The 134,348-nt window shown below is 27.7% G+C and overlaps 4 protein-coding genes and 1 pseudogene across 14 annotated transcripts; 2 read left to right on the forward strand and 3 right to left on the reverse strand.

The window, feature by feature from the left end:
- Positions 1–59,461: 59,461 nt before the first annotated feature.
- Positions 59,462–83,160, reverse strand: LOC122510905 (RNA-binding protein NOB1). 4 transcript variants are annotated; one of them, XR_006302475.1, is made up of 8 exons: positions 83,003–83,160; positions 82,537–82,669; positions 81,044–81,252; positions 74,317–74,725; positions 71,658–71,992; positions 71,246–71,551; positions 59,800–60,023; positions 59,462–59,636 (listed from the first exon to the last, which is right to left on the reverse strand). XR_006302475.1 is itself a non-coding variant. In XM_043625875.1 (7 exons), exons 1-6 carry the CDS (start codon positions 83,147–83,149, stop codon positions 71,288–71,290), a joined length of 1,497 nt encoding a protein of 498 aa, XP_043481810.1. In that variant the 5' UTR covers positions 83,150–83,160; the 3' UTR covers positions 59,462–59,636; positions 71,246–71,287. The 4 variants fall into 4 exon arrangements, 2 of the variants coding, with proteins under 2 accessions (XP_043481810.1, XP_043481798.1); XR_006302473.1 differs by having other exon boundaries at positions 59,462–59,707; XM_043625875.1 differs by lacking the exon at positions 59,800–60,023.
- LOC122510963 lies at positions 61,191–64,337 on the forward strand. 4 transcript variants are annotated; one of them, XM_043625944.1, is made up of 6 exons: positions 61,191–62,004; positions 62,352–62,390; positions 63,528–63,611; positions 63,783–63,903; positions 64,002–64,112; positions 64,198–64,337. In XM_043625944.1, the coding sequence occupies exons 3-6, from the start codon at positions 63,581–63,583 to the stop codon at positions 64,325–64,327; spliced, it is 393 nt and encodes a 130-aa protein (XP_043481879.1). In that variant the 5' UTR covers positions 61,191–62,004; positions 62,352–62,390; positions 63,528–63,580; the 3' UTR covers positions 64,328–64,337. The 4 variants fall into 4 exon arrangements, with proteins under 4 accessions (XP_043481879.1, XP_043481867.1, XP_043481871.1 ...); XM_043625932.1 differs by lacking the exon at positions 62,352–62,390 and adding an exon at positions 63,290–63,356 and having other exon boundaries at positions 63,456–63,611; XM_043625936.1 differs by lacking the exon at positions 62,352–62,390 and having other exon boundaries at positions 63,456–63,611.
- On the reverse strand, positions 66,427–67,079 carry LOC122510953 (annotated as a pseudogene).
- A 124-nt stretch (positions 83,161–83,284) lies between the features above and the next one.
- On the forward strand, positions 83,285–84,606 carry LOC122510919 (NAD(P)H-hydrate epimerase). 5 transcript variants are annotated; one of them, XM_043625896.1, is made up of 3 exons: positions 83,285–83,432; positions 83,627–83,922; positions 84,017–84,606. In XM_043625896.1, the coding sequence occupies exons 2-3, from the start codon at positions 83,719–83,721 to the stop codon at positions 84,506–84,508; spliced, it is 696 nt and encodes a 231-aa protein (XP_043481831.1). In that variant the 5' UTR covers positions 83,285–83,432; positions 83,627–83,718; the 3' UTR covers positions 84,509–84,606. The 5 variants fall into 5 exon arrangements, with proteins under 5 accessions (XP_043481831.1, XP_043481823.1, XP_043481839.1 ...); XM_043625888.1 differs by having other exon boundaries at positions 83,287–83,446; XM_043625904.1 differs by having other exon boundaries at positions 83,290–83,432; positions 83,696–83,922.
- Positions 84,607–94,600: 9,994 nt separating this feature from the next.
- LOC122511387 (zinc finger protein 1) lies at positions 94,601–119,938 on the reverse strand. Its single transcript, XM_043626595.1, has 9 exons — positions 119,738–119,938; positions 109,267–109,515; positions 108,393–108,533; positions 105,349–105,646; positions 104,884–105,236; positions 99,645–100,007; positions 98,821–99,147; positions 98,485–98,650; positions 94,601–96,265 (listed from the first exon to the last, which is right to left on the reverse strand). The coding sequence occupies exons 1-9, from the start codon at positions 119,936–119,938 to the stop codon at positions 96,072–96,074; spliced, it is 2,292 nt and encodes a 763-aa protein (XP_043482530.1). The 3' UTR covers positions 94,601–96,071.
- Between the last annotated feature and the right edge of the window lie 14,410 nt (positions 119,939–134,348).

Below are 134,348 nucleotides of genomic sequence, written 5' to 3' on the forward strand. Positions count from 1 at the left end.
AATTTTTTTTACAAACATTGCTGGTTGAATTCAACGATGATAAATTATTGTCAACAATTTTATTTTCTTCATTTTGGAAACTTTTTTCTCTAGCTCGATTCCTAAGAAGACACTCCTAATTACATTCAACAGTCATAGTTCTAATATTAGTCGACCTTACTGACGGAAATTTACTTAAACGATTGTTTTTGAACATTAACATTAAATGATTTCTCATGTTATAATAATAGTAATTGACAGAGTAGGGCATAATATTAAAAAATATCGATGTTGCGAATGATATTGCATATATTCCACAAGCAAGACTATTGTTTGGTTGTTGATTAACAGTTGTGAAAACTACTGGAGGTTTAAAAGGATATAATCTACTTAAATATTTCCTTTGATCTTCATTTAAACATCCTTCATTACGACTATCATAAATATAAAGTCTCATTCCATCATAATAAGTGCAAATCCAATGACCTTTCTTGATAGGTCCACTAAAAAGTATTTGAATATGCTTTTTACCTTTTTCAATCGGACTAATAAATTCAAGCGTATAAAAATACAAAGTGCTTTGCATGCTAAAAGCAGAATTTGATTCCCTTCTCAATAATTTTTCGAATTCATCAATATGAGTATCATTTAACATTCCTCCTTCAGTAAGTATAATATTAAAATCTGTAACACTTTAATTAACAGTTCCTTCTTTGTTCGACATGATTTCTTTCAATTTATTGAAAAGATATCGCTTCTAAAAAATAGTTTTTCATGAAATTAATTAATTCAGAACACATGTAAATAATGTTACTATTGTCACATTTAACAGTAACTAAAATTTTTATCTTATCCTTTCTTATTAAAGATTATTAAGAATGTAAAGAATGTATCTTCATCTATTAATATTATTAATATTATTAAATATAAGTATATTTTTGGTAAATTTTTCTGTTTTGTATCTGTTAATCTAGTATCTGTTAATAGAGTATCTGTTAATCTAGTACCTCTTGACTAAATCTCTGTTTATCAAGTATCTGGTATCTCGTAATCACATGTTATTTTTAGTACATCTTTAATATTCATAAAGTTTTTTCCAAAATAATAACTAACTACCAAAATGTTAAAAAACAAAATGTTAAAAAATCAATAATTAAGATTTAAAAAAACAAATATTAATCAATATTAAATAATAATTATTACCACTATAATATAATTATGTACAAACATCAGAATTTAAAAAATCAATATTCTACATTTAGAAATCAAAATAACAGACAAATGTCCTTTATTCCTTTAAACTTTAACTTTAATTAAATTAATGTATCCTTTAAACTTTAACTTTAATTAAATTAATGTATCCTTTAAACTTTAACTTTAATTAAATTAATGTATCCTTTAAACTTTAACTTTAATTAAATTAATGTATCCTTTAAACTTTAACTTTAAAACTTTAACTTTAATTAAATTAATGTATTTAACTTTAACCTTTAACTTTAATTAATAAAATTAATTAAATCCTTTAAATTAATAAATCAAATAATTCACACATTATATTTACAAACTCTTCCTAATAAATATATATATACAAATAATATTAACAAAAAATTTAATTTGTATTTACATGTATTTTAATTTTAATACTTACGTACGTAACGTATGCAATGCACTTTAACTTTTTTCAAATGTACAAAAAAATTGCAACTTTTTTCAAATGTACAAAAAAACAAAACCACAAAATTCACAATCAACACTTTCAGAAAAAAATCACTCAGCAAATAACAGCCAATACTTCTTATCGAAACGATACACTTGTCACACTTTGCAAATGGCTGACAGTTGCTGACACTTGTAATATTTTGTAATTTTTCATACCAACCAAAAAAAACTATGCGTTTCACACTGAGGTGAGGTTACGTAGCGAACAAACAATTGTTTGGAAAAAAAGATGCGCGCGCAACAATTTTGAAGCGTCTAAAATGAATCATAAAATTAAATATATTTTATTATTAAAAAACTTTTCATTTATTACAAACCAAATCATAAATAAAAATTATTTTTATCTTAAACTACTTTTGGTTAACTTTTAGTTAATAAATAAATTTTAATTAATTTATTTTTATTTTAATTTTAAAAAAGAGAAAAACGAAAATTTAAAAGTGTGAGGTCACCATCATTATAAAATTCAGCCAATGAGGAACACTCATTATAAAATCAGCCAAAAATCAGCCAATGAGAAAAAAGTTCTACACTTGAAGTTAGCTGCTTTGACATCAGTAAGTAATGTCGTCTCGATTATATCCAATCAAAATAAAGGATTTTGAATTTTATCCAATCAAAATAAAGGAATAAAGGATTTTGAAAAAATAGCCAATCAAGAAAAAGTTCTACACTTGAAGTTAGTCGATCTTACGCACCTCGTTTTTAAGAAAGGATGATGTTCAAAATTTGTCCAAATGAGCCATTTTCCAATCGTACCACAGAATCATTGAAACTATTGTTTTGATCATATTTTGCTGAAGTTAATATTGTGCCATTGAAAAGACAACGTAGAAAAGTCTCTTGATCTTTAGAACTTTCAGTATCATTTGATAGATAAGAATTAAAAAAATGAATTCCATCGCTGGATTTCGCACTTGCGGTGAAGCGCTTTTCAGAGATACACGAGTAGTCACAAAATTCACGAACAATTTTTGGCATATTACTTCGAGATCGAGTAAACTTGTATAGTAATCTTTGTAATGACTTATTCGCCATCTGCTGATCAACTCCTTTTGGTCCGTTTACATGGTTCTTGAGAATGAAAATAAAACTCTCAAATGGAAAATAAGCTGAAGTTGACCACAAAGGTCCACTCCATTTAACATTTTTCACTGCATGGAGCAATAAATGTATGTTGAAAGTCATTGCTGAGACACCGTAATAAATTTCAACAAAAGCCACAAAAGTCAAAATATCTCTTTCACATTTCTCCAGATCTTGCATAGTTATGTTTGTCTTGGATAATAAGTACATTGAGTTTATAAAAAGAGCGTAGTGTTCTAGATATTCAATTGGCAGAACTTCTTGAAGAAGTGGTAAACTGTATAGAATAACATGTAAGCCTTCCAATTCGTTGCTTTCGAGCATGATTTTTTTGAAAGCTTACAAGGAACTCTGTGTACTTCGTGTGGTGGTTGAATTTCAAGCAACATAGAATCAAGTTTCTCGAGATATTCTTACTCTCATAAGATCCCACATTTGTTCCGTAATTCCCAACACGTCAGCATGCATTGAGTCTCTTGAAAAACTTCAGATCATGTCAATGTTAATGAAATCAGAAAATGTAGAAGGACCCTTTACATCTCTGTGAATTGCGCACTTCAATTTCGCTTCATTGACATCATTCATGTGAGACTTATGTGTTCGCTGTTCACACTTGCTTTGCACAAAAGGAAATTTTACACTATTTACATAAAATCCAATTATGTAACAATAAGGACAACAAATGTAACTATTATGACGAATTTTGTTTTGCAAACTAGCACGAGCAGGAGAATCAGCTATTTCACATAAAGATGTGAAAGTAATACTCCTTTCAATACCATCTTCCGGGAAAGTGTAAGTCATTCCTATATTATGCAAGCGCGTCGCTTGGTCTTTAAATTTTCCAATAAAGAGATTCAACAATTCGTTTGATGGTTCCTTTGATACTATGAGGATGCCTACTAGAAGAATATGCTTAAAGCGAATATTTGGAGGCAATTCGTTGAATACTATAGATATGGGCCAGAAACTTCGAGAAGATGAATTACCGCTTACAACAGGCGCACCATCTGTACTCAAATTATAGGTAACTGTATTTGGAAAACGTACTTTTGTTTCTTCATACAGCTCGGAGTCTTGAATATCACAAATTGTATTTCTTTTTTTTAAATTCTGAATAGGTAGTGATGTACGTCGCACAAAACGATCGAGAAATTGAGAGTTCGAGAGAACTGATCGTCTTTTCTAAACACTAATATTGATCGGATCGTTCTCGATTTGACAAGCTCGACAACCCAGTAAAAAAAATTCGATACACGGACCGCGGAGTTCGTATACGAGCTCGGATTGAGAAGTGTATAGATGCTTGTATACGAGGTGACTTTTAAAGCATTTTTATTAATGTAACACTATTTTAAAGTAAATGTAGATAATAGACTAGAAATGAATTATCTCATCTAAAACAAAGCTAAATTCATAAGGGAAATGAAGTTTTAAGAAAAAAAGGATAATTTTGTTCAAAAATTTATTCACACTGAAAAAGGTTAGAATTTGATAATTCCTTGTTACTCTTACTTACCGACATTAGATATTTCTCGGATGCAGTAAGCACGATTTTGTATTAGCGGTAGAATAAATAAGTTTTTCTTCATTTAATAATATATTATTATTTATTTATTATATAAATGTTCTTATATAAAATAATTAAATTTAATACAAAATCGTGCTTACCGCATCCGAGAAATATCTAATGTCGGTAAGTAAGAGTAACAAGGAATTATCAAATTCTAACCTTTTTTCAGTGTGAATAAATTTTTTCAACAAAATTATTCTTTTTTTCTTAAAACTTCATTTCCCTTATGAATTTAGCTTTGTTTTAGATGAGATAATTCATTTCTATTATCTACATTTACTTTAAAATAGTGTTACATTAATAAAAATGCTTTAAAAGTCACCTCGTATACAATTTCTCATTACGGAAAAGGCTCGTATTAGAGATTTCTCATATTTCTCATACGGAGCTACCGAGCTCGTATACGAACTCCGCGGTCCGTGTATCGAATTTTTTTTACTGGGAAATTGTCGATCACAGTTATATTTAAATGAACTGAAGGTGGTTCAAGAAAGGATGATTATCGTCGCTTGGGTGATAAACCATACTATTTCAGCTTTGCGCTGAAAACCATTCTATTTCAAATGCGCACTGAAAAACATACCATTTCGCGAGTGTGATACAAAACATTCATTTTCAAAAGACAGTTGAAAATCATACGATTTCAACAAAGTTTTGAATTCAATAATTCCATTTCGGGAACATACAATTTTTTTCAGGTTGAAAACTTTAACATGATATTTATAAGGTTAAGAGATCTTAAAGAAACTTGCAAATCACTTGAAATGTATATAATTGAAGGCCTGCATACAATAACAACCGCTGCGCTTGGTTGTAGGGGATAGTACCAGTCAGGTAGCAGTGAACGGCCCAGAGGCTCTCACTGCTGTCTGGCTGGTATTATCCCTTACAACCAAGCGCAGCGGTTGTTATTGTATGCAGGCCCTCAATTTATCACAATTTTTATCATTTTATATGTAACCTACAATAATTTCTTTAATTCATTAAAAGAAAATACATTTATAAAAGTCACACTATTGTTTGAATTCTAAATATAATCCAAAATTAGAAAATTGATTATTTTGTAGAATAAAATTATCTCAAAATTGTTGCTTTTACTTTAATCCAGAACATAAAATCTTAAAAGGATTTGCTGATAAAATATTATTTTTTGCTAATAATTACGTTTATAATAGAGCATTAGAAAATTTATAAAATTTAATAATTGCAAATTTAAAATAATTAATAATAATTAATAATAATAAATAAATTAATTAATTAATTAATTAATAATTAATAATGAATTAATTATTAATAATTAATAATTTAAAATTTTAAATCGATTTTTCTAAAATTAAAAATTGTTTAATAATAGGAGTTGTTATTTTTAAAATATTAATTTTTTTTTTTAAATAACAGTATATTCTGCCTTTTAAATTAAACATTTATATTTTTAATTTTTCACAATTAGTCACTAAAATTGATAATTTCATAAAATTTTATATTTCAGTCTGAAATTTGCTATTACAGAAAATCATAAAACATTATTGATTGATTGTTTTTTAATGGGAAATTTCAGACTAATAAAATGTCATTAAAATGTTAATTGTATTTCGCGCCTCCTCCGAATAGATCAACTTGTAGTTTCCCTAATTTATACCATTTTTGTCACATTTTTAAAGTAATTTAAATTAAAAATTTGAAGATCACAGAGCTCCTTCACGCCTATATTCCGGTTCGTTGTGAATTTTTCATTCTCTTGTTTTGTGCCAACTAGTCACATCCATTTTCTAAAATGGGTAAAAAGAAGGATAAATCCCCAGATTCAAGTGATATTTTAAAACGTTTAAAAAAGTTTGAAAAGTTCGAGAAGAAGTATAAAAAACAAATTAAACGAAAACGCACACGGAAAAAAAAGTTCACGAATCTCTCGTGAACTAGTATATCACTTTTGGATGGGACACAAAATTCTTGAAAATCAACAAACACAGTTAGTCAAAATTTCATCAACTCCTTCACTAGAAACATAGTACGGTTTCCGAACTTTTCGTCAAAGTTAACGAAAAATTCGTGAACTTTTAAAAAATGCTAAAAACAAGAAAAAATAATTTCCAGACATTACTTTTTTATAGTATTTCACTTTATTTGATAACTTGACGCCTATTACGCACCCAACTACACAGAATACACAATTTTATCGCCATTAAAATTCGTAATTCGCTTCACGGGATTCGAACCTAGTACCTATACCCTATAACATAATATTTCTAACATAACTAACCGCCACGGCTAAATCTAGATACTCTGTCCTTCGACAAACGAAACGATTAGCTTTGTCTGCTGTAAAACTCAGGACCGTGCAAAGTAGAAAAAGTCCCTTATCGTAACTTTTAATTCATTTTATGAATTATTTGTTCCACAAAGGAAATTAGCAAACAAAAATATTCACTAAGTAATAAAAAACACTGATTCTAAATAATAACTTTCATCAAAGAATTTTCCCGAATGTAAACACCGATGACACCGACTGAATGATGAATGCTTGATCAGCCATATTTGATGCGCATTACGAACTGCGCATACTACTGACACTCGCGAGTTCACGATTTTTTCGTGAACTTGTACCTCTACTTTTAACGAACTACTCTTTATTAACAGTTTATCAAAAATTCATTAACTTTGTTTCAGTTTTTCGTTGACGTTCGCCATTTCTAATCAAAAGTGAATGAAAATTTTGAAATTTTGTGTCCCATCCAAAATTGATATACTACTATCGGCTCAAAAAGAACAGGCCCCTGACTTTCAAAGCTCACAACGCAGGTAAAAAAAATCATAGAGAGTTAAGACAAAGTGTAATACGTAGCTTAATTATCTAGTCGTTCTTATACAAAATTTCATAACCCAAAAAAATTTTTTGTTTAAGTTATAGATTTTTAATTGAAAAAAATACGTGGTTTTTTTCATGATTTTGGGAATAGCCTACTTTGAAAGCATGTAGCTGATTTCAAGAATATCCAATCAACATACTGATTTATTTCTATAATATTTGTATCTTTCTTAAATATATAGTGGAAAATTTTTTTAATTTCTTTAATAACTTTCGGAGATTATTTAAATCAAAAATAAAAAGTTATATCTCTTGCGATCAGAAGCACAGATTTGAAATAAAATGCAAATTATGCATAAGTTTTTTCTTAGATAAAAACAATTTGAAAAAACTTGTAAAAAAATTTTGTTTAATAATTATTTATGAAATGTTTTTTGTTTTTTGCTTTATTACCCCATTAAAGCAAGGTGCAGTCGGACATGAAACCCTTTTGTCAACAGTAGAGAATTCTATAACAGTAGTAAACTACCGCACTTTTTTTTATATGATGCTTCTATTCTTATTAGTTATTTACAACTTTGAAGACTTTTTTTTGGGGTTCTAGCAGTGGTATAGGAAGGAGGGCCTTTAAACACAAAATATTTTTCTTTTACTTGTAACACTTTTAAATCAGGTAATTTAAAAGTAAAGTAATATTTATATAATTGATAAGTGACTTATTTAAATATTACCTGCTTTATATTTAATTTTTAATTTAATAGTTAATTTTTAATACAATTAATTATTCAATTTTTAATTAAATTAAATATTCCATTTTTAATTCGATTATTTCAATCTTATTCAACTTAATTATTTGAATCTGATTAACATAAATCTTTATTTTAATTTATTTGAAACAAATAATATTATGTAATTTCTTTTTACAATTATTTCTTTTTTCTTTGCATAAATTAAGGGTTCACATGCATCTTCTCAGTTACAAACATACAGACTCATTTATACCTGAGCGCTGATAGAAAAAATGGGTTTCCCAAGATTTTAGACCTCGGCGCCTTTGCAAAATAGATTTACGATAGCCTGCACCTTCCTTTAATGGTGTAATAAAGCAAAAAATGAAAAACATTTTTATAAATAAATGTTAAACAAAATTTTTTTACAAGTTTTTTCAAATTGTTTCTGTCTAAGGAGAAACTTTTACATAATTTGCATTTTATTTCAAAGTTGTGCTTCTGCTCGCAAGAGAGATAACTTTTTATTTTTGATTTAAATAATCTCCGAATGTTAATTAAAAAATTTAAAAAATTCTCCACTATATATTTAAGAAAGATACAAATATTACTGAAAAAAATCAGTATGTCGTTTGGCTATTTTTTAAATGAGCTACATGCTTTCAAAGTAGCCTATTCTCAAAAACATGCAAAAAACCATGTATTTTTTTCAATTAAAAATCCATAACTTAAACAAAAAATTTTTTTGAGTTATGGAATTTTGTATACAAACAACTAGATAAGTAAGCTACGTATTTGACTTTGTCTTAACTCTCTACGATTTTTTTTACCTGCGTTGTGAGCTTTCAAAGTCAGGGGCCAGTTCTTTTTGGGCCGATAGTAGTTCACGAGAGATTCGTGAACTTTTTTTTCCGTGCAGTGATTCAACGTCAGATGAAGAATCTTCCATTTCGTCGCGGGATTCAAGTCCAGTAGGTAAATTCGCCCTATTAAATAATTTTATTTTCCTCTTGTGTCATAGAAATGTCAAGGAGTAAAAAATATATAAATACCTTTTTGAAAGGTTCTTACCACACAGGCACCCGAGTCGAACTTTTAGACCTGCTTACCTCCTGGTAAGTATAATTTAACCCTAACCTGCACCTAACAAACCCTTGGTGTTTTTTTCCTCCTGCGTAAGTTCTATTTAACTCTGACAACTCCTTTTTAAGTCCTAATTAAACCTTAAACCCTGTATTGCTTCTACTACATTCTTACAATAGGAAATGTTACGCGGGGAACAAGATATTCAACTTATTATTGTTTTGCAAATTACAAAATTTTTTATTTTGAAAATTTCACGAAAGAATTCAATTATTTTCTAAAATTTTAATAAATCCTTCGAAAAAATTCAATTATTTTTATAAATAGTAAAATTCTTCGCAAGAATTCAATTAATTTTATAAATAGTAAAATTCTTTGCAGGAATTCAATTATTTTCAAAACAATTTTAATTGAATTCCTTAGATGAATTCAAATATTTTAAAATATTTTCATAAATTGCAATTATTTTCCTAAACCTTAATAAATTCTTCGAAATAATTCAACTATTTTTCTAAATACTAAAACTCTTTGCAAGAATTAAATAATTATTAACCCAATTAAAATAAAATTAAACGAAAGAATTTAATTATTTTCCAAAATTCCCATAAAATTTAATTTCAACAAGAATTTAAAATTCTTGAAAAACAATTTAATTATTCTCAAAATATTTTTAAAAAATTCTATATAAGAATTGAATTACTAGCTCAATACAATTTTTAAATATATTCGTCAAAAGAGTTGAAATAATTCTATTATTTTCAAAAAATAATAAAATTCTTGTGATGAATTCAATTATTTTGAATATACTTAATAAAATTTTTTAAGGAAATTCAATTATTTTCGAAACAACTTCAATTGAATTTTTCGAAAAAATTTCATGATTTTTAAATATTTCTATACACTGAGAAAACTGGAGAGTTAAATTCAGAGGTTCAAAAAGTGTATGTTTCCTTTGCTTATGAAGAAAGTTAAATAGTCCTTCTAAAATAAATTTTGAATTGATAATGGAAATCTACTTGTATATTCTCTCCCATTATATCTGAGGGTTAAGGCCTAAGCACAATAGATTCGCGAAAGTCGTTCGCGAACGCAAAGCATGAGTTAGAAAAGGACAGAGATATATTTGTGTCCTTGTCTATCTCATGCGTCTCGTTCGCGAACGACTTTCGCGAACCTATTGTGCGTTGGACTTTAAAAGTTGCGCAGAAAATGTGTACGATCTGATGCGCGCGAAATTATTTTTCTGACATTTTATGTATTTAATTTAGGGGTTAGGTTGCCATATTTATTCATTTCGCGCCGGATAAGGAAGGGATTTCTCAAGATGGTTAATTTGTCCCTCTGTTATAAACTCATTTCCCCTCCAAGAGAAATGGCACGAATATCTGTCAATGGTGTATTTGAACATTTAGATTGTTATCCAATAGCTACACGGAGAGAAATCTGCTGCTAATATTACTCGAAAGAGCACATTACTTAAATTGCTTAACGTTTCTCTTATATTTTTAGCATGGATTCATATACTTATTGTAAAAATACTTTCAATGCAATAAGCATAAGAGACAGTAGCAAATTTTGCACGAAATCTTTATTATAAATACAAAGAGAACGTGCTATAAAAGTATTAGATTCTTCTTATAAGAATCGCTCGAACTCCGACTGATTTTCAGGCGGGCTTTATACAATACAATCTTACCTGTGTATACGCACATATAACTCACACACATATATATTTCTCTGGACAGTTTTGTCGTCTGGTAAAACATTATATATTATATGTAGTATTTAATACTTGTTGCTGTTATAAAAAGATAATATTTATTTAATAGTAAGTATATTATTTAAAAATTATTGCATTTTTATTCGTGTTTGAATATATAAGCAACATGTGAAAATTGTTAGGTTATGTTATTGCAAACGTCACCGCTTTGTACGCGTTCCGTTCCTCGAAACCATCCAGAGAAATATATGTGTGTGTGAGTTATATGTGCGTATACGCAGGTAAGATTGTGTTGTATAAAGTCCGCCTGAAAATCAGTCGGAGTTCGAGCGATTCTTATAAGAAGAATTTAATACTTTTATAGCACGTTCTCTTTATATTTATAATAAAGATTTCGTGCAAAATTAGCAGCTGCTTTTTGTGTATATTGCATCGAACTCTCCATTACATTAAATAGATGATTTCGTATATAAATTATTATAACCTCAAGCTAAAATTCTATTCAGCAGTGACTAATAAAATTTGTAAAAATTCTGCAAGCAATAATAGCAACAGATTTCTCTCCGTGTAACTCTCAAATATCAACGATTTGTCCCTCCAGATGTTTAGTCCAATACTCCAGTTTTCTCAGTGTAAAATTCTTCATAACAATTTAATTATTTCTTAAAATTTTATTAAATTCTTCGCAAGAAATCACTTATTTTCAATACAATTTTAATAAAATTCTTCTTCATAAAATTCAATTGCTTTTGAAATTTTCAATTAAAATTATTAGAAAAACTCCATTAGTTTAAAAAAAAAATTCAAAGAAATTTTTCAAAAAAATTTAATTAGGATTTTTAAAAATATTAATAAAATTCTTTGCGAGAATTTAGTTATTTTTCTAAATAAAGAAATTCTTTGAAGGAATTCTATTATTATCACATTTTTTGATAAAATTCTTTGCAACAATTCGAAGATTTTCAATACATTAATTTTAAAATTGAAAATATTTGAAAAGAAAAATTAAAAAAAAATTAAGAAACCAAAATGTAAACAACAATTAACTTTAAACTGCGAATAGGTTACCGAAACATGTACTTTTTTATTATTAATTTATAAATATTATTTTTAACTGAAATGTTTTGACATTTTTTTTAAATAATAAAAATATTAATTTATGAATGTTGAAAGGTTATTATTATTAAACAATTTATTTATTTGCCGTAGTGTATTAGTGTCAATTAATGCTTTATTGAATCACTCAACAAGTCAATGAAAATAAAGCGTCTGTGTTCAGTTAGGTTCCGTAGCATAGTGGTTAGGGCGTTAGTTTCGTTGTCTGTAGTTCGTAGGTCGTAGGTTCAAGTCTCGCGTGTGTTAGATTTTATTTATTTCGTAGGTTTGCGTTTATTTCGATTTTTCTGTATTATATAGGTATAAGTATGCAATTTAATGATTATATACACCGTCAAATAATTTAATTAACAAATATTAAATTAAAAAAATTTTTTTTATATATAAATGGATATGTATTAATCCCCACATATATACTAACATTATTTATGAATTCGCTATTGGTCACGATTAAATTAAAAAAAAAGTAAAAATCATTAAATAATAATGCCATTTATTAATAATTAAAGTTATTATAAAAATTAGTTAAAAATGATCTCAAATATGCTATGAGCAGTTTTTCCAGGGCTTTGGGAGAGGAAAGAATTCTGTAAGTAAGGGTCAAGCAGTATTTAATAAGGTTCTAGGAACACCTGCTTTCCTCCTTTTACCATCTAAATTTGTCGCTAACCAGGGGTTTGCAGGAGGTATAATCAGAGTTAACTTGCAATGCAAATAAACTCTGCTTTCATCCTTTTACATCCTTAAAAACCCTCAGTTTTAAGGATGTAAGCAGGTCTAAAAGTTCGACTCGGGAATTCGTTGAATACTATAGATATGGGCCAGAAACTTCAAGAAGATGAATTACCGCTTACAACAGGCGCACCATCTGTACTCAAATTATAGGTAACCCCTGATAATTTCGCGGATACCAGGATAAGGCTCTTCCAGAGAGGGTGATGACTCCTGTCACAAGAAATTAAAAGATTTTTATCAGGATTTAAAGTAATTACTTCATAAATTATCATAGATTGAAATAGTGGGTACCATGGCTGAGTTGGCCAATCAGGTACAACCATAATTCCCTCTGCTCGATCTGATTTTATTTTTCTAAGAGTTTTTAAAATTATACTGAAGGGAGGAAAAGCATAAAATTGAAATTGGCTCCAGTTCAAAGTGAAAGCATCCACTGCCTCAGATCCAGGGTCTTTAAACCAAGAAACGTAACGAGTGCATTTTTTGTTTGTACGGCTTGCAAACAGATCTATTTTCGGCTTTCCGAAGGTTTCAATTATTAATTTAAAAGCTGACTTGCATAACTCGAATTCTGTTTCTGGTTCTAACTTTCTGGATTCAGAGTCTGCTTCAAAATTGTTCTTTGAACTAATATAAGAAGCGAATATCCAAATATTACGCCTCTCACACCATATGCGATTTCCACCATTGAATATCAGTCATGATAGGTTCTACAATCATAAAAGCATCGTAATTCCTGGAATTTTTTTCTAGAGCTAAAAATTTTTGTCTTTCAAAATTTTTAGTGTAAACCCAACTATATTTAACTGCAGGACAAGAAGCTACAAGTACACCAATAAATTTAGCGAAATCTCTGATTGGACATTTAATATTTTTACTATACGTATTTAACAGATTTTGAATTTTTGTACGTTTGTCAGCGGGAAGTCTTAGAGTCATTGAACAGGAATTATAAATAAAACCCAAAAATAAACGCTCCTGGTTAGGATCGGGTTGGCTTTTATTATCATTGATTAAAAAACCTAAATCTTCTAAGGTTTTCTTAGTTTTAATAAGATTCTTGGTACAATTTTCATAAGTGTCCCAAAAAAGAAGAAAATCGTCCAAGTATATAACTGAAAGAAATCCTTGTTTTCTTAGAGAATAAACAACAGGTTTCATAAGTTTTGTAAAGACCTGAGGGGCTGTACATAGTTCGAAGGGTAAGCAAGTAAATTCAAATAGCTCTCGATTAAATTTAAATCGTAAAAATTTTCTGTCAGATTTTTTAATGGACACTAAGTTAAATGCATCTTGTAAGTCAAGCGTAGACATATAAAAGTTTCGCTCCATAAGATTTATAGCAGTTCTATAATCTTCAAGTTTAAAATGTACGGTTAATATAAACTTATTTAATTTTTTAAGATTCAAAATAAATCTATAGGATCCATCAGGTTTTGGAACCAGAAAATAGCTTGATAAAAATTGACCCTCTGAAGGAGAGCATTTTTTAAGTACACCTTTATTTTTTAATATAAGGATTGATTCTGCCATTTGTTTTATTTCTGTGTCTGACCGATTTGAATTATGTGGAAAGACTGTTTGATGGGGTGTTTGAATAAACAGAATTTTATAACCTTTTATATGTAAGAAAGAATTACTGGATCTGAAGTTAGAGCCGCCCAGTTATCATAATAATTGCTCAATCTGCCAGCTATGTTACTTACAGAATTTTCTAATTCTTTTTGGGATAATCTTTCCTGTACGATGTCTTGTTCCATGACGTCTGGGTTCGATAAGACTTGAGATGTCCAGCTTAAGTTTTCCTTTGCCCGTTCTGCGGTGCTGGGTATGTTCTCTGACGACTGCGAGGAGCGAACGGGCTTTTCCAGTTTTTTGTCTGTTGACGATGTAATCTTGGTGGTCGAAGGGCTTTTGTTGAAGACTCCATTAATTTTGCAGACTTCAATGTCTCCACTATATTTTTACCGAATAAAAATTCGTCTGTCGATGTTGATTTTAATGGTTCTTTCAAAGTTTCGTCAACATTAGCAATAATTAAATTTTTTCGAAAAACAGATTCGTTGAATTGTAAATCGACAAGTAAGCGGCTGGCATCACTCAGAGTCTCGATGAGAGAAATTTCTTCTGCGTTTTCCCTTTTTATAACTAAAGACATACATTTTGCTATGGCTGAAATGCAGACCAAAATTTTTTCTTTCTTGCTCACGATCCTTTTATCTCTTAATAGAGATGATGGTTTTTCCTTAAAGGCCAGTTTAACTTCCTCATTTAGTTTTGGAGGATCGAGCATGGTACAATTACCAGGAGGTGGATATTTGACTGTCAGAGTTTTTATTTCTTCTGTAGGTAATCCTAATTTGATTATACCCTGTAAAAAAAAGAATTGGGTGAAAAATGAATCGGGATTTCGAATTGGGATGTCGTTTCTTGAATTCGAGAAAACGACTTTTTCGAATTGGACTGATTTCTGAATTCAGAAATGTATGGTTCCGCGATCAACCCAATTCAACAGATATTTTAAAGATGAAAATAAAGAGTTTAACACTTCACTGGACATTGAACAGTAGTTAATTGAGACGGTGCACGTTATTCACGTAGGTGAATACATTTCTTTAAGCAATAATGTTAATTTTCAATAAAATAGAGAGAATTAAAAATTTGATGTGGTCTTTGTTTACAATAGAAAAAGTTTTCTACTTTTATTAAAACAGCTTACAAAGATACAAGCGTAGAGAAAACACGAAAAATATTTATTATTCGGCTTTCAGTTCAATTAAATTTAAAATGTCAAAAGGTAGTAGTGGTGCTGGTGGCAGGCCCAAACACGAAGTTTGGGATAAATTAAATTTTACTTTATCAAGAAATGAAAATGGCAAACATATTGCCTATTGCAATGTTTGCAATAAGTTTTTACAAAACACGGCTTCAGAGCGATTAAAAGTTCACCGGTAAGTTAGTAAAAAGATAAAAGAAAGTTTATTTTATATATAAAAATAGTTGTATATAATTTATTGTAGTAAATTTTTTAATGTACGATTTATTCTCTTAAGGAAACATTGTATCTCGACGAAAAACGATCAAAATAATGGAACAATAAGTAAAATGGACATTAGCAATCAAACTCTGAATCAAACTCAAAACTCGAACCGCTCGAACGTAAGTTTGATGATGACGGAAGATATTCCTGAAACCAATAACAATTCTGTAAGTGGAAGTATTATTTATACTTAATATAATCCAGGGTGGCGAACTGACCGGGAAAACGGGAATTGAAATTTAAAAAAAAACCTCGTCAGCCTGCGTAATCATTACATTAATATTTTCTAAATTTTTTCAAGGATAATTATAAATTATATTTTAATTAATTAAATTTTTCAAAATATATTATTTACAACACATTTAACTTTTCTAGATTTCTGTTGAATCCCGGCAAACAAAAATGAAGATTTTCGTAGACCAAGTAAGAGAAAAAGAAAAAGAAACGATTAACGACGCTCTTTCCGATTTTATTTTTGGTTGTGACATCAATATGAAAGTGGTCGATTCAGATTATTTTATTAAATTAATGAAAAGTTTAAGACCTGCATATACACCTCCTACAAGTGATGAACTGTCTTCCATTTTTCTGCACAAAAGTGTTCAAAAGCTCCAGATAAAAAACAGAAAATTGAATATTGAACCCGGAATTTTGCTGATTTCAGCCCAAAATATTGAAAGTAATAAAAAAGATGTTCAGTTTTTTACCAAAGATCTTGATGGGAACATAAGTTTTTTAACTTCTTCTACAATTTCAGTTTCGGAAAACTACGATAATGAAATTCAAGACATTACCCGTCTATCCCTTGAATTAGCCAAAAATACGATACATTTAAATGTATGGGCAATTGTATCTAAGGAATGTTCAATTCAATGCTTAAATGAGCAAAATATTCTAACTTTGCCCTGTAATGTTAAAATCGCACACTCTATTGGCGATTGCCTTTTAGATAATGACTTATATAAAAAATGTCGTAGTGTTTTATTAGAGTGCCTACAAAGTGTGCCTCTAATGCAAACATTGGAATGCATTTCACAGTCAGAAACAGAATCGAGAAACAAATTTGAGTGGGAAATACGTTACGAATGTTATTTATTTTTTGAGTCAAATGTCCAAGAGTTAAAAAAATTACCTGTGAAAATTCTTATGAATTTAAAGAAGAAATAATTTCTATTCTATTTGATCGTTCCTTTGAATTGAAAGTCCGAAAGTTTTCTGAAATGTATTCTAGTATATCAGCTTTAATAACAAAATTAAAAACAGAAGGTTTTTCTATTGCCGATGATGTAGAAAGCTGGTTATCATTGTATGCAGAAACTAACAGCGACGAACTTCAGACAATTATTGATGAACACGCTTTCGCTCTTTTTCATCCAGCCTCATTGACGGCTAATCATTTGCATCCTTTATATCGTGGACGAAAATTAAATAGGAATCATATTTCTAATCTAAATCAATTTTTATTAGAAAATTTAGAAAAAGATGGCCTTGAAGAATATACCAATTACAAGGAAGGAAAAGGCCTTTTCCCTATGCTTTTAAAAAAAAATATTAAATCGCCATTAGTATTTTGGACGATGGCAGATGAAGAATCTCCAAATCTCTCGAATCTTTCAAAGAAATTATTTAAAATTCCGGCGTCAACTTTAGACTTGAAAAGTTATTTTCAAGGATACAAAACCTTACCAAAAGAAAAGTTAGGAATGTTAAAAAATATTTATTACAATTTAAGATTGAAATACTCAAAAGTAATTGTGTAAGAACTCAAAAGTAATTCAGTAAGATGCACATTGCAGATTTTATTTAACGTTAACGTTGTACTTAAGAAAATATCTTTTACTTTTTATAAAATCGTTATTTATTTTATAAATATAGCTTTTATAGATTAAGTATTTTCGAAAAAGGTTTTGTTATGATATAAAGTTTTTAAATGACTGAAAGAAATTGATACCTTGAAAGCTTAAGAGTACAAATGTTATTACAATATTAGAATTAACTATAATAAACTTCGTATTCTTTCATTCAGTCTGTCCAGAGCGTGTACATTCTGTCCACAGTGAGAGAGAAAGGTTGATAGACAGAAAGAGAGGGAAGTATAGAGAAGTATCGCCTGTCCTTTTAGTGTAGAGTAGGAGCGAAAGAGAGGTGAATATTATTATTATATCTATATATATTAAGTTAGTCTTTCCTTATATATTCTGTTCACAGTGAGAGAGAAAGAGAGGGAGGGAGGTATTGTCTCTCCTTTTAGTTTAGAGTGGGAGCGAAAGAGAGACGAATAGTTAAGAAAGTAATGCCCACTATTTGGGTTTAGAAGGGGGTATCATGTTTTCTCCATTTTCCGTGTCAGGTAGAGGGACGCATGATTATTCCCCAAATGTCATTTTTCCGAAATGTCATTTTACCGAACTGCACTTTTGCGAATAGTCATTTTTGCGAAAAGCCATTTTTGCGAAATGTCATTTTTACGAAAAGTCATTTTTGCGAAAAGCCATTTTTGCGAATAGTAATTTTTGCGAAAAGTCATTTTTACGAATTTTCATTTTTGCGAATTGTCATTTTTGCGAATTGTCATTTTTGCGAATCGACACTTTTACGAATTGTCACTTTTGCGAATTGACATTTTTACGAATTGTCACTTTTGCGAATCGACATTTTTACGAAATGTCATTTTTGCGAATAGCCATTATTGCGAAAAGTAATTTTTACGAATTGTCGTTTTTGCGAATTGTCATTTTTGCGAAATTTCATTTTTGCGAATCGCCATTTTTACGAATTGTCACTTTTCCGAAAAGTCATTTTTGCGAATTGTCATTTTTGCGAAAAATACAATAGTAAACTTGTAGGTATATATAGATTCACTATTGTATTTTTCGCAAAAATGACAATTCGCAAAAATGACTTTTCGGAAAAGTAACAATTCGTAAAAATGTCAATTCGCAAAAGTGACAATTCGCATAAATGACATTTCTCAAAAATGAAATTTCGCAAAAATGACAATTCGCAAAAACGACAATTCGTAAAAATTACTTTTCGCAGAAATGGCTATTCGCAAAAATGACATTTCGTAAAAATGTCGATTCGCAAAAGTGACAATTCGTAAAAATGGCGATTCGTAAAAATGTCAATTAGCAAAAGTGACAATTCGCAAAAATGGCGATTCGCAAAAATGACAATTCGCAAAAATGGCTTTTCGCAAAAATGACTATTCGTAAAAATGACATTTCGCAAAAATGGCTTTTCGGAAAAATGACTATTCGCAAAAGTGCAGTTCGGTAAAATGACATTTCGGAAAAATGACATTTGGGGAATAATCATGCGTCCCTCAGGTAGAAAGAGAGGAACAGAATTTGATAGTGGAAGGAAAAGTGGGGAATTTTACTCTCAAGCCAAAATACGTAATGGGCGTCTTATTTCCTTATTGGCTAATTATTTTTCTTTTCTCACTCACAGATAGATTAAGGAGTGAATGAGAGGGAGATCAAGAACGAGGTATGAGTGAGAAACAGCATAAATCTCGACATTATAAATATTTCTTGCATCTTCTACAGCTTTATTTATTACTTCTGTGAGATGTGATGCTGTTTCAGATTTTTCAGTGAAATCGTAAGAGTTTAAAAATAATTTGACATCGCTGCTCGCATTGTGAATTGTGGTAACAACATACTTCTCATTCTTTGCCTTATTTTTCCACCCGTCTATGAGCAACACACATTTCTCATTTTCCTTAAGACTGTTATCCTTAATTATTTTGTCGTACACTCGATCCAAAATAGTTCCGCTTAAAGTTTTCGCTGAAGGAGGTTTGTATTCAGGAGCTAACCTGTGGACAAATTTTCGAAACAAGTCAGACTCGACTACACTAAATGGAATGTTGCAGCCAAAGAAAAATTTAGCCAAGTCATCGTCAATAGTACTTTTAGCATCGGCGTCTGAATATGAAGTGGAACTAGGATCAGGGTTAGAATTAACATCTTTATAGAGAAGTTTTTCAGACTGGTCATCATCAGGAGGATATTTACACACATTTCTGAAAGAATATAAATTTAAGTATACATATAGTGTGTGTATGATTTATTAAACATTCCGATTCATATCAGAAATTTCAATACAATTAAAGCAAAAATTTTAATTTTGTATAAAAAACAATATTTATTTATCTAAAAAACTTAAAGTTTTATTAATACATACCTGTGGCCAACAAGTCGCATGTAACTTGTATTTTTTAAAATCTTTTTACAAATTAAGCACTTTGCTACCGTTTGTTCTTCAACAGTTTTAATTTTTTCAAATTTCATTTCGAGCCACGAAATTTCTATATATGTTTGTTTAAAATTGCTATTTTTATTTTTAGAAGACATTGTTTAAATAATACAGCAATAAACATAAGTCAAATAGTAAATGTCAACAAATTCTGCGTTTGTTGATTTTAGACAGTAACTTTGCCTTTCGTTATAACAGTTGAAGTTGTCTACATACATTACATATTCTACGTAATTTACGTAGACAACTCGAAGTTACGCGTAACTTCCGAACCCTGTGGTTCATCTAATATATTCTTTTTGGATGTTCTAGGGGAATCGATTTGTTCAAAATCCGAAAAGAAGCGTTCTCGCTTAAATCGGAGTCAAAACTTTTTTCAGAGGATGAGAAGTCATTTCGTCTTGATTTTTTCTTCCGATCATTTGATTGTTTTCCTGCAGAAGAAAGGATGAATGTTGACAATTTTAAGTATAGTGAATGGTCAGTGCCAATTGTGAATTTTCAAAAAATTTATCATCAATTAACTAATAAATGTTATTCGAAAATTTATATGTTAATTCAGGTTAGAGCCTCAATTTTTTTTTTTTTGAATATTTTTTATAGGTCAGAACCCAATAATTTCAAATTATAGGTAAGAGCCTATATAATTAGAAAGAAAATATATATTTTTAGAATTATTAGGTGGTCAGAACCAATTTTTTTTTTTTTTTTTTTTTTTTAATAAAAAGCAACATCAGTTGTTCATCACAAAGGTTAGTGCCCGAGTCGAACTTTTAGACCTGCTTACATCCTTAAAACTGAGGGTTTTTAAGGATGTAAAAGGATGAAAGCAGAGTTTATTTGCATTGCAAGTTAACTCTGATTATACCTCCTGCAAACCCCTGGTTAGCGACAAATTTAGATGGTAAAAGGGGGAAAGCAGGTGTTCTTAGAACCTTATTAAATACTGCTTGACCCTTACTTACAGAATTCTTTCCTCTCCCAAAGCCCTGGAAAAACTGCTCATAGCATATTTGAGATCATTTTTAACTAATTTTTATAATAACTTTAATTATTAATAAATGGCATTATTATTTAATGATTTTTACTTTTTTTTTAATTTAATCGTGACCAATAGCGAATTCATAAATAATGTTAGTATATATGTGGGGATTAATACATATCCATTTATATATAAAAAAAATTTTTTTAATTTAATATTTGTTAATTAAATTATTTGACGGTGTATATAATCATTAAATTGCATACTTATACCTATATAATACAGAAAAATCGAAATAAACGCAAACCTACGAAATAAATAAAATCTAACACACGCGAGACTTGAACCTACGACCTACGAACTACAGACAACGAAACTAACGCCCTAACCACTATGCTACGGAACCTAACTGAACACAGACGCTTTATTTTCATTGACTTGTTGAGTGATTCAATAAAGCATTAATTGACACTAATACACTACGGCAAATAAATAAATTGTTTAATAATAATAACCTTTCAACATTCATAAATTAATATTTTTATTATTTAAAAAAAATGTCAAAACATTTCAGTTAAAAATAATATTTATAAATTAATAATAAAAAAGTACATGTTTCGGTAACCTATTCGCAGTTTAAAGTTAATTGTTGTTTACATTTTGGTTTCTTAATTTTTTTTTAATTTTTCTTTTCAAATATTTTCAATTTTAAAATTAATGTATTGAAAATCTTCGAATTGTTGCAAAGAATTTTATCAAAAAATGTGATAATAATAGAATTCCTTCAAAGAATTTCTTTATTTAGAAAAATAACTAAATTCTCGCAAAGAATTTTATTAATATTTTTAAAAATCCTAATTAAATTTTTTTGAAAAATTTCTTTGAATTTTTTTTTTAAACTAATGGAGTTTTTCTAATAATTTTAATTGAAAATTTCAAAAGCAATTGAATTTTATGAAGAAGAATTTTATTAAAATTGTATTGAAAATAAGTGATTTCTTGCGAAGAATTTAATAAAATTTTAAGAAATAATTAAATTGTTATGAAGAATTTTACACTGAGAAAACTGGAGTATTGGACTAAACATCTGGAGGGACAAATCGTTGATATTTGAGAGTTAGCTATTGGATAACAATCTAAATGTTCAAATACACCATTGACAGATATTCGTGCCATTTCTCTTGGAGGGGAAATGAGTTTATAACAGAGGGACAAATTAACCATCTTGAGAAATCCCTTCCTTATCCGGCGCGAAATGAATAAATATGGCAACCTAACCCCTAAATTAAATACATAAAATGTCAGAAAAATAATTTCGCGCGCATCAGATCGTACACATTTTCTGCGCAACTTTTAACCCTCAGATGTAATGGGAGAGAATATACAAGTAGATTTCCATTATCTATTCAAAATTTATTTTAGAAGGACTATTTAACTTTCTTCATAAGCAAAGGAAACATACACTTTTTGAACCTCTGAATTTAACTCTCCAGTTTTCTCAGTGTATAGAAATATTTAAAAATCATGAAATTTTTTCGAAAAATTCAATTGAAGTTGTTTCGAAAATAATTGAATTTCCTTAAAAAATTTTATTAAGTATATTCAAAATAATTGAATTCATCACAAGAATTTTATTATTTTTTGAAAATAATAGAATTATTTCAATTCTTTTGACGAATATATTTAAAAATTGTATTGAGCTAGTAATTCAATTCTTATATAGAATTTTTTAAAAATATTTTGAGAATAATTAAATTGTTTTTCAAGAATTTTAAATTCTTGTTGAAATTAAATTTTATGGGAATTTTGGAAAATAATTAAATTCTTTCGTTTAATTTTATTTTAATTGGGTTAATAATTATTTAATTCTTGCAAAGAGTTTTAGTATTTAGAAAAATAGTTGAATTATTTCGAAGAATTTATTAAGGTTTAGGATAATAATTGCAATTTATGAAAATATTTTAAAATATTTGAATTCATCTAAGGAATTCAATTAAAATTGTTTTGAAAATAATTGAATTCCTGCAAAGAATTTTACTATTTATAAAATTAATTGAATTCTTGCGAAGAATTTTACTATTTATAAAAATAATTGAATTTTTTCGAAGGATTTATTAAAATTTTAGAAAATAATTGAATTCTTTCGTGAAATTTTCAAAATAAAAAATTTTGTAATTTGCAAAACAATAATAAGTTGAATATCTTGTTCCCCGCGTAACATTTCCTATTGTAAGAATGTAGTAGAAGCAATACAGGGTTTAAGGTTTAATTAGGACTTAAAAAGGAGTTGTCAGAGTTAAATAGAACTTACGCAGGAGGAAAAAAACACCAAGGGTTTGTTAGGTGCAGGTTAGGGTTAAATTATACTTACCAGGAGGTAAGCAGGTCTAAAAGTTCGACTCGGGTGCCTGTGTGGTAAGAACCTTTCAAAAAGGTATTTATATATTTTTTACTCCTTGACATTTCTATGACACAAGAGGAAAATAAAATTATTTAATAGGGCGAATTTACCTACTGGACTTGAATCCCGCGACGAAGTGGAAGATTCTTCATCTGACGTTGAATCACTGCACGGAAAAAAAAGTTCACGAATCTCTCGTGAACTAGTATATCACTTTTGGATAGGACACAAAATTTCAAAATTTTCATTCACTTTTGATTAGAAATGGCGAACGTCAACGAAAAACTGAAACAAAGTTAATGAATTTTTGATGAACTGTTAATAAAGAGTAGTTCGTCAAAAGTAGAGGTACAAGTTCACGAAAAAATCGTGAACTCGCGAGTGTCAGTAGTATGCGCAGTTCGTAATGCGCATCAAATATGGCTGATCAAGCATTCATCATTCAGTCGGTGTCATCGGTGTTTACATTCGGGAAAATTCTTTGATGAAAGTTATTATTTAGAATCAGTGTTTTTTATTACTTAGTGAATATTTTTGTTTGCTAATTTCCTTTGTGAAACAAATAATTCATAAAATGAATTAAAAGTTACGATAAGGGACTTTTTCTACTTTGCACGGTCCTGAGTTTTACAGCAGACAAAGCTAATCGTTTCGTTTGTCGAAGGACAGTGTATCTAGATTTAGCCGTGGCGGTTAGTTATGTTAGAAATATTATGTTATAGGGTATAGGTACTAGGTTCGAATCCCGTGAAGCGAATTACGAATTTTAATGGCGATAAAATTGTGTATTCTGTGTAGTTGGGTGCGTAATAGGCGTCAAGTTATCAAATAAAGTGAAATACTATAAAAAAGTAGTGTCTGGAAATTATTTTTTCTTGTTTTTAGCATTTTTTAAAAGTTCACGAATTTTTCGTTAACTTTGACGAAAAGTTCGGAAACCGTACTATGTTTCTAGTGAAGGAGTTGATGAAATTTTGACGAACTGTGTTTGTTGATTTTCAAGAATTTTGTGTCCCATCCAAAAGTGATATACTAGTTCACGAGAGATTCGTGAACTTTTTTTTTCCGTGTGCGTTTTCGTTTAATTTGTTTTTTATACTTCTTCTCGAACTTTTCAAACTTTTTTAAACGTTTTAAAATATCACTTGAATCTGGGGATTTATCCTTCTTTTTACCCATTTTAGAAAATGGATGTGACTAGTTGGCACAAAACAAGAGAATGAAAAATTCACAACGAACCGGAATATAGGCGTGAAGGAGCTCTGTGATCTTCAAATTTTTAATTTTAATTACTTTAAAAATGTGACAAAAATGGTATAAATTAGGGAAACTACAAGTTGATCTATTCGGAGGAGGCGCGAAATACAATTAACATTTTAATGACATTTTATTAGTCTGAAATTTCCCATTAAAAAACAATCAATCAATAATGTTTTATGATTTTCTGTAATAGCAAATTTCAGACTGAAATATAAAATTTTATGAAATTATCAATTTTAGTGACTAATTGTGAAAAATTAAAAATATAAATGTTTAATTTAAAAGGCAGAATATACTGTTATTTAAAAAAAAAATTAATATTTTAAAAATAACAACTCCTATTATTAAACAATTTTTAATTTTAGAAAAATCGATTTAAAATTTTAAATTATTAATTATTAATAATTAATTCATTATTAATTATTAATTAATTAATTAATTAATTTATTTATTATTATTAATTATTATTAATTATTTTAAATTTGCAATTATTAAATTTTATAAATTTTCTAATGCTCTATTATAAACGTAATTATTAGCAAAAAATAATATTTTATCAGCAAATCCTTTTAAGATTTTATGTTCTGGATTAAAGTAAAAGCAACAATTTTGAGATAATTTTATTCTACAAAATAATCAATTTTCTAATTTTGGATTATATTTAGAATTCAAACAATAGTGTGACTTTTATAAATGTATTTTCTTTTAATGAATTAAAGAAATTATTGTAGGTTACATATAAAATGATAAAAATTGTGATAAATTGAGGGCCTGCATACAATAACAACCGCTGCGCTTGGTTGTAAGGGATAATACCAGCCAGACAGCAGTGAGAGCCTCTGGGCCGTTCACTGCTACCTGACTGGTACTATCCCCTACAACCAAGCGCAGCGGTTGTTATTGTATGCAGGCCTTCAATTATATACATTTCAAGTGATTTGCAAGTTTCTTTAAGATCTCTTAACCTTATAAATATCATGTTAAAGTTTTCAACCTGAAAAAAATTGTATGTTCCCGAAATGGAATTATTGAATTCAAAACTTTGTTGAAATCGTATGATTTTCAACTGTCTTTTGAAAATGAATGTTTTGTATCACACTCGCGAAATGGTATGTTTTTCAGTGCGCATTTGAAATAGAATGGTTTTCAGCGCAAAGCTGAAATAGTATGGTTTATCACCCAAGCGACGATAATCATCCTTTCTTGAACCACCTTCAGTTCATTTAAATATAACTGTGATCGACAATTTCCCAGTAAAAAAAATTCGATACACGGACCGCGGAGTTCGTATACGAGCTCGGTAGCTCCGTATGAGAAATATGAGAAATCTCTAATACGAGCCTTTTCCGTAATGAGAAATTGTATACGAGGTGACTTTTAAAGCATTTTTATTAATGTAACACTATTTTAAAGTAAATGTAGATAATAGAAATGAATTATCTCATCTAAAACAAAGCTAAATTCATAAGGGAAATGAAGTTTTAAGAAAAAAAGAATAATTTTGTTGAAAAAATTTATTCACACTGAAAAAAGGTTAGAATTTGATAATTCCTTGTTACTCTTACTTACCGACATTAGATATTTCTCGGATGCGGTAAGCACGATTTTGTATTAAATTTAATTATTTTATATAAGAACATTTATATAATAAATAAATAATAATATATTATTAAATGAAGAAAAACTTATTTATTCTACCGCTAATACAAAATCGTGCTTACTGCATCCGAGAAATATCTAATGTCGGTAAGTAAGAGTAACAAGGAATTATCAAATTCTAACCTTTTTTCAGTGTGAATAAATTTTTGAACAAAATTATCCTTTTTTTCTTAAAACTTCATTTCCCTTATGAATTTAGCTTTGTTTTAGATGAGATAATTCATTTCTAGTCTATTATCTACATTTACTTTAAAATAGTGTTACATTAATAAAAATGCTTTAAAAGTCACCTCGTATACAAGCATCTATACACTTCTCAATCCGAGCTCGTATACGAACTCCGCGGTCCGTGTATCGAATTTTTTTTACTGGGTTGTCGAGCTTGTCAAATCGAGAACGATCCGATCAATATTAGTGTTTAGAAAAGACGATCAGTTCTCTCGAACTCTCAATTTCTCGATCGTTTTGTGCGACGTACATCACTACCTATTCAGAATTTAAAAAAAAGAAATACAATTTGTGATATTCAAGACTCCGAGCTGTATGAAGAAACAAAAGTACGTTTTCCAAATACAGTTACCTATAATTTGAGTACAGATGGTGCGCCTGTTGTAAGCGGTAATTCATCTTCTCGAAGTTTCTGGCCCATATCTATAGTATTCAACGAATTGCCTCCAAATATTCGCTTTAAGCATATTCTTCTAGTAGGCATCCTCATAGTATCAAAGGAACCATCAAACGAATTGTTGAATCTCTTTATTGGAAAATTTAAAGACCAAGCGACGCGCTTGCATAATATAGGAATGACTTACACTTTCCCGGAAGATGGTATTGAAAGGAGTATTACTTTCACATCTTTATGTGAAATAGCTGATTCTCCTGCTCGTGCTAGTTTGCAAAACAAAATTCGTCATAATAGTTACATTTGTTGTCCTTATTGTTACATAATTGGATTTTATGTAAATAGTGTAAAATTTCCTTTTGTGCAAAGCAAGTGTGAACAGCGAACACATAAGTCTCACATGAATGATGTTAATGAAGCGAAATTGAAGTGCGCAATTCACAGAGATATAAAGGGTCCTTCTACATTTTCTGATTTCATCAACATTGACATGATCCGAAGTTTTTCAAGAGACTCAATGCATGCTGACGTGTTGGGAATTACGGAACAAATGTGGGATCTTATGAGAGTAAGAATACCTCGAGAAACTTGATTCTATGTTGCTTGAAATTCAACCACCACACGAAGCACACAGAGTTCCTTGTAAGCTTTCAAAAAAATCATGCTCGAAAGCAACGAATTGGAAGGCTTACATGTTATTCTATACAGTTTACCACTTCTTCAAGAAGTTCTGCCAATTGAATATCTAGAACACTACGCTCTTTTTATAAACTCAATGTACTTATTATCCAAGACAAACATAACTATGCAAGATCTGGAGAAATGTGAAAGAGATATTTTGACTTTTGTGGCTTTTGTTGAAATTCATTACGGTGTCTCAGCAATGACTTTCAACATACATTTATTGCTCCATGCAGTGAAAAATGTTAAATGGAGTGGACCTTTGTGGTCAACTTCAGCTTATTTTCCATTTGAGGGTTTTATTTTCATTCTCAAGAACCATGTAAACGGACCAAAAGGAGTTGATCAGCAGATGGCGAATAAGTCATTACAAAGATTACTATACAAGTTTACTCGATCTCGAAGTAATATGCCAAAAATTGTTCGTGAATTTTGTGACTACTCGTGTATCTCTGAAAAGCGCTTCACCGCAAGTGCGAAATCCAGCGATGGAATTCATTTTTTTAATTCTTATCTATCAAATGATACTAAAAGTTCTAAAGATCAAGAGACTTTTCTACGTTGTCTTTTCAATGGCACAATATTAACTTCAGCAAAATATGATCAAAACAATAGTTTCAATGATTCTGTGGTACGATTGGAAAATGGCTCATTTGGACAAATTTTGAACATCATCTTAAAAAGTAATGGCTTATGTCTACTTCACATTAATGTATTAACTGTGGAACCATTTGCATGTGGTTGGAAGCCAAACAATGGAACATATATTTAAAGTAATCAAATCCCCTTTAAATACAAAAACTATTTCTATTAAATTGGTACAATCAAAAATGGTGATACTGGATTTTGATAAAAAGCAATATGTCTGCACCGTACCAAATTGTTGGAAAGCTCAATAAAACTATATGAATGCCTATTTGCATTACTAAAAAACAAACACGTAAATGAAATTTCTCCAAATCTTTACAATTTCATTTTAATATTATTTCAATTTTTTTAAGTACAAAAAATTATTGTTAATTATTAAATTATAAATATAATTATTAAAAATATTACAGGGTTTGTATCTTCTCCAAAATTCAATTATTGTTTTTAATTAAAATTCTTCTCTAAACCAGTAATTTAATTTTTTCGACGAATTTTAATAAAATTTTTGTAATAATAATTGAATCCTTGTGAATTTTTTTTTATTTATGAAAATAATTAAAAATTTTTTTTGAATTTTATCGAAATTGTAATATTTTATTAAAATAATTGATAATTTTAAATTGTTTTTTAATAATTTTTGAAAAAGTTGCTTAAGAAATAAATTATTTATTAAAAGAAAAAAAACTTCATCTAAAGTAGGTATTTCTGAAATCCACTTATTTACATTATAATTGAATTCCTAAAAAGGAATTTATTAAAATATTTTAAAATACTTGAATTCCAGTGAAAATTTTGACTCCATATTTGTGAAAATAATTAAATTCTTGAGAAAAGTTTCCTTAAAATTCTATTTTAAATAATTGACTTTTTCTGAAATTTTTCTTTATGAATTTTATCAAAAACTTTTTTCAAATGCTAAATTATCATTGAATTTTTAATAATTGTTGAAAATAATTCAAATTTCGATAAGAATTTTATTAAAATGTTTAAAAATAATTTAAAATTCAATTATTTATAAAAACATTTTTGATAACTTTTTATATTAATTTTTGAAATTTTTATAACTCTTTATAAATTTGAATCTGAAATTATTAAATTTTTGCATAGAATGTTATTAAAATTTTTGAAAATAATTCAATTGTTTTGAACAAGTTTATAAGATATTTTGTGAAAATAATTAAATTCCTTTGAGAAATTTAATTGAAATTGTATGGAGAATAATTGAGTTCTTATACAAAATTAAATTTTTTTTTTAAATATTTGAATTCTTTCGAGAAATTATATTAAAGTTATATAAAAAAAATTATAGAATTCCTGCGAATGTTATGATGCAATAATACCTATAGAATTATTTTGTTCTTCTTTTATAGATCTTTTCATCTGCCAGTAAGATGAATGGTAACGTTAGGAAGTTTCAGTATCTCCAATAATTTTGCAGCTCATTTAAATACATCGACACTTCGATTTATCGCTAAAAATTTAACCCTAATCATTTCTAACAAGCTTGGAAATCATGTGGATTTGAGAAAAGATTTCGCTTGTTGCGCAAACTTCCGCAATGAAATGAAATGAAATGACGCACACGGAAACAAAAATTATTTTTCCACAAGAAATAAATATGGAGGAGAAAGAGGATCCCCCATGAGGATTTTTGGAATCTCGGCGAAAAGACTGTTGTTAAAAACGCAATAAATCTAGGAAGGTAAGAAAATCATATTTTTCTCGTTTTCTATATTCTAGTGATGTACGTCGCACAAAACGATCGAGAAATTGAGAGTTCGAGAGAACTGATCGTCTTTTCTAAACACTAATATTGATCTGATCGTTCTCGATTTGACAAGCTCGACAAATTGTCGATCACAGTTATATTTAAATGAACTGAAGGTGGTTCAAAAAAGGATGATTTGTCAAATTTAATTTAAAATATTGAATTCAAATCTACGTTGTTAAAATCCTTTTCGTAAATAAAATTTTTTATTTCGGTAAATAATTCGTCACTTATTATTAATAAAATGAATTATTCATAAATTTATAAAAACAAATTATTATATTACATTATTACAATGCTTAATTATTTTAAAAGTTTAACAAAAATTAAAATAAATTGATTATTTAATGAGACAGTTTAAATAATAATATATCTAGTTACAAATTTTTTCAAGTCCAAAATTAAAAGAAAATATTTTGAATAATTTAATTACATGTAATTTTGTATTTCTAATTTATAAATATCTATATAAAAAATAGATTAGGTAAAAATAAATGTTAAGAAATATTAATAATAAAATAATATATATTTAATAATGCCAATTGTTGTATCTTTTTATTCATTTTACAACAGTTGCAAAAGACTTATTGCAAAATTTTACAATAATCAATTTAATGAACATTTTATAATAAAATTTTTAATTATAACATTAACAACGAAATTGAAAATTTTGAAGCATTATAAAATGCTTGCAAAAAAAATTTGCGAAACTCAAAATCTAAGAATTTAGTGCTTTTTGTATCTCATCTTTTAAAGAGCAACTAACCCACGAATTTATGCACATCAAAAATTTGATCGAATCAATCGATCAATCGATTTTCTAATCGTAAGAGAACCACGAGAGAAAAGCCTTTCTGCCGGAACTGACGTTGCTTGGATGCTAAATAAATCCCGAGCCATTTCTGACAGCGTTGGGTATAACAATTGGTTCTTCTGCCACCATTTTAAGATATCTTCATCTGCATCTGCACATGGATGTAAAAGATAAAGGTCTATTTCTCTGCGCCATTCATTTTGAGAACTATAATTCTTTTTAACTTTTTTTTGTGATTGTTTATTTTGAAAAAACCCTCGCAAGTTCAGGGATTTCTCTTCGTTCCTTGGAGTCTCAAAATCAGGAACAGACACTGAGGAGTTACTTGCATTTTGCGTATCAGATCCTTCCTAATATATTAATAGTATTTATTAAATAGTTATTTCTCGACAAAAACTACCATCCCAATCAATTGACCCTGACTGACACTGTATTAGCGAAGGCATATGGACTTCCAAAAATACACAAAGAAAATGTTGCACTTCGTCCAATTATATCTCTAATAAACAGTCCAACACATTTTCTTGCAAAAATATTATATAATTCATTAAAAAATTGTATTACTCCACCTCGTTCACATATTAATAATAGTTTAAAACTTAAAAATAAACTGAGCAATCTTGTTATGGACGATAACTATACTTTTATTTCTCTCGACATAAGTTCTATGTTTACAAACGTTTCTTGTGAACTGGTCATTCAGAGTTTAGATCATCGTATTCATTCTATAAGACAGAAATGTAAGATTCCTTTCTCAGATATTATCGACTGTACTAAATTTGTATTTAACAACACCTATTTTTCTCTTGGTGAAAAATTCTATCGACAAATTTATGGTACACCCGAGGGGCTGATCACTCAGAATCCAATTCAACAAAAATTTGAAAATTTATTATTATTTGCATGGATTCACATGGAATCGTAGGGGACGAATTCTCTCAATCTTGGATTCACATGAAATCGCTTGGATTCGTAAAAGACGAATCCTTATGATTTCTTAAATTTCGGGCGGATTCTTCACGGATTTCCTTGTATTCGTAAATAATCATTCCCTTGCGAATCTTGTATTCGAGAGTGAACAGCCCCTCGGGTGCACCGATGGGTTCACAAATTTCAGCCTTCGTTTCAGACATTGTCATGGATGATCTGGAAACTGATTGTTTAACAAAATTAAAGGAGGAGCACAATTGTGTCCCCCTTTTTTATTTTAGATATGTTGATGACACAATATTAGCTATAAAAAAAGAACATGTCAACTTAGTCATCAATACTTTTAATGCCTACAATCAAAAATTACAATTTACAATTGAGAAAGAAAAGGATAACTCAATTAATTTTCTTGATTTAAAACTTACTAGAAAAAACAACAAAATTGTCACAAATTGGTATCAAAAGCCGACTTCATCGGATAGACTCATTAATTATTTTTCAGATCATCCAATCCAACAAAAAAAGAATTATAGAAAGTGAATTTATCATTCGGCAGTTAAATATTAAGAAGAAAGAAGCTATCAATTATCCGAATCAAATTTTTACTAAATAAATTAAATATCTTAAATAAATCTCTATAAGCTCTTAGATTTCATATGTTAAATTCACTTAAATTCACTTATATGTAAATTCACTTTCTATAATTATAAGTGCCTATGAATTGAAATACTAGGCTTACCATCTTTAAGAAACTTCCTACGTTATCATTAAAATAACGTAGGAAGGGATAGTATATGTCAAAGAATTCGGAGAATCTCGGGGTGCATGTAGCTCAGTGGTCAGAGCAGTCTACCGGCAATAGAAAGGTCGTGGGCTCGTATCCCACCATGCTACCGTTTTTTCTGGATTCTTTGATAATTTTGAAATTATTAATTAATTTCGAAAATATTTTTCAGATTAAGCAGGTTTCTGTATTCGGGCAGCTGTGCTGTCGATACATATGAAATCTAAGAGCTTATAGAGATTTATTTAAGATATTTAATTTATTTAGTAAAAATTTGATTCGGATAATTGATAGCTTCTTTCTTCTTAAAAAAAGAATATTGTATACAATCTGGTTGATAGAGCGATTTCATTGTCCAACAATGAGTTTCATTTTGATAACCTAAAGAAGATAAGATCCATCTTAAAAAATAATAACTATCCTTTGGATTTTATTGATAAACATATAAAAATTCGTATAAACCATATAAAATTTTCTCAGGTTAATAATAATAATAACAATAATCGAAATAAAATTAGTATTTACAGTCAAATCCCGAAGGTTTGTTTACCGTTCAATGAAAAATGTTTCTTTAAGTTGTCAAATATTCTCAAAGAGTTTCATTTTACTGCAATTCCACTTATTAATAAAAACTCCAATTCTATAATTAGACTTGGTAAAGATGCATCTAAAAAATGGGACAGAACAAATGTTGTATACAAGTTTGACTGTAAAGATTGTTGCAGCATATATAGGTGAAACAAAACGGTCATTGTTAACTCGCATAAATGAACATAAAAAAGTAAATGATAACTCTGTAGTTTACCGCCATCGAATTAATTGTAATCATGACTTCGATTGGGAAAATGACAAAATTTTGGACAATGAACCAAATTTTATAAAACGACGAATATCTGAAATGATCCATATAAAAACAAATCATTCCACTATTAATAGAAAGGAAGATATTTTCACTCTAAACAGAACCTTTTTTCCTCTTCTCAGACGTTTAGACTCTTGTCTATAATGACACAACAATAACACAACTTGCTCCTTCTATGATAAAACTGTGTTTACATTTAGTTCATTGACTTTTTCTTTATCTTGATTCTTTTGACTTTCTCGAAATAGCAAATTTTAATTTATTTCAGTTGACACTGAACTAGTGTGTTGAAATGTCTTCCTTTCACGTGATGAAATTTTTCATTTTTAATTTTGATATATGTGGAAATTGTCATAAAAAAATATTTTTTCTCAATAAAATCTTTTTTATATTGACGAGTTAGAACGTGATTTTTATGTTTTAACGAATAGTTATATTTACGTTTAATTAAATGTATGAGTATTATTTATGTATTTATTAAAATTTATTTATCATATTAACAGGGTTGCCACAGGTTAGGGAAGTCAGGGATTTTTAGTAAAAGTACTAGAAAAATTGAATTTTCAAAATTCATGAGAAAACTTTCAATTTTGATGTTTTTTTTGTTTGCCTCGTAAACTGTGAAATTACTACGAATTTTATTACAAAACCTTGAATTTTTTCTATTTCAGGCAATAATTTCTTTTTAAATTACTTAATTTTAGAAGAATTATCATAAAATTATGACTTATAAATTATTTAATGAATCAATTTGACAATTTTCATAAATACTAGATTGATTAAAGAATTTAAGTTAAAAATACTAAAAATAATTGAATTTTGGAAAAGTTATAAGCAATTTCAGAAATTCAATTATTTTCAAAAGTAATAAAATTTTCCGCAGAAATTCAATTATATTCAAAAATTTAAAAAAATTTGGTCATTTCAATTATATCTTTAAAAATAATAAAATTCTTCTTCAAAATTCAATTATGTTCAAAAATTTTTTAAAAATTCTCGTCAAAATTTCAATTATCTTTATAAATAATAAAATTCTTTTGCAAAATTCAATTATTTTTAAAAACTTGAATAAAATTTTTGTTAAAATTTCACAGGAATTCAATAATTTATAAAATTTTTAATAAATTTCTTTAAAATAATTCAATTATTTTCATAAATAATAAAATTTTCACATGAGTTCAATTATTTAATATACAAAATTTCATAAAATTTTTCGAAAAATATAAATTGTTTAAAAACATTTTTATAAAATTCGTCGCATAAATTCAATTATTTAAAAAAAATTTAACAAAGTTCTTTTCATGAATTCAATTATTTTTATAAATAATAAAATTCTTCACCGAAATTCAATTATTTTAGAAAAATTTTATTAACATTTTTGGGCAAATTTTCAATTATTTTCATAAATAATAAAACTCATAGCAGGATTTATTTTTTAATTTAAATAATTGAATTCTTCTAGCATTTTTTAATAAAAATTGATTAAAAAATGAATTACCGAATAATCAATTTATTATTTATGAAAATAATTAAATTACTGCAATGAATTTTATTACAATTTTTTCAAATAATTGAATTTTTTGAGAAAATTTACTATTTTTTAAAAATAATTGAATTTTTGCGAAGACTTTTTTTAGGATTTTTGTAAATAATAAATTTTTTTTGAAAAATTTTATGGTAATTTAAATTATAACAAAACATGAACAAGGCGATGAAGAAGGCCTTCTTTATGTTTTGTAATGATATTCTTATAAATTGTTGAATTTCAAAAAGGTTTGAATTTGAATGTATTGAAGAATTTAAATTCCTACAAAAAATAATAATGATTAAATATTTATTTAAAAAGGAAATTATTGATGTTTGTGAATAATTTTACAATTAATGAAATTTGTAAATAAATGAAATAGAACATTTTTTTGAGTTTATAGTAATTTTTAGAGTGAATCAGAATATTTTTTAGGGTTAGGGAAAAAGTGAGAATTTTGTCTGAAAATCAGGGAAAAATAAGGGAAAAATAAAATTAAATATTTGTGGCAACCCTGATTATATTATAATAAAAATTATGTATTTATTTATTGAATTTATTTATTTATAATTGAGGGGCTGGATGCTATAATGTGTTACGCGTGAACACACGGCCAGTCAGTTGGGTTATGGAGAGAAAATTTTGAAGTTGTTCAAAATGAATTTAAAATTATTGTTTCTTGTTTAGAATTTCAAGGCGAAACTTTTTTTCTAATAAAATTTTTTTATATAATTGTTTGTTTTTAAGTAAATTGAGAAAAGCGTGATTTTCTAACCTAAGAAATTTTAATGAATTTTTGACTTCAACTCGTGATTACTTCGTTAAATATTAATATTTTTCCACGAAATTTACACACAATATTCTTCAAACTAGTTCAAAAGTGAAACAATATTTAGTAATTTTTCAAAAAATTCTATGCCTAAGTAAATAATTATTTAAATAAATGTGCCGGAAAAATGATGCAGCTATTTTCAATTGAAAAAGTTGAGTGACGAATTTTCGTTTTCGGAAAACTTCCAGTGACAAAAATATTCATCAATATGTTAGGAAGTTTTTTTGAAAATTTTTCGTCATTTGATAGTAAATTAAAGAAAATAGAGCAATTTTAACAGCGTCGTGCTCTGCTGTAAACGTAAACATTGACTCACTGTATACATTGGTCTTGTAATGGCGGCCATTCCACACGTGCGCGGCCACGCCGTAATTTTACAGCAGAGCGCGACACTGTTAAAATTGCTCTATTTTCTTTAATTTATTATCAAATGACGAAAAATTTTCCAAAAAACTTCCTAACATATTGATGAACATTTTAGTCACTGGAAGTTTTCCGAAAACGAAAATTCGTCACTCAACTTTTCCAATTGAAAATAGGATAATCATTTTTCCGGCAAAATTATTTAAATAATTATTTACTTAGACATAGAATTTTTTGAAAAATTATTAAATATTGTTTCACTTTTGAACTAGTTTGAAGAATATTGTGTGTAAATTTCGTGGAAAAATATTAATATTTAACGAAGTAATCACGAGTTGAAGTCAAAAATTCATTAAAATTTTTTAGGTTAAAAAATCACGCTTTTCTCAATTTACTTAAAAACAAAAAATTATATAAAAAAATTTTATTAGAAAAAAAGTTTCGCCTTGACATTCTGAACAAGAAACAATAATTTTAAATTTATTTTGAACAACTTCAAAATTTTCTCTCCATGACCCAACTGACTGGCCGTGTGTTCACGCGTAACACATTATAGCATCCAGCCCCTCAATTAAATAATTATTATTATTATTTCACAAAATTAATAATTAATTAATTATATTCAATTTATTTGAATTTGAAAAAAAAATTTATTTATTTAATTAAATAAAAATTTATTTATTTATTATTAAATAATAATTATTATTTCACAAAATTAATAATTAATTAATTAATTATATTAAATTTATTTGAATTTATTTGAATTTGAAAAAAATTATTGATTTATTGAAAAAATTTATTTATTATATTATAATAAAAATATTTTATTTATTGAATTTATTTATTTGAATTTATTTATTTATTTGAATTAATTTATATATTTACTGATAAATTACCTTAGGTTTGTAGTATTGACTTTTATAAACGGACTCGAATTTTTGCAAACAATCTTTTTTCATCTCCTTTTCCCAACTTGTGTTGTTAAATGCTTCTACTTTATGTCTTGGATCTAATAACAAAACTGCACCGTAAATCCAGTTACTTTTCTGGTAGTGTTTCATTAATAAAATTTCTCCAAGCATGCTTCTAATCCAAATAGAATAGCATCGTCTGTCCAAGTCATATCTTCACTACGTTTGCTTCTTAATTCATCAATAAATGAAGTAATTCGGTCCACAAGTAAGTTAAAACCAATTATTGTTAGTGGCAAAGTGACATATTTTTCTCCGCTTAGAATTTCTGTAAGCTCTTTAAAATAACCTAAGAATTCAAAGATTGTTGATAATAATAGCCACTCAGATTCCAAAATTTTATATTTCTCTAAATCTTTATTCATTTCTGTTAATAAACTCAACGAACGTTGCATTTTGAGTGCAGAATCAATCATTGCAAAAGTGGAATTCCATCTGGTACATATATCAATATTTGGAATGTACATTTTTTCATCAGTAAAACTGCAACAATGTTCTAATTTCTTACGCCATTGTTCTGAAAGTTTCAGTTTTTTAAACAAATTTCGTAATTTGGCAAGAGGAAACTTTTCAACTTCTCTATCCAAATTTTCGTGCGTTTCAGCTTCATCATTATCACCGGAATTTGAAATAATTTCAGACATTTCATCATCATTTTCCTCGTTTATTTCGCCATCGTAATCATCCTCATTTTCACCTTGATGAAAACTATCAAGTTTTAATTTGCTCAAAAAGTCTTGTACACCTAAGTGTAAAATGTGCGCGTAACACTTAAAATGTTGATTCCTTAGCATCAAATGGCATTAATTTTGCCAATTCCGTCATAAATTTTGTGTTTGCTGCAGCATTGTCCATTGTGACACCTTGAATTTTATTTTGCAGGTTGTAATTTTCCAAATATTTGTAGAAAACATCAGCAATTTCTTTTCCGGAATGCTTTCCATGGGAAGGAATAAAGAACAGTGTTAGAGAGTGTAGATATCCCAATTTTTATTAACAAAATGCGCTGTTACTCCGAAATAAGAACGATTGCTTATTGATGTCCAGCCGTCTACAGTAACGGAAATTTTTGAGGGACTCTTGCATAACATTTTAAAAACGACTGTTTCCATTTCAGCATATCTTTTAATAGTTAAATTTCGAAGCTCGTGTCTGAAAGGCAATTCAGCACGTGGATTTAAGTAATTAAATATATCTTGTGTCTCAGTATCGTTGAAAAATGCAAACGGCAAATATTTTTTTGCTATCCAATCCACGACTTTCTTATTGAAGACCCCTTGCTCGAAAACCTATAGTAAGTGTATAATAATACAGAAATAATAAATAAAATATTTAAATATTTAAATATTAAAATAAATAAAAAATAATTTAATTATTAAATTAAATTAATAAATAATTAATAAATATTAATTAGATAATATAATATTATTAATTAATTAATAATTAATAAATATTAATATTTAATATTTAATACTTAAATAACTATTTTTATTTTTATTTATTTGTTTATTTTATATTTAATTGAATTGTTTTTTACGTTTTATATTTTATATTTTTATTGATTTTTTAAATAAATTTATATAGGTATTTATTTTTTTGGTTACTTCAATGAGCGGGATTTTATATTAAATAATTAAAATTTAATTGTTAGAATTTCTAAATATGAAAGGAATTTCAAAATGAAAATATAATAAATTAAAAATAAAATTTTTCAAAAATAAACAAGATTCTAATTCATTATTTAATTTAAATTTTGATTGAATTAAATTTTTGCTAGCCATTTCTTATTATTAAATAATATTTGTATTGAGAAGAGGAAAATATTGTTTAAAGTTGTTTAGATTAAATTTAGAATTACTTTTGCATATTATGAAAAATGTCATTATTACTTGTTGATTCGATTTAGAAGCTAATTTCTTTTCCGGATAAGTTTGTTCAAATGTCTCTCTGTGATGTTCGCGAAGATGTCGCATCAGACCAGTAGTATTACTGTCTTTCATTTTAATCAATATTTCTTTTATCGGCGCACACAATTTGCATTTTCCCATTTTGCAATCGTCTTTGATAAAATATCAAACGACTCTTCTAGCGGTAGAGCATTATGTTTTCGACGTTTAGATTGAAATACTGTTCCTTTGCTTTCTTCGACAGTGCTAAAAATTACAAACCAATAAAGAGCTTACTAATAATTAAATTATAAATAAATAATTTTAATATATATGTATATATTGAATAAATAAATAATTATAATATAAGACTTAAGCTTTTAAGTTATTAATTAATAACTGTTAATTTATAAATTATTGAACTATTATTACGAATTTTATTTTTTTATTTATGAAATTAGTAAAAATTGTTTTTTCTATTCCAATACCTGAGCTGTTCTTTTTCACCCTCCGGAAAGTTAGGTCTTTTTAATGGTTCGCTCCCTGACATATTGTTTAAAATAGTCGAGCATAAATAATATTAGATTTCGAATTTATTTTTTCGTATACGTAATGACAATATTTTCGTTGACATTTATCGTTTTTGTCGGTCAATACGAGACGATAAAAAACAATAAAGAATCTATAATATCGACTACTTGAAGTGCGTTCGATACGAGAATATTCGAACGATGTCGAGCATTTCTCGGTTCGACGTACATCACTATTATTTGTTACCTAAAAAAAAGACGAAAAATTTACGTAAATCTGAAAAAATTCTCTTTATCTCACATCGAAAACCTTACAAACGAGTAACTTCACAAACGTTAAGTCGTTGGGTAAAGCAAGTTTTACAAACTTGCGGAATAGATACAGAAATTTTTTCTTCTCACAGCACACGTCATACTGCAACTTCTGCAGCTGAAAGATTAGGCGTAGATCTTGATACTATCAGAAAAACTGCAGGTTGGACTGAGAACTCCAACACTTTCGCTAGATTTTACGACAGAAAAATTACTGCCGACAATCGTCAGTTTGCTACACGGAAAAAAAAAGTTCACGAATCTCTCGTGAACTAGTATATCACTTTTGGATGGGACACAAAATTCTTGAAAATCAACAAACACAGTTCGTCAAAATTTCATCAACTCCTTCACTAGAAACATAGTACGGTTTCCGAACTTTTCGTCAAAGTTAACGAAAAATTCGTGAACTTTTAAAAAATGCTAAAAACAAGAAAAAATAATTTCCAGACACTACTTTTTTATAGTATTTCACTTTATTTGATAACTTGACGCCTATTACGCACCCAACTACACAGAATACACAATTTTATCGCCATTAAAATTCGTAATTCGCTTCACGGGATTCGAACCTAGTACCTATACCCTATAACATAATATTTCTAACATAACTAACCGCCACGGCTAAATCTAGATACACTGTCCTTCGACAAACGAAACGATTAGCTTTGTCTGCTGTAAAACTCAGGACCGTGCAAAGTAGAAAAAGTCCCTTATCGTAACTTTTAATTCATTTTATGAATTATTTGTTTCACAAAGGAAATTAGCAAACAAAAATATTCACTAAGTAATAAAAAACACTGATTCTAAATAATAACTTTCATCAAAGAATTTTCCCGAATGTAAACACCGATGACACCGACTGAATGATGAATGCTTGATCAGCCATATTTGATGCGCATTACGAACTGCGCATACTACTGACACTCGCGAGTTCACGATTTTTTCGTGAACTTGTACCTCTACTTTTGACGAACTACTCTTTATTAACAGTTTATCAAAAATTCATTAACTTTGTTTCAGTTTTTCGTTGACGTTCGCCATTTCTAATCAAAAGTGAATGAAAATTTTGAAATTTTGTGTCCCATCCAAAAGTGATATACTAGTTCACGAGAGATTCGTGAACTTAATAAATGTTGTAATATTCTTATTAAGGAGTTCAAATCTGGCTTTCGTTTGAGACAGACGTGTTTATAATTTGCTCGTCGTTCGTTTTGTATACAATAGTCTTGTGGTGTATGTAACAGTGTAAAATGATATAAAGTTTTATTAAATCATTTTATAAAATTACGGAAAGTGATTTCTTTCTTTTTTTATTTATCATGACGACAAATGATGAATTGAAATCCCTCTTAATATCAGTGCAAAATGTGGTTAAAGAGACTAAAGAAAATGTGACCATAATGGCTGGAGATATTAAGGAATTGATATTGGCAAATGAAAAGTTCCTAAAAGATCTGCAAGATAACAGGAAAATTTGCCAATCTTTAGAAGAAAAAAATAGGAGCCTGGAAAAAAAGATTGAAAACCTCGAAAAAAGGATGGAAGATGTCCTCATTAGAGAAAGATATAAGAATATCATCTTATATAATCTTGAAGACTCACCGACTGTCAATGGAGAATTAAAACAAGCGGTCCTGAAATTGTTGAACGAGTGTAATATTTTAATCAGAGAAGACCAGATTGAAAAAATAACCAGATTAGGAAAAAATGAGGGTACTCGGCCTCTTTTAATTAATTTTAAGGACTTTAATTGTAAGAAGCTAATCTTTCAAAATGCTCTTACTCTTAAGAACAAGAGTATTTACTTTTCTAATGATTACACACCACAACAACAAACAATACGAAGAGAGTTAAGAAAATATCAACACATTTTAAATGAACAAGGAAAAGTAGCCTTTGTGAAAGGGACTAAACTAAGTATTGATGGTAAACTGTATGATCTTCGTGAAATTGAAGCTTCAATTGATACCTCAACAGCAGATAAAGATGCAGATTATGAGGATGGCAATGAATCTGAGGGTGGACAATCATCATCTTCTAGAGTTTCTACTGTCAGCCGAAAAAGGGGAAGGAACTCAAAATTGATAAGAGATATTCTCTCACCAAAAGTGAAAAAAACTAAAACCCAAAAAAATGAAGGCACAATTAAGGATTATTTTTTAACACGAGTAAAAGATCCAGATCCCAATGCAGGAGCAGCCAACTGATTTCAGAGATTTCACCCCGGATTGTTTTCTGGAACGCTAGAGGATTTTGCAACATAGAAGATTTGTACAAATACCTGCATGAAGAGGATATAGTTTGTGTGAGTGAAACGTGGCTTACTACAACACCGAATGTTATTTCTCCTTTCAGCAGTGGGGACTGTACAGTGATTCACAGCGAAGCAGTTCGTAAGTTTAGAAGGGGCAGAGCAAGAGGGGGTCTTATTATTATGGTAAACGCTTTAATATATAAATTGGAATTGATAGAAAGACAAGAGAATTATATTTTTGTTAAAATTAATAGTAATAAATTAAATATTATTATAAGTTTAATATACATTAGTCCAAGCGAACAATTTGAAAAACTCCTCACTGAATTAGATAAAACATTATATGAAATATCTCTTAAATATCCAGAGCATGTAGTAATTATAGGGGGAGATTTTAATTCTAAAATAGGAAATTTAAATCAAATTGAAGAATATTCCATATTTGAAAATTCCCATTTGAGTGGGGTTAGATCAAGTGTGCTCCAGGAAGAAAATACAAAAGGCAAAATCATAGTTGAATTATTTGAAGAAAATGGATTTTTTGTCCTGAACGGGAGAACAATGAGTGATATTCCAGCCCAGATAACATATTCTGATAAGGGTAGTTCGTCTGTTCTTGATTTTGTTTGGTCGAATTTTGAGGGTATTCAACTGATCAGAGACTTTGAAGTTTTGCACATTCCCACTAGATCTGATCACTTCCCTGTAGTGGTTTCCTTGTTTCCTAATATTTTTAAAAATACATATAACGGTAATAGTAACTCAAAAATATTTAAGTTAAAATGGAAGCAAGAGAATGTAGAAACTTACAGGGAAGTCATCAAATATCCCAGTAATGTATGCCCATTGACATCTATCGATGATATGTCTGAAAAACTGGTGAATTCAATAAGAAACGCTGCAAAAGAATCAAGTATGTTGGTTGTTGCAAATGGGAGGGGGACTTACGGCAGGCACTGGTACGATTCAGAATGTTTTAAGAAAAAAAGATTACTTAAAAGTTTACTCAAAGAATGTAAAAAACTTCAATTTCATCAATCAATATTATTAAAATACGAAGAATGTAGAAAAGAATATAGAAAATTAATTATTTATAAAAAAGAATCGTATAGGGGACTTGTGGTGAGTCAATTAACCTCAAGTAAGAATTCGACACAATTTTGGAGGACAGTTAATAGCTTTAAACCTAAAACCGTGAATAGAGAAATCATTGATTTAAAAACTTGGAAAAATTATCTTGAGTCAATTTATCCTTTACAGGAAATTGGAATTCCCTCCACAATTGTGTTGACTGACAATAATCCTTTTCTTAGTGAACCCATAACTCTGGAAGAGACTCTTCTAAGTTTAAAGAAATGTAAATATGGAAAAGCGGCAGGGACTAATGGGGTAAGTTATGAATTTTTAAAAAATTTGCCGGGAAACATGATATTGTATTTAAACACTTTGTTCAATAAAATAATTGAGAGGGAAGTTGTACCAAAAAGTTGGGGGCAAATTGATATTCGAATGATTTATAAAAAAGATGATATGAGTAATCCCGAGAATTATAGACCGATAGCTCTGGTCAGTAACGAGTTAAAAATTTTTACACAGATTATATCAAAGCGACTAACAGATTGGGTGGAAGGATCTCATCTTCTCCCTGAATGGCAAGCGGGCTTTAGAAAGGGAAGCACGGTGGTCTTCAAGCACTTTTAGGTTTACCTAAAATGAGTCAAAATTGTGCTAACGCAGTTTTATCGGGAATCGGCCCAAGATTCCAAATTTTCATTTCCGAAAATCGTAGCTGATTCTTTTTTCGAAAAAAACCAAAAAAACATATATATATATGGGCAATTCCACGTGAGATTTTAGTCGACGTCTTGAAATCGACCAAAAATATTTTTTTTCTATTCTGTATCGAAAAAAACAGATACGTATTTTTTTATTTTTGTTTAATTGTCCAAATTTTCGAGTTATGAATTTTCGAAATTTTGGACTTGTAATTGTAGACCTATATTTAGTAGCTTATAAGTCCGAAATTATTCAGTTTAGGAAAAAGTTGTCAAAGAATGAAACTTTTAGTTTTCTTTCGACTTTTAAGAAATGTAAAAAAAAAATTTTTTGTTAATTTTTTTAAATTTTTTATTAAAAAATTTTTTTTTTTTAAACAAATTAATTTTTTTTAACTTTACCCTGGATTTTTTTTATTTTTTTTAAATTTATTTATTCCTTATAATATATAGAAGATTTTTCAATAAATCCCCAGGTGGGACTGATGTGTTGAATGAGTTTTAAAACATTTTCAAAAATCACTTGCAAGCATCACAGTGGGATTTTTTTACAATTAACTTTTTAAAACTGTCTACAGTGTATAATTTTAATCTATTTAAGAGTTCTTTTTTTAAATTAAAGGATCTACGCTGTATAGACAATTTTAGAAGTTAATTGTAAAAAAAATCCCACTGTGATGATTGCAAGTAATTTTTGAAAATGTTTTAAAACTCATTCAACACATCAGTCCCACCTCGGGATTTTTTGGAAAATCTTCTCTATATTATAAGGAATAAATAAATTTAAAAAAAATAAAAAAAATCCGGGCTAAAGTTAAAAAAAATTAATTTATTTATAAAAAAAAAATTTTTTTTAAATAAAAGAAAAATTTTTTTTAATAAAAAATTTAAAAAAAAATTAATTTGTTTATAAAAAAAAATTAAAAAAAAAATTTTTTGTTTACATTTTTTAAAAGTCGAAAGAAAACTAAAACTTTCATTTTTTGACAACTTTTTCCTAAACTCAATATTTTCGGACTTATAAGCTACTGAATATAGGTCTACAATTAAAAGTCCAAATTTTCGAAAATTCATAACTCGAAAATTTGGACAATTAAACAAAAATAAAAAAATACATATCTGTTTTTTTTTCAATACAGAATAGAAAAAAAAATATTTTGGGCCGATTTTAAGAGGTCGACTAAAATCTCACGTGGAATTGCCCATATATATATATGTTTTTTTGGTTTTTCTTCGAAAAAGAATCAGCTACGATTTTCGGAAATGAAAATTTGGAATCTTGCGCCGATTCCAGATAAAACTGCGTTAGCACAATTTTGACTCATTTTAGGTAAACCTAAAAGTGCTTGAAGACAACCGTGGAAGAAGTTGCCTAGATAACACTTTTACATTAAATTCTATAATACAAAGCCGTTTATATTTTAAAAAGGCAAAAGTTTATGCACTTTTTGTGGATTTTAAGGGCGCTTTCCCTTCTTTAAACCATAGAATTTTGTGGGAAAGGTTGTACTCGATGGGGTGTGGCGCGAAATTCGTCAGACTCTTGGAGAACTTGTATTCAAAAGCTTATGTGTCCGTAAGAGGGAATAGAGACTCCTCTGGATTTGTTAAAATTACAAGAGGAATTTTACAAGGTGAAGTCTTAAGTCCGACGTTGTTTACATTGTTTTTGGCAGATCTAGAGGAGTTCTTAATTGATAGGGGTATCAGGGGGGTGTCGTTGGACCACAAAACGGAGATAATTATTTTAGCGTATGCTGACGATCTTGTACTCCTGACGGATTCTCCCTGTGAAATGAAAAAAGTTCTTCTTGCGCTCCACGAGTACTGTCAAATTAAAAAATTGGAGGTGAACATAGACAAGACTAAGATCATGATTTTAAAAAGGGGGGAAGAAACAGTAAGAATAATAAGGGTTTAGTTTTCAAGTATGGAAATTCCGAGATTGAAAGAGTAAAAAGTTATACATACTTGGGAGTGATTTTTAGTCAATCAGCGATATTTGTGAACACAATGAATATGTTTGCTTTGAAAGCGAATTTAGCATCGAATTCTACCTTGTCACTAATACACAAAATGCAAACACTCCCTTGGAGCTCAAATGTTCAGCTCTTTCAAAGTATGGTGACGAGTGTATTGTTTTATTTAGCACAGCTTTGGAGCTTGAGATATTTTGAACAAATAGAGCGAATTCAAACCACCTTTTTTAAAAAGTTGCTACATCTTCCAAAATGTACCCCGAATTATGCTGTAAGAGTCGAGACTGGGAGCTCTAGATTGTCGGTGCGTATCTTTGGTTTGTTACTTAATTGGATAGAAAAAATTTTTAAAATGAAAGACGATAGATACCCAAAATTATGTTATTTGAGATTGAGAGAGCTTTGTAAAAGTAAGGAAAGCAAAGTAAGATTTAATTGGGCGCTTCAAGTTAGTAATTTATTTGATGTTATAGAGGAGGGGGAGAGTTGGGACTCACTCGACCTTGAATCAGTTCAAAAGAATAAATTAAAATGGATAAAAAAATATGAAGAAAAAACTGTTCAAGAAGATCGTGGAAGGATCTACGCTTCCTCTTCTCTTTGTATTTATCCTTATTTAAAAACATATAATGAACCACAGGAATATTTTAATTTGAAAGCTCCTAATAAATTTGTAGCCGTTTTTGCTCAACTTAAATTGCTAAATAAGTACCAACCTAGAATTATTGTACAGGGAAAATATTTAAGCTTAAAGGAAGATGCTTTCTGTGATTTTTGTTGTGTAGACATAAAAGAAAAGGAATATATATTACATATTTTGATTGAATGTGAGGCTTTAAAGTTAAAAAGAAATAAGTATATTACAGAGTCAGAAGACCTGGAAGAAATAAATAATTATTGGATTAAAATTTTAAGTAAAACTGACGTTACTCTAATCAAAAATATATATCATTTCATTAATAGTTTATTTTAAATATCACTTAAATGAAGCTTAATAACAGTTATTTTGTTTGTCTGTATATGCATGTAAAGCTAGGAGTTTGTAATTTTGTGTTTGAATGGAAAGGAATGAAATATATTTTAATTGTTTAATTTTTGTATTGAAAGCAACGGATTTGTAACCTCTTTGTATGGATCGTTGGATCCTTAAACAAATAAATATTATATTATTATTCTTATTAAAATAAAATATTAAAAAATGGAACTCTGCTACTTTAAACAACTACAAGTTGATCTATTCGGAGGAGGCGCGAAATACAATTGTTAAATTGAACGAACTTACCTTGTGAAGTTCGATTTAAATTGTATGAGCGCCTCCTCCGAATAGATCAAACCCACCCTAAATGATACAATACACCCTTTATTATTTTCTAAGAAAAAATAACCCAAAATTTAATAATTATGGCAATGCTTTAAAATAATGAAAAATTCACAACGAACCGGAATATAGGCGTGAAGGAGCTGTGTGATCTTCAAATTTTTAATTTTAATTACTTTAAAAATGTGACAAAAATGGTATAACTTAGGGAAACTACAAGTTGATCTATTCGGAGGAGGCGCTCATACAATTTAAATCGAACTTCACAAGGTAAGTTCGTTCAATTTAACAATTTGAGTGACTTATGATTAATTGATTAAAGTAGAAAAATTGTATTTCTAGAATCGGAATTAACTGTAAGTGCTGTTTTACAATATCTAAAATATATGATTTAGTAAATAAAAACTCGTTTTGTTTCCTTATGACCAATAAATTTATTTCAGCAAATCATTTTAACATTCTGCGTCCTGAATGGAGGTTAGAACAACAATTTGGAGATAATTTGTTTCTAGAAAATGAACCTGCAACATATTTGGATATTTCTCGAAACATAGTTTCTAGTCTTGCTCAAGATCCTGATAGAAATGTCGATATTGAAGCTGTTAATAGTAGGATTATACGAGGGATTATATTAATTTTAAGTCTGACATAATAAGTAATAAAATGTTCATTGCTTCTAATTTTTCAAGTGAAATCTTTTAAAAAATTCCTGTTTTAAACTTAATATATAAATAAACGTAAATATTAAAAAAGCATATCTTTGATTTTATAATGAAAATAGATAACGAAGAGCAATTTAGAATTAATCTTGTTCTACAAAATAAATCTCCGTCATACCCATCTTTATCTCAAATCGAAGTTCTTAGTTCTTCTCAAGAATCTAATAGAAATACAGAAAATGAAACAATTAATGGTAAAGCAATTAATCTTTAATTTAGGCATTATTATTATTCTTTAAATATAAATTCTAATATTTTTAATACAATTTTTTTTTGTTTGAAAAAATAACTTTATTCTAATGAAGGATTGACTGATAAGTTAATTTTTTAATAGACCAATCTGTGACATTACATCCTGCAGATGATGTGATTGAAGGAAGCAATGAGAAGAAAAAGGAAAAAACACGAACGCGAAAACGTAGAGCGAATTCCGAAAATTGGAAATCGAATGCTTCAAAAAAAGCACGAAATTTGGGTCAAAGTTTAAAAGACGATGAAAATAGTAGTGCAAGTTTACCAAAAGCCATGGGTCCAATGTGTACTTCATGTCGTTTTAATTGTTCAAGTAAAGTGACTTCTGAAGACCGTTTACTTTTGTTCAACGAATATTGGCAATTAGGCGATCACACACGCCAGTGGGATTATATCGATAAAATGATTGAGACTTCCGAACCTCGGCAAAATGCAGAGAGTTCCAATGGGAATAAAATAACTAAGAACATATCACGACAATATTTTTTGAATTTAACTTCAGGAAAAGTAAAAGTTTGCAGCACAATGTTTTTTAATACTTTCGGTACCCAATGGGAAGTAAACGATTGGTTCAATAATGGGCCATGCTTGGCGAACTCCGTTCCATTATTGGAACATTAATGGCAACCATCATTGGACCACCAATGGTTTAAACTTGGGATGATCACGCTATTGCTAATGATCGGTAGCCAAGCATCGGGCCATTATTAGTTGCCAAGGAATTGCCAAGGAAACAAAATCGATTTTCAAAAGCTTGATTTTTTATTGGCAGCCAACAAAAAACCAAGGTTTTGAAAATTTATTTTGTTTAATTATTAATTAAAATTTATTTTTAAAAAATATATTGTTCAAAAATTTATTTTAGAAAAATATATTTTTCAAAAATATATATTTTTTTAAATTAATAGAACATATTAATTTAATTTTTCACCTCTGGTAAAACAAAGGTGAAAGACTGATAAAAATTCCCTTACCGTATCTCACAGTGGAGGGATAACTGTGAATGTCTTTGCGAGAGAGGAGCAGGTACTTATATAGAGCTAGTTGCCATGGGTTGCCACGCGGCTCAGTGCAACCGCGACGCAGCGCGCCGCAATTTATTCTTTGAAATTCAATAACTCAAAAACAAAAAAAAGGGCATTCTGAAAATTTACATGCCGATAGGAAGAAACCTCAGCTTTCGTTTGCAATAATTTATTTAAAAAAAAAACGGACCGATTTTTGGGTAATTGAAAATTAAATATAAATCATCAAAAATTAGGGTAAATTTTTAAAATATTAAAACTTAAAATACACCATTGGAAAGAGGACGAAAAAACCTTTCAGAAACATATTCTAAAAAAAATTTCCCATTACAAGTATGTTCAGAAAAAATTCACAAAGTAGCCGATGTTGGCAAAATTGGTCAAATTGGCCCCCCTCTACCCCCTCCAATTTTTCGAAAAAATCAAAAATATTTTTTGGGTCACATTTCTACTTGATAGAACAACAAATTCCTCGAGTTTCAATTTTTTTCAAGAAGTTGAAACTTCAACTTAGGACATTTCACGTAAAATGCCTCATATAGAGATGGGTTATTGTAATGAAATGAACATTACACGTGATCATTCTTATGTAAAACTTTGTGAACATAAAGTTAACAGTGAATATTATTTATAAAATCAAAAACTAATGATGACTGTAATGATTCAAGAAATGTTACAAAATATACTAATTTAAAAAATGAAAATCAAGTAAAAAAAAGATCAATAATACGTTCTTTAGAGGAAGAAGAACAACATCAAGTCATGAAACTTTAAAATAAAGCTGCTTATCAAAGAAAGTTTCGACAAAAAAAACAAAAGAATAATAGAATTCTTATCCCTCAATCACTTCAAACAAAGGACAGTATTATTACAGTGTCAAAATCAAATATAAATTCAGAAAAATCCTCTACAACTGTTACTACATCTTTGTCAAAAGATAATGTAACTGTTACAGCAAATTTAGGAAATACTAATATTTCCGGTCGTCAAAAAAATGTAGCTTATCAAAAAACTCATAGCCAAAAAAACGGGATTCTGCACAGAATCAAAATTTCTCTGACAGTATTTCAGTCTCGCATATAGAAGAACATTTTGCTGGTGCGATGAACATTTCATGTGAGCATTGTAATGCTAAACATTTCCAAGCAGAAAGAGTATCTAATAAAAAAAATTCATTTCATGATTGTTGTAAACATGGCGAAGTCATTCTTGAAGATCTACCTGCTCCTCCACTCATATTACAAAATTTATTTGTATGCATACATCTTTGTATGCAGAAAGGAACGATACTCCTTCATTTGGACAATTATTTATTGTTGATCAAAACGAAGCTTCCGAAATTTGCTGTAAGAATAATGTTCAATTAAACCGAGATATTGTTGATGGAATTGAAACAGCCCTTCGGGACTGTAACCTATTTGCGGGACGCATGATTATTCCCCAAATGTCATTTTTCCGAAATGTCATTTTACCGAACTGCACTTTTGCGAATAGTCATTTTTGCGAAATGTCACTTTTGCGAATTGTCATTTTTGCGAAAAGCTATTTTTGCGAATTGTCATTTTTGCAAATAGCCATTTTTACGAATAGCCATTTTTACGAATTGTCATTTTTGCGAATCGCCATTTTTACGATTTGTCAATTTTTCGAAAACTCATTTTTGCGAATTGTCATTTTTACGAAAAGATATTTTTGTAAAATGTCATTTTTGCGAAAAGCCATTTTTGCGAAAAGTCATTTTTACGAATTGCCATTTTTGCGAATGGTCATTTTAAAGAAATGACATTTTTGCGAATTGTCACTTTTGCGAATTGCCATTTTTACGAATAGCCATTTTTACGAATTGTCATTTTTGCGAATAGTCATTTTTGCGAAAAGTCATTTTTACGAATTGTCATTTTTGCGAATTGTCATTTTTGCGAAAAGCTATTTTTACGAATTGTCAATTTTCCGAAAAGTCATTTTTGCGAATCGCCATTTTTACGAATTGTCAATTTTCCGAAAAGTCATTTTTGCGAATTGTCATTTTTGCGAAAAATACAATAGTGAATTTATAGAACTACAAGTTTTCTATTGTATTTTTCGCAAAAATGACAATTCGCAAAAATGACGTTTCGGAAATTTGACAATTCGTAAATATGTCGGTTCGCAAAAATGACTTTTCGGAAAATTGACAATTCGTAAAAATGGCGATTCGCAAAAATGACAATTCGTAAAAATAACTTTTCGCAAAAATGACTATTCGCAAAAATGACAATTCGTAAAAATGGCAATTCGTAAAAATGGCGATTCGCAAAAGTGACAATTCGCAAAAATGACATTTCTCAAAAATGACAATTCGCAAAAATGTCAATTCGCAAATATGATTTTTCGCAAAAATGGCAATTCGTAAAAATGGTGATTCGCAAAAGTGACAATTCGCAAAAATGACATTTCTCAAAAATGACAATTCGCAAAAATGACTTTTCGAAAAAATTACAATTCGTAAAAATGGCGATTCGCAAAAATAACTTTTCGGAAAATTGACAATTCGTAAAAATGGCGATTCGCAAAAATGACAATTCGCAAAAATAGCTTTTCGAAAAAATGACAATTCGCAAAAGTGGCATTTCGCAAAATTGGCTTTTCGCAAAAATGACTATTCGCAAAAGTGCAGTTCGGTAAAATGACATTTCGGAAAAATGACATTTGGGGAATAATCATGCGCCCCCCTATTTGCACAGTCCTACCGTATGATGCATAAAGAAATTAAAAAAACAATGACTGAAAATAATGCAGAAATTTAGCCTGAGATGCAATTATTATTTTCATTAAAGCCTGGGATGGATAGTAGACGTTATAATTTACAAAGTGTCAATGAAGTTGAAGCAATTTTTACTACAACTGCTGATGGTGATATTCCAGAATCATATGTTACCGTATATAATAAGAATACAAAAAGTTTACAATATACAAGTTCTATGAATCCCAATGTTGAGCCATGGATATATCCTTTATTTTATCCACATGGAACAAGAGGTTGGGACAAAAATCTGACCTGCGCTAATACAAATAAACGTGTATCAAGAGCTGCATACATCAGGCATAGAATGGCTTCTAGGGACAACAATGTATTTTTAAAGGGTGGTAGATTATTTCAGCAATGGATTGTCGACAGTTATGTGAAAATTGAAAAAGATAGGACAAATTTCTGTCGAAATAATCAAAAGAAACTTCGTGCAGATACTTACGAAGGTCTAATTGATCATTTACAAAGAAGAGCTGATGATTCGAACAATGAAGTTGGGAAAATTGTAATACTTCCATCATCTTTCACAGGTTCTCCGAGAAATATATTACAGCATTACCAAGATGCAATGGCTATTGTGAGAAAATTTGGTAAACCTGATCTTTTTATTACGATGACGTGTAATCCAAACTGGCGTGAAATAAATGGAAAATTTATTACCTAACCAAACTGCCTCTGACAGACCAGATATTGTATCGCGTGTTTTTACCATAAAAAAAGATAAACTTATTGATACTATTGTAAAGGAACAATTATTTGGCGAAGTGATTGCTTATGTGTATGTCATTGAATATCAAAAACGTGGATTGCCGCATATGCATTTATTAGTGACTTTGAAACAAAATTATAAAATAACAACACCCGAGATTGTAGACAAATATATTTTGGCAGAAATTCCAAGTCAATCAGAAAATGTTATACTTCATGACATCGTTATGAAAAATATGATTCATGGCCCATGTGGAAATTGGTGTAAAGATAATAATAGTAAATGTTTGAAAGGTTTCCCAAAACAATTCTGTTCTGAGACAATAATGGATGAAAACGGATACCCAACGTATCGCTGCCTTAATACAGGACAATACGATCGCCTAAATGGAGGAACTACAAATAATCAATACGTTGTTCCATACAATCATACATTAGTTCAGTTATTTAATTGTCATATTAATGTAGAAGTAGTTTCAAGTATTAAATCCGTAAAATATTTGTATAAATATATTTTTAAGGGACATGATGCTGCTGCTGTAGTAATTACCGATAGTAGTAATAATACAAGTTCTTTAGAATATGATGAAATAAAAAACTTTATTGAAACTCGATATGTTAGTCCTGTTGAAGCATGTGATAGAATATTTGGTAGACCATTACAGAGTAAAAGTCATTCTATTCTCCGATTACCTGTTCATTTAATTAATCGGCATACTGTAACCATTAGTGAAGAAGCAAATGATGATGCTATAAATGAAGCTTTACAGAAACGGACTATGTTATTAGAATATTTCGATTTAAATAGGCGTGATCCACAAGCTAGACAATATACATATGCAGAAATTCCATGTTATTATGTTTTTAAGAAAGAACGTGGTGAAAATGCATTAAAATGGGTGAAGCGTAAAGGGTCATTTAATGTCATTGGACGGATGTATTCAATTTCGCCCAGTCAATCAGAACTGTTTCATCTTAGATTACTTTTAATAGTAGTTAAAGGCGCTACAAGTTATGATCATCTGCGAACTGTCAACAATATTGTACATGACATTTTTCGTAGTGCATGTTTAGCATTAGGCCTTATTGAAGATGATAGAGAATGGGAACGTGCTTTTACAGAAGGAGAAGTATGGATGATGCCACAACAATTAAGACGTTTATTTGTGCGTATTTTAATTTATTGCCATCCAGTTCATCCAAACGAACTTTGGGAAAAGTTTAAAGAGGCTATGTCTGAAGATTATCAGAAAAATTATCCATCTAATGAAGCTCATAAAAGAGCATATAATGATATAATTAACTTTCTGTTGCATGAAGGATCAAATATTAGCAATTTTCCTGAAATGATACAGTTAAATGAAATAAGTATTGAAACAGAAAATCAAGCGAACAACGAAATGTCATTGCAACAACATAAAGAGATTGGTGAAATGCAATATGTGTCACTGAATTCCAAATAGAAGGATATTGTTGATGAAGTATTAAATGTAGTTATTCAAGATAAAAGAATACCATCTTCTTCATGTTATTACATTGATGGACCAGGTGGATCCGGAAAAACTTTTGTTTATACAACTTTATACCATTTGTTAAGAAGTAAAGGAAAATGTGTTTGTACTATGGCATTTACAGGCATTGCCGCAATATTACTTCCCCGTGGTAAAACTGTACATAAAACATTTGGGATGCCTGTTCCATTGTTCTATGATTCTACATCAAATATTAAAAGTCAATCTAAGGAAGCTACATTTTTGAAAGAGGTTGATGTCTTTATTTGGGATGAAGCTCCAATGGCGCCAAGATATGCTATGGAATTAATTGATAGAACATTACGCGATTTTATGAATGTTGATATGCCATTTGGTGGAAAAACTATGCTTTTGGGTGGTGATTTTAGACAATTATTGCCTGTTAAAGTTAATGCTACTAGAAGCGAATTAGTTAATTTATCTATTACATCTAGCATATTATGGAGTCATTTTAAGGTGATATCATTAACAGAAAATATGAGAACTTTACCTGGTGAAAAAGAATTTTCAGAATATTTATTATCAGTTGGAAATGGTACTTTAAATGATGATGATAATAATATACTAGTACCAGAGCAATGTGTAGAAAATGGTGATATCATTCATAAAATATTTGGAGAATTAATTATCAATAATAAATACGATGATTTAGCAAAAGTAGCAATATTGTCTGCTCGAAATGTTGATGTTGATGAAATTAACAACAAGGTACTCGAACTGTTTGATAATAAAAGTGAGCGAATTTATACAAGTGTTGATAGTACCGAAAATTGTGATAATGGAAGTATAAATGATGCTATTTTACCAGAGTATTTGAATACTTTAAATCCATCAAATTTCCCGCCTTATGAATTACGATTAAGAGCCAATTGTATTGTCATGCTACTTCGAAATCTTAGTATTAATGAAGGTTTATGTAATGGAACGCGAATGCAGGTATTAGAACTATCAAACAATCTGCTACGTTGTCGTATTTTAACAGGTGATAATCTTGGGAATCATTAATTATATATTTAGGAAATTAAAGATCTAATTTACTAATCAAGAATTATGTTTACACTGAATTATTGAAATAAAAGTAAATATTTTTTCTATAAAAATGTCTGAGTCGTTATATATTTTTTTTCTTAAAAAAGGAGTGTGTCTCAGTATGGCTGTCTTTACGCGTAAGACTTTCTTCGACGCTTGTTATTGGTAAATTACGTCATTTTTTTGTAATAAGATTCACACGTAAGATTTCTTTACACGTTTCTTTCTTATCAATTGGTCAAAGACGTTTTAATTTCCTAATTTCAAATAATAGTTCAAACTTCAGATAATTAAGACACTTATTTGTACGTATTTTAATGTACTGCCAACCAGTTCATCCAAATGAACTTTGAAAAAAGTTTAAAGATAATATTTCTCAAGATTATTAACGAAATTTTGCATCCCATGAATCTTATAGAAAAGCATATATTGAAATAAATTATTTTCTTCGAAATGACGGAGTACTTACATTTTTTGTATAATATTTACAGAAACCACACTTATATTTCTTTTTTATAGCAAAAGTAGGAACGATTTTAAGAAACAAAAGTAAATTTTTAATTTAATATCCTCTGTTTATGGCTTTCTTTGACAGTAGAGATGTTTTTTGCTAGCTAAGTGAAAAATAGTTAAAAATTGTTTATTTAGTAACGTTTTTCTTTCATCACTATTTTTTAAAATATAAATTTACTATGGAAGATTTTAAATGTTACAAAATTTAATTAACAAATAGATTACTTTGATTATAAAAAGGTTTTCTATAACTTCATCGTACAAAACTTTTTATAAAATGTGTTATTCTTGAAATATACGCTTTTCTTTAAGCAAAGAAAAGTGTTGTTTTTTTTATCAAAACCATAAACTTTAGAAATGATACATTTACAAACAGATAAAAACAGAACTAGAATTGTAAAGGTATAAAAAATTGTTTTACGCACAACATAGGCTATTATTTTATTAAATTGAATAATATTTAAAAATTCCTATTATCAGAAACTGTCACTCAAATTGATACCTTAACAAACAAAAGACTGTAATTTAAAGAATAAAAATGCAAGAGAAAAAACGCGCGCGCGGCAGCGCGCGATCGTTCTCGTAAAATATAAAGTGAGGGAATTTATCAGTCTTTCATTGTTTTACCAGAGGTGACAAATTAAATTAATATGTTCTATTAATTTAAAAAAATATATATTTTTAAAAAATGTATTTTTTAAAAATAAATTTTAATTAATAATTTAAAAAAAAAATTTTAATTAATATTTTTTAAAAAATCAATTTTCAAAACCTTGGTTTTTTGTTGGCTGCCAATAAAAAATCAAGCTTTTGAAAATCGATTTTGTATCCTTGGCAATTCCTTGGCAACTAATATTAACCCGATGCTTGGCTACCGATCATTGGCAGTAGCGTGATCATCCCAAGTTTAAACCATTGGTGGTCCAATGATGGTTGCCAATTGTTTTGCCAAAAAAAAACCATTGGGTACCAAGCATGGCCCATTATTGAACCAATCGTTAACATTGGCAACTTCCCGTTGGGTAAAGCAATATTTATTCTTAAAATTTTCGTTTTTTAAAAACAGTGAAGAATTTGGCGAAAATTATTCTTAATCTTAGTTTATTTTTAATAAAATTAGTAGTCTATTTTTAAAATCTTTCATTTATCTTTTTATATTGTATACAATAGAGATTAAAATGTTATTTTAATTATTAGGTATTTCTAAATTTGTATTAAACACGATCACAAGAAAAAAGCAACAATCTGCATCAGCCCTGCCGGAAGAATGGACTGAAATTGTACTGGGGAATTAGTACTGAGAGCTCAGTGCTATTTCAGTGAAAATTTTCTGCGTTTCAGCACTGAAATTGTACTGGGAAAAATTACCTGCAAAAGGGTCGCTATCGGTGATGTTTATGGCCTGACCGTCATTAAGTTGAAGGACGAATATTTCTTTGTTAATGTTAAAAATAATTTTTATTTATATTTCAACATTATTTGTTTTTCATGAACTCAGATTCTTTACAAGTAATTATTATGTATGCTAAATATTCATGTTAATCTAAATTCAAAAATAATATCCGTTTTTACGTAACAATTAGAGTTTGCGAGATAGTTTATAACTTTTTTAATTAAACATTTTTTATAATGAATTTTAGATATTTGTAATCATAAAACATCACAGATTAAAATTTTTTTGTTTTGAAAATTGAATTATTTAAATTGTAAACTTTTTAAGCCATAAAATTATAATCCCATACAACAATAGGCTTTCGGGTCTATTGTTAAAGCAGGGGTTGCAATATAAGTTTAAAATTTAACGGGAATTTCGTTGAAAATTTTGTTAACCTTTTTTTATTTTCACTTCTAAACTGTTAAAAATGGTTTGTTGACATAACCTACATTTGAAACTATTGTTAAAGGACTTTAAAAATGTCTACCGAAATATTTAGAAAAACGGACTGAAATTGTACTGGAGGCCAGTACAATTTCAGTACTTTTTCAGTCCATTCTTCCGACAGGGAGGACACTTAATTACTGCTGATATGCGTGGCAAACATCATAATAAACCGAAAAAGGTATCAGAAGATACTGAAAACACTGTTCGCGAGCATATTGGACTGTTCGAAAGAATAGAATCTCATTACTGCCGATCTAATTCAACACGAGAGTACTTGGATGAAAAATTAAATATTTCAAAAATGTATACGATGTATAAGGAATATATGGCTCAAAACAACAGACCGATTATTGCTTCGGAATATCGATATCGTCATATTTTTAATCACGAATTCAATTTATCATTTCATCGTCCCAAAAAAGATCAGTGTGATCAATGCGCCACAATTTTTTGACAATTGATCAAAATCAAATTAAAACATTTAAAGATGCTCAAGAATGAAGTTTTTTGTGAAACTTTAAATTTAATATTGATTGGTTAAGAATAAGAATATAAGAAATTCAAAAAAATGTTTTTTAATCAAGAAATTAATGTCTAAATAATCATAATTAATGTCTAAATAATCAAATAATAAACTTAATTTATAAAGTTAATATTTAAACATATAAATGAATTAAAATATAATCTCAAAAATGTTGTTTATTTAATTATATTTACTGACTTAATATACAATAAATATCTATTATGTACTAAATATTATTGTTATTAAATAACACATAATAAAATAAACGTTCAGTTCAAAATTCGATTGTAATAGGAATGGTATTTTTCAGGAATCAATTGCTTCTTCATGAGGTAAATCAAATCCTTTTTCTTCTCACTATCAAGAGCCAATTTTGTTGAATAACATTGCTCCAAAACTCTTTTTTCATTAATAGTAGCGACTTTCTCTGTTGCATGGTCTGAGTAATTGTACTTAAAAGCAATGTTTTTATTTGGGCATACTCTTATTTCACTAATTTGAGATATTTTAATTTTACTCCAAAACGTTTTGTCCGATAATTTTGAAAAGTCAAAAACATTTTCTCGAGAAATTTCATGTACTATGTATTTGGGCTCCGTAACTTTCGCATTTCTCATGATGTCGCACCATTCATTTTGAGTGTAAACGGTATGATTTGTTGATGCGTTTTCTATCATAGCGTGCATTGAATCGCCACTCGTTTGCGTATGACCTTTCACTAAGTACCTTTAGAAAATAATGTAATTAATTAAATACAAGTTATTAGATGAATTTCTTTTTCGATTAACTATCATTTCAGAGTATGAGTTTTAAAAATTAAAAAATACTGTGATTCAGTACCATATAAATAGTTTAATTAAAGATTTTGGCTAAAAATTTTTTAGAGATTAATAATTATTAACAAACAAATTACTTGTGAGTGATAGTCACCTTCAAATCAGAAGCTGCTTTTAAGTACATAGTATATAAAATTTGATTTCGATTTTGGCCTGTGCAATTATCACTAAAAAATCTAAATTCCTTTATGCCTGTTTCGCATTTAGCAATAATAAATTTAAATAAACAACTGCTAATTTCGTTAGCCCCTCTCTTTGCAATCGTCTCATTCCATACATTGCACTCGCCCTCTTTTGTAGCCAAGTTGAAAATGGTGAAGTTAAAAATCGAAAGTTTTCTTTTATAATACATTATTATGTTGTTTACCAAAAAAAAGTTAAATTTAAAAAAATGTATTATTTTTTCCAGATACATAGAATAAAGTTACTCTACCAAAAACCATACCTATTATTAAATAAATATTTACTGTATCTCATAGGTTTTATCTAAATCACTTTAATGCTATTTGACCCAATATTTGCAGTATTTAAAGCAAATACCATTTAACTTAATTTTTAAATTTCAACATTTTTTTGGTAGACAACATTTTGTATAAAATTGTGAAAAAGTAAGGAATTTAAATATGTTAATTTAAAAATTAAAAATGTTACTATTTAAAAATTTATATTTTTATTATTATAGAAAAGTCATTAACAGTTTTCCTTAATGAGGGTTTAAGGGTCCGAGTGACCCCCGCTGTGAAGGTTGCTCGGGACTCAATTCCAAGTAGCGCTCGCATCGGGAAGCGCTTGGTCCCTTTTTACTGCGAAGAGACAAAATAACTGCGAACAGACAAAATAAATGCGAACAGACAAAATATATATGTGACGCTCCACGAGAAAAGGGACCTTAGCTGCAAAAAAATTAATTTTGAGTTATTTATATCATTCCGTACTTTTTGAGTTGCTCTTTCATATACAAAAGGCAAAAATAATTTCTACTTACAGGTTTTTTTGTTATCAATGTTTAAAAATGAACCTTTTGAGTGTTTACACCCGGTTGTTTAGAAAATCAGCCCCTCTACTTTCTAACACAACTACACAGGTTATGTACGTACAACTCATGCGCTTCGTGTAACATGGATAACTATCAATGTGAAGTGAGTAGTAAGACTGACTTTCAATGAAACGTCTTGACCAATCAGAGTGGTTCCACTTTAAATGCCTCTCCTGCAAAATTCGTCTGTAAGTCATAAGGTCCCTTTTCTCGTGGAGCGTCACATATGTCGTAGGCAAATAGAAAAATCCGGCATTTAGCTTAATGCCTAGGCATTGGGCTAAATGCCGGCAAGTACATAAATGAATCGTGAAAAATGGTTATTTTTCTATTTACCTGAAATCAATTAGTCATTTAGCTTATTGACTAGGCGTTAAGGAAATTGCCTAAGTAGCACCCGGCAAATAGAAAAATGAGAATATATGTGCATGTGTCACTCAACAGAAATTTTAAAATTGACTTCACATTTTCCAATTGATTTTCACTCCACATACTTATTTCGATTACTACAACCTTTAATAACTTCCTTACATTTTTTTTCGAATATAACTCTATCAACACAGGCCATTTTGATAAAATACAACTGTTAGTTGACAAAATCGAAGAGAGACTAACTACGATTTCCAATATTATAATATTGGAAATCGTAGTTAGTCTCTCTTCGATTTTGTACAATATAAATACAATATAAATTACAATATAAATTTAATCATCAGTTTTCGAAAGTGTATATTTCAAATTTTCAATTAAAAACAAAAATACTGATTTACAAACAAGCACTCGAATCTATCCCACAATTAATATTGCATTATATTGGAAATCAAAACGTCTAAGTAATCTTATTTTGTGAATTATATTTTTCATTTTATTTCAATCATTTTACTAAATATTTTATTATTATTATTATTGATAATAAAATATTTGTGTTAATTAATTTTGACATATTTTTTTTAATATTTCTGTTGAGTGACACATGCACATATTCTCATTTTTCTATTTGCCGGGTGCTACTTAGGCAATTTCCTTAACGCCTAGTCAATAAGCTAAATGACTGATTTCAGGCAAATAGAAAAATAACCATTTTTCACGATTCATTTATGTACTTGCCGGCATTTAGCCCAATGCCTAGGCATTAAGCTAAATGCCGGATTCTTCTATTTGCCTACGACATATATATGCGAACGGAATACGGACTTTAATATTGTTAATTATTATTATTTAATTAAAAAAATATATTTAAAAAAAAATTTCTCTTGGTTGCCAATATTGGACCAATGTTAACAACCGATGCTTGGCGAACCTGTTACATCCCAAGCATCAGCCCATATTGGTTCAATATTGGGAGTCAATCGGCGCCCAGCACGGCAACCAATATTGGACCGATTATAGTCTATTGGCAATTTCTCACTGGGAAACAGCATTGTATACCTATATATTATATAAATTGATTAAGTTACAATAGTTAATCACTATTTTAATAATATTTATCAAGTCTAGGTCCAAATCTTGATGTCTTGAAGAATTACGATCATCCAGGCTCCACTCTTCAGTGTTTTACCTCGAAGGAACAGGAATCTTTAATTGGAAGCCACGATGCTACTACTGATGTGACGAGTACTAAACTAATTATTTCAAAAATGAAGAAATTAAAGAGATTGCACGAGGAGAATATTGATGAACGACATAAAAAAAATAAAAAAATTTGAAAGAATTGGAACTGTAATGAGAGCCAGAAAAATATGTCTCGGATCCATCGTTAAATCTAATGAAATAAAAGACAGAATTTTGGAAGACGCAAATAACAATTTCTAGAATGAGGTATGAAGCCTGTTTAATCGCTATATTTGGTCTGTACCACCCAACAAATAAATATTTGTTGCCAAAATGGTGTAAGGAGGCCCTAAATTACTATAAAATACTAAAGGTACAGTCCCATGGTAGCGTGAAAACGGGAAACGGAAAAACGTAAAAATGAAAGTTACTAGAATTTAGTATTTTTTGCCTTATGTAGTTCTCCCGTCTACATCTTATATTGTCATAGTTAAATGTCTACCCGGATCCCGCCTATAAATAGTTGGAGGTGCTTTTTGTTTAATAAACAATAATTATAAAAATTAAAATAAAATGGACGAATTTAAAGAAAGTAGTCTACTGGTAAGTAAATAAGAAATTAACTAAAATATCTGTTGCATAAAATATTATACATAAAATGGAAATGTTTTGAAAGTTTAAGGTTATGTTTTACAAAAAGAATAATTTTATTTTAACGTTCATTTATAATTTATATTTAAAAAAATTTGTTTAAATATGAAATAGATATATTATAAAATTTTAAAAATATTTTTAATACTATTTTTGTTGTTGTTTTGGTTAAGTCAAATTTCTAAAAGGCGCGTGTTTTATATTGTTGGCAATTTTCTATTCTTATTAAACATAAATTAATTGACTTGAATAAAAATTTCTTATATATTGTTTTATTTTATTTAATTTATTTTGAACAGCAAATGAAATGTTGGAATTGCGGATGTGAGATACCTCCAGTAATATTAAATTCCATCAATTTTCAACATACCTGCTTTTTTGACCACGATAAAAATGTGCATTCTATTTTGTTAAGGGGGGAACCTCCTTTAGACGATCGAAAAATGCATCATTTTTGGGATCTTTTTTCTCGGGTAAAATAACTCCAAACGTTTTGCAATTTATATGGTACTTTAATACATGTTTTGAGAGTCTATAAAAATGTTTGGAGAAAAAACAAAACATTTTTAGTATGGAAATATACACAGCGTCCATGGCACTACATTTCATCTGTGAACATTCTAGCGCTCTGAATTTTTTTCTAAAACAAAGAAACCAACTTTTTTTTAAACTTTAGGATAATACCTTCTATATGACATTTCGATTTTTTTAAAAAAATTTCGAGAATTGATTTTTTTACCCACTTTTAAGTTAAAAGTGACTTTTCGTGCATAAAAATTGATTTTAACATTCCAAAAAAATATTTAAAAAAACTTTTTTCAAGAAACACTAAATGTCATATTGAAGATTATTTAATTATCTTTAAAATGATATATCATAAAGCCCGATTGGTTCAAAAGGGCGTTCTCAATCGTGTTCACAAAATTAAAAAATGGTGTTTCGAGAAAAATGCGTTTGAAGTTTTTTTTAAATAAAGTGACTCGAATGTCAAACAAATGAAAGAAGGGTTGTCACATAGAAATTACAAATTATACTGACAGTGGTACTCTGAATGAAAGAATAAGGCAGATTGAATGCTAAAACAAAAAATTCTGGACTCTGGTAAACATTTCACCAGACGACGCATGAAAAAAAAATAATTAAAAATTTTGTAACTTCTTCAATAATACAGAAATCGTCTAAAAATTTGATGGGTATATTCTTGAATAGTTGTAGAATCAATTAAAATTATTTCCAGAAAGTCGATTTTTTTGACGCAATAAAGGAGGTTCCCCCCTTAAGCAATGACGGAATTGTTTAAATGAGTGAGTATAGATATTTTTAAAAATATATATTAGTCAAGTAAATTGTATAAATTTTTTTTTATTTAACTATTGAACAATAATAAACTTTTTTGTATGTAGATATGTTGACAAAGAAGGAGCAAAAATTCAACAAAGAAGTAAACTTTCTAAATAAAATGAAACAATTTCCAGCCCTTTTCGACTCAAAGGAGAGATTAAAATATCCTGTTTCTAAAGGAACGGAAATGTGGGTTTCTTTCGCCAATTTATTCGAAGGTATATTTCAATTAATTTAATATAACTTTCATATTCATTAAATTACATTATTTTAAATTTTTATTTACCAATTGTAGATGAATGAAATTCAATTATTTCCTAAAACAAATATGTAAACTACATTAATACATAAGAAGATACACTAAACATTCACTCTGTTAACTTTTTTAGAGCATAATGCAGAATCGGCTAAAAAGGAGTGGAGAAACATTCGAGACCAATACCACAAATTTCAAGATCCAAGAGCATTTCGCCATTTTGAAGCAATGCAATATTTCGATAACTATTCATCGTAAGTATAATCACATAAAATTTTCTAATCAAAATTGTTCACATGTATTACTTTTTACGTAAATTTCTTTTTACTTATTGACAAATTTTAATTTTCAGATTAAACAATGAACCTATTCAAGAGAGAGAGGAGAACGGCAATGACTTTCATTGCGACCAAAATTTGGAAACCCTCGACAATTTTAATGACAATGGTTTACAAAACGATGAGTAAGTAATATACTTATTCTACAATTACATATATAATGTTTATATAATATACATTTTTCTTACAGAAATTATTTATTATTTACAGATCTAATATTGGCGATGAAACGGTCAATCATCAAGCACCACAAAAGCGAGGAGCCAAAAGGAAATTAAATAAAGGTACATCTGGAAATTCAAAAATTTCGAAATGTGGTTATTGTGGCGAAATTTTTTAAAATTTCGAAGCCATTTTGCAACACGAACACTACAAGGATATGGAAGAAGGAAAACAGTCTCTTCATGTAGACATGCATGAAAAAATGAAAGACGCAAAGAAGTAAAAAGTCAACGACGCGCTGATCGAAATTTTTCTGCAATTCTAAGCGAAAGTGGCGAAACACAGATTCCATACAAGCCACGTATAAATCACAAGGAAGCAAGACTTCAACGGAGGGCGAAAGATAACACACATAGAGATAAAATTTTTATTAAAAAAAGCCAAGAAAGAGGAAACAAAATCAGAAAAAAGGGGAAAAAAGACAATTAAAGAAGCGACACTATTCAAGGGACAAAAAAATAATGGATTTAAAAGGTTCGGAAGAAATTTTAAAAAATTGCTCAAATCCAATAAATGCGATCTCGACGGTTTCGATTACTTCTTGAGGCCAGAAGGAAATCTAGATTTTAGTAAATTGACTAATGAAGACTCCTGGTTCAAATTTATTCCATTCATGATTCGTATACAGGAGTATTTTAACACCAATGGCATTCGGAATTTTTTATTAATTCCACAAGAAAAAAGAAAGATATATAAAAAAAGAAGACGTTCAGAAATCCACCAGAAGGAAAAAAGGGAAAGAGAGGAGTTTAAAGAAAAAGATAAGGACATGAAATGAAAGTCAATTTTCGATTTCGGAAAACTCGAAAGAAAAAATATGGAATGAAAATTTGCGGATTGCATAACTACGAACGGCGTAGACGCAAGTGTGATCTACAACGTTCCACATGAAGAATTGACTACTAATAATAAAGAAGAAAATCCTATACAATATCGAAATTAATGCAGATTCGATCCTGGTCGAAAAGCATCGTTTGCGGGAGTTCGACGAATAGGATCACCTCACCCGTCGACGTGTAAGAAGAACAAGGACAGACCCATTTATGTCAGAAGCAATAGCTTACGCTGGCAAATGGGTCAATATAGACGAAGGGAGGAAAAAAAGGAAAGGGATAGATTTTCAAAAATATTTCCAAAATTATGTAGCGGAAAATCCGCACATGGAAAATTTTTGCAAATCTAATCCCAAAAATTTAGAAAACATTATAACTTTTTCATTAGATGTGTTTAAAACCTTTTAGAGTCATCACGAAAAAAAGTCTGTAATAAGACAAAAAATGTGTCATGTGTACATGTGTCACCAGCAAGAGTGACAAAATAATCAACTATTTTATTGGCGACACAAAAAAATACCCATGTTTCATATCATTTGGCGATGCCAAAATTAATAATACTACGAAAGGGTATGTGGCTACCCCTATTACCAAAATAAAACAAGGTTTTAAAGATCGGGCAAAACAACTAGGAAGAGAACACTTCAAAATTGTCAGCGTTAACGAATTTAACACAATTGCTAGTTGCAGTAATTGTTTAAAAATGATTATAAAGTCCAAAAGTCCACATACATAGATATGTATTCTGCAAAGAATGTAATATAACCTGGGAAAGAGACATTAACGCGGGCAGAAACATATTAAACGTGGGCTTAATTGACGAAGCAATTGTTCCTCGTACTCCACCATTCGAAAACAGTAATTTGCGCTTTCGAAAATAATTGCATTATCGTCGGATATGAAAAAATTTCTAATTTTACGTTTTGTTTTCCCTTTTTCGTGATATTATTTAAACATGTCGCCTTTATAAATATTCCGTACGCTTTGATTCGTTTATTCGCTCGCTTTAAGGACGTTCGTATCTGTTTACTTTTTCGATTTAAAGTTTGATATCTACTGGTGATTATAACTCAACGCTATGTGAGAAGGAATTTTTTATTTAGATGAAAAACTAAATTTATTAATACTTAGTTAAAAACGTACTTGCGAGGAAAATGGAGTACGAATTACATCAGGGAATAGTAGGTCTAGAATTTTAAAAATGGTCTGAGAAAGAAGTAGAAATACCTGAATAAAACTTTTTAAAGAAACCTTAATTTGCAGAAAAAGTTGAGAGTAATGAATTGGAATTGTTCTGCCTTGAATCCACAACTTGTCTACAGTAATGCTTCCTGAACGTTTCAGCACATTTTCAATTGCCTCTATCTAGAATTTCCTGAACTGGAACGTTGTCTATCTAATCTTTGGAGGCAACGGCTGAACGAATGCTGCCGGGAGTTGCCTGAAGACCAGTTTCTTTTAACACGGTTCTAATCCAGCCGGCTATGATTGTGCGACTAGCAGCTTTGGCAGGACCAGTCACTCTTATAAACAGATCATCTAATTTTTTCTGTGTTCTTCTTTTTTCAGATTCTTTAAGTAAGAGTCTAATCCAGGTAACAGAACATAACCTGGCGTTCTTGTGTCTTGACAATTTCCATCCAGACTGTCTAAAATTTGCTTGATCTGTCTTCGAGCCAAATGTAGGCCATAAGATAATTTCGTCTCCTGAGTTAGTTAGGAATTCTTTAAAGTCTTGAGGAGAGTGAGTTCATGAATACGACGCCCTGAAGCAAGTAATAGCAAGGCTGCTGTTCTTCGAGATACGTCGAAGAATGATAGGTTTGCTGATGGTTTGGATAACCAGTCAAGAAATATTTGTGTGTCCCAAATAACTGGTCTCGATTCTGTTGGTTTTGCTATCAAAATTGCTATGAGTACTTGACGGAGTAAGAAATCTGAGGATATGTTAGTCGAAGACATACCAGCGCAAAATGTTAAAACGGCTGATTTGTATAGAAGAATAGTATTGTAAGCATAACCCTCAGAAATAAACATGTTAGCTAAAAAATGTGCTAGATCCTGGCTACGAGGTGATTCTGGATTAATTCCGTTTTGATCACACTATGTCATCCAACGTGGGATAGGAGCTTTGTAAGTGGATAAGGTAGATGAACGCCAACTCTTCTTAATCAAATCTTTTTCTTCAGAAGACCAGTTTTGCATTAATTTCCCTCACACCCAATTTTCCACACTTGCAGAGTAAGTCGTTCTATTTCTGGAGGGAGATTCATTGTCGTTAGGTCTAATAATACCTGGTTCACGTTCTGAATTGTTTGAGGAAGTTCCTTGCTTCTCTGGGTTAAGTCGGACATCCAGAACGTCTGGTCCCATTTTGGAGCTACTAAGAGGTATTCGCCTCTGCACTTGTTCAGATGATTGAGAACTCGGGGTATCAGGCTGGGGGGAGGAAACACATAACCCAGTTTGAAATTCCATGGTCGGCTGAAGGCATCGATGAATTCTGCTCGACGATCCTTGCAATCCCTGGACACATATCTCTTGACTATTGCAGATTTTGCTGATGCAAATAGGTCTATCTCTGGTATTCCCCATTGATTGAAGATCTTCTTGGTTGCTTGAGAAAGCAAGTGCCATTCTGGGGGATCTTTTTTTTCTGGACAGACGATCCACAATTCCGTTGTACCTGCCTGGTATGTAAGCTGAAGATAAGGTTATCTTCAGTCTGTCCGTTAGTTGAAGCATCTTGAAGGTTAGATCGAGGAAATCCAAGGATCTTGTTCCTCCTTCCTTCTGAATATATGCAACTAGAATGCGATTGTCCGTTTGTAATAGGATGTGGGCGTTCTTAAGAAAGTTGGCTTGATGTTTTATTGCTGCGTAGACAGCGTACATTTCCTTCTTGTTGGAGTGCCAGTTCTTCTGATCGTGGGTCCAATTTTCTGAGATGAGAAAATTGTCCAGGTGGGCTCCCCAACCTGAATCTGATGCATCGGTCGTTAGAAAGTGTGTTACTCTCTTCCTGTGAAGAGGAGTAGTCTAAGTTGCTGCTGCATGCCACCAATCCAACTCCTGGATGCTTGTCCGAGGAATTAATCGTTTTTCTCTGAGTCTCTTTTGTTTGAAGGTTGTTGAAAATCTCTGGAGAAATCGGCAATGAAGACGTCCTCTGTGGACTACAAAGTTTGCGAAACTCAGGTGCCCTAGGAAACACTGAACCTCCTTCAGTGTGCAAAATTTTTTGGTTCTCAATTTGCTTACCAATAGTGCTATTTTCTGGATTTTTTTCTCAAGTAATTTTATTTGATCTTTTCGGGTATTCCAGACAATCCCTAGAAATTTCAATTCTTGGCAAGGAGTCAAGATACATTTTTCTTTGTTGATTGTCCAACCCAGATATGATAGAAGGCCTATTGCTTCCTGTCCCTGATGAAAAAATTTCGCGCGATCCTGACAAGCGATGAGAAAATCGTCCAGATAAACTACTATTCTCATTACCTTTGAACGAAGAATCTCGGCAATCCAGTTCGTCACCTTTGTGAAGACTTGTGGAGCAGATGAGAAGCCGAAGGGCAAGCACGTCATCTGTAGCAGCTCCCTGTCGTAAATGAGACGGAGACATCTGTGCGATTCTGCAATCGGTACGTGACAGTAGGCTAGTGTGATGTCGATACGGATCAACCAGTCCCCTGTCTGTAAGAAATCTCGAATCTTGAAATGAGAAATTAGTTGGAATTTTCTTATCGATACGTTCCTGTTGAGATTCCTTAAATCGAAAATCGGTCTGACTCCTCCACTGCTCTTGTTTATTAGAAACATCTTTGAAATGAAGCTTGGATTTTTGTGTTGCGAAGGTGGATAATCTCCAATTGTTTATCAAACGAACATTTGAGTTCAAAGGAATTCGAGAGCCAGAAATTACTTTTATAATCGTCTGAGGAGCTCCCAGTTTCTGCCAACTTTCCTTGAACGCAGCTAACTGACCTCCTGAAAATTTCTGAGGAACTTGATAGTCATTTATCTCCTTTCTTACGAAAAGAATCATCGTGGGATTTACCTTTAGACTCCTTGATAGTATTATTTTTAAATCTGAAATTATTTCTACGTTGTTGGTAGTGTTCCTTGGAAGCTTGAAAGGATCTTCCAATTGACGGGTATCGAGCAGATGTTCTAGGGCGATTCAACATCTTTTCTTGAGTTGGTCTTTTGTGTTAAGCCAAGATTGTAAACCACCAAGAGATTGAATCAAAGGGTTTAATTTTTCCTTACTAAAAAGATATTCAGAACTAGGAGGAACTTTACTTAGAGTTGATTGCACGTTCTTGTTTGGAAGTTTCAAGAGTAAACTCTCCCTTCTCCTCTCTAAACATTCAGCTCTCTTGACACAAATTACTTGAACAATCAAAACGCTGAAGTTTAATTTAATGTCTCTAAGCGATCGGTTTTTTCTAGGAGTAATCTCTTCTTTTCATCGACATCGGTCTTGAGTTCACCAAAATTTAAAACCCTGGAATTGCTTGGAGGGAGCGAAAGAAAATCCATGGAAGAAAAAGCTGGTTTTTCTGTTGCGAGATTAGAGTTGATTGAAGAAGGAAGATTCTGAGGGGAAGAATTTTGGGGAAATAGTCTTGTCAAAAGTTGGATCTGGTTCTGCATATTATTAATGCAATCATCATAATGATTTGATCGAAATTTTTTAGAATTGGGAGGAAGAAGTTCGTTATCTTCACTATCACTATAATCACAAATTTTGTCATGTCCTCCATCAGGTGAAAAAGAATCAGATCTCTTCTCGTCGTCTGAAGAATCGTGTGTTTATGAACGGTTAGACATTTTCTTTCCTTTTTTTTAATATCACTTATTAGTTGTTACACATTGAACACATTTAATAAGAAAAAATATTATAGAATTTTTTGAAATTCAGAAAAAATATTTTGATCGTAAAATATTTCATGTCAATTTGGCGAGAAAACTCAACTCTATGAACAAAGTTGTTTATAGCAACTAGACTTCTGGTGTTTAAAACAAAGAAATATAGACTTCAAAGAGAAAAAAGAATAAAGAGCAAGAATTGCTCATTTGAAGGCGAGAACGAATAGCTTATCTCTCATTAGGGATGCCGTGTATTGGCCGGAAGCATATAATTTTGGGTATTATTATATTACAATTATACAATTTTTATTTGCAGAATTTGAAAAAGGATATGTAATAGAGACTATTTTTTTATACTGTTAAAATTTGATCAAAAAAATGAGTTAGATCCATTATCAATATCAATCCGTCAATTTGCGTTCGGCTTCATTTTATTCCACTGGTTTTCCAATAGGTAGACATTTTATCAACGGGGAGTCGAAATATATATTAAAAAATTTAACTAATTTCAGAAGAGGTTCAGAAGAGATTTGAATAATTTTATTCAAGATCATAAATATTATTATCAACATTAATTTCAGAAGAATTTGAATTATCAAGAATTTTCAAAAATCTACGTTCTTTAAGATTATAATTAAATTCATTGAAAATTGAAATTTTCTAAAATTTCAAACTAAATCCTTTTAAAATTCATCTATTTATGATAAAATTGTAAACTCAACTCTTTTAAAATTGAATTAATTTTTAAATATTTAAGTAAAATTAGATTTCAAGAATAAACACAATAACTTTAGAAAACAACAATTTTGCAGAATTTCGATCAAAATTCCCTGACTTTTCCAGGTTTTATAAAATTCTCTGATATTTCCATGTTTTACAGGTTGCGTGTAAACCCTGTAAAGAATAGATTTTTTTGCGTTTTACACCTTAAATATCTCGATTTCAGCATTTTCAGGGAATAAATTTGTTATTTAATCCTTTGATTCTGATAAACCAATTTCTTAATAATTTTCCCAACTTAATAATAAATAGTATTACCAAGTTTATAGAAATATGATTTGACAGAAAGGAATTTCTTTCGTAACAATAGAACTGTTTTGTTGTCCTAGTACCTAATTTGACCCGATTCTGTGAGATTTTCCCAAATACTATACAACTTATTGTTACAGTATAAAATTTTATTAACTTACTATATATATTTTCTGAATATTATGAACCGACGAATCGCAGAAGGGCATATGTCAATGTAATTCAAAAGGGCCTATATATGTCCTTCCACGATCTAGCGGTTCATTCATAAAATTAGCTGAGATAATTATAGAAACACTTACAATTATTGAAATTTATTATTTAAAAAAATTCTTCATCTATGATCATTTTCGCCTCCTTCTACATTCATTGGGATTTCTTTTCATCCAATGCTTGAATTCACCCCTTCCGCTCCGAATTCCCAACATCGCAGATTTTGAATTAACATCGCGTGTTACAAATGGCGAATATCCCGCGATATAATCGTCCTTTAAGGGATCATTTTTCATTCGTGCCAATCTCGATGGTCGTTGATCTGGTAAAGGTTGATCCTCACATAAAATCGGATTATTCGCGTGTTTTCCACCATGAGGTGTTGGCAATGAAAACTGAGAAACAAAAAATCAAATTGAGAGAATGAAAATTTCAAATTACTTAAATGATCGGAGAAAAATAATTACAACTGTTTGAAAGAAAGAAAATATACACGCATACCTTTTTCCCTTTTGATGAAAGAGGCCTTCGAAAATTAATGTGCATATGTTGTTTTCCATTTTCGTCGATGGAAATCGAAACTTTCTTCAGCGTCTTATTACCACAATGGGGACAAAAGACTTTTGTCATTATTCCCGTTGTTCGGAAACACGCATAACATCTGAGTATAAAAGTTCGCATCTGTTTTATCACTTTTCCGTCGAGAGAGGCAATATTTAGTCCAATTTGCATCAAGACATTTTGCATCGCAAAGTCCATAGTGAGACACGCTACGACTGCCGGTTTTTCATCAATTACATCTGATTCCATTTGCTTTTTTATGACTCCGATATTTCCTAAAATAATTGTTTCTAATAGTTAATAAAATTAAATGAGACGCGCTTCAAAGAAAGGCTAAAGAAACTAAAAATGAAGTTTAAGTCCACAACGTTGATCAACGAAAAATATTTATTTAATACATTCAAATATTATTTATAATTTAATATTTAATTGTAAAACAATTATCATCAAAACAAACACCAATTTTTTTTCTAAATATTTTTGTGGCAATATTGCTACGTTATTTATAATTAATTTACTTAATGAACAATTTTTTTTCGTTGATCAACGTTGTGAACTTCAACTTAGTAACTAAAAATCATCAACAGACTTCGCACTCGATAATTAATTTAAAAAAAGTAGCAAAAAGTAACATTCAAACTAAAAAAAAAGTAGTAAAAAGTAGCTTTCGAAAAATTAAACTTGACGACCAAAAAAACTCGTTTAAGAAATTTCACAAAACTGACAAAAATTCCATTCTACATTTTATTTTCCTCACTTTTTCCTAATTTTCATCAAAAATATTTACTTCTTTCTTATCCTGTTAATAAATTGAATTCCTGCAACGAATTTTATTATTCATGAAAGGATTTAAATAATTATAAAAATAATTTAATTCTTGCGAAGAATTTTATCAAAATTTTTAAATAATTGATTTCTTTCGACTAATTTTGTGCAAATTCTAATTTAAATAGTTGAACTTCTGAGAAATTCTTAATATTCATGAAAAGAATAGAATTCTTACCAAGTTTTTACAAAATTTTTTTTAAATAATTGAATTCTGTTTGGAAAACTTATAAAAATAGTAGGATATATTGAAAATCATTTAATTGTGAAAAGTTTTTAAAAATAATTAAATTTTACAAAGAATTCAATTTAAATTTTTGTTAATAATTGAATGTCTGTGTGGTATTTTATTAAATTTTTTTAAAAACAATTGAATTCCTAAAAAACATTTTATTATATTTATGAAAATAATTGAATTTCCAAGAAAAAATTTATTACTTTTAAAAAGTAGGTACTTGAATTCTTGTGATGAATATTGTTAGTTATAAAAATAATAGAATTTTGAAAAGAATTTTATTAAAACGCCTCAAAATAATTGAATTTTCGAGAATAATTTTGTTATATTTATCAACATAATTTAATTCTTTCAAAGAATTATTTATGTAAATAATTGAATTCTTGGGAAGAATTGTACAAAAAACTAAAAGAATAATTGAATTACCTATTTCAAAAAAATTTAATTAAAATTGTATTTAAAATAATTGATTTCTTTCGAACAATTTTCTTAAAATATTTGAAAATAATTGAATTCCTGTGAAAAATTATTTTAATATTTTTGTAAATAATTAATTTCTTCCAAAGAATTTTAAAAAAACATATTTTTAAATAATTGATTTTTTAGAGGAATTGAAATTAAATTTTTAAGAATAATTACATTTTTTTATTAATTGAGCGGATGGGAAGAAGAACTCGCCGAGCGCGAGACCGTAAGGGATAATATTAGTCAGGTAGCAGTGAGCGCCTGTGGGCCACACTGCTACCTGACTGGAACTATCCTTTACGGTCTCGCGCTTGGCGAGTTCTTCTTCCCATCCGCTCAATTCCTGTAAAATTGTATTAAAAATAATTGAAATTCTGCGATGAATTATATTATTTATGAAGATAATTGTATAGTTGCAAAGAATTTTATTAAAATTTTCAAAATAATTGAATTCCCGAGAAGAATTTTATTTTACATTGTAATAAATATTGTGGAAAATTTATTAATAATTAATTGAATTCTTGTGGAAAACTTTATTTGTGAAAATAATTTAATTTTATCAAAAATTTTTTTAAAAAATTGAATTTTCATGAAAAATGTTATTATTAGTGAAAGTAATTGAATTATAGTGAAGAATTGAATAAAAGTTTTGTTAAATAATTGATTTTTTCAAAAAATTTTAAAAATTACTATTCTAAATTAATTGATGTCTGTGAAAATTTTATTATTAATGGAAATAATTAAATTTTGAATGAATTTTATCAATTTTTTTTTTAAATAATTGAATTCTTTTGCAAAATTTTATGAAAATACTATTTATTGAAAATAATTCAATTTCGAATATTTTGGAAATTAATTGAATCATTTTAAAGAATTTGATTAAAATTTTTAAAAATAATTTTTTGATTTCTAGTATTAGTGAATTTAAAGTAGAAATTCTAAAAAACAGAAATAGTAGGTTTTAGTGGCTGAAATCTAAAAAAAAGTATCCAAATAGTAACAAATCGTAAAAAAGTAGTAAATAGTAGGCTTTAGTAGATGAGTGCGAAGCCTACATTAATAAGGGAAACTTACCGGGAGTTATCCATCCGTCATCATCATCATCATCATCCTCATCACTGTCCTCTTCCTCGGCATCATTTCCAGAATCACTGCACAAACTGCCGTCATTACAATTTTTAACAGGACGAAGAATATCATTCAAGTCGTAATTATTATCAACCATTAAGTCCGTTTCCTTGCAGTCCAACTTTCCAAATTTATCTACCAAATCAATTGGAACTTCAATATCGGACGTTGCCGTATCGTAATTTGATTCTGATGAACTATCGGTACATTTATCAGATGAATTCTTCACATCTTTTGAATTTGTATCTTCAATATCCTCCTTTTCCAATTTTCCAGTCTCCTTTAGTTTTTGAAATAATCTCTCCACTTTTTCCGCTTTGGTGTCAACCCTTTCTTCTTCTTCTTCATCTTCCTCCTTGAATATAAATTAGTTTTTAAATAGTACACTTGAATTATTATTACACAAATACAGGCCTCGAATCGACTTTAAGACGTAAAAGAAGTCATTTCAGTCGATTAAAAATACAAAAAATGTCGAAAAAATCGTTTATTTAATTCAGTGTTATCACAAAAATTTTATTTTGTGTTTTTCTGACCTTTCACTGATTTTTAAATTCAATTATTCAAAACTTAAATAATTTTGTTGAATAAATATTTAAATATTTCGTATTTGTTTTTCCAAGGGAAATAAAATCATAAAGATTTCAATTTAAAAGCTTCTGAAATTTACAATTTCTAAAAATTACAATTATAATTCTTCAAAAATTTAATTATTTTCTACAATTTTTAACTAAATTTCATCTCTAAATCAATCATTAAATTTAATAATTTTCCGAAAGTTCTTCGAGAATTTAATTACATAAATACAAAAATTCTATTTTTTATAATAACACAGTACAACATTTTTGAGGTCATCGAATGTGCACTAAGTTTTGACTTCAGTTTCTGAAAGTACTTATCAAAACTAGCAACAACCTATTTCAGTTTTGCTAGATTAGCTCGGATTTGAATTTTATCGACATTTGAATTTTTTTTGAATTTTCACATTTTTCAGTTTTCTGCGATACGGGCGATTGGGAACACTGGCTATTAAAAGTTTATTAAAAAAAATTCGCAATGGTCACAATTTGAAAAGCAATAATCCCTCTTTAATTACAGAGAAAGAAAAAAAATTTGGTCGAAAATTGTTCCAGTTACGAATTTTTTTTTGGCTTTTTTACATTTTTTGGTTTTATGAAAAGGGCGGGTGAGAAAGCTGGCTATTAAAAGATTATTAAAAAAAATTTCGCAGTGGTCACCATTTGAAGAGCAATAATTCCTCTTTAATTTCTGACATTAAAAAAAAATTTGGTCGAAAATTATTTGAGTTATCAATTTTTTTTTGTAATTTTTCAAATTTTTCGGTTTTTCTAATACGAGAGGGTGGGAACGCTATCTATTAAAAGTTTATTACACAAAATTCCCAATTGTCATAATTTGAAAAGCAATAATCGCTCTTTAAATTCTGATAAAAAAAAAAAATTTGGTCGAAAATTATTTGAGTTATCAATTTTTTTTTGTAATTTTTCAAATTTTTCGGTTTTTCTAATACGAGAGGGTGGGAACGCTATCTATTAAAAGTTTATTACACAAAATTCCCAATTGTCATAATTTGAAAAGCAATAATCGCTCTTTAAATTCTGATAAAAAAAAAAATTTGGTCAAAAATTGTTCGAGTTATGAATTTTCTTTTGACTTTTTCACATTTTTCGGTTTTTTGATAAAGCGGGTGGAAACACTGGCTATTAGAAGTTTATAAAAAAAATTCGCAATGGTCACCATTTGAAGAGCAGTAATTCCAACCTAATTTCTGACATTGAAAAAAAAATTTGGTCGAAAATTGTTCGAGTTATGAATTTTTTTCGTACTTTTGCAAGTTTTTTTTGTTTTTGATCCGGGCGGGTGAGAACGCTGGTTATTAAATTTTTCTTTTTTAAAAACGCAATTGTCACATTTTGGAGAGCAATACTTCCTCTTTAATTTCTGACAAAGAAAACAAAATTTGGTCAAAAATTGTTCCACTTATTAATTTTTTTTTGACTTTTTCACATTTTTCAATTTTTTGATCAGGCGGGTGGGAACGCAGGCTATTAAAAATTTATAAAAAAATTTCGAATGATCACAATTTAAAGAGCATTAATCCGTCTTTAATTTCTGCCCAAGAAAAAAAATTTGGTCAAAAATTGTTCAAGTTATTAATTTTTTTTACTTTTTTTTAATTTTCGGTTTTCTGATAACGGAAGTGGGAATACTGAATATTAAAAATTTATAAAAAGAATTCGTAATGGGCACAATTTAAAGAGCAATAATCCCTATTTAATTTCTGCCCAAGATAAAAAATTTGATTCGAAATATTTGGTTTCGAAAAAATTAAAAAAAATCAAAACCCTCGGTTGCACAGGACCGCGGGTATACAAATGTACAGAAATAAATATAAATAACACGAATAATTTTCTACCAATTTTTTTTCTTTTATCAGAAATTAAAGAAGGATTATTGCATTTTAAAATTTGACTGTTGTGAATTTTTTTAATTCATTTTTAATAGCCAGCGTTCCCACCAGCCCGTATCAAAAAACGAAAAATGTGAAAAAGTAAAAAAAAACATAATTAGAACAATTTTTGACCAAAATTTTTTTCTTTGACAGAAATTAAAGAAGAATTATTGCTCTGCAAAATGTGACCATTGCGTTTTTAAAAAAGAAAAATTTAATAACCAGCGTTCTCACCCGCCCAGATCAAAAACAAAAAAAATTTGAAAAAGTACGAAAAAAATTCATAACTCGAACAATTTTTGACCAAATTTTTTTTTCAATGACAGAAACTAGGGAGGAATTACTGCTCTTCAAATGTCGATAAAATTTAAATCCGAGCTAATCTAGCAAAACTGAAATAGGTTTTTGCTAGTTTCGATAAGTACTTTCAGAAACTGAAGTCAAAACTTAGTGCACATTTTATGTGTTGCACTGTGTAATTGTAACTGTAACTGTAAAAGTTTCAAAAAATTATAATAAAGAAATTCTTAAAATAACTTTAATTTTAAAATTAAATTTAATTAAAAACATTTTTAAAAAATTTTTTAAAGATAATTGTTTTTCTTCAATTATAGACAATTCAAAAACCAAACAATTGAAATTTAGAGCTGTACAAAAGAACCGAACCGAGTTTTGTTCAGTTTTAGGGCGCCGAAATGTCGAATGTCGAATATTCGACATCCGAACTGGGCTAGTTTGAATGTCGAATATTCAACATTCGAACTGGGCGACTGAAATGTCGAATTTTAGAATTCGACATTTTAGCGTACTAAAACCGAACACAACTCGGTTCGGTTCGAATTTCGTAGTAACTCGAATGTCGAATTTTCGACATTCGAACTAGGCGAAAAAATTCGAACAGTTCGGTTCGAATAATTATTTTGCACAGCTCTATTGAAGTTGGATAAAATAATTTTTAAAATAATTGAATTTTTGAAGAATTTTAATTATAAATATGAACATGATTTTTTTTCCAAAATTTTAATAAGTCTAAAAAAGTAAATTTTTTAAATTTTAATTTACTTTTTGTTCGAAAATAATTGAATCTTAAAAAATTATGATAAAACATTTCTAAGAATTAGTTTTTTAAAAATATTCTAATGGAAATTTTGGAAAATAATAATTGAATTTATGTTATTATTTAAGTTGACTTATTTAAGTTTCGTATAATTTAAAAACAAACTAATTCATTTTTTGAAGAATTTTAATTAAAAAAAAATTCATTAAAAAATTAAAATGAAAAAATTGTAAATTGTAAGAATTACTTTTTTCAAAACTATTTTGATAGAATTTTTATATGCTAATTTTCATTAATTTTTATTTTTAAATTTGCACTTGAAGATTTTTCATATTAAATTTTTTGAAAATTCAATTATTTTCAAAATTTGCAATTAAAATTCTTCAAAAGTTGATTTTCAAAAATTTTATTAAAATACTTGAAAAAAATCAATTATTTTCAATTAAGTTTTATAAAAATTACAATTATTAAAAAAAAATTTAATTGTAGGTATATTTCGAAAATCTATTTAGAAAAATTATTCAAAAATAATTTTTGAAAGATTTGTCAAGAGCCATCAAGTAAAAATTTTAATTTTCTGGGAATGGCTTTAAACTTTGGTAAATTGTTGTTCTGTATAAAAGTAATAAAATCCTAAAATATTAACTTTTATAAAAATTAATTGTGCAAATTATCCGTCGATTATTGTCCGGTACACACCATTAGAATTCGACTGTCGATAAACCGGTTGTACTCGGAGAGGTTTTCTACAGTTTCCCTCTCCACTGGCGAGAAAACCCATTAGACGGGTGGTCCAGGCAAATGCGAGTACTCCTAATTTTCAAGTCGCTCTGTAGGCGCAAAAATTTAGTATTAAGAAATGTTTGTAAGGAATGTTCTACGGTTGTAAAAACACTTGTATAGCCAAGATTGTAGGCTTAAGACGGGTGTATACACAAATAAATAAAAAAAAATAAAAAATTTTGCAAATTATAGGGATTGCAGTCATGCCTTTTTTCAGAGAAACTGTTAATTGGGACCATTCAAGTATTACGTAAGCATTTAAGGGGGAGGGGGGGGGGTCTAGCTGTTGCTAGAAAAAATTAGAAAAAATGGCTAGAAAAAAAAAAAAAAAAAAAAAAAAATGGCTAGAAAAAATTAGAAAAAATGGCTAGAAGAAAAAAAAAAAAAAAAAAAAAAAAAAAAATGGCTAGAAAAAATTAGAAAAAATGGCGCAAATGCATATAAAAAATCTTACGATGGGGGAAGGGGGGGGGGGGTCTAAAAACCTGAAAAATATGCTTACGTAATACTTGAATGGCCCCATTTCAAATTAGTATAATTTCGACAGAACTTGTCAAACTTTAATTTTTTGTGGTGAATTTTAAGGAGGAATGGTATACCTAATCGGGCCAAAAGTTTGTGACATTTAGGGGAATTTGTAATTTTGTTATTTAAGCTACATATAGCAGTTTTTCTTATTGAAATCATAAAAGTAGACATTAATGAATATTAAAAAGTATATATTAAATAAGGAAAAGATAATAAATTAATCAAATTAATTTTTTTCATAAAAGCAGAAAATAATTTTTGTTACTGTCTGTACGAATTTAAAACCTAAAAAAATAAAAGTTACTGAAATTCTTTAAAAATTATTTTCGGATTTATCGAGTATTCCATTGCAAACTTTGAAAAAATGCTATTATTACGTATATATGTGTCTTATTATGCTGTAATATTAATGTTATTAATTATAAACATTGTCAAATAACAATTTATAATGAGCGTTTAATCGTGACAACCTCGCAATGCAAGTAGTTTGTTTTTTGATCGTTGGTAACAGTGTCAAGTGTTATGATTTGCATTTGTGTGGTTAAAAATAATGAAAATTTGTCATTTTTGGTACCTTTGGCGCCATCTCTTGGTTCTAAGTACCACTAAACAGCTGTCACATGTGAGTTTTTATATGCAGTGTTGCCACGTTTTCTCTGTTTGTCTGTCATAAAATTATTTTTCTTCCAGAAACTAATTAATTACTTTAAAACTAATTAGTGAATAAAAAAGAACCTTCGTGATTAATAAAGCTTAAATCTTGACCTTCAAGATACAATTTTTGCAAAAAAATCTGAATGTTTTAAGTATTAAATTTTTAATGATAAACATGCAAATTCGTACTTTCTCCATAAGAGGTAATGTTAAATTAAATAATTTTTAACTTGTAAACTATTTAGTGAAAAAATTTGAAATTTGGTGGGTCATTTTATTATATAAAAGCAAATCATTTCCCAAAATATCAAAAGATTCTGATTGTTTTGAATTTCTATACCATTCCTCCTTAAAGCATATTTTATGTATTTTTCAATTCAAAAATTCTGTTTTCAAAAAAAAATTGAAAACCCCTCTTTTTTCGAAAATAGGGTAAACCAGACAGTAGTCGGCCACTTAAGAAAATCTTTTTAATGAATACTGTTTAAAAATTACAATTAAAATTTCTTTAAAATTTGTTCCATGTGTAATTGTTCCTAATGTTCCCACAAAACTAGTATACCAATCATGTTTACAAAAAAAATTTGTTATTCGTTAAAAAAATTAGTAAATAAACAAGTAAGAATCCGACAGTAATCGGCCACTTACAAAAGCTTCCAAAAACCGTACAAAAAAATTTTTTTTTCAATTACAAAAGTTTAGATTTGTTTATGATCGCCTTAGAAATGATTATCAACAAACAAAATTTTTTTTTGAAAAAAGAATTTTGGAATTGAAAAGTAAGCAAAAGATGCTTGAAAATTCACTATTTAAAAATTAAAATCGACTAATTTTTCTAGAAGTTATGTCAATTTGAATAAAACAATGTCCTTTAAAATCTAATTTTTTTGATTGGATCATTTCACTTGGAATGTCTCTCAATAATTATTTTTGACACTATAAAAATCGAAATAAGTTGCATTTCATACTAAAAATATAGTATTTTGTTGCAGTATTTGAAAAACAAGTCGAAAAAGTAGTAACTTTTGAAAATAAGTCGAAAAAAGTTGCATTTTTTGAAAATTGTCGAAAAAAGTCTTAATATCCGAAGCCTGCAAATATTAATTACTCAAATTAAATTGTCAAATAAAAGTAAATTAATAAGAAAATAAAGATTAGATTTATAATTAAAAAATTACATTTTCCGGAAGATAGAAACCAGCGAGACATTTGGGATGAATTTGTTGTAGTGCTTCGGGATCGTTGAGTGTTCGAACAATTTCCGGAGCTGTTTTTAAATGTTGAATTCCAACTTTCTCCTTCTCGAGTTGATAAGTCAATGCTATGACTTTAATATCAGTGGCCGAAAGACTCGGATAATCTCCCGTTTTCTTGGCGAATTCCGTCACTAAATTAATATTAAATCAAATTAATTACATAAATTAGGATTTCAATGTTTTTTAATGAAAATGTGTCCTTATAAGACAATTTACAGGCATTATTATTTTGACAAAAGGATAACAGTAGCTTCAATCTAGAATCAATTTTCAGTATTTCAGGCTTCGCACTCGATAATTAATTTTAAAAAAGTAGCTTTAAAACTGAAAATAGTAGTAAAAAAGTAGCTAACGAAGAATAAAATTTGACGACTAAAAAAAAACTCGTTGTAGATGATTCAGAAAAATCATAAAAAATTTTATACTGCATTTTATTTCCCTAATTTTTTTCTAGTTTTCAACAAAAGTATTTACGTTTTTTCTTATACTGACAATAACTTTAATTCTAATTGCATTAAAATTTTTATAAATAATTGAATTCCCGTAAAAAATTTTATTAAAATTCTTTTAAATAATTGATTTTTTTCTATAAAATGTAATCAAAACTGTATTTTAAATAATTAAATTACTGTAAAATTTTTATTAAAATAGTAAATATTGAAAATAATTGAATTTCGATAATGTTTTGAAAATAATTGAATCGTTTCCAAGAATTTTATTAAAATTTTTGAAAATAATTGAATCTCTGCTATGAGTTTTATTATTTATGAAAATAATTGATTCCCTGAGAAGAATTTAATATAAAAATAATTGAATTCTTGTGAAAAATTTTATTACAATTGAACCGCCGGATCGTAGAAGGGCATATAGGTAGCCAATGTAATTCAAATGGGTTGTCCTTCTACGATCCGGCGGTTCAATTTTTTAAATAATTGAAATTAAGTGAAATTCTATTATAAAAAATTGAATTTTTTGTTCTTCTTTTTATTATTTATTAAAATAATTGAATGTTTTGCGTAGAATTTTATCAAAATTTTTTTTAAACAAATGAATTCTTTTATTTATTAAATTTTTAAATAAATTTTTTTATTTATGAAAATAATTGAATTCCATCTATTAGAAAATTTTATTTAATTTCGAAAATTTTTTGAAAATAATTGAATCGTTACTAAGAATTTAATTAAAATTCTTGAGAATAATTTTTTTATTTCGATTTTTATTTCGATTGTTAGCGAATTTAAAATTGTGCAAATTCTAAAAAAAAGAACAAAGTAGGTGTCACAAATCTAAAAAAGTATCCAAATAGTAGCAAATTGTAAATTAATAAAGTAGTAAATAGTAGGTTTTAGTAGATGAGTGTGAAGCCTGGTATTTTGAATAGTTTTATAATCAATTTGATTAAATTATATGCGTACCAAATTTAATGTGTTCTGGAAAGACTTCCTGAACCTTCAAATCATAAGGTAGAGCGACCAACCTTCTCAACTGTCGTTTGCTTGTGATTTCATTCACAACCGATGGTTCGGTAATTATATTATTACCTATTTCCTGTTGATAACTTAATTACTTAATAATTTTAATTAACTTAAGTTAAATTCCTTAAATGTGAGTTAAAATAACTAAAAGAAAATGATTTTTTTTTCATATCAACATAACCTTTAAATTCATTATATGATTAATGTGCGATTAATTAACGTTTGAAGTATTCTTTATAATAACTGTCATACAATTTAAAACTAATAGACACTAATGATAATTCGTAATATTCATGTTGAATTGTAATTCGACAAGAACTTTGACATAATGAAAATTATGAGACTAAAAGTTTAAGTTTAGTTTATTAATTATTAGTGAAGAGGAAATTTTGTTTATGAAACTTACGTGTAGGGCTGCATTTTTTATAAATGCACTTGTATCGGTTATTAAATACTCCACTTTTTTATTTGAATTCATTATAAACTTTTTAATCGTATAAATAGTATAAATTTCCACACGTGTTTGTATATAGAGGAGAACAGACAAAAACATAATACATAGGTACTGGACAAACTAAAGTAAATTCAAGGCGAGTTTACAATCCAGTAACTTGTCCGCCATCTCTGAACCAATCAGAAATCTCCATTTTGAAAACACACCTATAGCTTATGTTTATGTTAAAACATGATCTGTTTATTTTATTCAGCTGTTGACTTGAATTTGAAATTACTTCAGTTTTTTTTATTTTTCACCGCATAACAACTAGTTAATGATTCGAGTAGAAATTTATTAGATATTTCGTAGTTCGTGGTATTAATTTTAACTGCTGACTAAGGTAAAATCACTCAGGTTAGGTTACATTTTCAGGTTATGTTCCACCGGTATTTATTGTATATTTTTTGCAAAAATCGCATGTATTTTTCTTTATTTAAAATTAAAAAGCAATTATTAAAATTTTGTACAATGATTATCAAACCAGTGCATTTGCTATGAAATCATTCAAAATAATTTCAAACATTTCGAAAACAGGAATAAGTGAAAAATTGAATTTCTTGCCGAAAACAACTTTAACAATAAATTCTCCCTTTTACACTACAGCCAAGAAAACGACGAATATAAAAATGGTTAAATATCTAAATCAAACAGAGGCAATTAATGTTGATAAGGAACTATTTGACAAATATAAATTTAGCGTCGATCAATTAATGGAAATCGCAGGTTTAAGCTGTGCGATTGCCGTCGCGAAATGTTATCCACTAACGGAGAATTTATCAAAAAATATTCTAGTTTGTTGTGGACCAGGAAATAACGGCGGTGATGGTTTGGTAATCAAATTTTAACTAATTAAATTAAATCTCTGAATCTAATTAGAAACATAAATAAATTTTTAAAAATATAATTTGTTTTGAAAATTTCTAGGTGTGTGCAAGGCATTTAAAACTTTTTGGTTACAATCCTGAAGTTTATTATCCAAAGAGAACAAAGAGTAATCTTTATGAAAATCTTTTGCATCAATGCTTGGAAAATGACATAACAATTCACGATAGTGTGGAGAATTTTAAGAAAATACCGGAATATCGAACGATAATTGATGCTTTATTTGGATTCAGTTTTAAACCACCAGTTAGAGAAGAATTTATTCCAATAATTGAAATTTTGCAAAATTCCCCTACACCAATATGCAGTGTTGATATACCTTCCGGCTGGAATGTCGAGAATGGTCCACCGTCTGATGGTGGAATTAATCCGGAAATGCTCATTTCTTTAACGGCACCGAAACTTTGCGCTAATTATTTTCATGGAAAATATCATTTTCTTGGAGGAAGATTTGTGCCACGTAAATTGGAAATTGCGTTTAATTTGAATCTTCCAAATTATCCGGGAACAGAATTGGTCGTTGAATTATTGTAAATTTAATTTACAAATTCAATAAAGTCATGTAATGTTACTAGCCAATTGGTAACATTATCTCAATTTTTCTTAACCGAAAATATATCATATTTTCTTTATGAATTGATTTTTCTTCAGGTTTTTCTCCTAATTGAAATAACAATGGCTTTTTAAAATCGATGCATAAACGTCTAAAATCTGAATTAAGTCATTGAAATATTATTGAAGTCAGTTCAAAAGTTTGTGCAGTCGCAGAGGGTAAATAGTCGGAACTATTTCCAAGAGAAGTTGGCAGAAAGTTTTTTTGTTTGTAAATTACTTTCAAACATAACTTTAATAATTTTAAAAGGGAAATAATATATTAATTTTTTTTAAATAACAGGCTTCGCGATCAATTTTCAATAAGTTTTTATCTATTGAAAATTAAATTTCTATCGAATTTCTATTAAATATCTATCGAAAAATTAAATTTAACTAAAAATCTCGTTTTAGTCGATTCAGAAAAATCACAAAAAATTTAAATTAAAATCTTCCAAAAGACTAATTTCTTTTCATAATTTTTAAACTAAATTATTCATATTTGAACAATTTTTGTTCAATAAATATATGAATATTTATTTTTCCAGAGGAATGGAAATTTGTAATAATTTTTTAGATTTAACTGTTTCTAAAAATTTACACTATAACGCAGTTAATATTCAATTATAATCTAATATTTTAACTGAATTTTTTGTTTAATAAATATTTGAATATACATATTCTTATTTACTTTTAATGTAAAACCTTTTGAAATTTTATTAAAATTAGAACTCCAATTCTTGAAATATTTTCTAAAATTTTATCGTAAATATCGTATATAAATCCAAAAATAATTGATTATTTCTAAAAATTACAAATTATGAATTTTTTTTTAATTTGAGAAATAGAATTCATAGACTTATTAAGATTTTCAATAATTTTATTTTTTTGATAAAATTTCCTTTTTTTACTGTCTTGTGAAAATTATGTTATTGGAAAATTCTAGGAGAATTAATTTCACTAAAACACTAATCACTCTTTTTACAAATAAATTATCAAACTTTTGACATGCCAATTTGACAATTTTATTAAATTATTGAATTCTTTTTGAAATAGGTATTTTATAACGAATTAAAAAAAATTGAATTCTTTCGTGGAATTTGTTTAAAAATAATTACATTTTTGCAAAGTATTTTACTATTTATAAATATAATTGAATTGTTTCGAAGAATTTATTAAAATTTTAGAAAATAATTGAATTCTTTTGAAATATTTTATAACGAATTAAGAAAAAAATTGGATTTTTTCGCAAAGTTTTTTTTTAAATAATTGAATTTTTGCAAATTTTACTATTTTACTATTTAAGAAAATAATTGAATTGTTTCGAAAGATTTATTAAAATTGTAATTTGAAAAATTTTCCGAAAACAATTTTTAAAAATTGAAAGAATAGGAAATTTGTTCTAATTTCATTAAAATAAATTTTATGTTTCACAGAATTTTATTTTCTCAGTTTAAAAAATTATTTTTTAAAAAAATATTTTCAATTTTAAAATTAATGTATTGCAAATCATTGAATTGTTGTAAAGAATTTTATCCAAAAATTTGCTAATAATTGAATTCTCGCGAAGAATACGGTTAAAATTTTTGAATATTCTAATTAAATTATTTTGAAGAATTTCTTTGAATTTTTTTTTAAATAACAGAGTTTCTTTAATAATTTTAATTAAAAATTTTGAAAATAATAGAATTTTATGAACAATTTCTTTCATGTATTTAAAATAATCGTGTTTGTTAATAATTGAAATTAAACATTTAATTACTATTGAATTTTATTAAAATTTTAGAAAATAATTAAATTCCTTTGAACAATTTTATAACAAATTAAGAAAAAAATTGAATTCTTTCGTGAACATTTTTTTGAAAATATTTAAAATTTTGCACAGATTCTACTATTTTAAAAAATAATTGAATTATTTTGAAGGATTTATTCAAATTTTAGAAAATTAATTGTATTCGTTCGTGAAATTTTATTAAAATTTTGATTAAAAATAATTGTATTTTTGCAAAAAATTTTACTATTTATAAAAATAATTGAATTCTTACTAAGTAAATTAGATAATAATTGAATTTTTTTAAAGTTAAAATCTAAAATTATTCAAAAATTCATATTTGAAAATAAGAAATTTTGTAATTTGCATAATAATAATAAATTCAATATCACGTTCCGGGCGTTTCTTTTGCTAGTAAATTAATAATGAGGAACAGAGAGCAAAAGATGGAATAGGTATGAGGAGTCTTTAAGTTTAATTTTCCCCTTTTCAGACAATGTATGAAAAAAGCAAAAGTGAAAAATTGTCCCCCAAGATAATGAATTGAAATAAGCAGTTCATATATACAATTCGAAAATAAAATGCAACATTAGCGTCAAAGTAAAATAGCCTTTATTACATTGTGAAACGAAGAACAACAATTCTAAACTTCTATTATTGTGTCGTTTGCTTCACAGATTACGTTCGAAAGAATGTTAGTGCCCGCAGCGATCTCGGAAAATATAATCGTTTATACATACATATATATCTATAATATATACATATATATATATATGTTGTCGTAATACATCGATTTTCAACTTTAGTTTTCAAAATTTTTAATTAAAACATTGTCTTTTTTTTGTTTTAAATTTCTCAGATTTTCTTTTCTCGACTTATCGTAAAGATGTATCTACTTTTATTCTCGCATATATATATATACATATATTTGTAAATCCTGCATTTTTTTTAAATCGCATTAAATTGTATATAATACGGCTAAGATTGGATGCCAATACTGCACTTTTCCTGCAGAGAAAAAAAGGCACGAACTGGCGGAAAAGTCGGCCTAACTGTATAATATTTCTTTTCTTTTTTCTTTATTTATTATGGATGGAACTTCGTCACAATACAATATTTTCTTTTATTTTTTTTCTTATTCCACAGTAACAAACACGACACTTTATGGTCGTAAACGCATTTTCTAAAAGACTGCTGAATAGTGTCTTCGTTCCACTTTTTCAGAATAAAAAAAATTTTAAACTAAAATTGGAAAAGAAAAATTTTCCGGAAATCCTTTTGAAAAAGACGGACTAATTGAGAAAGTTTTCGCTTAATATTTTCATTTAATCATTTTTTTAAAAAGTTTTTTAATTTTTATAATTTGAATTATTAGTTTTTAAATTTTTATTCGATTCGAAGAATTTTTTTTCGAAAGTGTCACTGTTAACACTATTCAGCAAAATCTTTTAGATCAATTTTTTTTTAAATTTCCTTTCGCCCTTGAGTACGTATTGCATTACATTTCATTGTTATGTAAATCAAATGTATTTTTATGTATATAATATATTCATATATAATATATATACCAATTTAGTAAATTTATACTTTTTATGTCTACAAGTATACTATGTTTTTTTTTAAATTACGAATCTATTCTCTAAAAGAAACGGTACATTATTGTCTGTCGTATCGAATGGTAATATATATATATATACATTTTAATCTGGTTCTTAAATTTATTCTTTTTCATAATTTATATATATATATATATATAATCATGGAAAGCTCAATGGCATAACCACCAGTTTTACTGCGTGTACTATTTTTTTTAACGTGTAAAACACGATCACTTCGAATCAATAAAAATTAAATATTTTCTTCACATTGTCTTTGTCATATATAACAATTTTTTTTACAATTGTCGATTGCAAAACTGTTATAAAAAGATTTTTCTAATTCATTTGTTTATTTTTCTATTTATTGAATTCTAATACGAAAAGTAGAAAAATTAGAAAAATTCCGTTTTAATCAAGTATTAAAAATATTGCTGCAAAAAAAAGAATAAAAATTCTTAATTTTTACAAATGTCAGTTTAATTGACTCTTATTTTCGTTTATTTTCTCATTTTTGAAAAATGGTAATTAAAAAAATAAATAAATCGAAATGCTAAAAATGTCATTAATATATTGTGAAAATGGGAAAAAAAAGAATAACGAAATGAAATAAAAATCGAAGTGATCGGATCTGTAAACTTTCGTTATTTTTATAAACTCTCACTTCGTCGAATTATTTTGGCAACTAGGCAAGCTCGGTCGTTCACGGAAGGCATCGTATGGTGCTTAAAAATCGTTGCTTTAACAATTGTAACAATTTTTTTTTTATTTTCTCATTCTCGTTAGGAATTTTACGGATACATTATTTTTTATTAACATATAATAATAGTATCAGCGGTGGAAACAACATTAGCAGAAACAGCATCGCTATTGCATTATATATTCAAATATTGAAGGAATTTTTTAAAAATTACTTTTTTTTTAAATTTAAATCTTCAGTTTTTTATTTCTCTAAGCTTTTTCTATATTTTATAGTCAAGATAATTATTTTTTCTAATTATCTTTACTTGTTAATTATTATCCATCGTTATTAGTCATTAATCTCTGACAATAATAATAATAGTTAAAAAGTAATAATAAAAATAATAATAATAATAATAATAATAATAATAATAATAATAGTAAAAAATAATAATAAAAATAGTAATAATAATAATAGAAAAAAATAATAAAAATAGTAATAATAAGAGTAAAAAATAATAAAAATAGTAATAATAATAATATTAACAATAGTATTAATAATTAATAATTCATAATAATAATAATTAATATTTAATAATAAAAATAATAAAAATTAAAATAAAAAAAATGAAAAAAATAATATAATAAAATAAAAATATTCAATAGTTAATAATAATCATTCTATGTGCAATAGAAAGTGCGGCCTCCACTTATCAAGTCGGAAGAGAATAAATGCATTTTAAGGAATATTTCAATATCCAGAGAAAAATAAATTAAATAAACATATTAATTAAATATATAAATATATTTAAAAAGACAACAAAAAAATGCGAAAGAACCCCCGACTCTTTTTTTTTGTGTTTGTGTTTTTCAAATATAGAAAAAAAGGACTTTTGTGGAAAACCGCACGAGCGATCATTTTTTAAGTTCTATAGTATTTTTTATAATTATTACATTATAATTATATAAAAATATACTTCTTAAGTGTTAACACTAATATAAATGAGTATTATTAAGCAAAATTTGCTTGTTTTCGTATATATTATAATATATATTATATAGTGTAGACACGATGCCTGTCGCGGATAACCGAAGCTTCTACGTGAGGAAGTACAATTTTATTCAGCATTTTTTTATTTTTTATTCTTGGGCAAAAACGCCTTTAGGCAATTAATTAAATATTTATATTTTTTTTATTTATTTTTATACTATATGAAATTCAGAATCCACGAAAATTATTTAATTAACCTCTTCATCATTTTTAAATTGTCTCTTTGAGCACTTTTTATAAGATTCATTTTTGTTCGTTTGATTTTTTTTCAGAAATTGACTAACTTCCATTTTTTCTTTCTATTTCTCTTGTTATTTGAAATAATAAAAAAAACACTCTTTTATCTGCAATTAATTATACAAAACTGTATTAATATTTTATATTTCTGTCAAATATTTAATATTCCCTCAGAAAATTATTTTTTTTTTGAAAACTAATAATTAGTTTTCTTTGTATAAAATCAAATCATTCTAAATTTAACATTTTTTTAAATTTGGAAGATTATTTTGTATTCGTTTTTTCATTGTTTAATTAACCAATTATTAGTTATAACAATTTATAATCAGTAATTAGTAATTGTTAATAATTCTGACAAAAAGGGAAAAAAATTAAAAATGAGTGTTTTTTCTTTATTCCATCAAATTGGCAGCGAATCTAGACTATTATTTAATTAACAGTGTTAAAAAAAAGCTTTACTATCTATACTTTTAAATTTATTTATAGAATAACTATATTTTATTTATATATAAGATTAAAGTTAGCGTTTTTTTTCGTAAGTTCGATGTTTTCTTGTTACTTTGTCAATTTAAAAGTGAAGTACCGAGGTTTTTTTTTCGTTGGATTTTGAATTCACGGTTTTTTTCATTTCATTTATATATATATTTTTTTTAATATAACAATATCACTTATCACTTGTGGTACGTGTAAAATAAAAAGACGAATAAAAACCTTTATAAAATACATTCTCGAGTATTATCATCTGTAGAGTATACTGCTTACCTAGGCGTTCCGAACGAATAAATCATATACAAATATTGTAGGTAATCAATATTATTTTATAATCGTACAGTATTGGAAGCATTTTAATATCATACTTAGATCCATATACTAATTGGGCCTCGAATCTCGGTGAATAGAGAGAATTTCTTTTTTTTTCTTCAATTTATTAAACATTCTTTTTGTCTCATTTTTCTCAATAGCGTATATTATGGAACGTTGTTATGATTATTATTATATTATATTATTTATTATAAAAACATGAAATGAGTAATTAAGAAAAAGAGCGCCTCGAGAAAGGTCTTTTTACGGAATGTGCGTTACAATTTCAAAAAGGACCGATTTCTTCAAATTATACCTACAAAATTTTTATTTTTCTATTTTATTTTTAATTCAATCTTTATTTATATTTTAATTTTTTTATTTATTAATTCTTTTTCTTCATTTTCTTTATTTCTCATTTAATTAATAATTATTTATTAATTATTATTTAATAATTATTATTATTTGATTAAAAAAGTTTTCTTTTTAATTCCCTTTTGTCAATAGTTAAAATTTCTTGATTTCTGTTAAAAGTTTTCCTCTTTTCTAATAAACTCTGCAAACTCAGACTTCGCACTCGACAATTACTTTTTAAAAATTAGCAAAAAGTAGCTTTAAGACTGACAAATTAGTAAAAGTAGTGAAAAGTAGCTATCAAAAAATTAAATTTGACGACTAAAAAAAATCCTTTCAGTCGATTCACAAAAATTTGATTCAGTATTTTCAGTATTTTTCTATAAAAAATATTTACTTTTTTTTCTTATCCTGGTAGTAACTGCAATTCTCAGTTTTTCTAAATTTCAATTATTTTCCAAATTTTTAGAATAGAATTCTTCAAAAATACTATTACATTTAAAAACAATTTTTAAAAGTGAAAAAATAAAAAATTTATTTCAATTAAATTTGACAAAATCTTCAATTAATTATAAATTTTATTTAATCTTTTTAAATTATTTTTAGGAATTTAACTTCAAAAAATTTTAATTACATTTTTCCAAGACTAATTTTATCATTTTTTCTAAATTAAATTACATTTAAAACTTAAATACTTTTTTTTAAATATATATTTAAATATTTATTTTTCCACGGGAATTAATATTTTAAATAATTTCAATGTAAAACCTTCTTGAAATTTAATTCTTTTTAAAAATTACAATTGTAATTATTTCAAAATTCAATCATTTTTTTGAAATTTTTAAATAAAATTTTTCAAAACATTTATTCAATTATAATTTAATATTTTAACTGAAATTCATTTCTAACTCAAATCTTGTTAGAAAGTTCTACGAGAATTCAATTATTTAAATACAAAAATAATAAATTAATTGAATAATTACATTTTTCAAGGAATTCGATTAAAATATAAAATTATTTATGAAAATAATTTAATTCTTGCAATGGATTTTATCAATATTTTTTAAATAATTTAATTCCTGTGAAGAATTTTATTATTTGTGAAACTAATTGAATTCATGCGCAAAATTTCATTAAAGTTGTTGATAATAATTGAATATCTGCCAAAAATTTTATTATTTATGTTAAAAAAGTGAACTCTTGGGAAAAGTGTCATTAAAATTTTTAATAATAATTGAATTTCTGAGAATAATTTTATTTAAATTATTAAAAATAATTGAATTTCTGCCAAGAATTTAAAGTAGTGTAAATTTAAAATAAAAAAGGAAAAGGTAGCTTTTAGTGTCATAAATCTAAAAAAATGTATCCAAATAGTAGCAAGTCGAAAAAAATGTAGTAAATAATAGCTTTTTGTAAACGAGTGCAAAGTCTGCAAACTAATTTAAAATTTTTTAAAATCCATTCAAATTGTTTATTTTAAACAAAATTTTCCACACGTTAAAAAAACCGTTTTTTGCTCTTTAATTCTTAATAATTTCACCTTTCTTTGATTTTGATTTTTTTGTTTGATTTCACAGGACGAAAATTAATATAATTAAAAATAAATGTGAAATATAAAATTCCAGGGAAATTTTCTTCTTTTTCAAATATTTTTCGCCTTTGATTTTTGAAGAAATTGGTCCAGATTTTTTTAACTTCATTTTTTTTCTAGCTTTAGTATTAGTAATTATAAGTACATAAAATTAGGTAATGGAAAGATGTTTTTTTTTTGCATAATTTTCACCGATCCACAAGGCCCTGAAACCTCAACACTAACAATTATAGTCCTTTGGGCTGAGCTGAATAAAACTCGTTTTCTTTTTTTTTAAGTGAGGAGGCGAGAATCGAGATTTTTGTTCTGTCAAAACGGGCAGAATTTTTATTTTTCTTTTTTTCTCTATAATAAGCTCTCTTCGCAGCCAGTTTTTATAATTCGGTACACAACAATTCATTATTTTTTCATTTTGTCTTTCTTTCCCATTAGAATTGAGAGCCTTTCAAGTTATCTCGAATTTAAAAAAAGCTGAAGTGCTATCATTATTTGCTTTAATAACTTTTAAATTTCAAATTCAAAATTAAATTTTTTTAAACAAATTAAAAAATTTGTACCTTTTATTTTGCAAATTAGCGAAAAGAACGATTCAACTGTTATTCTAACTTCAAAGGCTCTCTCGTCATAAAACTACTACATTAAATGCATTTTTTTTAATTAAACACCTTTTGACCCGCGTGTATATTTGATTTTTTTTTAGTTTTTTTTATTAGAATTCTAAAAAAATAGGCTCAAGGCTACCAAAAGCCTTTTCTCTGACCAAATCAAACTGCGCCTTGAATTTAGAAAGAAAACAAAAATTAAAAGTATATATAAAAAAAAAGTTCTTATATACATAATAAATAAATTTTCGTAAAAAATATTGCTAAAAATGGTCGCTTATTATTTCTATATTCTCATTTTGTACTAGTTTTGTGAAATACAAAAAAAAGAATTGTCGCATACATACACGCACACATTACATTTTTATTGTTCTCGAGGTTTTTTGCAATAAAAAATATATTTATATTGCTTTCTCACGGAAACATTGTTTTTATATTTCTATAAATGAAATATTCAAATAGTCAAACAGAGTTGCCACGCTTTTGCTCATTTGAAATTTCCTGACTTTTCCAGGATTTTCAGGTTAAAAAACGGAATTTTTTCGGGTTTTTAAAACTACATTTATTATTTACCAAATTAAATAACTAATAAATTTTGTTTTTACTGATTTTCAGACAAAATTGAAACTTTTTCCCTGACTCTAAAGAATATTCTAATTCACTCTAAAAAAATTTAGATACTCAAAAAAATGTTGTCCTTTTTACCTTTATTTACGAATTACTTTCATTGTAAAATTATTTGAAAACATCAATTAAATTAATTATTTTTAATAATTTCTACAAAAAAGTCTACATAATTGTTAATAAAAAGTTTGAAAGATTCAAATTTTCAAAGATTCTAATTTGAAACCTTTTCTAAATTCAAGTTTTTCTATAAATTCACGCTACAATACTTTTAATATTCAATAATCTAAAATTTTTACTGAAATTCATTTTTAAATCAATTATTATTAGAAAATTCTACGAGAATTCAATTATTTAAACAGATGCAAAAATAAATAATTTATTAAATATTTCTTTAAATTGAATTATCATAAAGAAATTTATCAACAAATTTTTAAATAATCGAATTCTTTCGACGAATTGAATAAAATTCTACAATGAGTGTTATTATTTATCAAAATAATGGAATCATTGTGAAGAAATTTATAAAAAAATTTGTATAAATAATTGTATTTATGTGAAATTTTTATTATTTATAAAAATAATTAAATTTTTCCGCAGAATTTTATTATAATTTTATTTAAATAATTGAAATGTTGCCAAGAATTTTATTAAAATTTTTGAAAATAATTGAATTTCGGAGAAGAATTTTATTACTTTTGAAAATAATTGAATTTTGACGAGAATTTTTAAAAATTTCGAACATAATTGAATTTTTGCAATCATTTATAGTTTTTCCAAAATTGAATTTTTTTAGTTATTTGAAAAGAAATTATTGTCATAAATAGAAAAATTTGACGGTTTTGTATTAGTTTTGAAGAATAAACATAATAACTTTAGAAAACAACAATTTTGCAGGACTCCGATCAAAATTCATAGATTTTTTCCGGTTTTTTTCAAGGTTTATAAAATTCTCTGACATTTCCAGGTTTTCCAGTTTTCCAGATTGCGTGGCAACTCTGTCAAATTACAGGAAGCAACTAATCAAATATATGCGTTATTTTCAAAAAAAAGTGTATTACAAAAATACTTATTTTTCATTGTTAAATTTTTATACACATCAATGGAAAATATAGGTATTCAGTTTTAATAAATCTATTTCTAAATATTGTCTATTGTGTATATAAATATTATAAAAAATGAGAATGTAAAAATTTGTTTTCTTTTAATTCCCAGGCGCAGTTAATTTGAAATATAATAAATTTCTCATTATTCCGTATTATTGTTACGTTTCATCTCCTCTTTTTTAATCGTTTATTTATTTTATTTTGGTAAAATCTCTATTCATAAGTGCAATATCCATTTTTTTTTAGTTATAACGTCGTTCATCCCGTTCGGATGGCTTCGCCCTCCCCAGCGAAATTGTAACTAACAAATTTGTACATTAATTAGTTTCTCCTTATTATTGTCATGGTATATATATAATATCTTGTTAATAAAAATAATAAAATATTATGTATATTATATCATATTTTTTTATATATATATATATTTATAATAGATTATTGCATTATGCATTTTTGGTACCGTTACGTGTTGTTTTTTTTTGGTTAAATTTGTATATATTATATATACATAATCTTGCAGAGAATCCTGTTTACTAAACTTTGGTTTTATCTTTTTTTTCTTTAGTCATTTAATTTTTCATTAACTCCTTGGTTTAGAAATTGCAATTCGAGAATTTGCGATTTGGTTTTCTTTTTTCTTTCTTAATATCCCTTTCACTCGGTATCAATTTGGGAATTACTCTTAAGTGTATATCTATAATAATAAAGAAGAAGTCTCGCTCAACTATTTAAAAAGAAAAAAATTTTCTTGTAGAAAAAAATAATTGCAAATCCATTTTTTCTTTTCCCTCAAAATTGCAGACGAAAGAGAGGTACTTTTGTCAGTACAGTCTTAAATAGTCCTCTGTGTGAGAATTTTGCGCAAGTTAGACGCAAAAAAAATGAATATTTATAGAAATCAAACTTAAATGCTAAATCCTGAAGAGATTACGTGACCGGTTGGGGAAAAAATTTATCTTTTTTTCTTCTGTAAAATTTAGTTAATTTTTCCTTCGCCAGTAAACACGCAAGTAGGACTAAAAAAAGGGGAGAAAGGGAGGTATGTACTTAGCTAAGTGGGTGGGCCTCATCATTTGAGAGCAATTCGATGGTCCTATTCTCTGTATGGCTTGCAATAAGAGTACCGATGATTCATATGTTGACTGTAGGAGCCAGAGTGAGAAAAGCGCTTTAGGCACTTGGAACACTGGAATGGCTTTTCGCCGCTGTGCAGACGTTTGTGCTCAGTCAAATGATGTTTGTGCTTGAACGCCTTCGGACACTCCTGGCACTTGTATGGTCTTTGTCCTAGAAAACAATTATTAATTTAGTTCAATTTCTCTTAATTCATTGTCAAAATACTTATTTATTATTTAGTTGAATTAAATATAATTCATTCTTAGTATGTATTGCTAAAATTTGTTTCCCCTAAAGCGACTCTAATAATTAATTCGCACTATATAATAATTATTAATTTTAAAAGTAGCAAAAACTAGCTTGAAGATCGAAAAAAGTAAAAAAAATTACTTATCGACGAATCAAATTTGACGACTAAGAAACTCATTTTAGATGATTCAGAAAAGAAATTTGATTCTGCATTTTATTTCCCTGATTTTGTTTCTAATTTTCATCAAAAATATTTACTGTTCTTTCTTACACTGCTAATAACTTCAATTCTAATTTTTTACAAAATTCAATAACTTTTTAAAATTTTAATTTCAAATTTTCCAAAAATACTATTATATTTGAAAATAATTTCTAAAAGTAGTAAAAATATTCTTTAAAACGTTTTAATTACAATTTTTTTAAAGAAGAATTTTTTTTCATAATTTCCAAATGAAATTACATTCAAAAATATGGAATAATTTTTATTAAATAAATATTTTACTTATTTTTCCACAGGAATTACAATAATTTAAATGGTTAGCGTGTAAAATCTTTTTTTTTTAAATTTAACAGTTTCTAAAAATTACAATTCAAAACTTTAATCATTTAATAAAATAATAATATAATAATTTTTTTCTTAATTTAAATATTATTAGTTTTATAGCAACTAGAATTTTCAAAGATTTCAATTTAAAAATCTTTTGAAATTTAATTATTTCTAAAAATTCAAACAATAAAACTTCTATTATTCAATTATTAGTATCTAAAATTTTTAATAACTAAAATTCATTTTTAAATCTAATCAATTCTTAATAGAAAGTTTTAAAAGTATGATTATTGTTATCTTATTTATGAAAATAATTGAATTTTGCAAAAAAAATTTTATATAATTATTGAAATACATAATTGAAATTTTGATGAGAATTTAAACAAAAATTTTGAAAGTAATTGAAGTTTTGCCAAGTATTTTATTAAAATTTCTGAAAATTATTGAATTTCTGAGAAGAATTTTGATATTTAAAAAAAAAATTAAAATCTTGACGAGAATTTAAAAAGAATTGTTGAATGTATATAATTGAATTTCTAAGAATTTCATTACTTTTGAAAATAATTGAATTTCTATGAAGAATATTGTTATTTTAAAAAATAATTGAATTTTGCAAAGAATTTTATTAAAATTCCTGAAAATAATTGAATTTCTAGGAAGAATTTTGATATTTATAAAGATAATTGAAATCTTGACAAGAATTTTTAAAAATTTTTAGAAAGTAATTTAATTCTTTTTTAATTGATTAAATTCCTGTGAATTTTTTATTAGTTATGAAAATAATTAAATGTTTGCGAAGAATTTTATTACATTTTTTTAAATAATTGAATTCTTTTGGAAAATTTTATTAAAGTATAGTAGATATTGAAAATCATTGAATTGAGGAAAATTTTTGAAAATAATTAAATTTCTACGAAGAATTTGATTGAAATGATATTAAAAATATTTGAATTCCAGCGAAGAATTTTATTATTTATGAGAATAATTGAATTCTCACAATTTTTATCGACAATTTTACATATTTACAATTTGATTGCGAATAATTCAATTCTCATAAAGAATTTTATCAAAATTTTTGAAAATAATTGAATTTCTTTGAAGAATTGCATTACATTTTTTCGCAATTTTTTTATTGCGAAGAATTTTATTAAAATTCTTGCAAATAATGGATAATTTAATAAAAGTTGTATTTTAAACAACGACGAATTTTATTAAAATTCTTGTAAATAATGGATTTTTTTGGAAAATATTTAATAAAAGTTTCATTTTAAATATTTGAATTCCTGTAAAAATTGTATTATTTAGAAAAATAATTTAATTCTATTGTAAAATTTTATTAAAATAGTAGATATTGATAATTATTGGATTTCGAAAATTTTTTGAAAATAATTGAATCGTTTCTAAGAATGTTATCAAAATTTTTGAGAATAATTTTGTTATTTCAACTTTTAGCGAATTTTAAGTTGTGCAAATTCTCAAAAGCCTGCTAAAGGTCCCGGCTTTTTTCTCAGAGTGTTACATATTTCGAATATATGTGCAATAATATCGTATGAAATAATATTCTTATGAATTCATTGAATTAATCTCAACTTACCGGAATGTTCGTACTTATGTCTTGCTAGGGAACTTTGCTTCGAGAATGTTTTATCGCATTGATCACAAAAATAAAGACCTTCTTGCTCCGTCTCGATCGTTGGAGTCACATCTGCTTGAACGAGAATCCCTTCAGCCTGTGCTTTAACGACCGTCTGATTTTGACTCTAGAAAAAGAAAAAGAAAACGAATAGTTAATATATGCAATATTTATAATAGTTAACATTTATTACTAATAATTAATATATTTATATATAATATAAAAATCAAAATACGTTTGCGACATGTGATTTACGATGAATATGGTGAAAAAATCACGTTTTCATAATGTAATCACCTTCGTTAGTGTCTCATTAATGGGCAATGTACGTCGAACTTCAGCGGAATCGGTCGTCTCTTCATCGATAATAAGAGGCGAATCCTCAAGATCAGTGTCAGGATTCAATGTCGGTGTCATCAGTACAATGTCTTCCTTCGGTCCACAAGGTGACGCTGTATTTCTACTCGATGTATCACTTTCTTTTATCACGGAAATTGTCAGTTCTTTTTTCGAGAGATCAAGCGGTTGTTCATTTATCGGTTGAATGCCAGCATTCGCCAATGGAAGAAGGGCAGGAATTTTCGATTCCCGACGATCTCTCGCTCTTGAATTTTGAAACCAAACCTAAAGAAATTTACTTCATTATTTTACAGAATTTCTAAAATAAAATTTTTCTAATTTCATTAATTTTTGTTTAATAAATATTGAACACCTATTGTTATTTATTTTTCTACCAGGAATTAAAATTTTAAAATACTTAGATGTAAAATTTACTTTTGAAATTTGATTAAATTTAGAACTTGAAATATTTTCTAAAATTTTAACTGAAATACTTTTTCAAATCAATTCTTATCAAAAAGTTGTACGAGAATTCAATTATTTAAATACAAAAATGAATAGTTGATTATTTCTAAAAAAATATTAGAAATACAATTTTTAGAAGCTAATTTTCATTAATTTTTATTTTTAAATTTAAACTTGAAGATTTATCATTATAATCTTTGAGAATTCAATTATTTTCAAAATTTGCAATTAAAATTCTTCAAAAGTTGAAAGTAGTCGATAAAAGTAGAAGAAATATCCGAGGCCTGATTAATCAATAAAAATGTATTTCTGCGAACCTGAACAACACGAGTGGGAAATTTGATGTAATCAGCGATCATGATGATTTCCTCTTTCTTCGGCCTTGGATTAATGGCGTAGTATCCTTTCAGAACAGCCAATTGTTCATCATCGATCAATGATCTTGCCCTGACTCGTCGACCACTGTCACTTTGAGGTTGACTCGTTTCATCTTCATCCTCGGAATCAACCTCCGATGAATCAACAACGTCGGCTTTCCTCTTGCAACCCTGTCTTATTGTTGGCTTTTGATTGACCTCTTCGAGTTTTATCGCCAAACCCTCGCTCTGCGAGTCGCATTGGTCTGTCGTCGGCCAATCTGGATAATGGGTCATTTCGCTCGAGATTTCACTGTCTTGATCCTTAAAAAAGAAAAGGAAAGTTAATTATATTCTTTTGAATTTTATATAAATACTAGCAAAGTGATATTCAATTTAATATTATTATGCAAATTACAAAATTTTTTATTTTCGAATATGAATTTTTGAATAATTTCAGACTCAAATTAAAAAAAAATTCAATTATTAACTAATTTACTAATTAATTATTCTTGTTTAATTGTAATTTAAAAAAATTTAATGAATCCTTCGAAACAATTTAATTATTTTTTTTAAATAGTAACCATTGCAAAAATTCAATTATTTTCAAAAAACTTTCACGAAAGAATTCAATTTTTTTTACTTATTCGATATCAAATATTTCAAAATCAAAAGAATTCAATTATTTTCTAAAATTTTTATAAATCTTCCAAAACAATTGAATTATATTTATAAATAGCAAAATTATTTGCAAAAATTCCATTACATTCAAAACAATTTCACGAAAGAATTCAATTTATTTCTTAGTTCGTTATAAAAAATTTCAAATAATTCAATTATTTTCTAAAATTTTAATAAATTTTTCGAAAAAATGTAAAGAAACTCCATTATTTAAAAAAAAAATTCAAAGAAATTCTTCAAAAAAAGTTTAATGAGAATTAACAAAAATTTTAACTCGAGAATTCAATTATTTTCCTAAATAATAATATTCTTCGAAGGAATTCTATTATTATCAAATTTTTTGATAAAATTTTTTGCAACAATTCGATGATTTCGAATAAATTAATTTTAAAAATGGAAATTATTTAAAAAGTTAGGAAACAAAAATGCAAACAACCGGAATACAACGATTATTATAATTACAGGCTTCGAAGTGACACACATTTCCACTTTTTTGACACTTTTTTTGGTCAAGCCTACTTTTTGCTACTTATTTTGTCAAAAAGCTACCAAATGCTACTTTTTCCAAAAAAAGGTAAACAAAATTGACAGAATTCAAGAATTTTAGTTTTTTTGGTGAATTTCGTAGATTTTCAAAAGCCCGCCAAGTGAATTAAATTTATTATTGGACGCGTGATTATAATATATTATAATAATTACTAATAGTGAATGTTTATTAAATTACAACTTTCTAACGTTTCGAATTTTTCGTATCTTATTTTATTATTCTTTAAGCTTCTTAAAAAAATTAAAAACTACATTTTTCATTTTTCACCATATAATTTAATAGTAATATCTTTCTTGACTTTATAAAAGTTGCATTAAGTATAGAAAAAATCAATTAATTAACAATAAAAACTTAAATTTTTTTTATATATAAATTGTTTGATTAAAAATCCAAAATAATATTTATTTAACGTGACTATTTATTATATGTTTAGAAACGTTTTGTCAAATTTAAAAATATTAATTGTATTTTCAATAATACAGTGTTTTAAGTCGGTTGTTCAATAATAAAAACATTTATAAAGATTTAAGATCTATCTAGAAAAAAAATTATAATTTTTTTTAGGGGCCGTCCATAAAGCATGTGATATTGTTAGGGGGGGGAAGGGGTTAAGAAAATGGTCATGGTTTATCACGAGGGGGAGGGGGGTATTGGCCTTCTTGTCATGTGATATAACTCTTGAAAAAAATCTATACTTTTATGTATAGTATTTATGTGGTTGGATGATTACCTAATTGATGAAAGTTTCGTGGACAATGAAAATTTAGGCTTTAAGGAGAAAGAAAACGCACCACTATTAAGCATCAACTATTACTGGAAAACCCTTGGTGTGAAGATAATGCATAATTCAGAAAAGAAAAAGATAATATACACTATACTGGTCAAAATTGAGAGACCACCCATTTTCAGACGAATGAAAAACGTTTTAAAACATAAAACTTATTGAAACTAAAATTTTTTTCTGTTTATTTTTTGAAAGATTTGAAAAATTTGAATAACTTCTAAAATAATGAACGCTTTTAAATGATTTTAGGCTTATTTTAAAGGTAATTTGCTACACTATAAGAATTACTTATAGGCATTAACGGGTAATTTTTTTCTTAGAAAATGCAGGACATCAAACTTAGACCAAAAAAATTCAAAAAATTTGGAATAATTTTTCTGTACTAAAAACTATTCTAGAAAATATATAACATATCATACATTGTAGATTTTTCAAGAAAATTTTATAAAAAAATATTTAAAAATTTAAAAAATTATTTTTCTGTTAATAAGATTGTTTCAAATTTTTTGAATTATTTTGGTCCAAGTTTGATGGCCTGCATTTTCTAAGAAAAAAATTACACGTTAATGCCTATAAGTAATTATTATAGTGTAGCAAATGACCTTTAAAATAAGCCTAATATAATTAAAAAGCGTTCATTATTTTAGAAGTTATTCAAATTTTTGTAAAAAATTGAAAATGACGATTTTTTAAAAATATCTAAATGAATTATTTGCCAAACGACTTCTGAAATATCTTGTTCTTTTCAAAATTTTATCATCTTTCAAAAAATGAACAGAAAAAAAGGTTAGTTTCAATAAATTTTATGTTTTAAAACATTTTTTATTCGCCTGAAAATGGGTGGTCTCTTAATTTTGACCGGTAATGCATTTTAAATAATATATAATAAATTAAATAAATAAATAATAAAATAAGTATTAATATTGAATAATAAATTAAAAAATATTCTTGCTGAAAAACGTTTGTTATTTTAATAATATTAAAATTTAAATTGATTTCTTTGACATGATAGAGAGGGGGGGATTTGTAAATATCATGACCTATCACAACCGGGGGGAGGGGGTCAAAAATCGGAAAAAAATATCACATGCTTTATGGATGGCCCCTTATTGGAATTAAATTACTCATAATTTATTATTGTACAAAATTATGGCTATGTGGATTCTAAAATTTAAAAAATTTATATGACTAAAAACAATCCATTTTTTCCATTTTGATAGTTGTTATTAGTAAATTACTAAAAAATGTTTACGTTTCATTTTTAAAAATTAGATGGCTGATAAAAAGTTATTGATAGTTTTTTAAAAAATAATAAGGAGAAAGAAGGTGTCAATTTTACTTCTCAAAATTATGAGCCTGTTATTAAAAAACAAATTCTTATGAAAGATCTCCTTTAAGTATTATTAACAACTAGCTGTCGTACCCGTCTTCGACGGGTTTTAGTTTCTACTAATATATTTGAAGAGGTGTCTACCAATCGGGAATTTAATTTGATTGGGAAAAACTAATAATTAGTTACATTAACTACTTCATTAAAAAAATATTACTGTTTGAATCAGTAAATGACTTTTCCTATCAAATACTATTTTCAACTAATTCAGATTTACAGAACAGTATTTGTCAGTTTGTAGTACTTTATGCGTTTGTAATATTTCAATTAATGTATTAAAAATTAATCCTAATTTTCCACCAGCTTTTGGAGTTATGTAGAGTCTAATTCGAACTAATTGTATCGCAAGTAGACCCTACGTTACGACTGCTAAAATCTAAAATAAGACCTATATTGTAGGCTGAATGTAGGGCTTAAATTTTGCCAAATAAAAATATGACATTAATAAAAATTAAAGCAAAAAGCAATTTTTTAAAAACGAATTAATATAATAAAACATTTTTTAATTAGATAAGAAAATTCCCGGTTTGGCAAAAAATTCCCGATTTTTCCTGGTCGAATTAAATTTCCGGCTATTTCTCAGTTTTCTTTCGCGGTTAATAGACACTCTGTTAAATGTATTGGTAGAAACTATAACACGTTTTCGATTCCTACATGGGAATCTACATGGGATCCACTTTCATAAAGGAAACCATTTGGATTCCCATGTAAAACCGTATGGTAAATTGCGACACGATTTTGAGTGATAACTATACCTTAAATAAACCCAAAAAGCCTATATTTATTTAAGAAAAAAATTCCATGTAAAATCTATTTTTATTTTTCAAGTAGGTATAATTTTTCCATATCCCTATTGAAAATTTCCACATGGGATTTTACATTTTACCCGTTTTTGCTTAATGCCCGGATATAATGTTGGAAAGCAACAACATACCCCAAAGATTTCTAAAATTCAAGAAGCAAAATTTTAATTCATAAATAGGAATTTGTTATTTATTTTCAAAGTCATTTCTAAAACATTTCTAGAATTCAAAAATAAGAAAATTTTGATTCATAAATCCCAATTTGACCTAATGGCGTTTTAAGGACTTTATATGTTACCGTACCCGCTGAAGTTAAATTTCAGTTTTATTGATGCTTTTACTGTACCCTTTATGTTGAACGTATACATATATTTTATTTTCTACGTTAAATGAAATATGAAAATACATGCTATGAAATTTCCAAAGTTAAAACATTAAAATAACAATACACAAATTATTTGCAAACTCACGTTAATTGATTTTAGAAAATTTGTAATAGACATCAAATTCATGACTCTAAACTTGTTAATAAAATAAATGTAATGAATGTAATTTAAAATTTTAAAACATCAACCGATATCAATACCAACTTCATAAAAAATTAAACAATATTGAAAAAAACTAACTAAAAATTTGGTCGAAAATCAAAAATATGATTTTGGCTTAAAAATTCGGGTTTATTATTTATATTTCATTTTTATAGTGAAAATTAGTTGTATTTATATTAAAAAGTAGCTACAAAAAGTGTCACATCAATTTGACAAAAATTAAAAAAATTTGCATTTTTTCAATTTTTTGAAATTTGTGAAAAAAGCTATAACTTTTGTTCAGCTTAATATTTTTCAATCGGATATGGCTAGAAATTTAAGTTAGACCAATACTCTTTTTGGCCTGCTACTAGACTTCGAAGCCTGATAATATAGACAATAGTCTGTTTTCGTTGTTCGCCTCGGGTTAGGTGCCACATATTAAATTTATTAATCAAATTAATGTACCTGATAATCGTCATCCAATTCCCGTTTGATAGTGGCAGGCGATGACGATAGTTTCCTGACGTTAGCCTCGAGTAATTGTTTCGTGACGGATGTATTGACGGTCTCGAGAATACGTCGAACGGCGTCTAATCCCTCATTTGGCGCTGGCGATTCTTTGCCCTCGGTTCCCTCAGTGCCCTCCGAATCGGCCGTCGATGGACTCATCACTTCACCATGAGATTCGTAATGTTCAGATGATAAATCGTCACGTCTCTTTGTATGCAACTGATGCAAAAACTTTCTCAATGACGACTGCAGAAAATACGTTCCAAATCCCATCATTTGCGGAAGTAGTGTAGGCACATCGTACATACCTAAGAGAAAATTTTATATTAAAATGTGAATTACTGTTCTTAATTTTTAGTTGAGAATTTTCTTAAATTTTAAAAATTATTCAAAAGAAAAAAAAAGAAACGAAATATTTACCCCCTCCTTCGTTATGAATGTCATGATAATGAGAAGGCGAAAGTTTAGGTAAAATTGGCAGGAAAGTATTGTTATTCGCAGCAATCATATCAACGTCGCGACGATTTTGTAATGGTGCTTGACTTTTTCTCGGCCCTCTGTCCACATTACTGATTGCTCCTTGCCTCGACTTCTTTAGATTTACTATCAGACATTTTTTTGAGGTCATGTGACTTGAATAGGATCCAGAGTGTGAGAATCGTTTGCCGCAGTTGTTACATTGAAATGGCTTCTCTCCACTGTGAATACGAAGATGCTCCTGTAAAAAATTCAATCTTCGTTACAAAAATACTCCCAATTTTTTTTTAAATTATGTTATAATACAAGATAGACACAAAAATTTAATTTTCCTTTTCCCTCATTTTTCCCTAATTTCCAGACAAAATTTTCACTTTCTCCCTAACCCTAAAGAATATTCTGATTCACTCTAAACATTATTAGATACTCAAAAAAATTTCTATTACATTTATTTACAAATTTCTTCAAAAGTCAAATTATTCGAAAACATCAATAACTTCATTTTTAAATAAATATTTAATCTATCTATAAATATTTAATCATCTTGAAAATTACTTCAAGATTTTTAAAAATTTCAAATTCAAACCTTTTTAAAATTCAAGAACTTATAAAATAATTATTTTAAAACATGAAGATGATCGGAGTGATAAAATCATTATTTTATATTATAAACTTTTTCAAAATTATTCCCAAACTTTAAATTCAACTATTATTTTCTAGACTTTCTAACTAAAATTTTTCTTTACATAAATTATTTTTCATAATTTTTGAAAAAGTTCCTTGAGAAGTTTCAAATCCATTTGTTTACAATTCAATTTTACGAAATTTCGATCATTCGGAAATTATTCTTCAATTAAATATTATTGCAAAAATAAACAATTTATTCAATAATTAAATGTTTCTCAAAATTCTTTTTAAATAATTGAATTTTTTCGACGAATTGAAAAAAAATTTTTAAGAATAATTAAATTTTTCAAGGAGTTTGCTTAAAATTGTATTTAAAAATAATTTAAATTCTGTGATGAGTTTTATTATTTATGAAAATGATTGAATTCATAAAAAGAATTTTATTATTTATGAAGATAATTGAATCTCTGTAAAGAATTATATTATTTTTTAAAATAATGGAAGTACGGCTAAGAAATTTATAAAAAAAATTGAAAATATTTGAATTCCTGTGGAATATTTATTATTTATGAAAACTTGTTTTAAATAATATGATTTCTTTTGTAAAATTTATTAAAATATTTAATATTGAAAATCATTGACATGAGGAAAGTTTTTGAAAATAATTTAAATTTTGCCAAGAATGTTATTAAAATTTTAAAAGATAATTGAATTTCGGAGAAGAATTTTATTATTTATAAAAATAATTGATATTTTGCCGAGAATTTTAAAAAATTTTTGAACATAATTGAATTTCTGCGAAGAATTTTATTACTTTTGAAAATAATTGAATTTCTGTAATTATTTATAATTTTTCAAAAATTCAATTTTCTTTAGTGTTTTTAACTAAAAATCTTCTATAAATAAATTATATTTAATAATTTTTTATGAGTTCTTTGAGAATATTCAAATAATTCAAAAAAATTCAATTAAACTTTAAAAAAAAATTCTTAAAAAAACTATGAAAAAAGAAGTGTGAAAAATTCAAAATTTCAAAGATTTTATTTTTAAACCTTTACAAAATTCAATTATTTTCAAACAGAAACATTAACGCTACAATGCTTTTAATATTAAATAATTATCTAAAATTTCAACTGAAATTTATTTTAAAATTTTTAAATCAATTTTTATTAGAAAATTCTACGAGAATTCAATTATTTAGATACAAAAATAAATAATTTATTGAAAAATTGAATGTTTCTTAAAATTGAATTTTCATAAAGAATTTTATAAACAAATTTTAAAATAATTGAATTCTTTTGACGAGTTTTAATAAAAATTGTTAAGAATAATTATTTTTTTCGAGGAATTCGATTAAAATTGTATTAACAATTATTGAAATTTTGCGTTGAGTTTTATTATTTATAAAAATAATTGAATTCCTAAAACGAATTTTATTATTTATGAAAATCATTGAATTTCTGCAATCATTTGTAACTTCTCAAAAATTCAATTTTTTAAAGTGTTTTAACTAAAATTCTCCTATAAAGCCATTATTTTTAATAATTAATTAAATATAGGTATTAAAAAAATTTAATTAATATTAGAAAAATTTGAATTATTAAAATTTTTAAACAATCTAAGTTCTTTAAAATTTGTAATTAAATTAATTGAAAATTGAAATGTTCTAAAATTTCAAATTAAAACCTTTTGAAGTTTATCTATGTATTTATGAAAATTGTAAACGCAACTCTTGTAAAATTCAATTAATTTTGAAATATTTAAGTAAAATTATTCATTAAATAATTCAATAATTTTATGATAGTTCTTCAAGAATGAAGTTATTTAAAAAGAAATTATTGTCAGAAATAGAAAAAATTGAAAATTTCGTATTAGAATTTGTGGTAATTTCATAGAGTTCATGAGGGAATAAATAAAGACACAAAAATAAAAAATTTTCTTATGAATTTTAAAAATATAATATTTCCCAGTACTTTTAATAAAAATCCCTAACTTTTTCCTGACCTGTGGCAACCCTGTAAAAATTATGTTAAAATAATTAAAAATAAAAATCAAAAAATATGAATGACGCTCCGAAGAAAGGTATCTAAGAAGCAAAAAATTTGAAGGTTATGTTTGTATCATTTATAAGTTTCTGTGTTTAATTAAAAACTAAAATAATTTTTTATAAAATATTTTGAATCTAAAGAAGACCAACGAAGACCAATGGACATTGATGTATTTTCATTCAAAAAATTACAAACATAACCTCAAATTTTTAGTTTCTGTATCTTTCTTCAGTGCGCGTCACATATAAATACAAAACAAATGAAACTAAACAAAGAGAGAATTTGTAGGAAAACTGTCAGAAAATTATTTACCTTGAGGTGGTGTTTGAATTTGAAGGCTTTTTCACAGTGGGGACACTTGAATTTACGGAGAACTGCACTCTCATCGTGGCTGATCATGTGCCTCTGAAGACGATAGACGTTGGCAAAAGTTTTATTACACACTTTGCAAGACTGTAAAATTAATTAATGTTTGTTGCTTACGTAAAACAATAAAAGAATCCACCCATTTGAAACACGTATTTATTTATTTATTTCGAACCTAAAATTATTTCCCCAAATTTCGTAAAATATAAAATTTCTGTTGGCATCACTGCAAATGTTATTTAATCCCTGTAGGAAAAGAGAGCAACTTCCGGTTCGTGTGTACGTTCGTGTAGATTCGTAACAAGAGGCGAAACGAACCTGCACGAATCAAACATCTTTCTTCAGCCATTTGCAATTATTTTTCCCACGGATAGAAAGCAATGACAACGATGTTTATTAAAAATATTTACTTTTGTCGTTTTATCTAGCAAGAAGAGAATATTTTTCTCTTTAAAAAAAAGAAGGAAACCAGAATCGTCAATAAATCGTTTTCCCAAGAGTTCTCGAAATAGACGGTAAATTAAAGAAAAAAGCCCAGTGTATTAAAGTCCCCTCGCAGTTTCACGGGAAAAAGAAGCGATAAATCAAAGAATTTAGTGTTGAGGTCAAGAAATGTGAGTGTGGAGACTTTAAATTATCAGGATGGAGATTAAGGAAAACTTTACATTATATAGGGAGGAATCTGTAAAAAATAAAAAGAATAGAGCGAAAATTTTAAGATAAAATACTGATGCTGCAGATTGTCAAAGAAGAGTGAAGAAGAGTATATAGATATATATTTTGTCCTGCGTGTATAAAGTTGAGATGATAAGCCACTTACGACTTGCGAGAACTGAGCACCGAGGTCGTGCTTATCGATGACGTAGGTCGTCTTGTGAATGTCCTCGAGATGGAGCTGTAGGACGTTTAAATTCCGACAGAGGATACCGCACTGGGGACACCTTTCACCCTGTTTCGTCGAACCTCCTTCTCCGCCGCCGCCACCGCCACCGACACCTCCACTCGCAGTACCATCCGCGCAACCGCCCACTTCCGTGTCCGCACCTGTCTCGTCCTCGCTGCACCCTGCTCACAAATGAAACGCCCTATATTAATTTCCAGTCATGGCCGACCTAACATCCAAAAACATCACTGCCATAACCCTCAACTGTTCTCTTTTGTTCTTCAAAACATTATTTTAAAAAAACGCATGTATTTTTATATTTACCAATCATAAAAAATCGATTATTCTCTTCAGTTTTTCATTACTTTTTTTGTTATTAAAAAGATTTGTTGGGCATTTTAAAAAAAAGAAACTTTTTAGAAATGCCTTACTTCAGAGTATTTAAAATGTCTGATCGGAAGGACAGCTTATAAGCAGTTGTCTGTACAAAGAAAACGTCCGCCATGTTAACATGGCAGACGTTTTCTTTGTACAGGTAACTGCTTGTATGCTGTCCTTCTGGTTTGCACAACTATTTATTAATATAGCATAATTAATAAATTAATGAATTCATTATTATTAATTTATTAATTACCATAGCGATTTTAATTTTCTTTGTACAGGTAACTGCTTATATGCTGTCCTTCCGGTTTACACAACAATTTATTAAAAAGCATAGCATTTCTATCATAATATTATTAGTTCATGGCAAATTTGTCTATAATGTTAGCCATGAACTAATAAGATTGTAACAGAAATGCCACAGTTAATTAAAAAAAGTTATTCTTCAAAATTATAATAAAATTCTTCAAAATACACTACCGTCCGTGAGTATCAGGACGCCCCTTTTTCATGAGTGGAAAAATGCTTAAAACGTAGAAAATAAGAATGACAAAAATTTTTCGTATTTTTTTCCTGAAAGCTAATGAATATGAAATGAAAATGAAATTATCATGAATATTAAAGTGTCAAAAAGGTCAATGTAAAATATGTTCATTTAATAGATATACTAAAATTCAAAAAAGCTTTTTAATTACTTAATTATTTCAATTAAAAAAAATTTTTTTTGGTGAAAAAGTGTCAATCTGCTTTTCAAAATTTTTTTATCCGACTTTCACAGTTTCAAATTTTTTTGGAAAAATTTATATCACAATACGATTAATTAATTTAGATTCTACATTGAATAGAGATTGAAACAAGACCAAGAACGCTAAAAAAAGTTAATTAGTTTTCGAGAAATTAAAAAATTACGAAAACCATGCAAAATCCAGTATTTTTTCTGTATCTGACAGAATAGTCAACGAAAATTCTTCGATCAGGTGTCAGTCTTTTCATTATTTCATTAGCTTTCAGGAAAAAAATACGAAAAATTTTTGTCATTCTTATTTTCTACGTTTTATAAGCATTTTTCCACTCATGAAAAAAGGGGCGTCCTGATACTCACGGACGGTGGTGTAATTCAACAAATTTTTTATATAATTGATAATTTAAAAATTCTTTCAAACGATTCAAATTATATTTTCAAAATTTTTCGAAATTTATAATTACTTTCAATATTTACTATATTTTAATAAAAAGTTTCCCAAAAGAATTCAATTATTTGCGCATAAAATTTTAATAAAATTCAGAGTTAGTCACCCATTTTTTCTCAATATTTTAATTCTCTCAATTTTTCTCTCAAAATTTTAATTACAATTCGTCGAAAAAAATTTGTAAGAATTCAAAATGCAAAGAATTTTAGGATTTCAATTATTTTCAAAAAATGTTCGAAATTCAATAAATTTCAATATCTACTATTTTAACAAAATTTAAAAATAAAATTCAATTATTTTCACAAATAATAAAATTTTTACAAAAATTCAATTATTTAAAATAAAATTTTCATTAAATTTTTTTTAAAAAAATCAATTATTTAAAAGAATTTTATTAAAATTTCTAGAAACGATTCAATTATTTTCAAAAAATTTTCAAAATGTAATTATTTTCAAAAATGTTTAATGCAATTCTTTGCAAAATTCAATTATATTCAAAAATTTTTTTAAAATTCTACATAAGAATTAAATTACTTTAAATAAAGTTTTAATTGAATTCTCGTCGAAAAAAATTGTAAGAAATCAATTATTCTCATAAATAATAAAATACAGTAGACAAATTCAATTATTTTGAATATAATTTTAGTTAAATTCTTCGCAGAAATTAATATATTTCCTTAAATAATAACATTTTTATAGGAATTCAATTATTTAAAATACAATTTTCATAAATTTTTTCGAAAAAAATTAATTATTTAAAAGAATTTTAATAAAATTCCTAGAAACGATTCAATATTTTCAAAAAATTTTCGAAATTCAATTATTTTCAATATCTAATATTTTAATTAAATTTCCCAAAAGAATTCAATTATTTAAAAAAAAAATTTGATAAAATTCCACGCATAATATTCAATTAGTTTCATAAATAATAAAAAATTTAACAAAAATTCAATTTTGTAAAATAGAATCTGTTCCCTAAATTCGAATCAGTTAAAAATAACTGATTCAGAAGCAAAAAGTCAGTCACTAATTCAAATAGTAATATTTCTACTGACAATTAGTTAAAAATAACTGATTGTCAGTTAAAAATAACTGAAGTTTCAGTAAATTTTTTTTTGACTGATTCAATTAGTCAAGTTTAACTATTTTTTTAGTTATTTTTTACTGAAAATTAGTTATTTTTTCACTGAAAATCAGTTATTTTTAACTGATTCAGAAGCAAAAAGTCAGTCACTGATTGTCAGTTAAAACCACGATTTTTAACTGATTCAAATTAAGAGAGTGTATACATTGATTGGAAAAAATTAATTATTTTAAACTGTTTTAGAAAAATCTGTGCAAGAATCAAATTATTTTCACAAATAATAAAATTTTTCATTGGAATTCAATTATTTAAAAAATTGTAATAAAATTCTTCACAAGAATTTAATTATCTTTATATAAAATTCTTCTCAAGAATTCAATTATTTTTACAAATAATTAAACTCATATCAGAGATTCAATTATTTTGAAAAATTTTTATAAAATTCTTAAAAACGATTCAATTGAGGGGCTGGATGCTATAACGTGTTACGCGCCATTCACTTAACATGGCGCGTAACACATTATAGCATCCAGCCCCTCAAATATTTTCAAAACTTTTTCGAAATTCAATTATATTTTCAATATTTACCATTTAAATAAAATTTTCCAAAAGAATTCAATTATTTTCATAAATAATAAAATTCTTACAATATAATTAACAGGGTGTCTAGCGAATTATGATTTTCAAATTCCCGGCAAAATCCCGGATTTCCCGGACCTAAAACTAAATTATTCCCGGATTTATTTTTAAGACATTAATGACTATACTATTAAAATTTCATAATTTTTTAAATACAGTGGAAACTGAATTATACGAACTAATTCAGGCAGGATCTGGTTCAGATAATCAAAAGTTCAAATAATAGAAATTGCAATTATTTTTTTTATATTTGTGGATAAATGATTGTTTCGGAATTATTTTGCAATGCCCAATGGCATTTATGTCTTCTTTTAGATATTTACATTAAAAGTCACTGAGGTTCAACTGCAATAAGTTAAAAATATTAGGATTTATAATTAAACTTTTAATTGAAGACTTTAAAATGTTAAAAATGTATGCAACAATTATATAAATAATAATAATATACGGTCAATTCTACGTCACAAGTATATTTTATTTATAGTATCCCAGGAGGAAAAGTCGGACGAATGTCGAATTATACAACCGCCTGGGATCCGCGCCCGTACGGACCGCCAGCACCGATGGTCTGTACCGATTCGGATCCTAAAATGCAACCGGCGCGGAACAGATTAGGCTCCGACTTTTGGATCCGCCTTTCTACTTTCGTCAGTACTGGCGCGGTACTGGATTTGTTCCGCCTGCAGATTTCATTCTTCTACGCGCGTCGGAAGAATGACGGATGTTAGGTCTGTACTGGCTCGGTGCTGGGGCGGATCCGACTGCGGATCTCGTCATTTATTGTTATAGTTTACATTATCAGTATAATCATAAATTTTTTTTTTTTATTATAATTAATTATTACAATAACTAATTGCATTTATTATAATATTATTATTAGTTAACCAATAAATAAATTAATAGTATTCATGCAAAGGAAGAATATAAGAAACTTAATTTTTTCATTATATATATAAAAATCCAACTTTATTAATGTGCAATTAAATAAATAATTTTTAATAAATAATATATTAATTTGAAAGAAGTAAAATATATTTAACTTGAAAGAAAATGTGATCAATACATTGTAATGCCTACAATAAATACCTAACATATTAAATACAATATATAAAAAAGAGATTATTATTAATTAATTTATTATTAATTAATTAATAATCTCTTTTTAATTTAAACAATATATTAAGTAATTATTTATTGACACTTTTCTGCAAATTAAATAATTAAAAAAATGTGTTGTGCATTAAAATTTTATTCAATTTAATACTATTACTTATATGTTATAAATTGTTTTGCAGTGAAGTTATGTTCATATTATTCGATATATTATGTAATAAAATATTAAAAAACATAATAATAAAAATATAACATTTTTTTTTATCCCACATGCACAAAAATGTCGCTTTTAGATAGCTGACGACAGGGAGTAAAGTCACTCATTTGTTCGACCATATGAAAATGGCGTCCATTTTCTCCCTTGTGCAAACATAACCGCTGATCCCATGCGTTATTTTTGCCCAAGGGAGAAAATAGGCCGCCATTTTCATATAAGTCGAACAAGTGAATGACTTTTTCTCCCTGTCGTCTGCTATCTGAAATCGCCACTTTTGTGCATTAGGAATAAAAAATATCGTAAGTAACACGAGAATAAAGGCAGCCTATTTGTTTACGATGATTTTTGTGACACTTGTTCCGGTCTCGGGGCGCCTACGGCGCCCTCGACCTCCACTCGTGTCACAAAAATCACCGTAAACAAATGGCTGCCTTTATACCCTTGTTGCTTAATATACTATTAAACGAAATATTGAAATATTCATAAATACACATTCAGTAAAGTATTGAAAATATACCGGTATTACAACAGTTCGTATTTCCAAATTGCCTATTGCCGCGTAGTAATTTTACAATTTTTATTTGAGCTAGTGACACTTGAGAGTATTTAAGATTTGAGAGTCCCATGCGAGCGTAGCATAGTGGTTAGCGTGCGAGATTTCGGTGCGTAAATATTCGGTTAGGCGTAGGTTCGTACCTCCAAGCGTTAGGATTTTTCAAATGTGTATGTAATAAAAAATTGCGTTTAAGTGTATAAAGAAATAAAAAAATGTGTAAAGTGAACTGTCAATGAATTGTCATCCGTATTTATCTTTTGCAATTAATTATTATTTTTTTTATTGATATTTGTTGAAATTATCATTTGGATCCGATCCGGTTGTCAGTTGGTAGAATGCCAGCGCTCGGCTGGCTATTAAATGAAAAATCCACGGTCGGTACAGTGCCGGGTCCCAGCCGGTTGAATTATACACGGAACGGCTCTTCGCGGCCGGTTACCGGGCGGTAGAATGCCAGTTCCGAGACGGATGGCCAGCCAGCTCCTGGCCAAGTCATCTTTTGGTAGAATACCAGTTCTCGCGCGGTAGGCAGGCGGTTCCCAGCCAGTACCACTACTCCGGCGTCGGTACAGGCGAGGATCCGCGCCGGTTGGAAATTTCCCACTGGGATATGGAGTGTATAACTCCTTTTTCATTTTAAGCCAAGTATAATAAAGTAAAGAAAAGTAAAGATTTCCTTCTTCTTTACTTTATATTTTATTTATTCCTTTTAGAAAAAAGGTATACGTATCCTTTATTTTTCTATTCTATAGGGGGACCAAAATATTTTTTGCAAACTATCCTTATTATTTGTAAGTATGTATTAGATAAGTTTTCTAAATTCAATAGTTTTAGAGTTATAGATTTTAGAGTCTACTTTTAAAAATCCAATAATTTGGTTACCTATAAAAAATGAAAAAATAGATTTACAATAATATATTTTCATCCTAATTGAAAATGTGGACTGAAATTTAACGTGAAATTGCCTATACATATACTTATAATATATGTTTTTTTCATTTTTGAAAAATATATGACTGAAGGTAGTTCTCTGGCTTCTACTCTTGTAAAAATTTATTTTCTTCAAATTTTGAGGAAATGTTTCTTTTGGTGCCCTTTAAATGTGGTAAAAATTTCAAAACCCTTTGCGATGCTAAATTTTGACTTATTCAAGTTCAAACTTTCACTTTTCCATGCGTTTATGTTAAAAATAAAAAATGTCAACCACAATATCTCGTTTTTTGACATGGCAAAAGGTTTTGAAGTTTCTATCACATTTAAAAGGCATCCGAAGAAATATTTCCTCAAAATTTGAAGAAAATCTATCGAAAATCAATTTTTAAAAGAGTAGCAGCCGGAGAACTACCTTAAATTGAAATTTTTTTTATAGATTTTAATGAATTAGAGAAAATTTCCAAAAATTCCCGGATATTTTTTTCAATTCCCGGCAATTTCCCGGGTTTTTCCCGGTCGAACTAAATTCCCGGCAAATTCCCGGTTTTCCCGTTTTTCCCGGACGCTAGACACCCTGTTTAATTATTTAAAATACAATTTTCATTAAATTTTTTCGAAAAAAATCAATTATTTAAAAGAATTTTAATAAAATTGTTTACGGCAATTCAATTATTAACAAAAATTTTAATACAATTCTTCCCAGAAATTCAATTATTTTCAAACATTTTAACAAAATTCTTTGTATGAATTAAATTATTTTTTATCAATAAACTTCTTCGTAGGAATTCAATTATTGTCATAATCAAATTCGCCCTAGAATTTAATTATTTTTATAAATAAAAAAATTTTCGCGGAAATTCAATGATTCAAAATTCAATTTTTATAAAAATTTTCGAACAAAATCAATTAGTTAAACAAATTTTTATTAAATTCTTTATGGGAATTCAATTATTTATAAAAAAATGTAATGCAATTCTTTGCTAAACTTCAATTATTTTCATAAATTTTAATAAGAATTAAATTGCAATTATTCTTAAAAATTTCATTAAAATTCTTTGAAAGAATTCAAGTTTAAGAAGGGTTTGCGCCCATTCGCCCGAATCCACGCGCCCGAATCAGAAATCCCGAATATAATTTCGCCTGAATGATAATTCACCCGAATCCAATTCCCCGAATGGTTTTTCCCGAAGTCATTCGCCCGAATAATATATTTGCCCGAAAAAAGTAAATATTAATAAATATAAGAATGAAAATAAAGAAATTAAAGAAAATTAAATTTTAAAAATTCAATTGTTCCAATAACTCGAAATGTACTGATTAAACTTCAAAAAGAACAAAGGGAAACCGAAACTTTTCTTGTGGAGCTTGGTCTTGGGCGCTCTGTTAAAGCAGCGCCACGTAGGAAATGGATTGCGATGCAACGCCGGTACACTACAATAGCAGAATCCTATGAGCATTTTAAAGAAGGAGACGAAATCATGAAATATTTAGAAAATTTGACTCATAACATTCAATTATAATAGCACCTGGAAAATTGCAATAAATGTTTTTATTTACATAAATGTACTTATTTTTTTCGACCATAATACTCTTCGGGCTTTTTGTTTTCAGGCACATGTATTCGGGGAATTTTTTTTCGGGCAAACGGTTTTCGGGCGAATATATACTCGGGCGTGTGGATTCGGGTTTTCGTACGGTGTTGATAAAATTTCTATATAAGAAATTAATTTTAAGAAATATTAAATTATTTAATAAATTATTTATATTTATTTTTGTTTCTATTTGAAATTTTAAATAACTGAATTCTCGAAGAACTTTCTAATAAAAGTTGATTTAAAATTGAATTACAGTTAAAATTTTAGATAACAATTGAATATTAGAAGCGTTAAATACTTTTGATTTTTTTCGGTCTTATAGCTAATTTTTGATACATTTTTAAAATTAATTATAGATTGCGAAGCTTGTATGATTCTAATAAAATTTTACGCAGAAATATAATTATTTTCATAAATAATACAATTTTGACGGGTAAGTGAAAATGACACCACCAGGCTTCACAGTGCCCCTAAAAAGTATTTTAGGGGAAATAGGGAACTGAAAATTGAAAAATAGGGGACTTTTAGGGAACTGTAAAAATTGTTTATATAAAGATAAAAATACAATTTATTTACAGGAACACAAACTTCAATACAATTTTTAAATACTGCTCTAAGAAATTTTAGTACAATAAGGAGTACAACAGTAAATATTAATTTACATTTCACAAGTCTTTAAGGTTCAAATATAAATTCAAAATATTCATTTTTACAAAAATTTATTTTCTTATTTTTAATTTTCATAAAAGTTTATTTTTAGTTTAATTATTAAACGAAGATTCTTTTTAAATAAATGAATTAGATAAACAAAAAATATCTCCATTTAGTCTTTTAAAAATAATGTATGTCATAAGAAGTTTGTGCAGATTATAAAAATTTTAAATACAACTAACTTTACGGAGAAAAATGGAGTTTGAAAAACTGGGAGTCAATATTGAAAAAACAGGACTCAGTCCAGTGAAAGTACATTAATTCATTTCCATCAAGCATCTTAGGGTATTGCGTATAGTGTATAGAGGGCCTTAGTTCCAAATGTCACTGTAAAGAGCATTGAAACACAGGCGAAGATTATAAGGCGCGCTGCAGTGTGCATAGTAGAGAAACTGGACTCAGTCCCCTACTTCGAAACTTTCACAATAAAGGAACGCAGGCGCGGAACCTGTCAAAATAAATGGCCGACGCGACGCGAAACGAGTGTTTCCTTTTATTCACTTCGTCAATTTTATATAAAAAAACAATAACCAATCATTAAAAAAAAGAAAAATATGTTAAATGCACTCTTTATATATTCATATTCATAAGTTTTATTCTTCCCACATCTTCATACTTACAATTAACAACTAAATGCATCGGAAAATCTTACAATCATACGGGATTGAACACCTACCTAACCATACAACTAAATATACGCATAATTATAAATCGCACGCTTTTACATTAAGCCTCTCGGCTACGCAATCGATGGGGGAAATTTCCTATTTAAGAAACATCCCTTACCAATGAAATAAATTAGATCATGCGTGGATTTTACTTTGTAATTAATGTAAGTATGGATGTCAACAATATTCATAATATTGAATAAATAATATTGTCAACTAGTTTCAATTTGATACGGTTATTAGAATTTAATAATAAATAAATAAAAAACATTAATTTTTTCTTAACCTTTTTCAAGTTTGACTCTCCTCATGGTAAATTTGAGCATTCTTTTTTTTCCGTGTACAAAATACGAGGGGGTATTTACTGGTTGAAAACGTGTACACTCCAATACACTTATTACGCTAAAATTACACTTATTACCAAGTATTACAGGGTATTACAGGGCAATACAGAGATACGACCATTAGTGTGTGAGAGAGAGAGAGAATAACTTGTGGTTTTCGAGTATAGGTATCTACTTTATGTGCACGGCGTTCATTTTTCGAAAGAACTGGACTGAGTACAAGGCAATTTTCTATCAAAACATCTTTGTCGAACAAAAATTTTTATCGACACAAAATCTCTATGTCTCTAGTCATTTACATCCAATTTGGTTTCAATCCGATACTTAAAAGAAAAGCTGTGAATCTTTTTGACTGTTATAGTTAATCTTCTTATCAGTCTTATCAAGACTGATTTATAATTCTTCCTTTTGTGGTTATAAATTTATACTCTCTAGAAAAAGCAGTAAGTACCCAGTTTTTCCAAGGATATCAAATTGAGACAAAAATGTTGCGTAGCAACGTTTTGATTCGTTTTTTGTCTGAATTTATTGATATTCTTAGAAAAACTGTGTATATATGTTTATACGCTGCGGTATTATCGCTGCTATTCATCAGTGAAATTTCGCTAATACAGATATTTAGAGAGTAGAAATTTTGAATAAATTTGTCTATAGGTACGCATATAAATATTTTGATCTGTCGTTGGTTTGACTTTTTCTGTTGTTGACTGCTCCCTTTTTGCTTTTCGGATACGTACGTTGCGTTGCAGACACACGCATGCGGGAGCTGAGTATATCTCATCTGTTTATCTCTTCTTTTCTAGCGTCAGGAGTACAGTGAGTGAGAGAGAGAGAGAGAGAGTGTTCCCTATGTGACGAAATTAAATCGGCGTATATATACCGGTTTTTCCCAGCTAATCACCTCTGCGAATCGTATGGCATTTAAATCCCGTCAACCGACAATGGGGCCCTGAAAAAGTTAGACAGGGTTGAATGACCCTGCCATGTGCCACTTTTATCGAGGCACCCCCAGCATCGACACACGCGCCCCAGGATCCCGGTGAGATTCGAACAATGCTTGCCTGCGAGATTTGACGATTCTCCTCTCGCTGCCTCTCGCTATAGTCGCTATTCACCCTGTGCCCTCGAATCGAATAGCCCTCATGTCCCACCTTATAGGTTTTCTCCCCCCTCTCCATCACGACCTTCACCATCCGCCCCACATTCCCCAAACTACCCCCGTGCGTCCTTCACCTTCACCCCTTCGCCTCTTTTCCACCCCGTCAACGCAGTGAGCCTTGATGAAAACGACTGATAGAGTTGGATAGAGTGAAGGGTGTCCCGAAAAGAGGCCACTTTTCGACTACAACTCTCCGTGTTTCAAGGTGCCCCTATATACCTTTAATCTTTAATTAGAACTTAACGAATGTTTTATATGTTATGTTATATATGTGGGCTGCTTGTGTCCATCCTGAATTATCTCTATTAAATCTCAATTAGTTCAATTTTACCAATTTCTTCGATAAATGCTCTGTTATGCTCTACTTTAGAATTGTAATTGTTACAAATATGAGATGGACGCGCTATCTATTAAAGCAAATCATTTTGAAGCTTTATGTTGTTTTTACCTTAACTAATTAAAAGCTTCTGCTTGTTGAATTTATAACTAAAATCAGTTTTTATTCATTACTTTTATTCATTACTTTGTAGATGTAGGGTAAACCAGACAGTAGTCGGACACTTAATACACGGAGAGAGAATATATATTAAATTTTGTAAAAATATTTTCAAATTGGGGAAAAAGTGCAACAAAGCGAAATTTTGATATAGAAAATACTAAACTTTAAAAAAACTTATGTGAAATTTACTAAAGTTATATTAGAATTTAATTAATATTCTTGATATTTAATATAATTATACTAAATTTCACATAAGTTTTTTTAAAGTTTAGCATTTTTTATATCAAAATTTCGCTTTGTCGCAATTTTTCCCCAATTTGAAAATATTTTTACAAAATTTAATATATATTCTCTCTCCGTGTAAAATCTTTTTAATGAATACTTTTTAAAAATTGCAATTAAAATTTCTTTAAAATTTCTTCAACGTGTGATTGTTCACACGTTGAAGAAATTAGGATATCCTACGAAACTATTATACCAATCATGTTTACAAAAAAATAATGGCAAATAAATAAGTAAGAATACGACAGTAGTCGGCCACTTAAAGCAATCTTTTTAATTAACACTATTTAAAAGGTGCAATTCATATTTTTTTCGAATTCTCTCATGTAATATTGTTCCTTACGATCACACAAAACTATTAAACCAATCATGTTTAAAAAAAAAATTTTTTATTCGTTAAAAAAATTAGTAAATAAACAAGTAAGAATGTGACAGTAGTCGGATACTATCAAAAACCGTAGAAATTACAGTTGATTCCCTTTGTGGATTTTCGTTTAAAAAATAGTTAACATAACCTTTAAATTTTTTGCTTCTTAGCTACCTTTCTTCAGACCGTGTCTCGTGTGCATATACAAACATACATATAACACATACAAACATTAAAGTCAAATTTATTAATTTATTTACGACTTTTTTTAATTGTTAAATTATTCTAAAACACTAATAACTTCATTTTAAACAAATATTTTAATTTTTAACTAAAATTCTTTTAAATAAATTTTTTGAATAACTATTAAAAAAGGTTCTTTGAGAATTTTCAAATCCTTTTGTTTACAATTCAATTTTATGAAATTTTGATTATTTGGAGGTTCTTCAATATTACACAGCAAAAAAAAGTCTGACTCCGTTTATACCTTAAGGTTATGTTGTTCAGTGGTCACGTGACTTATAGTAAAGTATATGGGGCACGTGACCACTAAATAACATGACCTTAAATTCAGCCTCAAAAATAGGCTAAAAGTAAGACTTTTTTTTAGTGTGTAATATTAGAAAATAAAAACTTCAAATAATTAATGAAAAATTCAATTAAACTTTTTGAAAAAAGTTAATTCTATATTCAGAATTGTTAATTAAAAGTAAGAAAAGTTCAAATTTTCAAAGATTTTAATTTGAAACCTTTTAAAAATTCAAATATTTCTATAAATTCAAGTTTGCGTAGAATTTATTAAACTTAAGTTTTCAACGTTAAATCTGACGATTTTCAAAGTAACAATATTGAAAATCGTCAGGTTTGACGTTGTAAACTTTAGTTCAATTAGAATTTTATTAAAATTTTGTTATAATGATTGAATTCTTTTGGGAAATTTGATTAAAGTAGAAGATATTAAAAATCATTGAATTGAGGAAAGTTTTTTAATATAATTGAAATTTTGCCAAAAATTTTATTAATGTTTTGAAAATAATTGAATTTCGGAGAAAAATTTTATTATTTTTATAAAAATAATTGAAATTTTGACCAGAATTTTTGTAAATTTTCGAACATAATTGAATTTCTGCGAAGAATTCTCTTACTTTTGAAAATAATTGAATTCTTGAAATGAATTTTATTAAAATTCCTTTTTGAATAATTGAATTCTTTTGAGAAATTTTATTGAAATAGTAGGGGAGAGTCTCCAGTTGCGAGACGGGTTTTATTTTTGACCCGTAAATTGTAAACGGGCAAACGAAATTGTAAATAAAATACACCGTTCGAAAGGTAACAGAAATACGCAACTTTTATTAAAAGAAAGTATAGTGTTTCGATGAACTCAAAAATTTTTCGATATATTTTCCGAGCACATTGCTTTTGTCAAAAAAAAAAAAATGTCTCCAGTTGTGAGACACTCATTAAAAATTGCTAAAATTTAATAAGTTTGACATAAAACGTTATGTTTAGTAGAAATAATTAAATATATATAATAATATATATTATTATATACTAAATAATAATATTTATTCGCCAAAATATGACTATCAAATAAACACAATTTAATAGCTTGAACAAGAGCATTAAAATTGATTTCTTCTGAATCAATTGACTTTTTTCCACTTGACATGCCCAAAAATACTAGAAAAAAAAATAAAAACAACCTTAAAATAGTATGCCTGCAAAGTCGTATTTTTTATGCTGCCCAGATGGGTGTTGACACCGTCTCACAACTGGTGATATGCTGTGTCTCACACCCAGAAATTGGCGCTATTTTGAAAAAGGAAAATTAAATTATTTTCAACCGTAGATTGGAACAATGCAATATTGCATCACAAAATATAAGGAAAACACTAAAAGAAAATGCATTACATTTACCTTTTCCAATTAATTAACTTGGAAAAAAAGTACTTTGCATTTATTGAAAAAACGCTTTTTAGTCGATTATCACACACAGTGTTGGTATTTAACAAAAACAGTTTGTATATCCGCTTCGGCGTAAACGAAAAAGTTGGCTCATATAAAAAGAAATGTTTTTATATAAACCAATCGGCTTTTTAATATTGCATGTTAAAAAAAATTGACTGTCTCACAACTGGAGACTCTCCCCTAGATATTGGAAAAATAATTGAATTTTAACAAATTGAAATTAATTATAATTTCTACGAAGAATTTTATTAAAATTATTTTGAAAAAAATTGAATTGTTACAAAGAATTTCATTAAAAAATTTTTGAAAATAATTTAATTCTTTGACGAAATTTAATTAAAAATGTATTGAAAATAATACTTACATTCTAGTAAATAAATTGTAGCAAATGTTTTTAAAATAATTGAATTGAATTGTTACAAAGAATTTCATTAAAAAATTTTTGAAAATAATTTAATTCTTTGACGAAATTTAATTAAAAATGTATTGAAAATAATACTTACATTCTAGTAAATAAATTGTAGCAAATGTTTTTAAAATAATTAAATTTCTTTGATGATATTTAATAAATTTTTTTAGAATAGTTACATTTTTTGAGGAATTCAATTAAAATTGTAATAAAAATAATTGAAAGTATGCGATGAGTTGTTTTTGTTTAAACAATATTATAAAATTTTGAATTTTTGTATTTAAATAATTGAATTCTCGAGGAATATTCGGAAAATTATTCAAAAAATAATTGATCAAGTTTAGTTTAAAATTGTAGAAAATAATTGAAAATTGGAAGTGTTGTAGTTGTAATTTTTAGAAATTATTAAGTTTCAGAAGCTTTAAAATTGAAATTTTTTTTTTATTTAATTTCCCGAGGAAAAACAAATGAGAAGTATTTAAATATTTATTTAGCAAAATTACCTAATTTTTGAATAACTGAATTTAGAAATCAGTGATAGGGGAAAATCAGGGAAATAAAAAATAAAATTTTTGTGGCAGCACTGAATGAAATCCGGAGAGAAAATATATATTAAATTTTGTAAAATTATTTTACAATTTGGGGAAAAAGTGCCACAAACCGAAATTTTGACATAGAAAATACTAAACAGTGAAAGAAGTAATATAAAAATTAGTAAAGTTATATTAAAATTTAATTAAAATTCTTATATTTGATCAATTTGCGTCTAGATCCACATTTTTGGTGTCAATTAATTGCAATTTGATCCCAGTTTTTCTAAGGATATAAAATTTGATATCCTTATAGAAAAACTGTGATACTTTCTATTACTTAAGTGTCGACTTTTTCTTTTAAGTTTTAAAGTCGATCCAAGGCCTGTTTTTAAATAAAATAGCAAAATAAATCTCCAAGAAATAATAAAACAAGTGTATAGTCGAAGATCGCAAGTTTTTATCGTTCCATAAAAATGTGTATAGCCTGTGAGACTGTATAAAGCCACGTGCGATGTTATTATTAATTGGCATATCGAGTATGCGAGCGGAAGCCCAACATTTTTCTCTTGGCAAGAATCTTGCCGCACTGCCAACGAACTTTGCTCGTAGTTTGCTTTGATAACGAATACTGAAACGGGTCAAAGCCGTGACCTCTCTCTCTCTCTCTCTCTCTCTCTCTCTCTCTCTCTCTCTCTCTCTCTCTCTCTCCTGCCATTCTTTATATACACCATACATCTCTGTTGTTTTTCGCACCTAGCCATATTTTTTCATATAAAAAAAGGAAATAAGCGGAAAGAAAGGAAGAATATAGTATATGTATTTCCACAAATGAAATGCACTGGTGCGACGATGGATGGTGTGAAAAAAAACGTTATAAACTCCCCTGGGCTAAAGGAGGATATACACGTCACAGAGAGCGAAAAAATATCTATGACACACTTCAAAGAAACGAAAAATTAAGGATAGATTTTTTTTTAAAGTTGAAACTTCCTCCCGAGCCTCGATTTTTATGTTCCTTCGTTTTCGTAAAGGTTTTCTATTTTTAAACACGCACAACTTTTTTCAAACGAAGGCGCGAGGAATTTCTGTTAATTACCAAATGAGAAATGAAAAAATTTCTGTTAATTTCACTCTTAACTTGAAGGTATCAAAATTGCAACGAATTGATGTCAAAAATGTTGATCAAAATTTAGGGTGGACACAACTTTCAGTTTATCAATTTATTGACATTAAAATTATTTTCCCTGACAAAATCTTTATACAGGAAAATATGAAAGTTTACGGAAAATGAGTAAAATTTATGAATTTTAATACTTTCTAAAAATTACAATTATATTTATAACCCTACCTGAATTCAATTATTTTCTAAAATCTATATTAATAATTGTCGTATTCCGGTAATCTGTTCGCAATTTGAAGTTAGCTTTTGTTTACTTCTTTGTTTACAAACTTTTTTTAATTTTTTATTTTAAATGTTTTTAATTTTAAAATTATTGTACTAAAAATCATTGAATTCTTGTAAAGTATTTACAAAAAAAATATGAAAATAATTGAATTTTATGAAGAATTCAATTATTTTCAATAATATTGTAATAAAATTCTTTAGTCAATTTATAAATAAGTAATAAAAATCTTCTTGAAAAAAATTAATTCTTTTCAATTATAAATTTTACAAAATTTCAATTATTCAAAAATATTTTTATTATAGGATATATTTGAAAAATTTAATTATCTTAAAAAAAGATTAAAAACTAATTTTTTTAAATTTTCAAAAGAAATATTTTAACTTTTTATTATTGAGAACGAGTTTTGAAATGTTCCATCATTGCAGAAATGAATTAAAAGAACTGATTCCCAAAGTTGGATTCTCGAAAGCAAGTTTCAAATATAGATCATTAATCGAAAATTATTTCAAAGAGTAAAACTTTATATAAAAAATTAATATGATAATAATTTTAATCAGTAGTTTTTAAATTTTTTACGTTTACCAAGAATTAGTGGTCAGTTGAAATTTTCCAAAATTCAAATTTGGAGAGAAAATAATTTCCAATTTAGGTGAAAAATAAGAAAAAGAAGTAAATTTCGTGTGAAAAATGAAAGACCCTGAGAGACGGACTATAAAATCCCAGGTGGAAGCAAGATGCGACGGAAGTGTTACATACCGGAAACTTAGGATGGGACCCAGATGTGAATTTCGTTACGGGACCGTATTTACGTGCTTTTATGACTTTTTGAAAATGTAAATTCTAAATTGAGGTAGGACCCATTCACAAGCTGCATTCTCCAGACACATTTTAACTTTAATGTTTTACATGTTTCTTCGAAATTTATTCTCTTTGGAACATATACATAAGCGGAAATCGAATCAACCATGGCTCTTTAAAATCAACGCTCATCAGGCATATATATAACAACTTTTTTAAAGTTTAAAATATCATTTTAAATTTTGTCGCAGATAACAGACGGACTTATTGCTTTTAATTAGTAAATTCAATTTATTTTACTCATAAATCGTAATTTCTACTAATTTATTAGTAAAAATAGATAAATAATAAATAAATAGTAATTTCTACTAATTTATTAGTAAAAATAAATAAATAATAAATAAATAGTAATTTCTACTAATTTATTAGTAAAATTTACTAATTCGAAATAAGGAAAAAGTCAGTCACTAATTTAAATTAGTAAATATTTTTAGTAATTTAAATTTTGAGAGTCAATCCGAATTAGTGAAATGTCATCCACTAATTTTAATTAGTAAAAGTTTCCACTAATTTTTAGTAATTTTTCACTAAAACTTTTTAGTAAAAAATGTTAAAGAACATAAATGAAATAGTAAAAGTTTGCTAAGAATTAGTGGAACTTTCTACTCGCATTTTAAGTAGAGAACGATTTTTCACTAAAGTTTTTTTTATTTTATATATGAAAAATAAAGAAAACATTTTTTTCTTTTGGAACAGTTGTAATCTTTGAATTTAAGAAGATTTTAAACGAACAGTTTTGAAAATGTCAAATCTTTTAAAGAAGTTAAAAATAATTAAATATTTATTTTCAAAGAATTATTTAACTTTTAAATAATTTTAATTTAAAATTCTAAAAGAATAAATTATTTCTATAAATAAAAGTAAAAAAAGATAAATATTAATGAAATAATCTATTTCTTTATTTTCTCTAATTTTATACAATTCAAAAGAACAAAAAATTAAATTGATTAGTATATTAATATTAATAATATATAATTAATTAGTGTCTATAAAAAAACAATTGTGTAAATTTCTTCCTAATATTTACGAGAATTTACGTATAAATTCTTTTGAATTGTTCTATTGCAGGGCAGTTATGATTTAAATCAAAGACATGTTTCCATTTTAATCATGATTTAAATCAAATTTTCAAGGTTTTTTAATCAAACTTTGACTTAAGGAAGAATTCAACAAAGAATTGGAACAAAAGATGGAAACTTAAGTTACCTATTTTTATATGAAAAAGATAAATTAATAAATTTTAAATTCTATTTAGTGAGAGCGTAAAGAATTAAATTTTCAACATTTTAAACAATTCAAAGTTGAATTTGATAAAAAATTCCAACTTTCTATCAATGAAAAACTATTTAAGGAACATTGCCTAATATTTAACAAATATTTCTTATTGACAAATAATTATAATTTTTATTCAAATGCAACTTTTAATTGTTTAAATTGTTGGAAATTAAATTTCTACTACTTTCTCCTGTTTAAAGTTTTAAATTCAAAAAATAAAAAAATTATAAGAGAAATATCTTATTAAATATAAAAACCGTTAGAATTAAACAGAAGATAGTCGTTTATTTTGTCAACATGTTCGGTTAAATAGTTTTTTAAGAAATATAAAAGTAGCTATTCCTTGTTGATATTAAAAAGAACAATTTGATTTGATTTGCAATTTGATTCCTTTACATCAAAGATGAATATAAAAAATATAGAAAACAAGAGAAAAAATTATGGGAAACATTTAAAATTTCGTCTATTTTTTCGTTTAATATTATTTTAACACTTGAAACACATAAAAAATAATTAAACTTTTTAAAATTTTCATTAGTTCGTATTATTCGAGTTTTCGATTATCCGAGACACCACTTCCCCACATTACCTCGGATAATCGAGGTTCTACTGTAATAAAATAGGAAAAAGTTTCTTAAAATAATATTTCTGAATTTAAGAACTGTTTTTTATTTATATTAAAATAGGAAAAAGTTTCTTAAGGTAAGAATATTTTTGAATTTAAGAACTGCTTCTTATTTAAGGAATATTATATTCTAACTTTAAGAATAAAATACATACATGGAAAATGTACTTAAATAGGAGTCAAGATTATATTCTTAAATTTAGAATATGGTTTTTTTGGTGTACATGATTATATATGATATACAGATATATCACCATTATTGTTATATGATTATGCGAATCTAGTGAATTGAATATGTATAATTATACATATATACGCGAACAGAACGCGTGGTATTCAGTCATATTGTCTGTCTACGTTACAATAAGATCACTATCTCGAGGTCCAGTATATGGATAAAATGAGGCGATATATAGATATACACAAATACACATCATGACGTCAACGGAATGTGGAAACAGACATTGTAAATTGCAAATAATAAGTGCAATCTTATATCTGGAGCGCTCGTCTGCGATTTATGGAGTTCTACTTCCAGAAAATCGTAGAGACAATAATGTTCTTTATACAAACTCTAAAAATCAAAGATTAAAAAATGGCTTAAAAATTATCTTCTCCTGAAAGAAAATTCCCTATTTAGTCGCAAATGTTATGGGGACTAAACAGTCGATTGTCAGTTTTTCAAAAAATCAAAAGGGTAGACGATTTTTTTTAAATTAAGTAAAATTTGTAATTTATAACTAAATTAAATTAACAAAATTATTTAAGGAAAAATCATCTTATTTTAAGATATTTTAGCGCAGTCACTTTCAAGTTGTTTCCAAAAAGTTAATCTCAAAATGCATTGGTTTCTAAAATGGTAGATTTAATTAAGATGTTGAAAAGTGACTACAATGTATTTCAAGATGCTTCTTTTTGCCGTGAAGGTATTTTTTTTAAATGTATTTTTAGAAGAGTTGAAATTTTATAAGTATAAAATTAATTTTTTTTTTTTTTTGCTTTGGGACTTTTGGGAAATCTGCCTACAGATACCTTGGATTCCGTACTCCAAGGTTATGTGGGGTTGGTAAAATGAAACAAAAGGAAATATTAAAAAAAAGATAAATAAATAAATGTTATAATAAATTTAATAAACTGGCGACCTACTACCAGCCCGACCCACTAAAACCCGTAACCCTTCTTTTGGAGTATATATGTATAAATGTATGTGTAAATATATGTATAAAATGTTTATAATAAAATTTAATTGGACTGAAAATTTTATATATTCTTTATATATTGAAAGACGTTAATTGGACGATGATAATAGCAATTTAATGTTCTTTTTTTTCCTGCAAGCCGGGGATTTATATCTGTAAATGATAAAAGTTGAAAGTGAAGAACAATGGGTCAAATGCGCGTGATATGTGCACATAGAGAGGATAGTGTCATCCTTTTTCATCAGCGAATTGTGCAAAATGATTCACTCTCATAATATTAGCTCACGCTAATTAACAGTAATATATACAGGACGCAAAATGAAAATAATACAAAAGTATTATTTATTTTCATTTTTCATTATTATATTAATTATCAAAAAACAAACGACGTGATAAATTTTTTGATTCGGAACAAAATTCATTTTTATTCTCTAATAATTATAATGATAATAAATAATAATAATAAATAATTATTATTATTTTATAGTAAACAATATTTTTCTCACGATTCAAAAATTTCGTTTTTAAGTGATAAATTTGAATTTCCTAAGGGAAGAGAGATTTTCAACTGCATATTTAATTTATATGTACGAAGGCGATTTTCTGAAGGAGAATAAAATTTTCTCGGTTATGTGATCTCTGATAATACGCGGTCTTCATTCAAGAGAAATTGAGCAAGATAAGCGTGTCGAGAGCGCAGTTTCTTTTTTTCTTTTTGCTTTTGCTTATTATTATTATTATATGTTGCGCAAGGAAGTGTATTTTTAATTTTACTCTCTTCAATCAGAAAAAATAATCTCTAAATCTGAAATAGTATCTTTTACTAAGGAAATAGTGCGGATTCGTTTACTAACTGAATTAGTAAAATATTAAATTTGAAAGAAGTTAACAATTTTCCCGAATCAATCTACACAAATAAATTAAATATCTTAAATAAATCTCGATAAGCTCATGGGCTTCAATGTATCGACAGCACAGCTGACCTAATACAGAAACCTGCTTAATTTGAAAAATATTGTCGAAATTAATTAATAATTTCAAAATTATCAAAGAACTCAGAAAAAACGGTAGCATGGTGGGATACGAGCCCACGACCTTTCTATTGCCGGTAGACTGCTCTGACCACTGAGCTACATGCACCCCGAGACTCTCCGAGTTCCTTGAAATATACTATCCCTTCCTACATTATTTAATGATAACGTAGGAAGGTTCTTAAAGATGGTAAGCCTAATTTTAATCACCGAATGATAAATTCACTTCCTTCAATTATGAATTAGTAAAAGTTTTGTCTAATTTTTAATTAAATCAAATATTAGGAAAATAATTATTTTCAAATTTTATTAAAAAGATAGGAAATTTTTAAAAAAATAATTAATTTTTTAAAAAAAAAGTTACCGTAGTCAAAAGTTACCATTTCGAGGAGAATCATATATAGTAACAATAAATAATTAAGACACAAAGAAAATTTGTCATCCTTCGTGTGGGAGATATTTTGTCTTCGAAAAGAAATAAATTCAGGACTCGTCCTCTCTATAAATCTCTCTAAATAATATATATATATGTACAGATTTATATATAAAAGATCTTACTCAAACTCGTAGGGATCTTAGGAAGGAAGTTTGCTAATTTTTTTTCCCGCGCGCGTGCGATGAAACGCAATCGATGCTTGCTCTTGTTTTGTAGGCAGAAACGGAAACGATATACAAAAGTAACTTTAGTGTCTAGTTACTGTAATACACACTAGTATATATATATATATGTATATATAGGTAGTTGAGAGGCAGAATCATGCGGTGGATAGAGGTTTCGGACATGGCGGCCGCGCCCCATCAAGCTCAATGACCTCCAACGAGAAATCGTTTACTTCACGCGTAGGAGATCGCGCGTGGCTTCTTAAAAAAAATACATATGAGTGCAATCTCAGTGAAAAATATTCTTAAAATCAATTTTAATTTTTCTTTAATAGAAGAAACGTTACATTAAAGAGTTTTTCCACTTTCTCTCTATATAAATCATCTGTTTAATTAATAAACTAATTGAACAAAAAATCTTATTTCCTTGACCAATATTGTTGAATTCTTATAATTCTAGGTAATATTGTTACTTATATGCTGTTATGTTACACTTCTGCGCAAGTGAAAATTTACTGCGCAGACGTATGACTACACAGCGCCTCTAATTTTCCTGTATGCCGAAATGGTCGCGTGGTTTTACCCCCTTATTCGCAAACTAGCGTACTCGGGTTCGATTCTTCCCAATTTCGAAATTTTTCATTTATTCGATTTTCACATTCCTTGACACAGAAAACAACTGAATTCATTTTTGCACTTAGGCAGAGGGTTGAAATAAAATTATTCACAGTTAATAAAAATATGTCAAATTATTTTCGAAAAAAGAAAGTATTTGCGATTGTTAATGAAACAGAACTTAAAAAAAATTTTTTTTCCTCGTTTCGTGAAAAACTTTTGATTATTTTTAATGCAGTTTGTTAACGCAGTGCAGCAGCGTCAACTGCAACGGTTGTTAGCATGTTTACGTGAATCAAGAGTAAATTTTATCGAGGCGGAAACAATGAGAAAATTAGCTGATTTACAGCAGTTAGCGCTCAACGAGGCACAAGAATATTCTGTTTCCGACATGCCAACAAATGTTTTGGGCATTTCGAAACATGACATTTTGTTATTATTACAATGGCATTAATGACACTTGTCACTGAATATTTAAAAAATTTTGAACGCACATTCGGATCTTAGATATTAATTAAATTTGAAACAACACAGAGTTTTTCTAAGGATAGCACATATTGAGATTATAAATCAAATTTTAACAAACTGTTTTTATGTCAAACAATATTTAAAAAATATTTATAAAATTCATGTTTACTTCTTAAAAAAACCATTTGTTATGCTGGTATAAAAATTGTGCCAATATAAATAATATGCGCTCCGAAGAAACCCAAGAAACAAAAAATTTGAGGTTTGGAATTTTTAGAATGAAAATACAACTCTTAATATAAACCATTAGTTTAAGTCTGTATTAGGTCCAAAATATTCGATAAAAACTGAATTCAATTTTAAATTAAACACCGAAACATATTAGTGATTTTGTATAATTATAATTATAATTACTATACACATTATTAATTATTAATTACAAATAATTATACAAGCATCATTAATATTCTATTATTCATATTGGAAATTATATAAATAAATCATAAAACAGAATAAAAAATTAGATTTTAATTTATTTAGAAAACTAGATTTTTATTTTATGTTTTATAATTTATATATAAATTATATAAATAAAAAACTAATTTCTTACTTTTTTGAAAGCACTTTTTCAAATTTATAATATATATTATACAAAAAAAAAGACAAGTATAAAAATACACGAGTTTATAAATAGTGTTAGAACGTGGTAGGCCTGAAATATATATCGTACCTGGTGGCAAAGACCTGAGATTTCTTGAAAAATACATTAAAATACGCCGAAGGAAATAATACTTTGTTTCAAAAGTTGACTCAGGCATATTATGCCGAGCATGTTAAAAAACTCATTTTGCTGCATATTAACCTTCCTGCTGTAATATTAAACCTTATACCATTTGTTATGGTATTCAAATTACCTCATGTGACCTACGTTATATTACATGTGAAGGTGTGTGCCGAATAGTTTTACGAATACTATGTAACAAATGATTCATCTCATCCCAGGTATATATTTAAAAAAAATCTTCCAAATTGAAACAATTTGATGCAATGTTTAAAGAATTTTAAAGATCTTTTTACTTCTCCGCCATTATTATATAAATATATAAAATTATTCATTTATAAAATTTAATAAACAGATTGAAAAACCATAACAAATTCCAAAAAATTATTCGACATGTTGAATCCGCCATTTTGGATTTTAGAAATCTCGAATTTTAAACAACGACTTCAAAATCGTAAAAGGTAAAAATTGTAATTTTAAATATTGGTCTGAATGGTTAGAATTATAAAAAGCGACAACTTCTAAAATTTTGCTAACCACTCTCTAAATCTGAATATGTGAAATTTCACTTATTGTACGTTATAAGTCGTCCTCTCGATCAATAAGTGCATATACACTTATAAATAAGTGAATTTTTCACTTATTCTGAGTGAAATTTCACTTATTATAAGTGTATATGCACTTATTGATCGAGAAGACGACTTATAACGTACAAATATGTGAATTTTCACATATTCAGATTTAGAGAGCAGACTTTGATATGACAAATAAAAGAAAATAAAGGAAATATATTAAAGTAACTTTAATATATTATATAATTTAATATTAATAACCAAGATGACACGTTTAGTTGTCGTTAAATATTGTAGAGTAACAACAAAAGAATGGAAAATTCAAAGGCTATATAATCCTGCCTAATCCTCTTATCCACCTGCTATTTTGAGCCTTTATGGCAAGCCCGAGATTCGACCGCTCTTTACGCCTCAATGCTAAATTCTATACTGCTCTCTCTCTCTCTCTCTCTCTCTCTCTCTCTGCCTCTCTCTCTCCTCTCCTCTCTCTCTCTCTCGACTCTCTCTCTCTCTCTCTCTCCTCTCTCTCTTCGGTCTCTCTCTCTCTCTCTCCTCCTCGCTCTCTCTCTCTCTCCTCGTCTCAATCTCTCTCTCTCTCTCTCTCATCTCTCTCTCTCATCTCTCTCACTCTCTCACTCTCTCTCAACCTCTCTCCTCTCTCTCTCTCTCTCCTCTCTCTCTCTCAATCGCTCCTCCTCCGTCTCTCTCTCGTCTCAAATCTCCCCTCTCTCTCGCTCTCATCCTCTCTCTCTCATCACTCTCTCTCTCTCCTCTCTCTCTCTCTCGTTCTCCTCTCTCTCTCTCTCTCTCTCTCTCTCACTCTCTCCATCTCTCTCTCTCTCTCTCACTCTCTCTCTCTCTCTCGCTCTCCATCATCTCCTCACAGACTCGCTCTCTCTCTCTCTCCTCTCATCCTTACTCTCTCTCTCTCTCTCTGGGTT

Source organism: Leptopilina heterotoma, unplaced genomic scaffold (genome assembly GCF_015476425.1).
Source record: "Leptopilina heterotoma isolate Lh14 unplaced genomic scaffold, ASM1547642v1 Lhet_121, whole genome shotgun sequence".
Taxonomy (NCBI): Eukaryota; Metazoa; Arthropoda; class Insecta; order Hymenoptera; family Figitidae; genus Leptopilina; species Leptopilina heterotoma.

Coding starts and splice junctions, on each gene's coding strand:
- LOC122510905 (XM_043625875.1), bottom strand. CDS start 83,149: ATGTTTTTGTCTGTTCTCCTCTATATACAAACACGTGTGGAAATTTAT. Junction 71,993..74,316: donor TGACGGATGGATAACTCCCG/GTAAGTTTCCCT, acceptor CAATTATTTTAG/GAAATATCGGAGTCATAAAA. Junction 71,552..71,657: donor TTTCATCAAAAGGGAAAAAG/GTATGCGTGTAT, acceptor TTTGTTTCTCAG/TTTTCATTGCCAACACCTCA.
- LOC122510963 (XM_043625932.1), top strand. Junction 63,904..64,001: donor TATTTCGATAACTATTCATC/GTAAGTATAATC, acceptor TTTAATTTTCAG/ATTAAACAATGAACCTATTC. Junction 64,113..64,197: donor AATGGTTTACAAAACGATGA/GTAAGTAATATA, acceptor TATTATTTACAG/ATCTAATATTGGCGATGAAA.
- LOC122510919 (XM_043625883.1), top strand. CDS start 83,587: ATGAAATCATTCAAAATAATTTCAAACATTTCGAAAACAGGAATAAGT. Junction 83,923..84,016: donor ATAACGGCGGTGATGGTTTG/GTAATCAAATTT, acceptor GAAAATTTCTAG/GTGTGTGCAAGGCATTTAAA.
- LOC122511387 (XM_043626595.1), bottom strand. CDS start 119,938: ATGGAGAGGGGGGAGAAAACCTATAAGGTGGGACATGAGGGCTATTCG. Junction 105,647..108,392: donor AATTCAAACACCACCTCAAG/GTAAATAATTTT, acceptor AATTTTTTACAG/GAGCATCTTCGTATTCACAG. Junction 98,651..98,820: donor TTAATGAGACACTAACGAAG/GTGATTACATTA, acceptor TTCTTTTTCTAG/AGTCAAAATCAGACGGTCGT.